Below are 144,179 nucleotides of genomic sequence, written 5' to 3'. Positions count from 1 at the left end.
TGGAGCTGAACCCGGAACCATAACCACTTCTGTGATGCTTGCTTCTGCTGTTGTCCCGTGCCATTCGACCCGGTCAGAAGCTTGCCTCTCCAACCTGGAAGAAGAGGACATCCTGGGCAGAGTTCCCTTTTGGGTACCACCAGTTGTTCCCCTCCTGGCCTCTGGACTTGATGAGCCATGAGTCCCGCTCCTGCTTTTACAACCTGATGCCATGGACTCCGCCAGAGCACTCCGCAATGTTGGCATGGAGTGCCCCCTGCCGGACTCCCTTCTCTCTGCTCCTGCTCTCTTCTCTGACTCAACTCCGCTGTACTCAATTCCCTGTCCTGTCTACCCCTCCTCTTGGCAACCATCACTCATTCCCACTAGCTCCTAGCCCGGCTGTAAGACCTACTGTAACTGTGTCTGAGAAAGTGTGGCCCACGCGGCCCACCTGCAACCCAGGGGAGCTGGATGCTCAGCTGTTCCCTTTAGAGAAAGCCTCTGCTCTCCTGTCCCCATGGTACCCACCTCCCCGTCTGATCTAAGATTATCCCCTAATCCCACTAGCAGATCTATCCCTCTGCCCCTATAGCCTCCTGCCCTTGCTCACCTGTGGTCCTCAACCCCTCCATACCTCGACACTCTCAATAAAACTGCCTCTTCCCCTCCCTCACTCGCTGTCTGAAGGGACCTAACTGATCCTACCAATATACTGCACTTGATTCCCCATGCACCCCAAACTATTCTACCTAAACTTGCCACTAATCTCACTATATAAATCCCTTACACTAACTACATCATCCTCAAGTTCCCACCTTTGTCCAGCAGGGTTACTGGTTTCTTCCGCAGATCTCTCATGACTGCCAGGTGTAATGGCGGACCTCCTTCCAGCCTGGTCCGCTATGCCGCCTTCCTCCAGAGCTTCCCTGTGACCACATGATCTCCAGTCCCTCTGATCATCCTCCATAATGAATCTACTGCTACTTTGTTCCCACCTGACAGCATCTTCGCAACCCTGAAGACCTGCCGTTACTGCCTCATCGCTGTCCTCCTTGCTTCCTGTTGTCTCTAGCAATCCAGATGGGCTCTTTTGCCTTCCCTGGGTTGTCTTCCATCCCCTGACCAACTCCGGGGACCTGCTTCGACATCTACAGGCATGTCCTCCCGCCTCCGGACTCAAACTCTGTGTCTGACTGGTCTCCCTCACTGGCTTTCTGTCCCCATGATCAGCCTTCCCAGATGAGGAGAGAAGTGGGCCCAACTGCTCCTGAAGCCAGTCTGCTCCATGTTGCCTCGTAGCTAACCGAATCCCCTCCAATAATGCTTCCACCTCTGGATTGATCCTGCAAGACAAAAAAATGAAGCTTTTCCACCCAAAGATTCAGGTAAGAAAAACTAGTTAAAAGCGACTGCTACAAAATGGAGGGACCTATTTATACAGGACTTCCTAAAGTTCCCCTAACCTCACTATCACTATCCCATCTTCACACCCAGTCAAGGCCCCCTTCACCTAGCTATGCCGTTTCATGGACCACAATTTGATTTATGTTTGTACCCACACAATTCAATTATTGTTTTTTTCCTTTTTTTTCAGGACAAGTAGGGCTTTCTTTTTAATCTTTCATTTAGTTTAAAAAAAACTTAAATACATAATTTCATCTATATTAGGTATAAATAGGAAGCACAAATAGAGGAAAAAATATTAATTATTATATTAATAGTATATTCAAGCATATGCCCTCATATTTGTCTCAGAACTGACCCATTTTTGGCAAACAAAGTATTTGCTGCGGTAACCCCTAGCCCTCGCATTTTCTGTGTGTGCTGTCCACAGAGCAGACCCACTGTTGATGGAGGTCTGTGTTGTCGCAGTATAGACTTACATGTGGCCCACCTCCTAATGCTCTAAAATACCACTCATCTTATATCGAGGTTGTCTTATAATCGGACCACACATAGAGGTCTGGCTTCCTCTTGGGCTTCTATGACCGAGCGCCGGCATGACTTGACCTCCCAGTGCTCTATCATAGAAGCCCCAGCAGAAGTGGCATATCGGGGGGGCAGTGTGGCGTATAGGTGGTATAAGGCATTTCTAGTTCGGCAGAGTGGCATATCAGGGAGGCAACATGACATATAGGGGGTATAAGGCATTTCTAGTTCGGCAGAGTGGCATATAGGGGGTATAAGGCATTTCTGGGGGCAAAGTGGCATATCAGGGAGGCAGAGTGGCATATAGGCATATTTCTTTTTTTTCCTAAATTAATATTCAAATTGGGGGGGGGGGGGTCATCTAATAATCAGAGTCGTCTTATAACCGAGCAAACGCGGTATATATATTATATTTAGCACCTTGCCATTCTGTGCCTTGCGCTACCTCATTATGAGGTATGTCTGTAAGCGTTGATCTGCTTATTATTGGCATTTGCTCATGGTCTGCTTTCGAACAACCCTAGCCTAGCCATGGACTTCATATGTAAAATGTCATGAAGAGTCTTTTTTTAAATCTTTAGATTTTACTGCCAGCAGTTCTTGAGCTGGCATATAGTGCCAGAACTGACATAGGCCCAAGTGCTAAATTAAACCATTAACAAACCCACCCAACCACATTAATGACCTGACAGCCATCTGGAGGTGAAGTGGGCACAGCTTTATTCAAACTCACCAGCATTCATAACAAATATTCCAATATTACCAAAGTCTCAGACAACCCGTCCAGGCAAATCTGGACTTCCCATTCTGTCTTCCAACAAGGCTGGCTAGGCAAAAATCAGCTGCTGTAACAACACTGAAAGAAAACCAACACCAACCCACCAACAAACCCATTTCCCACATCCTAAACCAAATTACCACTCCATATATTCCAACCATATAAACCAGCCACTCCATATAAACCAGCCAAGGAGGGAAAGAGGGATGCTTTCAGTCAGCTTGCGCGGGTTGAGTATGCAACGCTCAGCCCGCCCCGTTTATTGTGGCACGTTGGAAGCCCCAAACCGTAAACTGGAAACGGCGCATCAAAGATGGCCGCCTACTATATGATCACCGGCCTGGGCCAGGTCAGGCCTATCTGTGCTCCTCAACATACAGAGGCCAAAATACACAACAATTTCGGGGAACACAAAAAAATTGTCTTATTACAAGCGGTACCTTGTTATAATTAAGTTATGGATAAAGATTAAATCTACCCCTAACTTTGCTACTCTGGTAATGCCAAGCTGGGTGGGCTTCAGCATCTGTCCATCTCACTTTATGTCAAATTCTATTTCTTTTATCCCTCCCAGGGTTTATCATGCTTTGTAGGAAAGGTACATTTATTTAATATGATTTCCTTTTCCCATCCTACTCTACTAACTCCAATCCCTACCACCACTGCTCAAGCCTACATATGTTAAGTCCCAAATGTGCATTTTAATTTACAGTAGAAAAAAAACTCTATATTAAAGCATTCCTGGATGTTCACTTTTTCTACCATTGACAGGTTACCCCAACACGGCAAAGCTTCCCCTTTACCCCATTCTGTAGATCCATAATAACCTATCAACAATCTAAGGCGAGATTCTTTAGCTGTGCCCTGGTTTGCTTATCTCCAACTTGGAAGTATTGCTTCCACAATGATTGCCAAATCTACTGATCAAGGCGGAGGAAATGATTTTGCCTTGGCTCATTTCTGCCTACTCGCCATGGACCCCAACTGGTATAGCATATTGACAGTTTCTTATTATACATCACAGAAAGCCATATCAAAAGCAACGTTGAAGGTTTCCAAATGTATTTCTTCCTCTCTGTACCAGAAGATAGTATAAAAGGATGAAGCTTCATGGAGCTTTTTTCTCACAACAACATTTAATGGGCTTTAAGGACAATAGCCACTGCCCTATAGGTCATGCGACCAAAGTAATCTATTGCAGATTCAACATTATTGCCACTCCCTTCATAATTTTGTGATAATTTGAGTTGCTTTCCTTTCCATCAAACAATTGTGTTATTTGGCATCCTAACCTCTACTACCCATTCCTCTAAATGCAAAATACATATGACTACTGCAGTTTCCTGGAAAGCTATTTACAATGTTGGATCAACAATATCACTTGTACCTCTTGTTCCATATAGACTGGGTAGAGGCCTCTCACTCTTGGCACTAAATTAATTTTTTTCAACGTTCAAAGCTTTCTCTCTAAGCCCAGATTTAAACTGTTGGTTGATGGAACACTCCATATACAATAGTTGCAAAGTCTCTTTAAAATTATGTGGTGCCCCCTCCCTTTACCCAGTCCCTAGCTACTTTCCACATGAGATATATGTGCCAAGAGGTGTCGGCCAAACACAATTTACTAACCTAGTCAGTTCCACCGCTTCCTCAGCCAACGCTACAACGCCAACGATGCACAGCTTGTTCCTAAGGAAAGTATTATTTTTTTTTCCAGTATTTACTTTCATATCCATAGATTTTTTTAGGAGGGTCCCCGGGACACTGGAGTTCAGAAAGAAATGTTATTTTTGGCAACCAAACCTAACATTACATATAAGACTCTGACCATCTAATTTTAGATTTTGACTTAATTCTTGTAACATTTCTCTATTTTCTCTTCCTTTGAAATATTCTATTACCTAAAAATAAAAAAAATCTTATACCCTTCAGGTGCATGGCGTATTCTGCCTAATGTAGCTGCTGTGAGATCAGGTGGCCAGCATGTAGAAAAACATTATCCCTGCTAAAATGCAGAGATCAATAATTGTGACTTATAATAGATGCTCATGTTCTTGATTTACAAACTCCCTCACCCATAAAAAAAACACTGGCACATAGATTCATATAATTTTAGTTTATTATACACATTTAATAAAAAAAATCTACTAAGCTTTTGTTGACTACAATGATGGTGACAGCATGAGTATAAATGCCATCTGTTTCTTAGCAGGTCTAAAAATTAGGTAAATACAACCTCAGATGAAAAACACATGCCATATTAAACTGTGCCATGATTCATTCAACAAAAAGAAAGCCAAAAAGGAGAAGCCATGTGTGAAAAGCACACCCTTGCTGCTTCCATAGGGATTAAGATGCTAAGTAGCAAGACAAGTACTGCAAATTAAATGCCCTTGCTTAATCATCTGCAAGTGTGACCACCTCTATAAAAGTTTTAGCAGTTTGCTGGTCTGAAGCATTCAGGTGTGTGTTAACACATTGTAAAGGATGAAAGACCATCAATCTGGGAAAGGTTCTAAGGCCATTTCTAAACAATTTAAAGTCCATCATTCTACAGTCAGAAAGATTACTCAAAAGTGGAAAACATTAAAGACAGTTGCCAATTTTCCCAGGAGTGGACGTCCCAGCAAAGTCACCCCAAAGTTAGACCATGCAATGCTCAGAGAAATTGCAAAAACCTTAAGAGTTAGATCTCAGACTCTACTGGCATCAGTTAGCATGTTAAATGTTAAAGTTCATCACAGTACAATTAGAAAAAGACAGTATAGTTTGTTTGGAAGGGTTGCCAGAAGTCTCTTCTCTCTTGAAAGAACATGGCAGCACAGCTTAGGTTTACAAACATCTGAACAAACCACAAAACTCCTGGAACAATCTTTGGACAGACAAGACCAAAGTAGAGATGTTTTGCCATAATTTGGTTAAAAACAAACAACTTATCAGCCCAAACTCTTCATACCAACTGTCAAGCAGGGTGGTGGAGGGGTGATGTTTTGGGCTTGTTTTGCAGAGACATGACCTGGGAACGTTGTAGTCATTGAGACGACCATGAACTCATTTGTATACCAAAGTATTCAAGAGTCAGATGTGGCCATCTGTGCAACAGCTTAACCTTGGCCAAAATAGGATCATGCAAAAGGACAATGATCCCAAGCCCACCAGAAAATCTACAACAGAATGACTGAAATCAAGGTGCTGCAATGGCCCAGTCAAAGTCCAGACCTCAACCTGACTGAAATGCTGTGGCGATACTTTAAAAGAGCTGTGCATAAAGAAATGCCTGAAACATCAATGAACTGAAGCAACGTTGCAAAGGAGAGTGGGCCAAAATTCATCCATGATGTGAAAGACTACAAAAAGCAAAAAAAAAACCAATGACTTCAAGTTATTGTTGCTAATGGTGGTTCTAATATGTCAGATGATTGTTCTTATGTACTAATATGTAAAACCACATCTATTAAATACCTTTAGTAATGGGATTTGAGTTTAAAGAAAGTAGGTCTTGCCTCTCAGGGAGAAAACTTACACCCCAGGCCTCAAATGGTTTGGGGTCAAAAGCAAAAGCAGATATGGAGTTATGTTGCCAATCACTCTACAAGAGTTTGATCATGCAAGAAAAAATGCTTTATCTCAATGCAAGAATGAAAATTTCACATCTAACACTGTCAGAACACAGCGATCGCAATGCAACTAAGCAGTGGCTGAGAACACCGATGGCAATGTTTACTAACTCCATCTGGGGGTTTTCTGCTGCAGGGAGAGTTGTGGTTTCTGCTGCATCACTTCACTATTCACTGTGAAAAGCCAGCACTGACAAGTTTCTCTAGGAAATAGGGTAGAGCTATCCCTGTATGATTAAATGGGAGAGGAAGAAAAAAGAAATCTCACTAATTTGGTTATACATTTTACAGGGCCAACCTAGCTCACTGGTATTGGCCTTGTATAGTGCATAGAGGGCTTTCTTCACCTAATTTCTTGATCATATAATCTAATTTCCTATAAAAAAAAAATGATGAAAAATTCAGGAAAATCTTTTACTCATCTGAAAAGCTAATGAAGAAACCTGCTAAATACATTCTACTATTTGTCCTGAGATTAGAAATACCCAATGTTTTATGTTTTTTTTTGGAAGCTATAGGGCAATAAGTACAAGCAACGTTTTGCTATTTCAAAACAGTTTCTTTATAAATCTGGTCATTCTGCCCCATGTGCTATTTCGGGTATCTTTGAAGCCGGCCAATGCAATATACCCCATCAAACCATATTTTTGAAAATAAGACACCACAAGGTATTTCAGTGCTGGAATTTTAACCCATTCCATGCACTATTTTTACTACCACCCTTTGTCAAACTTTCTGTTAGTAATTTATTTTGTGTTTTTGTATGAACAGGTATGCGTGATTGAGGGAATGAATATCTGTGAATGAATGGATATCTGTGAATGAGGGAATTAATAAGTATCTGTAACTGAGTATATGAATGAGTGAATTAATGTTTGAGAATGAGTAAATGAATGAAGGTGTGTGATAGCGTGGATGTCTAAGTGGAGGGGGGGGGCATGGCACAGGGAGGCTGTTTGAGGCTAGGATGCCACCGGCAGGCTGTTTGGGGCAAAGATGGCAAGTCAAATGCTTCCAATCTGGGTGCTAGGTAGGTCCTTTGGATGCAATCTGCCCTGCAGTATGGGGCAAGTATACACTTATGGAAGGGAACCAATTAGTCAGATACACCGTACATCCTCCATACTACAGAGCATCAATACTAAAGCCAGGGGCAACACACAAAAAGGGGGGGGGTCAATGACCTGGTGTGTGTTTGGGTGTTGGTCTGGCAGAGCCTATCCTGGTAGGTGTGTGTGTCTGGGTGTCAGTGTGGCAGAGCCTGTCCTGGTGTGTGTGTCTGGGTGTCGGTGTGGCAGAGCCTGTCCTAGTGTGTGTGTATTTAGGTGTCAGTGTGGCAGAGCTTGTCCTGCCGTGTGTATTTGGGTGTCGTGTGGCAGAGCTTATCCTGGTAAGTGTGTGTGTCTGGGTGTCAGTGTAGCAGAGCCTGTCCTGGTGTGTCTGTATTTGGGTGTCGGTGTGGCAGAGCCTATCCTGGCAAGTGTGTTTGGGATGTCGATGTGGCACAGCCTGTACTGGTGTGTGTATTTGGGTGGCGGGGTGGCAGAGCCTGTCCTGGTGTGTGTGTATTTCGGTGTCAAGGTGGCAGACCCTGTCCTTGTGTATGTGTATTTGGGTGTCAAGGTGGCAGAGCCTGTCCTGTCCTGTGTGTATTTGTGTGTCGGTAAGGCAGAGCCTGTCCTGGTAAGTGTGTTTGGGTGTCCTTGTGGCAGAGCCTGTCCAGTTATGTGTGTTTGGGTGTTGGTGTGGCAGAGCCTGTCCTGGTAAGTGTGTTTGGGTGTCGGTGTGGCAGAGCCTGTCCTGGTATGTGTGTATTTGGGTGTCGGTGTGGCAGAGCCTGTCCTGATGTTTGTGTATTTTGCTGTCGGTGTGGCAAAGCCTGTCCTGGTGTGTGTGTATTTTGGTGCCAGTGTGGCAGAGCCTGTCCTGGTGTGTGTCTGTGTGTGTGTATTTGGGTGTCGGTGTGGCAGAGCCTGTCCTGATGTTTGTGTATTTTGCTGTCAGTGTGGCAAAGCCTGTCCTGGTGTGTGTGTATTTTGGTGCCAGTGTGGCAGAGCCTGTCCTAGTGTGTGTGTGTGTATTTGGGTGTCGGTGTGGCAGAGCCTGTCCTGATGTTTGTGTATTTTGGTGTCGGTGTGGCAAAGGCTGTCCTGCTGTGTGTGTATTTTGGTGTCGGTGTGACATAGCCGGTCCTGGTGTGTGTGTGTCGGTGTGGCAGAGCCTCTCCTGGTGTGTGCGTGCGTGTGTACTTGGGTGTCGGTGTGGCAGAGCCTGTCCTGGTGTGTGTGTGTATTTGGGCGTCGGTGTTGCAGAGCCTGTCCTGATGTTTGTGTATTTTGGTGTCGGTGTGGCAAAGCCTGTCCTGGTGTGTGTATTTGGGTGTTGATGTGGCGGAGCCTGTCCTGGTGTGTGTATTTGGGTGTCGGTGTGACAGAGCCTGTCCTGGTGTGTGTGTCGGTGTGGCAGAGCCTGTCCTGGTGTGTATTTGGGTGTCGGTGTGGCAGAGCCTGTCCTGGTGTGTGTGTGTGTATTTGGGTATAGGTGTGGCAGTGCCGGTCCTGGTGTGTGTATTTGGGTGTCGGTGTGGCAGAGCCTGTCCTGGTGTGTGTGTATTTGGGTGTCGGTGCGGCAGAACCTTTCCTGGTGTGTGTGTATTTGGGTGTCAGTGTGGCAGAGCCTGTCCTGGTGTGTGTATTTTGCTGTCGGTGTGGCAGAGCCTGGTGTGTGTATTTGGGTGTTGCTGTGGCAGAGCCTGTCCTGGTGTGTTTGTATTTGGGTGTCAGTGCGGCAGAGCCTGTCCTGGTGTGTGTGTATTTTGGTGTCGGTGTGGCAGAGCCTGGTGTGTATATTTGGGTGTTGCTGTGGCAGAGCCTGTCCTGGTGTGTGTGTGTATCAGTGTGTCAGAGCCTGTCCTGGTGTGTGTGTATGTGGGTGTCGGTGTGGCAGAGCCTGTCCTGGTGTGTGTGTATTTTGGTGTCGGTGTGGCAGAGCCTGGTGTGTGTATTTGGGTGTTGCTGTGGCAGAGCCTGTCCTGGTGTGTGTGTGTGAGTGTATTTGGGTGTCGGTGTGACAGAGCCTGGTTTGTGTGTATTTGGGTGTCGGTGTGGCAGAGCCTGTCCTGGTGTGTGTGTGTGAGTGTATTCGGGTGTCGGTGTGACAGAGCCTGGTTTGTGTGTATTTGGGTGTCGGTGTGGCAGAGCCTGTCCTGGTGTGTGTGTGTGTGTGTGTGTGTACTTGGGTGTCGGTGTGGCAGAGCCTGTCCTGGTGTGTGTGTGTGTGTGTATTTGGGTGTCAGTGTGGCAGTGCCTGTCCTGGTGTGTGTATTTGGGTGTCGGTGTGGCAGAGCCTGTCCTGGTGTGTATGTATTTGGGTGTCGGTGCGGCAGAGCCTGTCCTGGTGTGTGTGTATTTTGGTGTCGGTGTGGCAGAGCCTGGTGTGTGTATTTGGGAGTTGCTGTGGCAGAGCCTGTCCTGGTGTGTTTGTATTTGGGTGTCGGTGCGGCAGAACCTTTCCTGGTGTGTGTGTATTTTGGTGTCGGTGTGGCAGAGCCTGGTGTGTGTATTTGGGTGTTGCTGTGGCAGAGCCTGTCCTGGTGTGTGTGTATTTTGGTGTCGGTGTGGCAGAGCCTGGTGTGTGTATTTGGGTGTTGCTGTGGCAGAGCCTGTCCTGGTGTGTGTGTGTACTTGGGTGTCGTGTGGCAGAGCTTGTCTTGGTGTGTGTACTTGGGTGTCTGTGTGGCAGAGACGGTCCTGGTTTGTGTGTATTTGGATGTCGGTGTGGAAGAGCCTGTCCTGGTTCGTGTGTATTTGGGTGTCGGTGTGGCAGAGCCTGTCTTGGTGTGTGTGTATTTGGGTGTTGGTATGGCAGAGCCTGTCGTGGTAAGTGTGTTTTGGTTTCGCTGTGGCAGAGCCTGTCCTGGTGTGTGTATAATTGGGTGTTGGTGTAGCAGAGCCTATCCTGGTAAGTGTGTTTGGGTGTTGGTGTGGCATAGCCTGTCCTGGTTTGTGTGTATTTTGGCATCAGTATGGCAGGGCCTGACCTGGTGTGTGTGTGTGTGTGTGTGTCGGTGCGGCAGAACCTTTTCTGGTGTGTGTGTGTGTATTTGGGTGTCAGTGTGGCAGAGCCTTTCCTGGTGTGTGTGTATTTTGGTGTCGGTGTGGCAGAGCCTGGTGTGTGTATTTGGGTGTTGCTGTGGCAGAGCCTGTCCTGGTGCGTGTGTGTGAGTGTATTTGGGTGTCGGTGTGACAGAGCCTGGTTTGTGTGTATTTGGGTGTCGGTGTGGCAGAGCCTGTCCTGGTGTGTGTGTGTGTGTGTATTTGGGTGTCGGTGTGGCAGTGCCTGTCCTGGTGTGTGTATTTGGGTGTCGGCGTGGCAGAGCCTGTCCTGGTGTGTATGTATTTGGGTGTCGGTGCGGCAGAACCTTTCCTGGTGTGTGTGTATTTGGGTGTCAGTGTGGCAGAGCCTGTCCTGGTGTGTGTGTATTTTGGTATCGGTGTGGTAGAGCCTGGTGTGTGTATTTGGGTGTTGCTGTGGCAGAGCCTGTCCTGGTGTGTTTGTATTTGGGTGTCGGTGCGGTAGAACTTTTCCTGGTGTGTGTGTGTATTTGGGTGTCAGTGTGGCAGAGCCTGTCCTGGTGTGTGTGTATTTTGGTGTCGGTGTGGCAGAGCCTGGTGTGTGTATTTGGGTGTTGCTGTGGCAGAGCCTGTCCTGGTGTGTGTGTGTGTGAGTGTATTTGGGTGTCGGTGTGACAGAGCCTGGTTTGTGTATATTTGGGTGTCGGTGTGGCAGAGCCTGTCCTGGTGTGTGTGTGTGTGTGTGTGTGTGTGTACTTGGGTGTCGGTGTGGCAGAGCTTGTCCTGGTGTGTGTGTGTACTTGGGTGTCGGTGTGGCAGAGCCGGTCCTGGTTTGTGTGTATTTGGATGTCGGTGTGGAAAAGCCTGTCCTGGTTCGTGTGTATTTGGGTGTCGGTATGGCAGAGCCTGTCTTGGTGTGTGTGTGTTTGGGTGTTGGTGTGGCAGAGCCTGTCCTGGTGTATGTATAATTGGGTGTTGGTGTAGCAGAGCCTATCCTGGTAAGTGTGTTTGGGTGTTGGTGTGGCATAGCCTGTCCTGGTTTGTGTGTATTTTGGCGTCAGTATGGCAGGGCCTGACCTGGTGTGTGTGTGTGTGTGTGTGTTGGTGCGGCAGAACCTTTTCTGGTGTGTGTGTGTGTTTATTTGGGTGTCAGTGTGGCAGAGCCTGTCCTGGTGTGTGTGTATTTTGGTATCGGTGTGGCAGAGCCTGGTGTTTGTATTTGGGTGTTGCTGTGGCAGAGCCTGTCCTGGTGTGTTTGTATTTGGGTGTCGGTGCGGTAGAACTTTTCCTGGTGTGTGTGTGTATTTGGGTGTCAGTGTGGCAGAGCCTGTCCTGGTGTGTGTGTATTTTGGTGTCGGTGTGGCAGAGCCTGGTGTGTGTATTTGGGTGTTGCTGTGGCAGAGCCTGTCCTGGTGTGTGTGTGTGAGTGTATTTGGGTGTCGGTGTGACAGAGCCTGGTTTGTGTATATTTGGGTGTCGGTGTGGCAGAGCCTGTCCTGGTGTGTGTGTGTGTGTGTGTGTGTGTACTTGGGTGTCGGTGTGGCAGAGCTTGTCCTGGTGTGTGTGTGTTTACTTTGGTGTCGGTGTGGCAGAGCCGGTCCTGGTTTGTGTGTATTTGGATGTCGGTGTGGAAAAGCCTGTCCTGGTTCGTGTGTATTTGGGTGTCGGTATGGCAGAGCCTGTCTTGGTGTGTGTGTGTTTGGGTGTTGGTGTGGCAGAGCCTGTCCTGGTGTATGTATAATTGGGTGTTGGTGTAGCAGAGCCTATCCTGGTAAGTGTGTTTGGGTGTTGGTGTGGCATAGCCTGTCCTGGTTTGTGTGTATTTTGGCGTCAGTATGGCAGGGCCTGACCTGGTGTGTGTGTGTGTGTTGGTGCGGCAGAACCTTTTCTGGTGTGTGTGTGTGTTTATTTGGGTGTCAGTGTGGCAGAGGCTGTCCTGGTGTGTGTGTATTTTGGTGTCGGTGTGGCAGAGCCTGGTGTGTGTATTTGGGTGTTGCTGTGGCAGAGCCTGTCCTGGTGTGTGTGTGAGTGTATTTGGGTGTCGCTGTGGCAGAGCCTATCCTGGTAAGTGTATTTGGGTGTCGCTGTGGCAGAGCCTGTCCTGGTGTGTGTGTGTATTTTGGTGTCGGTGTGGCAGAGCCTGGTGTGTGTATTTGGGTGTTGCTGTGGCAGAGCCTGTCCTGGTGTGTGTGTATTTGGGTGTCGGTGTGGCAGAGCCTGTCCTGGTGTGTGTGTGTGTGTATTTGGGTGTCGGTGTGGCAGAGCCTGGTTTGTGTGTATTTGGGTGTCGGTGTGGCAGAGCCTGTCCTGGTGTGTGTGTATTTGGGTGTCGGTGTGGAAGAGCCTGTCCTGGTGTGTGTGTATTTGGGTGTCGGTGTGGCAGAGCCTGTCCTGGTGTGTGTACTTGGGTGTCGGTGTGGAAGAGCCTGTCCTGGTGTGTGTGTATTTGGGTGTCGGTGTGGCAGAGCCTGTCCTGGTGTGTGTGTACTTGGGTGTTGCTGTGGCAGAGCCTGTCCTGGTGTGTGTGTGTGAGTGTATTTGAGTGTCGGTGTGACAGAGCCTGGTTTGTGTATATTTGGGTGTCGGTGTGGCAGAGCCTGTCCTGGTGTGTGTGTGTGTGTGTGTACTTGGGTGTTGGTGTGGCAGAGCTTGTCCTGGTGTGTGTGTGTACTTGGGTGTCGGTGTGGCAGAGCCGGTCCTGGTTTGTGTGTATTTGGATGTCGGTGTGGAAAAGCCTGTCCTGGTTCGTGTGTATTTGGGTGTCGGTATGGCAGAGCCTGTCTTGGTGTGTGTGTGTTTGGGTGTTGGTGTGGCAGAGCCTGTCCTGGTGTATGTATAATTGGGTGTTGGTGTAGCAGAGCCTATCCTGGTAAGTGTGTTTGGGTGTTGGTGTGGCATAGCCTGTCCTGGTTTGTGTGTATTTTGGCGTCAGTATGGCAGGGCCTGACCTGGTGTGTGTGTGTGTGTGTGTGTTGGTGCGGCAGAACCTTTTCTGGTGTGTGTGTGTGTTTATTTGGGTGTCAGTGTGGCAGAGCCTGTCCTGGTGTGTGTATTTTGGTGTCGGTGTGGCAGAGCCTGGTGTGTGTATTTGGGTGTTGCTGTGGCAGAGCCTGTCCTGGTGTGTGTGTGAGTGTATTTGGGTGTCGCTGTGGCAGAGCCTATCCTGGTAAGTGTATTTGGGTGTCGCTGTGGCAGAGCCTGTCCTGGTGTGTGTGTGTATTTTGGTGTCGGTGTGGCAGAGCCTGGTGTGTGTATTTGGGTGTTGCTGTGGCAGAGCCTGTCCTGGTGTGTGTGTGTGAGTGTATTTGGGTGTCGGTGTGGCAGAGCCTGGTTTTGTGTATTTGGGTGTCGGTGTGGCAGAGCCTGTCCTGGTGTGTGTGTATTTGGGTGTCGGTGTGGAAGAGCCTGTCCTGGTGTGTGTGTATTTGGGTGTCGGTGTGGCAGAGCCTGTCCTGGTGTGTGTACTTGGGTGTCGGTGTGGAAGAGCCTGTCCTGGTGTGTGTGTATTTGGGTGTCGGTGTGGCAGAGCCTGTCCTGGTGTGTGTGTACTTGGGTGTCGCTGTGGCAGAGCCTGTCCTGGTTCGTGTGTATTTGGGTGTCGCTGTGGCAGAGCCTATCCTGGTAAGTGTGTTTGGGTGTTGGTGTGGCATAGCCTGTCCTGGTTTGTGTGTATTTTGGCGTCAGTATGGCAGGGCCTGACCAGGTGTGTGTGTGTCGGTGCGGGAGAACCTTTCCTGGTGTGTGTGTGTGTGTATTTGGGTGTCAGTGTGGCAGAGCCTGTCCTGGTGTGTGTGTATTTTGGTGTCAGTGTGGCAGAGCCTGGGGTGTGTGTGTGTTGCTGTGGCAGAGCCTGTCCTGGTGTGTGTGTGAGTGTATTTGGGTGTCGGTGTGACAGAGCCTGTCCTGGTGTGTGTGTATTTTGGTGTCAGTGTGGCAGAGCCTGGGGTGTGTGTGCGTTGCTGTGGCAGAGCCTGTCCTGGTTTGTGTGTATTTGGATGTCGGTGTGGAAGAGCCTGTCCTGGCTCGTGTGTATTTTGGTGTCAGTATGGCAGGGCCTGACCTTGTGTGTGTGTATTTTGGTGTCAGCATGGCAGAGCCTGCCCTGGTGTGTGTATGTATTTTGGTGTTGGTGTGGCAGAGCCTGTCCTAGTGTGTGTGTGTATTTTGTTGTCAGCGTGGCAGAGCCTGTCCTGGTGTCGGTGTGGCAGAGCCTGTCCTGGTGGGTGTGTGTGTGTGTGTGTGTGTATTTTGGTGTCAGGGTGACAGAGCCTGTCCTGGTGTCGGTGTGTTTAGTAATCTGTTTCCTGGCACTTTACTTTCTATAGGAATAAGTTAAACTGTTTCATTTTTACTTATCCAGAGATAAAACGCCCTCCTGAATTTGTAGTCACTTTAGAGGACAAAACTTTCCAAGCCCAGAAATCAGTGAGAGGAAAAGTAAAAGGTTTTGTGTTATTTGCTTTATTTCATCTTATTAAAAAGGATTAGTCACACTAAATTGTGACTTCAGACGTCCCATGTTTTTTGTTATTTTTTAAAGTTTAATTTTTAGTCCCATCGCATAAGATACTATCCTATATTACGTGCCTCGCACGAATGTCATCTTTATTCAGTGGAGATGGATGCTGACGAGTTAAAACTGTCTATTTTATTTATTTCCATAAAAAGGCACAAAATCTTCGGCACCAGGCCCATGATGCTCTTAATCTGGCCCTGCCCAAAAGATTTAAATGAGTATGTTTTTAGCTTATGTACAAAATGTGAGAAATAACGTGTATGTATCACACAGTCACTTCATATACACAAACCAAATACAATGCATATATATAGTTTGAAAAAAAAATATGCTTATAAAAAAGTTTTTCACTATTTGCTACTTTTAAAAAAAAGTCCCCGGATTTAATTTTAAAAATCTGGTCACCTTAATTTACAGCACAAACACCAATATGTGTTCAACAACATCTCCCAGTACAGTGATACCAACCATGCATGGGTTTGTTGGGTTGTTTGGGAAGTAAAATATTTGGGAAGTGAGCATTTTTTCAACTTTGACATATGGTCCTACTGCCGCCTTGCCCTAAGTGGGTCATATTTGAAGCTGGGTAATTCAATGTATCCCATCAAACTGTACATTTTTTTAAAGCTAAACACCCCAGGGCATTTCAAATGCTGGTATTTTAACCCGTTTCATGAGATTCGTCCAGCAGCCTTTGCCAAAGTTTGTGTTACTAATTTTTAGTAAATATTTTGTTTTACGCAAATTGTACTTCAGGTGTGAATTTACAGCTCCTGGTATATATTACTGTCAAACAACATCCCAATATGTGTCCAGCAACATCTCCCGAGTACAGTGATACCAACCATACATGGGTCTGTCGGTTTCTTTAGGAGGTAAAACGTCACATTTGAGAATTGCGCATTTTTAGACGTGGAACTTCGACATACGGTGCTTCTGTCACCATGTCTTATTTGGGACATCTCTGAAGCCAGTCAGTTCAATTTACCCCATCAACTCATATTTTTGAAAACTAGATACTGCAGGGTATTTCCAAGGATTCACTAATTTTACCACCTTCCTTAGTCAAAATTTGTGGTGGTATTTTGTGTTTTTTTCCCCCACACACATTCTACTTCAAGTATGAATTTACCACTCCAGTTACATGTCACTGTCAAACAACACCCTAATATGCATCCACCAACATCATTTGAGTACAGCGATACCACCCATGCATGGGTTTGTCTGGTTGTTTGGTGCACCCCCCCCCCCCCCCATTTTGGTCAGTCTGTGCCTGTGTCCTATATTTCAACCCGGCCCTGTGCACAAAGCAAGTTTGAAAAGTTCGATGTGAAGGAACTCAAGCGAACTGCACACAGCCCCGATCTTAACCTCCGACTGGGATAAACTGAAATAATTTGGGAATAATTGGCTGAATAAGCAGAAAATCCCACCCAAAAACTTGTGGAAAGCCTTCCCAAAAGACTGTAGTTTGTTATAACTTCAATGGCTAAAAGCAACTGGTACTGGAATACTCATATAGGTGTGATAGGCAGGTGTGCACATACTTTTGGTCATATAGTGTATCTGGATCCTTATTTCTATTGAATTACTTCACAACCTATTTGTAACAGCACTATTTATAAATTATTTTCTAAGTAATATATAGTTTACTTGCCTTGCCAAGAAAAAAAAAAAGAGAAGTTGGTTATTACTAGCAAGGAGCATCTCTGTTATTATAGCATGAGAACGCATACTCCCAGCTCCCTCAGAAAGCTTACACTGCTGTGCACCGAGGTGTAACACTCTGGTGCTCAGTACAATGTCTGATTTAGAGCCCTGTGGCAGTGATTGGAATCTTGTAACCCAGTATCCAAGTCTGAGGACCAATCTATACCAAATAGGCTCACTCTGTAACTGCCACACAGTGCTTTTTTGAAAGTGTTGATCTGGTCTTTGTGGATACTCATTATGGTTTTAACAGTGCAGCCACTCAATCAAAAACACAAACTTGGTTTTTCAAGCAAACTAGTTTTTTTTTGGTCAATCAGTGGCAGGATAGGGCTGCCATTAAAGACAACAGCAGCACATGCAAACACATGTGTACTGATGCCTGAACAGACCTTATCCACCAGCTTTCCTTGAGCCAGTAGTGGAGCTGGCTGGACGTGAAGCGTGTATAATGTTAAGGGGGTTTTGTTGAACGTATCTCCTGCAGCAATTTTGGAAATATACAAATGAATAGGAGGATCCTCCATAATCCTATCCACTATACATTTGCAAAACTAACACAAGATTTTTAAGAGACCTTGCAGCTATGATATGGATTTAAATACATATCCTGGCTGGACTGTCCCTTTAATGATGACATTGCATTTGCCCACCATGTAAAAATTACACACAAAGGACTCCCCCCATTAAGGTCACTATATATATATATATATATATATTTATTTTTTTTACTGTTTATCATGCATCTTTTTTATCATCACTTTTTATCATGTATCTCTTGTTCTTTGAGAAGGCAAAATGTTTTTTTGGTTTTTTTTAGCAGAACCCTTGACACAGACCCACGGAAACAAACTTGTTCCCATAGGTATGACATATAGACCCTCAGGAAAAGCAGGAGGAGTTTTAACATCTGCTAGATATTAATGAAAAGTAAGGATTTTACTATGGGGACTGTAGCCTGACAACACCAAGCAGCTGGGTCACCGGGAGCACAGGCATCCTAAAGCTAAGCTTACGGAGGCAAAGAGCATTTGAGGAGCACCAAGAAAATGGCCATGTTGACAAAAATGGGTGATGAAACCTTTTTTTATACAAGCGAAAGGAGAAAATGTAAACAGAATAATTAGACAAAAGACAAATTAATGGAGTTTTACAAATAAGGATAAAACACTAGCCAACTAAAGACTAAGAATAGATTTACAAATAAAGTGCAGCAAGCTTGGATGTTAAAATATTTGACTTGATAAGGCCATGGTTGAGTGACAAGAGATGGAAGGCTGTAGTTAATAGGATATATTCAGAGGAAGGACCTGTTACTAAACGGGCTACATCAGCGATCAGTATTGGGACCCATATATTTTTATCAGTGATTTTATAAAAGGACTTCGTAGTAAGGCATGTTTTTATTTTTAAAGATGATACAAATAGAGAAGTAGGCATTCCTGGTAGAACAAGCCAAATAAGTGAAGTTAATCATAAGAATCGCCATTTGGGACATAGTTGAAGCCGATCAGTTCAAGTTTCCCCCACCAAACTACACGTTATCTTAAAGACACCCAACGGTATTTCAAGTGCTAATATGTTAACTACTTCCATGCACTAATTATACTACCAGCCATTATCAAAGTTTGTGGCAGTAATTGTTTTGTGTTCTTTTCACAGGTATGAATGTACTGCTCCTGGTATATGTCATACAACAACCCAATATGTGTTCAGCAACATCTCTTGAGTTTGTTGGCCTGCATGGGAGCTGAAAGTCCAGATATGGGACATGCATAATTCAGTTTTTTTTACTTTTGCGCCCATGTCCTATTTGGGACATCTTTGAAGACAGTCAAAATCAACTTACCCCATCATGTATTTTTGAGAAATAGACATCCCAGATTACTTCGAACACGGGTATTTTAACCCTTTCCATTGACTAATTCTACTACCAGCCATTGTCAAAGCTTGTAGTATTTTTGGGGTTGTCACAGCTTCTGGTATGTGTCACTCTCAAACACCCTAATACGTATTCAGCAATACCACCCACACGTTTTTTTTTTTTGAAGGGGGGGGGGGGGATAAAAGTTTACATTATTTTATTTAACGGAGTACATAGTAATTGGTGAATTGAACTCCACCGGTGTGCATCGTTGGCTACAGTACCTGTAAGGTCTGGACAGACTGGGAATTTTTTGAACAGGGGCCGCCACCTTGTTAGAAGCAGCGCGTTTTCTTCAAGTGGCATTTTAAAACGCTCCTAGGAGCGATCAAACAGGGCCCTTGACGGTTTGGTTTTGCTGAATGCCTCTATATTAAGGCAGTACCACAACACTAGCTAAACGCAGAATACAATCGCCGATTGCTTTCTATGCTAATTTAACCACATAATGCACCAGGCCCATCTATTACCAGTTAAATACAAAGTATTTGAAAAAGTACAAGAGGGAAGTTTATTTCTCTATACTACAGAAGCAGACGCTTAGAAGTAATGTTTGAAAGTTTTTCTTTACCAAGAATGCGGTGGGTAAGTGGAACAGCCGATCAGAAGTGATAGCGGCTAAGACAGTTAGGGTATTTCAGCACGCAATATGTTTGTGTCTATTTCATTCGCAAGGTACACTTGATTCTAACAATGGCCCGCTCCAGTGTTGTGGCCGCACTTCAGCTGTAGTTGCCGCCATGAAAAAGAAAAACCTTTAATATGAGATAACACCTGTTGTATACACACACACACTTATTCACTAAAGTTGATGAGAGCTGTGACTTTTAAAGGCCTAACCTCAATAAGATCCTACTAGTTACCCTAATGTATAGTTAAATCACCCCCCCCCCCCATCCATCCATCCATCCATTGATGCGTGCATTATGCAGACAGCGTAGCCCTTACCAATGGATGATAACTGGCAACTATTGACCCTTTATAATGACTAGTGAAGTGAGGCAGTTACAATCACAACTCTTCTGCCAACTCTCACTTTAGGGAATAAACCCTGCTGTAGAGGGACACAAAAAAGTCACCTGAGTCCACAACAACCTTTAGCACCAGTGAACATTCTCCATTGCCCAATTCCACTTAAGAGCCAGAATTCAGAGCAAGTTCTGAGAAATTAAGAAAAATTGCCATTTCAGAGAAACAAGCTCAAGCAGATGAGCAAGGGACTAAGGAGGAAGAAAATTGTGCAGTCACATGAAATGTTTGACCGCAGTGGGAAAAAAAATGAATAGTTGTATGCAAGAACAAAATACTGCATTCTTTAATATAAATTTGCTTGAGAAAGCCCTCCAAAATATAATTTCCCCAACTTACAAATCCCAGCTCCAAAGTCATATGCATTATACACCATTTCATCTTAAATTTTAATACATAGCGACAGGCGGGAAAACCACAATCCGGTGGGTAATTAACATTTTTTGTCTACAAAGTAACATTTTGGTACAGTCTGTATACCTGCAAAGTAGTAAAGAATAGCAAAGTGGTTATTCATGACTGAGCCTGAAGCAGTCTATACTCTGCACGTCATCACGGCAAGTGTGAAGGAATGTATAAAAAGAAAAATATATACATATATATGTAAATCAACCAAGAAACCAAGCCAATAAAAAGCATGCTACATTTTTTTAAATTACAAAATCCTGCCTTTCAATGTTTTTACACAAACATTTCAGTCAACCAATAACCTCAATTCTACAGTTCCCTTAAAAGCAAACTTTACAAACGACGCTGGTAGCCAGAAGGAAGTTGTGCCGTTCTTAAGTAATCAGAAGAATACTGCGGGTAATTAGTAAAAGAATCCAGTGGGTGTTGATACTCCATCTGAGATTTAGGAGGGGATCGACGATAGGAAGCCTCTGACTCTGCTAAACGGCGGTAATCAGACATTTCAGAAAAATGGCGATCGGAAGCAAACCTGCGATCGAGACATGGAAAACTTTAATGGGGTGGGGGTGTGTGTGTGTGTGTGTGTGTATGTGTGTGTGAAAAAGGTGTAGTAAGATTGTTTTGTATTCTATGGAGATATAGGTATGCAGGTGTGACTGCCGATTATCCAAAGCAGTCTGGAACTGTACTATGCCAGCAGTAAGAGGTGTAAAAACACCATTACAAGCCAAAATGATACTCAACAGTGAGCAGGAGGAGTACAGTAGAGACTCCAAATTTCCCAGAGGTCAAATCAATAATTCTTAAAATAAACCGTGCAGTACGGATACATTTACTGTACAGAGCTCAACTTCAGACACCAGAATATGTTCATAAGCAAGAATGTTAGTATTTTGTTTTTTTGTAAAAAAAAAATAAAAAAAAAAAATACACACCCTTATCACCTTGCCTAGGCAATGTAGCACGTTCAGCGCGGTTTGAAAGCTTCCTCTCTGTAGCAGTAGTAGTATTTTACAGTCTGATCCCAGCACTCACTGGCAGCGAAAGGGAGTCTTATTTCAGAAATCAGAAGACCCACCAGCATAAACATGTCACTCTTGTAATGTACAAGCACTGTGAGATCAAAATCTCTCACAATTAGCCCAGTATTGTCCAGCTGTGTGTACACAGACAGGTTTAAATTTAAAACCCTAATTTTAACTACACATACAAAGCTCACTAAAGCTTCAAAATATCTTACATGTGGTAAAGTTATACAGAATGTATAAATGGTAAGCATTTCAGAATGTATGCCTTCATGGTCTACAGTGTAAAGGTTATTAACAAAAGACTTTATTATCACTTGGAACTCAATGAGACTCGTCTACAGACCTTGTTTTTACCCCAAGGGAAATGCCCTTAAAGCCAGCTCCTGCCGTGACAGGTTTCTATAAAACATACCTTTTAAGATTGTCTGGCGTTTTGTTGTAATTGTCGGTAAGAGCACCACTTGGAGGGGAAAGGCGAGTGCGTTCATACACTGTAGCACCTGCCATTCCAGGGGGCATATTGGACATTGCAGGTGGTTGACCGAGGTTAGAAAACTGTGCCTCGCAGCCAGAGCTCTGTTGCTGCCGATATGCACTAGCCAGTGCTGCTGACGCCGCATAAGGGGTAGTAGAAGATGGCTGTGAAGCATAAAGGTTTGACGAAGTTTGCCCGCTTATGGACGACCCTAGTGATGGCATTTGAGTGCCATAAGCAGACAATGCAGACCCTTGGGCCCCATATGAAGAACCTTGGTTGCCATAAGATGCTTGATCTGACCCATATGGAGTCGAAGGTGTTACATATGCAGCGTTCTGGCTCCCATAAGCATTGGACTGGCTCCCATAAGCGGCGGTCTGGCTCCCATAAGCATTGGGCTGGCTTCCATAAGCGGCGGTCTGGCTCCCATAAGCATTGGGCTGGCTCCCGTAAGCGGCGGTCTGGCTCCCATAAGCGGCGGTCTGGCTCCCATAAGCGGCGGGTTGGCAACCATAAGCATTGGGCTGGCCCCCATAGGCAGCGGCAGGCTGGCTTCCATAAGCAGAGGCCAATGCTGCAGCGTTTTGGTTCCCATAGGTGGACGCCAGCCCACCTTGGGATCGGTACGCCGATGCTAAGACAGCTGATGCGTCTGCAGCAGTATAGGATTGTCGGGATGGCGATCTCCGCATAGGGCTCCTGTCTCTTGAGTAGTACATTGGGGAAGGGGGGCGGGGGCGGTTTTCATAGGAGCCATAACGAGCCGATTCTGCATGACGCTCGTACGGGGATTTAAGCGCATATGAGGCGTACGCCGCTTCTGTGGCTCTCCTGCGATCGTAAGGATCAGGGCGGCCTTGTGGAGGCTCTCTGGGATCATGTGACCTGCGTGAGCGGTAACCGTGAGAGCTACCATTAGCACTCATAGGCTTCTGGGTTTTGTTGGAAAGTTCCACATTAATCCTTTTGCCTTTAAGCTCTTTCCCATTCAGCTTCTTGATGGCCTCCCTAGCGTCAATTTCTTTCTCCATGTGAACGAACGCATAGTCTGATGAAGTAACACAGAAGGGGGGGAAAGAAAACTGTTATAACGTTTTTTTATGACGACAATAACCATAAACCTCTCCTTATTGTAATAAATCCCTGATGTTTAGATCACAGGGAAAACTATAAAATGCGACAAGTCTGTTCATATTTGTTGGAAATGTAAAGCTGAAGTGGTTTTGCTCAAAATACTAAACAAGCCCTGACCCTTTATTTTTCTTATCTACAAACACCAAGCCCCTTCCATTCTTTACACAAATGACGCAGATGCACTTTATTCAGTACAAAGTTTGCATAAATAAATGCAGGCCTGGCCTCCACAGCTCTGTATACAAAGTTTATAATAATGTTAAATATCGGCTTGTGGGTACTAAGATGATAGATGGTTTTCGGTAAATCACTATGAAAATCGTTACTAACAGTCCTCGCTGATACACGGACTTAAGTTTACACAGTTGCTATAGCGACATCGCACACAACAAAGTTAAACCCACATAAACCGAAAGCCTCCCTTTCGGCCATTTTAACCACTTCAGCGTATGCCTCTAACCCAGGACGGGTAGCCATTTTGTTCACAGCATTATAGCCTGACGCACCACATCAACTAAGCAAGGCCTTTCACTTGAAGAGCCCAACGATACTCGCAAGTACAAGCCAGCCAGCCTCATTACCTTTCACCACGTCGCACTCCACCACCCTCCCGTACGCCTCGAACATTTTGCGGAGCTCGGAAACATCGCAGGCCGTGCTAACGTTTCCCACAAATATCTTCCAAGTGTTGGAAGGCCTGGGTTTGGACAGCTCCACCACCATCTTTTTGCCGTGGAGCTCCCGACCGTTCAGCTCCTCGATAGCCTTCATGGCGTTATCCGTCCCCCGCATGTGGACGAACGCGTATTGCTTCATTACGGCGCAGCTAACCACCGTGCCATATTTCTCGAACAAGGCGCTCAGCTCGTCCTGGGTGGTCCGGTCGTCCACGTTGCCAATGAAAATCTTCATGACTTCCAGGTTGTTCGCGCGCCTTGAGAGGTTAAAATTAAAAGAAGATACGTCACACGAAGCAGAAACACGAACGACCGCAAACAGGCCAAGCCGCTGTAGACGTCGACTAGGCGACTTCGCAAACTCGCGAAACTACTAAAAACGCAAGCGATTCGAAGAAATAAAGCTACCTGGGAAAATGTGGAAACGCCGGAGTGAGTTAGCGCCGCAAGTGACGAAACGCCGTTTAAATCGCGCCTTTTCCCAACAATACCGCTAGAAAAAAATTGACGCTTAGGACGCGAATGAATATATAGTACAATTAACAGAAAATTATTGTAAATATATAAGGCGACGACTATATATCTTCATCCACCAGCAATGTATACGAGTGCTACGAACAGTACGCTTCCAACCCGGGGTATAACGACTATATCCGGCTCTCCTTATTCTTATCTCAACAAAAGACGTTAACGAGGTATTCGTTACGTCCACACGCCGGAAGTGTGTCATGCTACGTACCCTTCCGCATCAGGTTTGACTCCAAGAAAATGGCCGACACGGTGTGTTGTGGATATCAGGAAATTTGGTCTTCGAGGAAATGGCTGCCGTTGCGTCGGCTCGGCAATTCTTTTGGCGCGTCATTGGATGAGAGCATTTGTAGTATTTTCACCTTGTGGAACTATAATGTGTTTCTTAGAATTATGTCGATACTATAAACATATATATTTCACACTTTTTTCCTTTCAAAATCTATTATTTGATATGAGAAGTATAAGGAGGGGGTGGGGGGTGGTGAGGAAACAAACCTAAAACATACATCTTGTTTTAAATTGGGTGTCATGGAGCGATAAAGGCTCTTCAGCTGTTTAGGGCAATTACATGACGATTATTACTATTATCTTTTATTTATATACACCAACAATTTACGCCGTGCTTCTTACAATACATGTATTCAAGGAGTATGACGAGACTAGAGCTGACAGCAGGGGCATAACTAGAAGCCTCAGGGCCCTGGTGCGAGAATCTGTTAAGGCTCCCCACCACCCCCAACCCAATCTACTCCCTTCTCACACCATCTACCCCCTTCTCACACCATCTACCCCCTCTCCCTCCCTTCTCACTATCTGCCCTCTCCCTACCCCCCCATTCCCGGCACCCGAGACAGACGCCTCACGCTTCCACCACTGCAGTTGGTGCCGCGTTGAGGCAGGCGGCGGCAGCAGAGGAGACAGAAGGGCGCCAAATGGTTGCTGAAAACGACTGCTCGGCACCCTTTGGGCCCCCCTGACTGGCAAAACTCCAGGGCCCGGTCGCAGTCGCGACCCCGGTAGTTCCGCCACTGGCTGATAGACAAAGCGATACACTAGGTGGAGAGAGCCCTGCTTACAATTTTGAGGGAATGGGATGACAAACATAAAGCACAGAGAAAGGGTGATAGGTAGTGTGGTGGTTGTATCATGACAGAGAAGTTCTAGCAGCTAAGATGGTGCGGCTTCTCTGAAGAAGTGAGTTTTGAGATGTTTCTTGAGGGAGGTTGAATGCTGAAGGTTCGGTATGGAGGAGCCCGAGTGAAGTCTTGTACACGGGAAAGGAAGAGGAAATCCTTAGCCCATGGAAAGAACGTAGAGAACAAGTAGGGGAGTATTTTTATGAGAAATGTATAGAGGAGTAGAGTTATAGCATGGGCCCCAACTGTCCCGATTTGGGCAGGACAGTCCCGATTTTGGGACTCTGTCCTGCCTTTCCCTACCTCTGTCCCGCTTTGCAGAGGCAGAGGAAGGGTGAGATGAGAGCGGTACTTACATTGTTTGCAGCTGTGGGGCACACCCGATCAGCAGCTGAAGCCTGCAGGACTAGTTGGGAGATCACAATCTCCCTCTAGTCGGCTCAACATTAGGGAGAGCGAGACTCGGCTGTCATGCTCCCTAATCACTACGCGCCAGCAAATGATGCAGAGCGTGGGGATATGATGTTGTACCCCCGCGCCCTACATCAATAGCCGGCACATAGTAATGAGGAAGCAGTAAAGCGACAGACCTTGCTCTCCCACCACAGGATGGAGGATGAGGTAAGAGATGGGAGAAAGGGGTGTAAGGGCAGTGTACGTGTATATATGTGTGTGTTTGTAAGCTTGTGTGTGTGTGTATGGGCAGGTGTGTGTAAGGGCAGTGTATGAGTATATGTGTGTGCAAAGGCAGGTGTGTGTAAGGGCAGTGCACATGTATGTGTGTAAGGGCAGTGTATTTGTGTGTGTGTAAAGGCAATGCACATGTATATGTGTAAGGACAGTGTACGTGTATATGTGTAAGGACAGTGCACGAGTATATGTGTGTAAAGGCAGGTGTGTGTAAGGTTAGTGCACGTGTGTATGTTTAAGGCCAGTGTATGTGTATATGTGTGTTTGAGCAGGTGTGTGTAAGGGCAGTGTACGTGTATATTTGTGTGTGTAAGGGCAGGTGTGTGTAAAGGCAGTGTAAGGGCCCTGGGGGGGAGGCTAACATAGCCATATCTTATACATGGGAACATGCTTAAGTCAGTGAGAAAGGAGTCACACATCATTTAATAAGACAACAAAGCACTCTAATGTTATAGATAGAACGGATCAGTCCCAGTTCTTTTAGAAGAGGGGTTAGCAAAGTCAGGATTGTCCAAAACCTTCTGATTTCCATGACCCACCATATTCTAGTATCCTCTTGTATGCGATAAGGGTTTTCAACATTTAGCAGCATAATGCGTAGTGGGGTTACAAACATGGCTTACTAAGTTAAAATTCTCATATTAAAAAACAGTATAGGGCTTAGAAGTTGTGCATGCTTTAGTTTTATATAAAGAACCTAGGCCTGCATCCAACAATGATAAAATGTTGGCTACTACTCGATGCCCGTCCTTGTGCAGCTCCTCAGGTGCAACCTACACCCACCTCTTTAGCATCTGTACATTGCCTCCGTATGATGTAATATTCCTCTTAAAGACACATGGCTCTGAGTATAGCATGCAATGGCCAGCTCGGCATAGTCCTCCATAGTATAAACGAGAGAGGTCTCCCTTGTAACTGACACATTGAGACAGTATTAGAAGAAAGAAGTGCTTGTGGTGTTTTACAGATCATCAATTGTGTATTTGTGTAATGGCCAACTAGACCTAGAACAGCAAAAACATTTACAGACAACATAGTTCTCTAAAATGACTTCATCCTAAGTGCTGCTCTGGGGATCCAATTCCTGCCCGCATCAATGGGGACAACAAAGGTTATAGAGCCTTCAGAGCTGCGCATAACAGAATTTCTCCCTCTGGCTTAAGGCTTGTGAAATCTCATTCATTTGGAGAAATACACAGATCTGGAATATGAACGGTAGAATGTGATCCATATCAAATGCTAACCTATACTAAAAAGAGGATTGTGTGTTGCTGAATTTTTTGCCTGATTGATGATTAATGAGAAAACCATTAAATCAATCTGGTCTAAAGGATTACAGAGTCTGTGGTATGCAACCCAGGTATATGCGATGACTCTGTGTTCTTGTGAAGATTTCATGTAAATAATCATTGCCATGGTTTTATCTTTGTGGTGGTTGTGTAAGGGTATAGTGACCCTTAATTCACAGGAGTTACTATTGCATAGCAAACTGTCACGGAAACCTGGGCTCCAGGAGGGGCCTGCCATGATTGACTCATGGGATATAGTGTATGCACGGAAGGGTAATCCAGCAGAGGTGATTAGTTCCTTTGTGTTAGCATTCAATGGGTTAATCTAATTTAAATTTAAATTAGTTTCTTTGTACATGCCCTCTGTATCCCTTCTGGCTAGAAGTATCATCTTCCCAGAGGACCCCTGTGGTGATTCATGGCCTAACCTGAGTTATAGGAATTCCATGCCTAGCTTAGGGGGGTTAAGAGGTGTTTTTCATCACCTTTACCCCACCATAACTTATTGGCAGATCAAAGATGGGAAAAAATTCTTGGATAATGTGTCATATAATTGGTCATGTGGCCAGAGGGGTGGTTTTTTTGCAAAAGAGTCTGATTTAGGGGCAATACAGGGACCTGGCAAGTAGTCCTGACCATGACTGGGCCTTCCCATAGACCCTGGTCATCGAAGGGGTTCTGTTTTTGGGGAGGTGGGTACAAGGGATCCATTGAGACTACTTCCCCCTGGTACAGAGTGCCATGTTTCCCCAATTATCAGAGACTTTAAAGACTGTGGAGCTCGGACACAGATTTGGGGCACCTGCATTTTGGTAGGGGGTTTTATGCGTGGTGTGTTACTCTCCATCGGGGAGGACTTACAGGGCAGAGACCTCCATGGCCAGTATTTGCACCAAGATCTGATATCAAGCCGGTTTCAGCAGGAAGTCAGGAAACCCCCGTGTTTACCATCTTCCCCACAGACTACAATAGTGACCCCCTACTGGGGGGCCAAGTGCAAATACTGAGCCATGTGCAAAGGAGTGCCTGATGGAGAACTTTGGGTGGTTTGCTATAGTATGTAAATTACTGTTTGTTTTTTTAAAACTGTTTATTGAGAACAGGAAGCACAGAGATATGTATACCTCAGATTGCACAAAATAAACAAATCACAGTTATACATTGTTTTAGAAAAGAATAATAAAGAACATAACAGAAAAGATCAACAGTCTTCACCTGGAGGGAACAACAGTGAAGAATACCATCACCACTTTTCAACATTTTGTATTTTCCAATTGCGAAACAATCAACATAAATCGAACAATAACATTAACTTCCCTCCCTATGTATCTCTAAGGTCATAATAAACGACACCACCAGCTCCTAACAATAATTATAGGTCCAGTAATCGTTCATGTCTCGGATGTCAGGAACTACTAGGCAAACAGTACCAAGCAGTCAACTCAAAAGTTTAGTTTGTATGACAACGTCAAGAGTTGGAATAAAAGGTTTCCACACCTCAAAGAGCCTCTGGGTTTTTCTCTCTTTGTCAAGAGAAGTATCTAACCAGCCCATACGAAAGAAAAAGATAATAACAACTTTGAATATAGTGAGAGACGGGAGTTCAGAGTAAATCCACAGGTGAATAATTGTTTTCCTAGCAGCCACCATGATAAGTTTACTAAGATGAGGCAAAGGGGCCTGAGTAACCGCCAGCACAGCCAACTGTGAGGAGAGCGTAGCCAAAGGACAGCCCAAACTTAAACCAAATCCCTTCACCTCCTCTCATGTCCATGCAATTATATAAATCAGCATCAGGACTATTACATTTGGGGCAGTCCGCATCATCCAGGAAACGTAGCGGTGAGTAGTAGGCATAAATCCCTAATTTACGGTGCATATCATAATATGAGGCATTGAGAATCCTACAGATCTCTACTATGGCTTTGGAAATATCATTGGTTCTGAGCCAAGTGTGTACCCCCTTAGGCAATAGGTTCCTTTCAGTTTCCAATTTGAGTAAAGCATAAATGGTCTTAGTGGAGATAGAGCTATGTGCCATCTAATGGATTATTCCAGTCCCTATCCGTAAAGTGTCTCGTCACCCCGGCTATAAAGCTTGTGTCTTGGATGAATTGGAAGACTGGCGTATCAATATTGGGCAGCACAGCCACACATTCCCTACGTGTCAAGATTGCTTCTCTGCCTTTTGGCTAAGATCAAGTGTAGTACCTTATGGAGAGAAGGGGAATAACTTGATCCTTTGGCCTTGGGCCGAAGTAGCTTGGAGCCTGAAGGTGTCTTAATCGAGCACCCAGAGTAGTCCTGGGTCGCCTTCACAACCTTGCACAATTGGTGTCGAAGTGCGTGCACGAAGAGCACTAATGGCCCGCTACAGAAGCACCTTTTCACTCCCCGAGCCTTATGGGCCTGTGTGCGATGACCAATTTTTTTTGAATCGGCCACATGGATATGGCTAGACACTTATTTATCAGACTCGCAATTTTCACTATTTTTAGTGCACATGTGACAATTAATTATGCTTGATTTCACAGTTTTATTTGAACACACATTTGAGTTTGACGTTTTGAGCACTGCACCAAAGTGATGCTGGATTACAGTTTTTTTGGGGAGAGGTAGTGAATGCCTTATGGCTCCCTACCTCTTCCTTACAGCGGTCCTCCTCTTCGGCGTTGGACCAAGAAGATCCGGCCCTTCTGCAGGCCTTCTGCCCAAAGAGGGAAGGAAGGCTTGGCACATCCCTTTGGCTAACCACAGCGCCAACGCAGCTCAGGTGCAGCGGGACCCCCCTTCTCTCTACAACGCTGGTTCTGTCTGGTGCTGGAGAGGTTAACCGCTGGTGTCTCGACAGAAGGAAGCGCAGCTTGATGGGAGTCCCTAGGCAGGGGTACAGGGAGTCCCATCACACAAACAAAACATGTGAAACTATTTATCAAAGTCATAAGGATACCTGAGGAAAAGTCATAAATGAATGACTTCAGTTTATTGGGCACTAAAGAATGTTCAAAGGGAGACTATACCCAGCCCCGCTTTTGTGCTATAAGGGTTATCCTGGGTATATAAACCAGAAAATCTCAATGCACGGAGGATTTTTCTTTCCACCTTTAAACATATAACTAGTTCAAGTCAATGTTCAAGTACCATGCTTAGTAACTACTTTCGCTATAAGGTTACAATCTACATACCAAAATATCTAATAAAAAGGCAAGAAAAAAAGAAATTAAAAACAAATCACAAATTTAGAATTTAAACACACCTTAATTTATTGTAAAGCAACTTTCTACTGAATTATATTATAGATAACAAAAATCATAAATTATCGTGACACATTAATAATCCCATTTTGTGCATATATTATTATACGTTTACTTGTAGAAAATATATTCTTTGGTTACTAAAATGCAGCATGGGGGTCTCGCACCACTCTTCACACCATTGGAATGTGCCATAGGTGCCAAATGTGCAAGCAATTGAAGCCAACACAGAAAGAAAGAAAACCACCAGCTGAAGAAGACCTGTCATCTACAAATTCAAGAGCAGCAATTTCAGAAATCTGTGGATTAGACATGACTAGTGATTATTCTTTCAAAAAAAAAAAATAGGTGGCTGGAGCCCTTTCTGCACAGATGAAGACCAGAGGAGACCTGTGTGTATAAATGCAACTCACTATGGAACCCATTGTTGCAGATAGTATAACTTTACATATACATGTTCTAGTTAGCATAATGTATACTGTATATGGAAGTACATACATACGTGTAGTGGATCATGTCATCAGGGCCAGACTGGGGATCGTGAGGTGGCATTTTAAGGCCATGGGCCACCTAATAACAGCAACCCATCTTTTGGCCAGTAGCTCATTGGACCAGGCGTGCCAGATGGCCCGTCTGGACATTCATGTCATCCAAACATTAGAGCAGAGCAGGTCCACTGTAATGTTTCTCTTTTTCCTCTCATCTCTGATTTTCTGCTAGATTACCTGCATTCTCTAAAACGCAATGAATGCATTAAATGGCAGAAAGCTTCGGCACGCAGAAGTCATGTAACGTATCTGAACTTTTCTCAGTTCTAGTTTCCATGAAATGATGTTACACTGATCTCTTTATAGAATAATGTAATGTAATGTAGATGTACGTTTCCCGCATGGCATACAGCTGGGGAAAGGGGAAAATGCCTATGGAGGGATTCTGCAGAATCCTCCTATGCACTTGCAAGGGGGACACCATGTAAGTGTAAAGGGAACGCGCATTATAGTGCATATGATGGCACTTTAACAATGATTTAGGTTGATAAACACACAAAAAAAATGACAAATTATTTCTAACTAAAGTAAGAGCACTTATATCATTCATGTGTGTGTGTGTACGTATATATATATATGTATTATTATTTTTTTTGCATGGCTGCTCTGCCCCCCATTTCCCTCTTTCCATGTTCTATGTGAAACACTGCATGAAGCAAAAGCCCACCGCTTTCATCTTGATGGTCCATTACCCTGGCTAGCATGCCATGAGGCTCAAAGCATTCAATCCTGAGCCCTGCTACTAGCCGATAAAGCATTGGACACAAAGAACGCAGCAGTGCGCAACTAAACAAGCAGTTGCATTGCAAACACATAGATAAAAGGAAAGTCACCATCCACAGAAGACATGTCTGCAGTAAGTAATTCTTAGCTATTTTTTTCCGATCGCATTTCTATCAGCAACTGGAATAGTAAAATGGGATTTCTTTTTGGTTTTCCGCATTGTGTAATTATGCCGTGCTGTGCAGTATTCTGCCTGATGGAGTCCACAGATAATATAGGCGGAGGAATATTTTCTTAAAGGTTGGCGGAGGGGTTGTGGTGCTTATTTCTGCCGGGTCCAGCTATGGGACAATCTCTCTCCTCCCAGATGGTAACTCCATCACAGGAGCAAATCTGCTTGGCATTTTCAAATAGACCAGCTGATCGAGCAATAATGCCACAGGCCAATCTGGAAAAGATAATTAGCATCAGACAAAATAGATGGACACAAAATATATTATTTGAAAGAATTCTGGATAGCTTTGTGCCTATCCCGTGCATGTTTAAATTCCACCACTGTATTAGCCTCTACCATTTCTGATAGGAGGCTGTTCCATGTATCTACCGCTTTCTCAAGTAAAACTAAAACATTACATCCAAACCTCTGGATTCAGATTAAACCTCACTGATGGTCACACACTGTAGGTGCAATAATCTGTCTCTTGTAAAGAGTTAATATCGTGTTTTCTGTATTCCATTATTAAAGGGTTACTGTATATTGTTTTAGTCATCTACAAGCTTTAGAAAGTTTAACAGTATCCACAATCTGTAGAATGTAGCAGTGTTTAACATGCTTGTTGGCTCCATCCCAAAAACCTTATTAAAGATCCAAAGAAACATAGGACTGAAATGTTGCCCCTGAATAAGCTTCATAGGCTTATTAGGATATGCAGGTTCAGGGCCAGAAGCTGGATCAACAGATCTCTGTTTGTATTATTAGCCTATTTATTACCATTATTTTATTATTATTATTATTACGAAGGCTTTCCCATGTTAGTAAACCCAGAAGCACTTCGGTGTTTTAGTCTCAAACCTCTGCTACTGTGTTGCTTACCTTCTGCCAGAGTTTCCGGTTATTTTTGACAGGGGATGATGACCATTTCCCAGGTCATCCTCTCCTTCATCCACCACTAATGAGCGACCGATGATGTCCCATACCTGAAAGTAGACATGTGTGGTCCCTGAGCTGCAGCGATAAACCATGAGGTCGAAAACCTTACACTTACAGCAGTTTATAGAAACTAGTAATATTTATTCGGTCATACCCAGAAACCTGTTGTTCCTTAAGATTCCAAGTAAAGACACCACTGATGTCCAGATGCCCATGTGACACCTTTTTTTTGTGTGTTGGTCCAATAAAAGGCATTTTCAGTATGCTGGAAAGTTGCCTTAATTACGCTCACAGATTCCTAATCTGCCCCATAAAAGCATATTTCTGAAAAGAAGACAACCTAGGCTATTTCAAAAGGGTCACACTATCGCTTTGCTTGCTGCCATTTCCAACCCATGGTGACTAAAACATGTTTCTATGTCTACTGGGAGGATATTTTCTCTTTTTCACATTTTTTTGTGCTGAAATATGAAAAGAAATCCCCCTCGGGATCTTTCTGGCCACCAAAGATCTCTATTTCACTATATTTTTACTCCGTTCTCCCTGACCGATGATCATACACACTGCTTTCATGATCACACAACATTTAAACGGTCTGCAGAAGGATCTGTGGGGGGGCATAATAGGTCCTCATGGGATTAATTGGACACCTTTACAACACAGACAGAAAACACAGACAGTGTTACCTTCACTCTATCATTCTCCATCCTAAAAGATGCCCGTCCATTATCAGAGGCCAAGATATTTCCCAGGTCTCCAACATGCTAAAAAAACAACAATAAAAAAACAATTAGGGACATAGTTTATATGTTTCTATTCCATGTAGCGAACATAAAATATAAAGTAAACACAAAAATGCATATCTACAAATGTGAGGTTATATTACATTCAATTTATTATGCAGTAATGCGGGCAAAATACTCAGATGTTAAGTAACTCTCAATGTTAAGAAGTCAGGGTCCAGTTGAAGGAGAACTCCCACCATATTTTGACTTTCTTTATCACTTTTATATCCGCTAATTATTGTTCTATGTTTGTAAGGAATATATTATATAAATTTTGGGCACAATGACCATTCTAAATGTTTTTCTGCACCAGTTATAGAACATTATAGCCATCATTTACACAGCATTTTCATAAACAGGGACAATAACGTGCAATAAAATTAAACACTTTATGAATAAAAGAATGGCGATCGGATTTAAGGATAAATTGAACTCACCCGGTTAATGTCCCCAGGCCCCCCATGCAAATTCCCATCAGGATTGTAATGCTCTCCACAGCTAAATCAGAATATATTTATATTAGATTAATAGATACATAACACTTACACGCAATGTTATTCCCAAAAACTCAATAACCAATGATTCCCCTCTTTTACGAAAATTACTTTGTGCAACCAAAGCATATACTCTTGTATATAATCCCTTGATTATGAAATCCCCAAGTTGGATCTTAATGGAAGAGGAAAAAAGGTGGTCTGAATATAAGATGACATTGGTTCTTCTGGGCACTTTTAATTATGGGACTGTCACACTGGCAGTAATAGCACAAACACCAGTGGGACAGGCAAGTGTGGCTACAAATCTGCTCAAGGGCACCTGATGTGAAGGGCTACAAAGGATAGTCATGAGACAGACACGTAAGGTGTATTTCAGTATGATTGCGCCATCTGATAACCCTTTTGAAGTGCCTATTAACTATAATAAATTTAGGCAGGGCTGGAGAAATTGCGGCAGCTGGTGGGTCACTACACATCCACCCTCCCAGATCAGACTAACCTTTGCATGTTACAGCCTTTTAACTAAAAGTGTCTTTAATTCGGTTTGCTCTGACAGTCTCAGGACTATGTGACAGATTACCTACTGAATAAAGGGCAGTTACTAAGCTCCAAGAGTGGAAGGAGAAAAGGATGAGCCATCCAACTGAGACTGATTGGCGTTGAGAAGGGACAGCGGTGGCAGCAGCAAAACAAGAAGCAACGACGTCTGGGTCTGACTATGTTATAGAGGGAGCAGTAAAGCCAATCAGCTCCAAGAGGAGCTCCGAAAAGATGCGCCATCTAGAGCCTGATGGGCGTTGAATAGGGACAGTGGTGACGGCAACAAGACCAGAAGCAACAAGTTGATAAGTACTTTCTAGCCGTGCCGCATGTTCAGGGGTCTGAATAAAAGATAAGGGAAGGTTGCTTTTTTTTTAGATTAATATTCTGGAAAAAAATGAAACCTGTCATATGTTCAAATAGGGTACTTCAGTTTTATTTAAAGTCTTTCACAACTACCTTGCACAATCCTGAGAAATGTCCCCATATTCATGAATGTGAATTCCATGTAGCCCAGGACCCAAGCCATCCAGAGTCCCGTCAATGACACAACTCTTCTCGGATGCCTGTAGGAAGCGTACAATGCCCTGTATGGGACCTTCTCCTGATATTATTGCTACAGCAGCCCCGAGGTTGTCTGGAAAGAAGAACAACTTCAAATTTTACACACTGCGTATAATATATATATATATATATATATATATATATGCCAAAATATAAATAAATAATTAAAAAATATCTATTTATTCCTAAATAGTTTAAAACATAAAATAAAATATTTTTTAAAGGGGCCTTTTGAAGAGCATTTTAGATTGTGGCCATAATAAAACAAATGTACAAATTCTGAACTATTTCAAGATTAATAGTGACGCAATAGAGCCAAAGACACAACCCTCATGGCACATTTTTTCACAGCTAATGTCATGGCCAGACTAATGTGTCGTGTACAACAATACAAAATATGTAAGGATAAATACAGCACGGGCCATAAGGATGTTATATATTGGAAGGTGATGATAAGGCACATGATTGAGGCTTACTTGAGTGGCTGGTCCCCATACCCTTCAGCACCGCTTTCCGCCCCGTGCACTCCAGCAGTCTTTGGATTTCCTGAGCCGACAGTGCCGTCTCCACCAGAACTGACTCAGATTCCAGGCTGACAATGACACTTTCTACACCTGAAGAAAGAAAAGTCCCAATGATTCAGCGATCATTGTCCTATGTAACTGGAATCAACGTTTACTTCCAACCAGTTTACTTATGGCATTGGCAAAGGTTTCACGATGCAGGGAGTAGTAAATAGGAGATGTTTTGGATTAGAGCTCAACCATAGTATTTGTGTGATAGCTCTTTGTCCACAAGTGTCATAACTAATATACCGGTAATCCAAAATAACAGATTTGACTTGTTCTTGTTACCTTTTACATCTTTTAAGGATTCCTTCACAGCGTTCACACACTTGCCACATGTCATCTGCACGGCAAACTCCAACTGGGAAAAAGTGAGATTATTATTAGTGATCATGTACCACAGGGACATTCATAGTCAAGAACTAGAGGCTTCATGTATGTAAAAATAACACAAGAGACACACATCTTTTGTTTACTGCGGTACAAATACTGACACATCTTTGGTGACTTTATGATATAATATCAGTTCCTAATGGATGAAAATACTTACCTCCAGCACCATCTTGGCTGAATGCTGCGTGCAGGGGTCCGTGCAGACCCCCATGCGCACGTGTGGAATGTATTTCAGTGGGAGCATTTTCCTGTCACTATTGCTTGCCTCAAGCAGACAAATAGTGACACTGATAGTCGGAAGGAGGAGATCTGCTGCAGGGCAGTATCTTCAGACATGGGTTTTATTAACTGCATTGAACTGCATTGTCCCAATTATAGGCCGTACCCTAATAGTTTGGTGCAATTGTTAATAAAATATAATTTTTAAAGAAGAAAATACATGATTATAAGGGTAAAGAGTATTTTCTTACTCGGTCTTACTCACACACTCTCCCTCTCTTCTCCACTGACCGATTTCATGTCCCTGTCTACTTTTCTGCAGCTTGTTGTCCTGTCTTCTTTCTTCGTCCGCTTCTCCCCGGTATGAGCTCCGTTGACCAGGCCTCCCGGAGCGCTTCCGCAAAAGGGCGGAGCCTACGTGGAACAGGGAAGAGGCTGTCCCCGTGGTGGGCCACCTGGCTCCACCCTTTAGTGGAGGTACAAGAAGCCAGGATAATGCAGGTGTGAGGAACAACCGCATTTCCAGAAGACTTGGGACCCCTGAGACGTGCTTGCCATCCTGAATATCTAAACCCCCGGGTATCCGTCACACCCCCGATTTAAAGATTAATATTGGGTTAAAAAGGTGCAGCCTATAATCGGGACAATATGGGATTTTTCCATTTTGGAACAATGCATATAAAATACTCACAGAGTACTCCTCTGCATCACACAAGCTGGCCCAAGCCTATGGTTCTATACGCAGCTTGTTACAAGCACAATATGCAATGAAAGACACTGCAGACAAACATTAACCAGGTTTTAAAGATAAATAAGATGATCTATCATCCCATTTTTCAATACTGCCGGTCTCCTGTTACTATAAGAGTAATTCTGGGGCAAAGTTCTAGATGAGGAGCAATCACGTGATTATGTTTTTTAAATACTACACGTAGAATTACAGGAGTTTATGCTAGATACCCGGTTTTGGACGTTGCAGTAAATTAACATCTTCTTTATTCGGAAGAATTGTGTACAGTTTTCACCAAAAATTCTTTTGGGTAACCCAATGTCCAATGTGGCTGTAGGTGAACTAGTATCCCAGTATTGAGGGTTTTCCATGAATCTTTCTTTTGCCCAGAGGGCTATTATGTCCACATCCAACTCATTGGTTACATTGGTTACTCAAGTTGGAGAAACAAAGATTAACACCATTCGCTAAAGGGAGAGTTTGGGGTTGTGTTTCAGATCCTAGACTTCACTATGCCAGTCCAACCCCACTAAGATTTTGCTGCAGGGCCCTGTATGATGAATAGTTAAATTGGAGGGATTTCTGAATTCCTTGCCCTGTGTAGGACCAGCTTAGACTTCTTGACAGAGTCAGTGATGGCCCTTCATAATGAACAGTGAAGTCAAGGAGCGAAGCAACTCGGCTTTCAGTGAATAGTTCCCTATGTTCCACCTACAGATAACAGACTAGAGACCCGTGACAAGTAGGGGCAGGCTGACCAGCCAAGGTGGCAATTACCCCACAGACCAGTCCTAAATTCCTTAGACAGGAACGCAGTCACGTAATACAATGTTACATGATCCCGCAGTAATAGCGTGACACTCGCACCGTGTGCGAGCAGCTATAACAAAAAAAAAAAAAGCTAAGTCGGTGATGATGGTGTGATTTGGGTGATAGGATGGGTGTTAGTGTGTATATCTAACATTTATGGGGCCCTTTCCCCAAGAGGCCAGCCCTCCCCTACTGACAATGCAATATCCTGATTCAAAAAAAAGAAAACTTTATTTTGCAGCACCATTTGGATCGTGACTTAATTCAGGTATTAAACCGTGAATAACGAGGCGCTTATACATTTAGAGATTAACTTTTTTTCCCTTTTCTGTGACGAATTTCTTATTATTTTCCGTGTGTCCATTGTACAGCTAAACGAAATGAATACACCGTAAGAATTACGTAACGGCAGCTTTGTAGCATGAATCACACGTAAACGACTACTTCTCCTTAACTAAATCTTCCGATCGCCGTTAAGTTGGGGAGGTAACCTGTTTTAAAGCAGAGATGCGATCACCTTGCACACCGTGCCGCCAACTGAACCGTCCATGCCGTTTCCGTGAGCTGCTCGCTTTCCCGGCCGTAACCTTTAACCTCACCGAGATCTAAGGCGCGTGGTTGTTTTAGGAAGTCATCTTAAGTCAACAAATCGTAATACTATACAGTGTCGTAAATATTTTCTTTCATAGCTTTATTAGTCAGACACTTCAAAGAGAGCAGCAAATTACTACTACTCATTCACTAGCTAGTTTCATTTAGAAAGTCCGGTTCGCACAATTAAACTCATGATCTTTATTACTATAAGCTAAGTTATACATTCATACAACTCAGAGATGCCGTAAGCGAAAACTCGCAAATACACAATTTTCCCTAAATGTAGCATGGATAAAACCGATAGAATTTCCATCTTCCAAAAATGGTCGACTCCTATTTATCTGCATTAAACTAAAACACCATTTTCTTTATTTAAAAGGGCGTGCTAACTCGCGTGTTTAGAACTCAATTACCGCTCTAGCGCCCAAGCAACAATGACGCAGCTTCCACCCAAAAGACTATAACGTGTGATTGACAATGTTGTAGACCAATCGCTAAGGCGCATAGCAACGGCGCCGTCCAATCAGTTACATCCAGGCAGCGAGTTCCTTTTCCTCCGGCAGTATCGTTCGTAGCTGATAACGTTTGGTTGCCATTTTGAGTGTGATTCGTCGGTTTAAAGGTGAGTAATTATAAAATGTAATCAATTAGATAAAAAACGTTATTTTACATTCAGTGAGGTGAGAGGGACAAACGGCTGCTTTATTGTTATCACCAATTCGCTTTAACGGAAGGCTTTTTTGTGGGCTTTGTTGAAATGGACTCCCCAACCGTTATTGGTACGTTAATGCATGTGATAGCTGCGTGGTCTCTTTAACGTTTTTCTGGTGTACCCCAGCGAATTCGTGACGGGGTTACTGCAGGAACTCGGCTCAGCTATTTTCTGTTCCACCGAACCCCTTTTCATGCCCCAGCTCCCCTTGTGCGCATGCGCGGATCGCGCTGCCATTTCTTTCGTTGTGGAAGAAAGCGCGTTACTCGCTGAGTATGTTAATATGCATTTTGTGATAATTAGATTAAATGTAATCGCCTTCTGTTTTATTTTAATTTTTCGTGGTGAAGAGGCTACTTTGTTTAATTGATGAAATTGAATGCACTATATTTGAAATCCATTCTAGACGTGCAGATTAGATTTCTACGCCCGGAAAAGGCTATGTTTCTCATTACATTGTCTTAATGGATTAGCGGGAACATACTCTTGTTCCAATGGATAGCACTTACCGTTGCATTTTTAACCCAACTGTCGCATACCTCTGACATTTAAAATACCTGTAATACTTTAAGACATCTTTTTTTGGTTTTAAATGTTGATGCTCATGAATGGGTGACTAAAGCACAGTGCTTCCTACACAACCTGTAGTTGTCCACAGATGAATGAATGAACAAAGCGTATAATGAAGTCATTCAAGTGAGACTTATTACCGCAGTAAAAGTAAATGCTTAGAGATGCTGATCTGCGAAATAAAATAATTATTCTCTTTGGTGTGTTCTGCGATTTTAGTCTTTTTCCTCCACCTGCTGTGTGGACTTCAACATTGCCGTAACTAGATGCAGCATTAGATACATCATTCTTGGCTATTGAATGTCTAAAGCAATAATCTCCTAATTGTGGTGCGATTTAGATATGCATTGATTGGTTTACTGCCATAGAAACTAAAAATGACTTATTAAAAGTTAGGGTAAAATCACAGGCTTGCCAAAGATTGTTTCCTGAACGTAGCAGAAACACTGACTAATTCCCCATTATATATATATATATATATATATCTCACACGGTATATTCCCCTCCCAGTGATTATGTGGATATTCTGATGACCGGGAGTAACCAAAGTTAGCAAGCAACAGTGACAAACTAAAGTTTGTGTAATTTGGTGACCAACCAGGACAGTGCTAGCCCTCCGTAACAGTTTTAATGCATAAAATGCATAGGTTTCATTTGAAAATGGCAAATAATCCATATTATAGTACTTACATTGTTGCATTTGAAAAAAATGCTTAGACTATGCCTTATGGTAGGGAGAGAGGCCAACTAAAAAGTAAGCACCAGAATAACTTAAAAATGGAAAATCAAATAAAACTAACACTGTAGAAGTAAGAGTTCTGTGACAGATTGTCGTAGAGTTTCATTTTGAGTATGGTATTTGTTTTCATTTTTTTTTTTTTTTTTAAATCTTTTCTTTATTCGTTTCAGATCGTGCAAATATGGTGAAACTCTTTGTAGGTAATTTACCCCCCGAGGCAACCCAGGCCGAGTTGAAAGCACTCTTTGAGCAGTTTGGCCGTGTGACCGAGTGTGACATAATCAAAAATTATGGCTTCGTCCATATGGAAGATAAGAAATCTGCAGACGACGCTGTCCTTAATCTCAACCATTATAAATTGCATGACGTTGCAATCAATGTGGAAAACAGTAGAGGGAGACCAAAAGCCTCCACTAAACTTCACGTAAGCAACCTCGGCGGCAACTGTACCAGTGAAGAACTGCGTGCCAAGTTTGAGGCTTTTGGTTCAGTCTTAGAGTGTGACATCGTGAAAGACTATGCCTTTGTTCACATGGAGAGGGCAGATGAAGCGTTGGAGGCCATCAGGAATTTGGACAACACTGAGTTTAAAGGTGAAATCAGGTTGGGGGGGCAGATAACAGGTGGATGTTAGAACATCCGATGGAACAGTTGTCCTTTATACGTGTAAGTGTGCCAGCGTGTATTGAACTCTGGGTAATCAGCAGCTGACCTAATACATACCTTGTGCATATGTGTGAGTTTACTTTAAAGGAATCACTGAAAATGTTCTGATGCATGCATACATGCTTTACTTAAAATTTTTTAAAACAAGGGATTTTTTTTTTAAGCAATTTTTACTTACTGTAACAGAATCATGAAAAAGGGACAAAAAACAGGGAACCTGATTTTAAGAATATAGTTTGCTATATTCTATAGGCACTCCCTATTCCTTGACCTCAGTTAGTCCTTCAGGTTGTGACCCAAATGGATATCTTCAGACACAGGCTTACTTGAAATGATGGTGTAAACAGGTAGCATTAGGTACTAAGAAGCAGGCATATACGTAAACCCAGTTAGAGAACGGGTTTTGGGATGTTGCTCCTACTCTGAGTTCGTACACCGAGTGCTATTTTTTTTGTCTTACTTTGTTAGTGACATAACACTTGTTAATGAAACCCTTCCCCCAATAAGTAACGCTTCAGTTTTAGAACTAGTCAACCTCAAAAGAGAATAAAAAGCAGTCTGCGGTGAAGCAGAGGTAAGGTTCAGGTTGGTAAGTATCGTGACATTAGTCTGTTGTGCTCGCGTGTACAAAGACATGTAAGCGGAAATGTATTAAAAACAAATTTATGGTAATCTGCTGATCCATTTAGAACTTTAGCTGTTAACCTGCAAATGTGTTGTGAACATACCCCATATGCCTTCCATTTCTGAAGCATGCAGTGTCTTTCCATCTTCAGCCAAGGTAGCATTATCAATAAGAATATGATATAAAACTCTGTTTTGGCAGCCCCAGATTATTCTACAGTACATACTATTGACACAAAATGAATGGCTTTCTTAAAAAACTCCTATCCACTGTGATCGGTGCGCGGATCTCGTGTGCGTTTTAATCTTGATCATCCTTAATGTTACATTTGTGAGCCAAGCCATTGACCACATTGTTTTTAAGCTAGTGAGAGAAGGTCGTAAACATTTCATTAAAAGGTTTTCTTTTTCTGCAAAGTATTTTTGAACAAAAAGGTTAAATGCTATCTTTAAACAGAAAAAATCCCCAAGGTTTTATTTCCATAGTCATTTCATGTGTATGGTTGTTGTTGTTGTAGGGTAGCATTACTCAAGTAAGGTTGAATGAAAATGTGCATGTAAAGCTCTGTATGTGCTTAGCCTGTAAATGCCCTGTTGATGCTGAGCACGTTAAGTAGCAAGGTACTCAGTAGTCCTCAAAACCAACCCTTATCGCGTGTGCTCTCTTGAAGGCAAACGGATGCACGTTCAGCTCTCCACGAGCCGCCTGCGCGTCACACCGGGTATGGGAGACCGAAGCCGATGCTACCGTTGCGGGAAGGAGGGCCACTGGTCCAAAGAATGCCCCCTAGACCAAATGTCCCAAGAGCTGGAGCAGCAGCCAGCCTATCCCCAGAATCCATACCCAGACCCTTACGCCCTGCGCAATGTGGCAGCTCCTGCCTACAACACAGCCTATGCAGAGCGTGTTTTCTACGATGAACGGGAGCGGTGCGGTGTCGTTGACTATTACCAGCATTATCGCGTGCGACCCTCGTCTTTTGACCCTTATGTGGATCGTCGGCTGCCTCCTGTCCCCCCTCCATCGGTTTCCAACATGTACAGGGAGAGAATTGAGGGATTCCCATATGAGAGGCATCTACTGCCCCCTCCACCCCCAATTCCTAACCCGTATTTTGCACGGGAGCGGAGCCCGTTACGCCGCTCCAACTCCACCTCCTCAAGCGTTGACGGATTTCGTACCGAGCGGCGGCTATCCCCTGGTTTGCGGAACACAGTCTTCGAAACTCCACGAACCGATCGGGCGCGGTTTTGATAAACTGAGGAGGTGAGAGGGTTATTATGTTAGTGTTTATCTTAAATTGCTTTGTTGGTCTTATTTTCATGATCCTCCCCATTTACTTTTTTTTTTTTTCGGGCACGTTGTGTCTCGGTTTTTAGAAAAGATCCCTCCCTCTCAGTAGCTCGTACAGTTTTCGTTAGCGCGCTTAGTACGTTTTTGTTCGTTCGCAATGTATTCTCCCCAGAATCGACGGGTGACTCGAACACCAGTTCAGTTATTTATTTTAACTTATCGGTGAACCCCTGAAGTAGTTAAGCAGCAGCGTCTCATGTTCTCGGGTGCCTCGTAGTTGCTTCTCGCACTTGCCGATCCGAGCGCTGTGCAATCTTTAGTGATCACTATTAGAGGCTTTTACGATCACTACCCTTGATCACCGATGTGTATTCCAAGTGTCCCTTATGGTCCTTGTATCGCAGGTTATATTTATTACATCGGCTTCCTTACTGCCCAATTGAGACCCAGTGGAGGGACATCTTTAGCAATTTTTACATACAAGCATGATACCGATACCATGTTCAACCCATAGATAGTATGCCAATTATATGCACTAAAGATCACTTTAAAGTCCGAGCTGCTATATGTAGTTCTTGCCCCTTCATCACTTTAGTGATGTAACAAAACCTAATCTATGCTTTTTATGGGAGCTTGTCTGAATCGGATGCTGTGTTTTGTGTATCCGGTCTTTGGATTAGATACAATGGAAAGCAGTTACATATTTTTAATGGCACAATATCAAAGATTTGAGGGCAGACATTCGGTTAGGTCATGCAGTTGGCTTTTATCTGTCAGTATATCTTTCTGGAAATAATGCGGGTAATCATCCAGGTAATCGTAACGGTTGTCATCCGTCACTTTTTAAACTGCAAGCTAAACTTCTGCTGGTTAGGGTCTGACCCTTACAACTATTGTGAACGGTCTGCATTGAAAGTGTATATTCTGTAATATATACGGACTTGTACACTACTATCTGAAAAAAATGTTGGTTACAGAAAATGTTACATGTTGTTTGTTTTTTTTCAATTTGCTGGAAAACACTTCATTACCATGCGTTTCTTCTGTTCCAGGTAAGATATATTCGGGCTCCGGCGCGTTCTCCAGTCGCGTTCGCGATAAAAATGTATCTCCTTTCTTCGAAATCGGTCAACGTCGATTTTCCCCTCCTAGTGAACCATGAATAACAGTCCTAATTATTATTTTAATATGTAGAATATATGTTGCAGTAGCTTGTGTCTTTCGCTTTTCAGCATTGTCTATTTTTTTATTTTTTTTTTTATTTCTTTTATACACATAGTACAGATCTTCCACTCGTTCTTATGTTCTTCTCTTACACACCAAATGATCTCTAAATATATTTCTACTCTTCATGAACAATTAACAATTAATGTTACATATTACTAAGCCATTGCTTTATTGGGTATTAATATATGTACGTGTAATTCAGTCCTTTCAGTAGTGGAAGGATGCGGTGGGCATTGTACAAAATGTTTAAAAAAAAAAAACTCCTCGCGTTCGAGGGGTAAAACCTAAATATTTTATTTTAGCCATTCTGTAAAACTAGGTTTAGCTAATTGCTATATTTTGATCCCTTTTCCTGATCCAGCTTGCTTTCTCAAAACACTTGTTAAACTTCTTGAATGCTTAGTCATTATTTGATTTATGGTTCGTAACTGTGTGGGTGTTTTTTCATATCGACCTTTCCCCCCCTTTTTTTTTTTTTTTTTTTTTTTTTTTTTTTTAAATGTTAGATGGAGAGTTCCAGTACTTGCTTTTTTTTTTTTTTTATGACATAATGGCAGCTATGAAAGCTGCTATGTTGTAATGTTAGTCCACCAAACTGTAGGCATGGCAGAAATACACTGTGCTCACATTGTATCCTATAAGATATACATAATGAAAGACTTTCTTTTAAAAAAAAAAAAAAACAAACAAGACGCTAAGTGAGATGTGAAGGCAGACACCAAAAATATGTAGGGAGAAAGACGAACCACAGAGCGCACATTACCAAGAGGTAGTTGGAAGTGAAACCTAACCGGTCTTTATTTTAATTCTGCTTTAGGCTGGATTAATGGTTTTGCAACCTAAGTTATTTTCATCATCAAAACAAAAACACCTATTTTATCGAGGTATATAACACAGGAATCTAGATTTGTGTTGTGGGATCACCATTAGAAATGCCCTGAACATAATGTGTGAAGAAATAACAGCAAGAAAATAATTTCCGTGCTCTTCCACATAAAGATTCGTATTGATAAGGGCCCGCTCTTGATCCAATTAATGTATGTGTTCGATTTGTTACCCAGGAGAAAAAAGGCAGTGCAAATTCCAATAATGCATAGATGAGGGGCAGCTTTGTAGGGAACAAATCGTGGATCTTAATATAGAGAAAGAAGGAAAAACATTTTTTTAAAAATCTGCCAAGCCAGTACTTTGAACCAGTCCAAAATTAATTTAATAGTTTGTTTTTTTTTTTTATTCAATTTTGGAATGTTGTAAGACCTGAGAGATGTTAATATTATTTTCTTTGTATTGTAAAAAAAAAAAAAAGTGTATAACATCATGCAATGGTTCTTGTTTGGTGAATAAAGAATTGGCTTGAATGGGGGTGTTTGCGTTTTTGTTAAAACAATTTTTTGTTTTTATATATATATATATATATTTTTTTTTTTTTTTTACTCACAGAGTCCATTGCACACCATTCCAAATGTTCCAAGCCCGGTGCTAGTAACCAGCAGTTTCCATATAAAACACTTTCAAAAAGATGGTCAGCACTCAATTCAATAAAATGAAAATGTCAATTTAAAGACCTGGAGTGCTGACCATCTTTTTGAAAGTGTTTTTTATATATATATATATATATATATATATATATATATATATATTCATTCATTCAGTTTATTGGACTACAGTGTCTAATCTGCTATTTTGTGGGTTGCATGGAGTTTAGAATTTCTGTGGTGGATATGTTATGAGGAGAAAGGAACCAACTTGCATTTCACAGAAATGCAGCCCTGCAGAAGAAGAAAAAAATACATCTTAAAATAGCTACCATTAATGTAACAGTATGGAGGCTTACAGAGCTGGAAAAAAAACTTTTACTAGGCTCACCTTGCACTCGCTTACCTGGGAGAGCAGACTGGTTTCAATGGCTATTAAAGGTGCTGTTCCACCTAGAGTACCACTAAAAAAAACCCAAAAAGTGCTACATTACATAGATAAAAATAAACAAAAGATATCTGTCATTCCTTTTTTTTTTCTCTTTAAAACTCCCTGTAAAAGTTGTTTAGAGACAGTCCTGTCTTTTGTGTGTTACATCGCAGCAGTCTGACCACCTATGGCCAGTCCCACTGGGACTGCAAAGCTTTACAGATCCTAATCGGGGGGGGGGGGGGGGGATGTCTAACGGCTTCTCAATGGATTTGTATAATTTACATGGGTCCAAAAACATCAAGATGTAAGGGATGTTTCTTTTTATCCATCTTTTTCCCATACCTGCCATTTATATTATATTATATCATTTAATGTCTATGCCCTATATGGTAAGTATTGGGGCATTCAGGGGTTTCAAGCAGTCCTGTTTCCACAGATGTACAAAATCAAGAACCTAGCCATACAGTCTTTACAATCATTTTATTGGGGGGGGATTACTAATCTAGGTGTAACTGAGGACAGAAATAATCAGATGGAGCCCGGCTATAACAAAACTCAAACCTTTTACACATGAATATTGCTCTTAAGTTAGAAGAAAGTTCACTGTATACGTGTTTGGAGAGGAAAACAAATGTTCCATTCCTCATGAAATAAGGAATAAAATGACATATTCATTGACAGAGTATACATAATATAGTTATCACGTTTAGCATGTCCCTTACCTATACATGTGTACCTAAATTAAATGCAGCCATTACACTACTGCCGCTGGCAATCACAAACTTTGCACATAACAGTGAACTACTTGACAAGCAGTGATGGTTTGACATTGATATGGCAGACATCACACTTGATACTAACAATCAGATGGGTGTATTCACTAAAGGGAGAGTTATGGTTTAAGTTCCTTCACTTTACTATCCATTGTGAAGGTTGAACCCTGGTGAGTCTTTGTTGCAGAACAATCATGGCTGGCTGTGTGTGATGCATATTTTAATCAGTGAGATTTCTTCAAAGTAATGCATTCTGTAGGCTCAGTTCAGCCAATCTGACTGAAGAAGCCTAAGCGTGTTGGCCCTTCCTAATGGATAATAAAGTGAAGAAGTTGAAACCACAGTTTTCCTCAGACTCCAGAAACTTTTCAAACAGGTGTTGGATGGGTCGATGTTTTGCATTCATTTAATGTAGGTTTTCTTTCCAAAGAGATGGTGGTTTTCTCCCAGGGACTAATCAGTTTTTTAAAGCAGCAAATGGTATTTCTTCCAGTTACAAAGAAAATTGTGTTAAAAATGCTATTGCTGATAGCAATGCATTCCACTATATAGTAGAGAGCAATGGCATGTCTTTCCCGTAAAAGAAGGCCAGGGAAGAAATCTCTGACGATGGAGTAGCTGTAAAATGGTGACCAGCACAAGATATAAACCAAGAGCACAGCGACTAATACTAAAACAGTTTTTCTCCTTGCGTGCAAGCGACCACGAAGCTGATCTGTCTGCACTCCAGGCAGGTCCTTGAACCAAAGCTCATGGCAGATGCGAATGTAGCAAAGACTCATAATGAAGACTGGAGCCACAAACTCCACAGCCAACAGAAAAAGTGAGTAGGTTTTATAAAAGAACGCCCTTTCAGCTGGCCAGATCTGTCCACAAAAAACCTTGCCTCTGGAGTCCTTTGGTGCATCAAAGATGGTTTCCGTGGCAAAGTAGGCAGTGGGCGCTGCAACCAAAATAGAGGAAAGCCAGACCAGAAGCAATACTTTGCATGCTGTCTGTAGCCGCATGCGTGGCTTCAAAGGGTGTACAATGACAACATACCTTGGAGAAACAAAAATAATAGTTTAGAACAATAATAATGCCTAGTGTGCCTTGGGGTAAGTCTAGCTCTGATCACTCTTTCTGATATTAGTCATTTACCTATTGCTTCATTTAGATTTTATATGTTTCACATTCTTTAGAAACTATTGTTTATTGATTTTTTTTATAGTGCCATCATGTTTCGCATCAATATACATTGAAATAAAGTTTTCTTCGCATTGGTTCACATCTCCTCAATATAAGCCTCTTTTATGCATCACTTCCTCCGCCTTTCTCCTTATGTGATATAATGTTGTTCTTTAAGATTTTTGTTATGAGCCACAGCTTACCTGTCCACTGCAATTGCAAGAAGAGCATTTGTGGACACGTAGAGCGACAACATCCTCAGATAGCTGACAGAAGAGCAAATAGCATGTCCAAAAGCCCATGACTGTTCGCGTACCACATAGTAGTCCATTTCAAAGGGACAGCAGACTACAGCAACAAGAAAGTCTGACACTGCCAAGTTGACAATCAAAATATTAGTGATGCTACGTAACTTCTTGTTCATGATCAATGTCAAAATAAAAATCAAATTGCCTGTTCCACACACCAGCATAACACTAGCCAGTGTGACACCAATGAAGAGCCTAGCCAATAATTTTACTTTACTACCTTTTTCTAGACCTTCCGCTCCAGATAAGAAATAGTCATAGTCCATACTTCTGTTCCATAAATTACCCATGACAGTAGAACTGTAAGAAAAGGGCCTTTCTTCCATTTCAGCTATGTCCATGTCCTGTAGAAGTAAGCACATCAGGGACATCACTCTTACAACTCAAAGAAGATAAGACAGATTAGAAATATCCAACTCATCTGAAAGTGTCGGGATTCGGCCCCAGCCCTGTAAGCTGCCAGGCGTGGCCGCCCCTTTAAGAGGCCTGCCTGGAGTTGAACTCTGTACAGCTTGCTGTCTTGTTTGTTTGTGTCTGTATTTTATGTACCGTTGTCCTCTTTCTCTTATACATCTGAGGATCTCAGCTACTCACTCCATCCCCTGTGTTCCTTGCCTTGTTGCCTGTTCTTTGTGGCGTCCTGTACCATGTATATAATCCATGTTCTGTGTATTTATGTTCTGCTGTGTTTGGTTATGTTATATCTATACCTCCCTCACCTGAAGCCTATGCTATCACCACACCTGTCCTAACCAACAGGCTTTATTACGCTGCCTCCCTCACCTGAAGCCTGTGCCATTCACACCTGACCTAATGGACAGACTTGATATTGCTGCCTCTCAGTAACAGAGTTGTAAATTACTCTGGAGGTAGAGTTCATGTCTGGCGCTGGCATTTACCATTTTGCCAGCCTGTTACCTGTTTGACCCGGACTGCCTATTGGATTTACCTTTTTGCCAGCCTGTTACCTGTTTGACCTGGACTGCCTCTTGGATTTCCCCTTTTTGCTTGCTGCCTGTCCCAGACCCTTTTGGATTCTTACCTGGACTATTCTACCTTCATACTCCCCAGCAGTCTGTATACATGATATGCCTCCTACTCTGCTACTTATGGTGAGATGTATCTGCTTTGTTTAATATACCGATATCCAAACATTCAGTTTTTGTCTTGTATGTGAAGTGTGTGTCTATCACTGTGTGCGTTCTTACACTCCTGTGCTCTGGACTCCCAACATCCAGTAAGGGCTGAGATGATGAACCTGACAGAATATCCAAATGTTATAATCTAAAAAATGGCCCACTTTGTCTGGTCTCTCATGTTCACTTATGGTGATGCACCCATTAAAAGGGGCAGTCAAGCAGTTTTTATGTAGTAAAGCTCAGCCAAATGCCGACAGATGTATTGGCCAGCCACTCTGGATCTCCAAGTAGAACAATCTCTGAATCTGACCACTTGTGTTTTCAATATACTTTTGGGTTTATTATTTCAAAGAAAACATGTAGACTCCACACAACATATCCATGTTACTGCCTTTTATACATGCAAATTAGCTTAAACAGGACAAATTAAATGTACATTATGCCAGCAATACTATAAAATATATATATATATATATATTATGTATAACAAAAAAATTATACAAAATAACTGTAAGGACTGGCAAAGAGTTGACAAATTATATGAAGTAATGCGACAACAAATACAAACATATTTTGGAAGTACACCACACTAGCGCTAACTTAATTATTTGGATCCTGATCCAATAAAATATAGCGATGTTAAGATATAACGTACTGGTAATATATATGTAATAATAAGGTAAAACTAAATTCTGATAACAAATATGTGCATATTATACATATTTAATATAGAACAAAACTGTATATGAATATGTGCTTGTGAGTGTCTGTTTTAACTGTCTAATGATATAGCATGAACAATCCATATAAAAAATGCATGCAGAATATACAGTCAACTTACCTTGATGTAGTTAACCTATAGGTTGTTTGCTGATTGTGGTGCATTAAGGATAATAGAAGTAAAAATGATTGGTGTGTGTATAAATATGTAAATTATTACATTTTGATCTCAGATAAATAATGCCAGATTTGGATGTGCAATATTTAGATTGTCAGCCTCCTAGATCCACAAGATCATTCTTGCTCAGTGTCTAGTGAGAAGCCGTCGGATCGGTAGTGGAGGTGGACTGAATGTGCAAGAAAAGGAGTGAGGACTTTCATTGGCTGATAATGACAGATTTTTTTCAATATTAATGCCTTCAGCTGTGTCAGAGCATATTTAGTCATATCACTCAAGATTGTAAGCTTGCGAGCCGGGCTCTTTCCATCTGATGTATCGGTTTATCTTAGTCTATCAATTCTCGTCTTGTCATACCCCTTGAATATATGCATTGTATTAAGCGCTGTGTAAATTGTCGGCGCTATATAAATAAAAAATAACTACTGCATGCTGTCTGATATTGGTTGATTCTTATTTGTGTCCGTTTTGGTGGCATGTGTGCACGCATTTAATTGACCTATGTCCTTTACTTGAAAACTATAGGCATTGTCTTGCATGTGTAGCATTAAATAAGATACGTTCCGTTTGAACATAGTTATTTGCAAAAGTAATGATTAGATTTTCCTTACATCATATATAATAAAGCAAAATGTAACAGTACCTATTGCCAGACAGTTTAGAGATTAGTGTCGTTATTATTTCATACAGTAGCAGAATCCAATTGGAAATATAAATCTAAAAAAAACCAAATACTTTTTACTATTATGCATATGGTGAATATAAATGATTAGGTGCCAACTTAAAGAAAGATGCAGCATTAAAGATTTTGTGTGCAAGTACTTAGTGGAACATGACTTCCCGTATGGCCCATAACAGTATGGGGTTATGTATAAAATTCAGTTCTAGTATAAATGAGATACAATGCATAGCTGTTTGAATCTGCCACTGCTTTAGAACGTAACTTGGATATCAATGTATTGTATGCCCTTCTGCCCAGGATATGTACCACTGCAGTGTCTGAAGTTTCAATAAATCAAGAAAGTAACCTCACTGATTATGGAGAGGTAGATTAATGGAACAGGCTCTTATTAGATGCCGTAGAGACTAATACACTGGAGGGAAATTTAAACGTGCATGGGGTAGGCATAAACCTATCCTGAATCTACGAAAAGATCGATCAAAAGACTGATTAAGACCTGAGTCTTACATCGGGGAAAAATGGGCAGACTAGATGGGTGGAATAGTTCTTATCTGCCCTCAGCTTCTATGTTATTAAACTATAATTACTTAGGGTAAGTTCACCATTTATTTTACAACTCATAATAAAGTCAGTGAATTAAAACCAAACTCTGGTTTCGTTAATAAACCACCTTTTTGTAAAGAGCATTCTATGCAGTCCGCAATGAAGATAAATGTTAGTCCAGCAAGCATGCTTTCTAGAGAGGGATGCACTGACTGCAACTTGGGATTTTAATAGGCATTCTTTATGAGATGAGTTAAAGAAATCCCCCAGCCCTACTTTTATATAATATGCACATTGGATCCATTTGTATGGACAAATCAAAGCAGGCATTCTTTAGTTATAGTCATTAGAAAGGGATACTTCTGTCTAATTTTAGTCCCCCTTCCTGGTTGTGTGTACTTAGAGGGTCCTATGAGATGTATTTCAGTGACAACAGAGGGATATATGGGTGCTTTACAATAACTATAAACCATGTAAAAGATGTCAAGCAAATATAGAGACACAACACAGATCGACTGTAAAAATGTATATGAAGAAAGGAACACATGCAGAACTGAGAATCATGACGTGACAGTGACTGAGATAGAATCACAGTGACAGATAATTACTAAGGTAATATTCTCATATAAAGGTCCCTGTTGTTTCTGTGAAATGTATGATTCAAGGCATACAGCACCTGAGCCCAGACAAGACCTTATTAAAGATTTCCATACAGTGATTAATAATCAGAATGCATAGCCAGGAAATAAAGTCTGCCCCCAAAAGAGCATAACCGTCCGGTTATTATTTACACAATTATGACATCCTATTTTAACTGTGTGTGTTTCATCCAGTGGAGGTACAAGCTAGTCATAGCAATACTGGGTCATAACAATCATATAGCAACCTTAAAATGAGAGTTTCAAGGTTTTATAGAGATAAACTACAGAGATCTACTCTCCTACTCGATCCCTTCGTTCTTCCCATGGACTAAGGCCTCTCCTCCTTTACTTATCACCTCTTCCTTTTCCCGTCTACAAGATTTCACTCGAGCTGCCCCATATCTCTGGAATCTACTCCCAAGGAACCTTCAGCATTCACCCTCCCTCCTGACATTCACGAAACATCTAAAAACCCATCTAAAAATTCCAAGAAGCATACCATCTTAGCTGCTAGAACTTCCTTGTCATCAATACAATCGCCACACTATCTTTCACCCTATCTCTGTGCCTTATGTTTGTCACCCCATTCCCTCTAGATTGTAAGCTTGCGAGCTGGGCTCTCTCCACCAAATTTATCGGTTTGTCTTAGTCTGTCAATTCTTGTCTGTATTAAGTGCTGTGTAAACTGTTGGCGCTATATAAAAAAAAGATCATGATGATGATGATAATAATAATAATAAAGAAAAGTCTTTAGTCCAAGAATCCCACTTAGCCATAATGGACCTGAACGTGTGTGAACCCAAGCTAAGTCGGCTACTGAGCACACTAAGAGCACATTCCTCTCCCACACATACAACGTGCTTGTGTAGCACTGCTTAAGGTTTCATTTTTAAAAGAGAGGCTGCTTTTCTTAGTTTTAAGTTAGTATCTTCCCAAAACCAAAAGTACATCTACAAATATGAAGGAAAGTTGCATGTCCATTGTATGGCTAGAAGGGGTCATGGCTAGAAGAAGTCAATACTCCTGTAGCTATATGTGTAAGGGCCCGAATGTAAATTAAACTAACTTTATAATTTTGTCTTTGCAATATATGTGCAGGTTCTTTCTTTAACTCACACGGCCAACCTTGGTACTTATTTGTACAGCTGCAAACAATCTTTAATGGCTTGTGCCATCTTTTAGACAACTTGTACATTAGACCTGACACGTAAGGGGTTAATAAATCAAGTTCACCTTCTTTCCTTATCCCCGGTATTGCTATTTTCTTATGTGTATTTTCCAACAGGGAAATTAATTCAACTCTTGAATGAGGAAGACTCATATATTATATGATATGCACAAGGTTGTTACTGGCCTGTGATGGAAGAGATGCAGGGCTAAATGTACATGTTTGGCATTCCTCTTCAAAAGGTCTTAGGCAAGAGGCTACCGAAGGACCCTTGGTCTTTGCTCCTCTCTAGATCTTGCTCTGCGCTGACATGCCATGCTTTAGGAAATAGCTTTTGCTGCCAGGAGGACCATAGTGACCTTTTGGACTCAGCTGATGGCTCACACATTGACATTTACCACGGACAAAATCAGTGCGGTTTTATTAACGGATTAGCTCACCAATGTAGTTTTTGATGTTACACAGCCCTTCTGCAGAAGGTTGAAGAATCCACAGCTCAATACAAAAGGAAGTGCTCTTATTGTCATCATTGTGACATAGCTGAAATCTCAACCGTAACGGGGTTCAACACGGTGCATCCACACTAATCCTTTTTTTTTTTTTTTTTTTTCTTTTCAGTATAATGAGTGCTAGTTCAGCAAGGTTTTTGTTCTTACAAAAGTTCTCCCACAACAATGTAACCTGTAAAGTTTTCAATTGAGCTTTCTAGAGTGTTCATATAAACCTTTATTCCTGGTATGGTACCTAGTGTTGTGTGCTTAGCTAGCTAGTGTTGGGTGAGTCGGTATGTTCGGAAACATACTTGACCTTTTCCATGTGTGTCCTTCCTTCCTGGTTCCTTCCATGTGCACAGTCTTAGCAATGCTTCTCCGAACCAAACAGTGGACCAAACTGGGGCGAGATCCTCCAAAGAAGTCAGACACCCTTTGTGTGAAGCTGCATATTACTTGGACCTGTATATTGCCAAAAAGTGTCTTTTTTTTTTTTTTTTGTTAATATGCAGCTTCCTTACTTACACAATGACATTAAAAACAGCAAAATTGTGGTTAAGAACAGTATTTTTGCCAAGCATTTGAGTGATTGACCAAGAAATATATTTCTAATGCTGCATCTGGTTATAAAGGTGTTATTTTCAGCAGAGGAGATACAATATCCTGTAAATAATAAAAAAAAAAATCTTGGTTGTTATACCTTCTGTTGCGTGTATTGCCAAGTTGGGGAAGTGATCACATGACTATAAACTTATTGTAATCTGGCAACATACAAATATAATTGTAAGTCTAGTAATGCTGGGACATTATGATCCCAGGGGAAATATGGTTAAAGATGATCATGGCCCACAATAATCCTATTTCCTTAGCGCATCCCCAAGTCGAGACACGCAGGATTTCATATTTCATATTGATACAGAAACATTAATCACTTTGTCTTACCGAAAATTATTATCAGTAGCTGATGTTATCATCTTTTTGAAGTGAAATGTAATTAAAGTTGTGATGTTAGGAGACAAAGTATATGACCATAAACTAAGAATTCAAGTAGAAATAATATTTATTTGAAAGCTTCTGTTGTCAATAAAGTTTGTTTTAAAATGAAATCTTCGGCTTACAGAATGTATACTTTTGGCCCAGATGTGATTTATATACCCAAGTGTCTCTTGATGGATTGGTTTAACCATGGTTAATTATTGCTATGATGGGTTGCTTTCATTTTAACAGAAGCGCACATATACAATCCTATACCTGCAATCTGTGATTTAGGTCTTTCTATGACCTATGTTACAATGTAACAGAGCTACGAAATCTGCTGGCGCTATATGAATAAATGTCATGTATGTAATAGGGTGAACTGATGCTTAAGATCCTGTTTAATAATAATAATGTTGTTGTTGTTGTGTATATAGCGCCTTTCTCCCAGTGGGACTCAAAACATTTTTAGCGCATGCTCTCGGAATTAACCAAATAAAAAATGTAGCTGGTCTGCAGAGTTTCGTAGGAACCAGGTCACAAAGATGGACACAACACTCCTGGTCAGGATGCAGAACAGGAACATACTTTATTGGGAAATATTGGTGGTGGTAGTGGGGGGTGTATTCATATCTCCAACCTTGGACATGGAGACCAATCAAATTGCAGAGGGATGGGAAGGAGACATCAAACCAGCCAATGGATACACAGTCAGGGGGAAGTACTGTGGGAGTGACCCATCTCAAAAGATTGAGTTGATGGGGCTTCAAGTAGGCTCACCAATAGACAAAACCGTCTCTGCTGTGACATGGAGGAGCAATGGAATTGGTTCAATCAAATCTTTGGATTTAATGAATTTATGGATCACCCTAGGGGACTACAGGCCTGGTTCCTTCCTATTGGTGTTCCCTCACACACTTGATACCATCCAGCTAAAACTATGGTATATTCCAAGAAAGAATATACATATACTTGATTATGAATATTCTTGTTCTTTCCAGGCACACAAAAGAGCTCTCGGCAAAGTTGGTCTGGTGGGAACATGACTGCACGTGTTTTGGAGACCCAGACGAAGTAGAACCCTGGTGGTAGCTCAACAATGGGGGCAACAACTCTAATTGTCCTGAACCAGAATGATTCAATGGTAAGGTCTCTGAGTCTCCAAGATTTCCCCAGAAATTCCTCTTTCAATCTCCCCCTACCTTCCGACCGCTTCCATGTCCCTATCACCTTTCTCACAGCCCCCCTTTTTATCTTGCCTCTGTCTTCTTTCTTTGTCCGCTTCCCCATGTGTGCAATCTGGGTGCTAGGCAAGTCCTATGTGGGCAATACAGGTGGTGGGGCTGGCCTTTGGGGGAGGCAACCTTTTATCTATGCCAGTTACATGAATCAGTGAATACTAGTGTGCATTTTTAAGTAGAAATTAAAAGTAGAAAGTAGTATTTTGGTAGTTTTCTGTCTTTTTTATATCATACTATTGAATGTGTTTGGTCTGTGATGAATCAATGTTTATATTCTTTGTGCATTCTTATGGGGCAACTTTTTATAGTTTGTTCTGCATTCATGGTTTACCTAGTCATTTTATATATTTAAATTGGCCCCTCACAATGTATAATTATTGTACACTTTTTACCTACAGCTACTTTGCGTAAAAACTAGGAAAGCAAATGGCCCAGCACATAAAACTAAAAAGTGACATTAATATACTGATGTGATATTGGGCGTTATGCTGTATGTCTGGATGAGTATATAGTGATGGGAGTTATAATGTTGCGGTTGTGGTTTTTGAAGTTATGATATAGCACTCCGTATATCCCAGGCTCAGTATACATATATTGATGGGAGTTATATACTATACCACTGTCGGGCTCAGTATATATTGATGTGAGTTATGTTGTACCACCCGCAGTGTCAAAATCAGAATAAATCACTGGGTTTGGGGAAATTTGTTTCATTTAAATAACCTCTGTATAGATAAAGGGGGGGGGGGCATTAAGTTTCTGTTTTTTCCTCTGGGGGGAAAAGGAGCTTTAAAGTCAGTCACTGACACATTTAGTGTAATGCTGTTTGGGGGGCAAAGATGTCACTGATGGCCCGTTCGGGACCTAAATGGCACTGACAAGCAGTTTGGAGATAAAACTGGCACTGACCAACTGTTTGGGGCAGAGCTGGCACTGTGGGAAGTGACTGACATGTTACATAGTGAAGTCAGGGGGCCCAAAGAGGTGGAGTGGTTGCCATAGAAGATGGGTGTGGTTAGAGGGGTAAATAGAAAAACTGCAGGATGTGTACTACTATGTCCTAATGTGTTCCAGCCATTTCTTTAACAGTTCATCCATGTGGGAAGCCATTAACAAAGCCATTCTGTTGTAGCCTGTTACATCCCAAGCTGTGTGCTAGCCACCTTCTGAAACCAGGCTCCTGCAGTATTCGAAAGGAATTTAAACACATTGGGACTACTTTAACAGATCTGCAAGCAAGCTTCTTAGATCATATTTTGTATAATTGTGTGTTTTTCGTGTATATGTACAAAATATGTATTTTGGGGAGACTTCTTTTTTGGCCAAATGTTGGTATTTACCTATTGAAATGTCTCCTCCCCCTCTGACCGCCTACAAGCCATAACTCTGCCCCTTTTTAGCTAAAATAACTTATTTCTCCTCTCTTGTAGCCTTTGTTACATCCCAAGCTGTGTGCTAGCCACATTCCGAAATCAAGCACCAACCCATAAACCGCTCAGTTAGTTGAACCCTCAGTAATGTTTATTTGCCTTGAGCATAGTGCTGGATACCAGAGGACTTACCAGGATGGGCTACTTAGGAGCTCTTCCTCTTCTGGTGCAGAGGTTTCACACGTAGCAGGGCTTTCTGGTCTTTTTTTATTGATGTTTACCTACATTGCAGTAGCCTCTGGGAGATTCACTGCTTCTCTGGTTCACCCTCTTTCCCCAAGAAGGGGTAACATTACCCATGTGTGTCCACCATTGAGATGATCATTAATGAATTTAGTCAGTGTCTGGTTGGGTCATAAAGACTGAGCCATTCTACTATTTATCAAGGGGAGTAATAGGATAAGGAGTCAGGGTGTCTGGTAGATTGGGATAAGATAACAGCGCAAGAGCACATACAAATTGCCAATATGGAGCTGCCTAAAAATATTGTGCAAAAAAAAAAAAGGCACACTTATTTAAATCTTATAGTCGTAATAAACGCTTTCATGGAGGTTTCTGCCTTTCTTGCTGTTATGGTGGCTAAATCTTGCAATGTAACTGTGGGCAGCTGAATTAGTAAGTACATCTAGTGCTCAAGGGTAAGAGGAACATTCTACATATTAAACCATGAGGTTTGTATTGTTCGCAGTATGACTTGTGTTGGTACACCAAATAAACTTCATTTCTGATCTCTTCTTTTTCTAGCTGACCCTGGAGCCTGTGTTTTCTGGCTTGATACAGCCAACAGGCTGACAATTAAGCAAAGACAAGGAAGTGGCAGAAGTCATGATGAAAATTGCAGTGGTGCATTTTAATTTGGAGGACAAAATTAGAAAATACATATCTAAAACTCAACTTGTAAAAAAACACATGCAAATTTCCGTACATATGGTCTAATAGTTTATTTAACGTAAATTTCAAAATTCAGCAGGCTTTGTCACAACAAGAATAATGACAAGAGTTTAACCATAACCTCCTATGTAAAAGGTTACAGTTGCCTTCAATACTGCATGTATTTGCTTTATGAGACTCCCTCTTCTTGTTAATAAATACTATAACCCTCCCAGGGTTATGTGTTGGAGGCAATGAGAAGAAGAAAAACCATTTTATGGATCCTCTACATTAAAAAAATCACTTCAAAGTTTCTCAATGGCACACTTTCTCCGTAGGACAAATATAAGGTGTTCTGCAGCAGGGTCGGACTGGAACAAAAATATCCCCAAGCAGTTAAAGCACAAACAGACCACACAGTACGAAGTTAAGAATTTTGCAATTGAAAATAGGCCCAGTGGCTCACTTGGACTTTGTCCTACATGCCATATGGCCACCCCAGTTCTGATCTGGGAAACACCCCAGTGGGCCGATACGTAAAATGCTCAAAGTACAGTATTTTTGTTGTCTTCTGCAAATACCTCTAAAAGGCACAAAATAAAATATTCTTATGCCATGTTTGTAGTATTAAGTTAAACATTTTAACACTCTAAATTTCATGCACGCAAGGACTACTTTTGCCTCTAGATGAGATGGCACCCTTTTTCAATTGTGCCCATCTTTCTTCTTCCAGACACAATAAGAAAAATACATTCATAATTGCATTACCTAGCTAGAGGTGTCAAAAGATTCAACAAAGTACCTTTTATCCATTTTCGTTGAAAGAGGCTTGGTGAGGCAAACACAGACTTCTGTGCAATAACGAAATTCTGATAGATAACTTCTAAGAACTTCAAGTGTTGTATATAATGTCCTTATAAACATGGGTAAAAACACTTTCATGCATAGTTTACCCAGAATAGCATTTCAATGTATTTTCTTGCTTCACTGTGATATTGCGTGGCTTTGTAGTTTTATTATGTCTACTATAAACCATTTTTTTTTCTATATAACAAGTCTAAACACAACAGAAGCAACTATTTGCATTCCTAAATGGCTAGTAGGAGGCACACACAAAAGGAATTTTCTGGTAGGATTATGACATGTTGGCCAAATTTGAAACCACCTGGTTTAAATGTCTAGTGCAAAATGTGTTTAGGGTGCACTGCTTAAAACCTGCATTGCTGTGGTTATTTTCCAATGCAGGCTGATAAGGTGACCACATCAGCCATTTTTTTTCTGCTAGAATCATACATTTTTACATGCAGTATGTGGGATCAGTTAACCACGTGTATATCCCAGTTATGATCAATACTCAAGTGAGAGAGAACCTTTATTTGAATTCGTTTTTTCTTATTTTTGCTTTTTGAAAAAGTATATAGTACTCTGTGCAACATAAAGATAAAATAATGGGAAATAATCAGGATATTTGAAAGCATCAGTGAGAGAAGTCATATAGCCGAGTTCTTTCAGTTTATTGCATCTCCATTATATGCTGCTAATATTGAATAGGTCTCTAACGCCCGATGTCATGTTAGAGACTATGACTGGACATGCGCATAACAACGAAAGACCCCACTTAGAAGAAAAGAAAATGATGTAATAAACAACCCCCTCGTGAACAGCTTATATGCCTCTTTACAAGGGCCCCAGAAGCCACCTCCAGCTCAACTTTTCAGTGCAAGAGGAGCTTGCCCCTGACAATACACCAACTGTTGCACTCATAGGGCCTCAATGTCTGTTTGTCACTGGAGGTGCACATTATGTATAATTATATATAAAATGCCATACAACCACTCTAGTCCCCTCCTCCCTTTCCCACAGGTCCCATTCTGTTGGATTCACAGGGTCTGATCAGCAGTGAAGATCTGAAACACAATGTTGTTTTCTTGATGACCATCAAGCAATTTACTTCTTCTTAAAGAAACTAAACCTCTTTTCTCTGTCTTTCTCTTTTCCTTCCTTGCTGCGTAGCGTGACTTGTCCTTCCATGGCACTGTTGGGCGACACCGGTGGCATTGTCATAGAACGTATCATGCTCTTAGGAAGCCCTGGGGAGCGATCTGAGGGATCTCCAGGAGATGAAGGCAGCGAAGCATTGATCACTCGCATCCAACTGCTCATCTCGGCCTAAGAGATTAATGAAAAGAAGACAATACATTAGCATATTACATGACCATCATTAAGGAAATGTAGCTTGCTGTCCTATTTTCATAACAAGAATTATTGAACTAAATGACTGCAAGGAGATTTCGCTCACCAAAACAGCGTTAATATGTTGCAAAGCACCTTAAAATTTACTATGTGGCTTTAGATTTAGAAAACAAGTTCAGTGTTAGGTGTCTAGATAAATAGTTGAAAAGGTATTTTTTTTTTTTTTATTATTTTTTTACAATTGCAGGTTACTCATTACCCATTGATCCTTCTTTTCATTGAAAATATTTAACCCCTCGGTATATTGTATATGGACACATTTGAAGGCATATTGTCTTGAAGTGTTTTTATATCAAATCATCAGGTTTCATGTAACAGTAATTCCATCTTACCTCGTCCTTTGCTTGAAAAAGGTATTCCTTGCCATCAGATAGGCTAGGGAAAAAAATATGAAATAAAAAAATAATGCTTAACAGCCAACAATTGTTATATTTTCATTGAATAATATTGCCATACTGCTAAGATTATGCTAGACTTTGATTTTCCCAAACCGTATTAGAAAACTATTAAAGGTTCACATCTGTACAACACCGCAGGATATGATGCGGGACATAAATGAATGAGGAAGAGTAGTCATGCAGTTGATATTAACACATAGGGTTTCTATTACTTGTGTATGAGTGCATGAATGCATGTATGTTTGTGTAATTTGTATTTTATTTATAACACAATTGTGGAAAATGACTTTCATTACAGAATATTTTAAGGTTTACATGATACAGTGTAGGAATGGACAATTCATCCTCAGAGACTGTCAACTACCCTCAGCTCACACTGTGCGCCTCCCTTTATCTTTAATCACCTGAGCTTGAAGACATTCTTGCGCTTCTTGTAGTCATGGGCCACGCTGCACTGAGCACCAGCTAGTGGGATAGGAACCTCGCTGTGATACGGAATCCCACTGCCTGCACTCTTAGCGTCTTTGTAGAAACCAAGGCTGCCTTTCTTCAAAACACAATAGACATTCTGCCAAGATCTGCAAGTAGAGAGTGAAAGGAAGTGACAATGTGGGGGAGAAAACACCAACAACAAGGCTGTGATTGAAGTAATCATATTGAGTTTATTCAAGTAAGCCTAAATACATTATAAACCCAACCAACTCTCCTAGTAAGAGACCAAGGGAGTGGTAACCAAGTTATCCAAATATAAATGGCTTCTTATTTGGACATTTACCTGTTTGCAGCTTTTTTGTTGTGGGACTCCATTTCCTGCTTACGGTGCAACATCCCCTCCATTTGCTCTGAAGCGAGAGGTTCCGGTATGCTGATTGGCAAAGTGGACGACTGGATGTTGATTGGGGAGAAAGTTGGCCTCTCCTGAAGCTGCGGTGAGGGTGGTGGGCTCCCATCCTTGCCAGTAACATCTGCTTTGGCCCCGTTGGTAATATCTCCTTGGTCAAAACCCTGAATAAAAGAAGGCAAGCTATAGTAATGACAATGCAAAGTGCAGCTTTTATGCAAAAATATTTGTCACGGCTTCTGCAACTATTTTAATTAGATACAACATCAGGGGCACTGCAACCATAATATAGAAATGTCATTCTGAGTACACATTATTTACACAGTGCAATGTGAGACCTGCTGTCTACAGACTTTAGCCCCTACCTGGTATTCAGATAAGCTGTCGTCAAACTTCCGTGTATCAGTCGATGGCTTTAAAAACAAAAACGCACATTGTCACTTTAGTACTGGATGGGCTGAAGTATTAAAGAAAAAGCATGTTCTGCTGTAAAAGACGCTCAGAAGGCGGCTGTAGCCCGGTACAGATGCAAAAAAAATAAAAGTTTGGTTTCCAGCAAAGAAAAACAGAAGTAGTTAGTTTATAAAGTGGACAGGCGGGATAAAAAGGGCAAGCAGCTCTTCTATGTTTTATCATATGCAGATTTAAATACAAATGAGAACAACCAGGCATACCTGTGGCGATTCTGAAACTGAATCCATATACAGGCCATTTACTGACACCTGTTCCTGGGAAGGATTCTGAAGCCTGAACGAAAATAAAACGAAAAAACAATTTTAATCAAAATAAGATAACTCAGAAGCAAAGGTCTTGGTTTTTCACCAGGACAGGCTCTGCCACACCGACACACACACACACACACACACACACACACACACACACACACACACACACACACACACACACACACACACACACACACACACACACACACACACACACACACACACACACACACACACACACACACACACACACACACACGCTCTGCCACACCGACACCCAGACACTTAGAACTATTACAGAGCCAGTGCTGAGGCTGGTTGGCAGCATGAAATAGTTAATCTTTTCTCAACATATTTGTAAATTAACAATCCCCACCACTTCAGGCTACTGGTAGTCTAACATATTCACTTAATTAAGTGCATTGTGATTATTAGCCTTTACAACACTGCAGTCTTCTGCCCCATACAGTCAGCTATATAAGCTTGGCTGGAGTATTGGCTTATCTAACATATGTACACCGGGAAATAAAAACTAACCTTTCATTTAGAATGTTGGCAAGAATGGTTTGGTCTTCAGTAGACTGTTTGATTTGAGTTTGTAAATTATCCTCATCCTCTTCAGGCTGAGGTGGGGTTGGCGGTCTTCTTTTCCTCTCTTCTTCTTCGCGGCGCCGTCGCATTTCCTTTTCTTCCAACTAAAAGTAGAGGACAAACAGAATACAACAAAATAAATCTAACGCACAGACTATGTAATAAATATTAAGGTTGTTAAATGAAAGTCTCCAATGGTCAGCACAATTTTCCAACTAATTAAATGATCAAGAGTTCTCTTCATTGAAATTGTAATAAATGTGTGAAAAACACACTACCCTTAAATATTCATACAAATCGCTATCTTTTCTATGCATTGAGTGGTACACTTATTTCTCATAAAATATTATGCCAATTTTCTGACTTCTCACCGTGGTGAGCTTTTCCAGAAGTAAGATTCTCTCATCCCAAGTTGCCACAGACTTCTGGAATGCTTCATGCCTCTTGATCAGGCTCTCCACCTCATCTACGTTCCCCCCAAGTTCTGAAGATCGGACGATGGGTTCCTGACTGGAGAGCCAAGCTTCGGCCACATTAGCATCTCTTCCAAACATCAACACTTCTAGGACTAAAAAAATGGAGGTATACATTAAAAAATGTAGGAAACATCACTTGCAAACACCTTCTTCTTTAAGAATATATTGCCACTTACCAATCTGCAACCATTCCATTTTATCCTTCCATTTATTCTCAGTCTCCTGCCTTCTTTCCTGCAGCTGTTCTAGTTTCTCAGATATCTGAAAACAAGAAAATGATTAGGGGGGGAAAGAGAAAAGATTTGTGGAAAAAAACTGGGAAATACCCAACTCTGGTTAGATGTGCTGTGAAGGCTTATGATAAAGCTAGTTTGCTGTATCAAAAAGGCCAGAGGAGAGCTTTGAGCAGCATAGTTCAATTGCAAAGCTTTAAATTTGAGCCCCAACAATTATGATATTAGATGCCTAGTGTTGATTGTACATTTAACTAAGCAGATATAACATACATACATTCATATATATATATATATATATATATATATATATATATATATATATATATATATATATTTGATGGAAAAATAAAAAATCCAATTTGCAAACATTCATAGCATATAGACCAATAGACAGAATAAAAGCTTATTTTAACATTTAGCACTCTAAACAATTCCTATGATGCTTTGCCTGCAACAGACAACTTTTGTTTTAGAATGATAGTTTAGTGCCATGAAACTGCTGCTTCTGTTTAAAACCCCCTACTTTTTATGTTGTAAATATACAAAAATATTCAATGTATTCATTGGGACCCAGACAGCTAATCACTGAGCATCCTTCATATTGAGAAGTGCCACTCCAAATCTAAGCTACTAGACATGAAGTTTAGACAAAAGGAGCTTCAACCAGCAAGAAAATGGAGACAGGGTTGTACCTTATCTGAGGCATAATGATTTTTCTCTAGGAGAGAGTTGCCAAGATCTATACATGTAGTAAAACTGTCTGCTCGGGCATCAACTTCTGCCTTGATGCCTTGGTGATTCTTGATGACCAGATCAGCTGAAGATACATCACTGGTAAATAGACACAGAATATATATTGACATAACAGGTGGAGCATACATATGGTAAGAAAAATAGTAATTTTCATGTAGGGCTTATAACCAGTCACCCGTTTAATATACTTCCCCCCTTTCTACTTTGTATCATTTTTGGGTGGATATCTCACCGTGGCTTTTCTTGAGCATCAATCTGAAGGTTGATATCATCCATCCAGAGCATAAGATCTCGAACCATCCTGAAAAAACGGAATTTCTCCACTGTGTCCAGAAGAAGCTGCCGCCTGGCGCTGCTAGCATTCTGCAGTTCCCCCCATGCCTCTGTCACTGCCTGCTCATGACGATGGATATCTGCAGCTTTTTCACCTGCGTAAGCTTTCTGCAGACGAGAGGCATCTTCCTGGACCTGCTTCACCTGATGCAGTGCAAAAGAGAGAAAAATGAAGTCATGTCTTTTGATGGAAACATAGAAACCCAAGAAAAAGAAAAAAAAAAAAAAAAAAAAAAAAAAAAAAGATTGTAGCTTCATAAAAAGCTTTGGGTACAATGCAGAGCATACAGGATTGCCACATGTACCATGTGTTGCCTATACTAACATTATGGTTCTATATCAAAAACCAGGTGCACAACCCATCTTCTGCTGTGTAGATTGCTCTTCATCGCAAAATTTTGTTCTCACCACACTCTACTGGTTATTTTAATTACTGTTATAACAGCTGTTGTCTACCTAGACCACCCACATCTAAGACCAGTAGCCGTGTACTATACACGTTTTCTTAGTTCTGCTTACTTGTGCACTAAGTGCTTGAATGTCATGTTCAAAAGTAGTGTGCATGCGCTGCATTGCTTCCGCAGTATTAAGGTCTCTGCCCGTCTCATCTGGCATCAGCTTCTGCTTGTCCTGGATCTGGCCTAGGGTCTCACGGGCATCCTGGTAGAAACGGTGGAGCTCATAGGAAGCTGCCAGCATCTGGCTTCTTGTGTCGATCATCTCTAAAAGGTCAGCCCAGGCTTCATTAAGAGCATCCTTCCATTCTGCAACAGTGGCATTCTCCGAGTGGCCAGAGGAAATAAGCTCATCTGCCATGAGGTTCACACCATCAACCCGCTCCTGACCAATATTACTGGTATCACGGGAGAATTCTCGGAATTTGTCTCTCAACATCTAAAGATATAAAAAGGAGTCATTCTTAATAAACAAATATGTTAAGTAGTATATGTATTCAGTTTCAATAGCATTGTAGCTAATGTTTCGGACTGTAAAGAAGAGGAAAAAAGACTCACTTATGCTGCTCAATTTAAAACTATTATTAGTATTAGGAACATCATCGAATGCCCAAACCCTTTTCAGTCATGTCTCATTCATTATTTTGCAGAGCACACTTGTCATTGAACACAAAATCAGACCAAAAATCTACTGCTCTCCATGTTGGACAGCCCTGACAATCAACACAAATTTACTGAGTTTACAAACACAATTATCCTCGTGTTTGAAAGGCATTGGAAATATATATCCACTATGGAGTACAGTATGTAATTGTATGGATAAACAAGGAACAGATTGCAGATCTCTATGAGAAACCCCACCCCCTCCCAAACACACACTTTTGAGCAAACTTCAAGTGAAGGTTCTAAATTGACCCTCCGCCAGTAAATTCTATTGTTCCTACATTCTTTACGTGGACATAATAGTGTGAATGTATATGTATATGTATATATATATATATTTTTTTTTTTTTTATTATTTTTTTCTTAGGTATCACATACCGTTACATGCTCATAGTCCTGTCCCAATTCATGGGAAGCTGCCACCACCTCACGCTCAGAGATCCAGTGCTCGAGGTCCTCCACATCCCTCTTAAGCTGACAGAGTCTCTGGTGCTCTTGCAGCTTTCCTTGCCTCTCCTCTGCCAGGTCCTTCAAGCTGGCATACAGCTTGTCCACCTGCCCTTGACGCATGGTGATACGATCGCTGTTATAACAAGAATAAGTATTTCCATAAGAAGAATTAAAATGAACCATGTGTATTTTGTATACGAGTTTTAAAGAAAGGTAGCCAATGCTTTTAACAGCTGTTTTCCTAGGACAATTCATAGGTCCTGCATTGGTGAAGTGCATACTAGATTTGCTATTACTTTGCTCTACTCACCTCTCCGGATGACCCCTAGAAACCATATCCCGACTAGAGTTGGCGAGTTGATGGATAGTTTCTGCATAGTCATCAAGTGCCTGCTCCATCACTAGATGTTTCTTAAGCATAGCCTGCGCACCTATCTCATCCTAAAAGTATAAACAAAAACACATTTATACAAGACTGAAGATGGTATTGTAGCCATCCATTAGAGGCAAAGTCACAAAATATTATTTAATTCAGATGTGTTTTTTGCGTTTAACAAACCTTGGCCTTTTCTTCAGACATCATGTGAAGCTCCTGTTCACCCATCCAAGCTTCAGCTTCAGCAGCATCCGCATAAAACTGTTGAGCAGCCTGAGAGTCTTCAAGACGAGCATGGCGCTTTGCAGCCTCTGCTCCCAACTCGTCCCATGTGCTCTTTAACAAGTCTAACCTCTCTCTTATATCCTGTGCATCTAGCACATTGTTCTTAACTGTCGTCTTTCCCCGTTCTAAGATGTCATCGATTCGAGGCTGGTGTCCTTGGAGCTCCTTCTGTAATGTCTGGTGGAAAGGAATCAAAACTTCATGAACAAAAGGCGCTACAGGATGATTTTTCAATTCTTAAATAGAAAAAAAGTCTACCCATCAGGATGTTCTCACTTTAAAAAAACCCAAACTTTCCTATTAATTAGGAAATGGGAACCTACCTGATTCTTTTTTATAAGAAGCTGCACTGTAGGAAGGTCTTTTCCATGCTCAGTTGAAACAGCCATTGGCATCCTTTCCTTGACCCAAAGCTGGAAAAGAAATAAGCGTCAATACAGCACAACTACACACAGTGTATATGTCTTATTTTACATGATAGGAAACAGAAACACTCCAAAGTCTTGTGGAAAGTCGTCATCAAAATCCGGTAGTGAGTGTGTGTGTGTGTGTGTGTATATATATATATGACAGGTTTAGGGTAGGGCATACTTGAATGGCACAGTATAATGAAATGTAATCATAAAGCTGGGCCTTGGCACATTGTTTCTTACTATTTCATCCTCAAGGTCCCTGTTAAACTGATGTCCTTCCTTGGATGCTAGAAGCAAATTCCTCCTGTCGTTGAGAGGTGCACGTAAGGTGGAGAATTTATCCGCAACAGTCTTGTGCTTGGAATCAACCTCCACAATGTTGGCATCTTCCTGTCCCAAGGCCTGTGCTTGAGTCTGAATAGCCTCTAGCTCCTTCTCTCTTATTTCCATCTGGTTCTCCAGCATCTGTATATAAAAATATTTTTAATTAGGTAACTGTAAAATATATGCTTGGCCTGTAAACATGTTACCAAGGAGTTAAATGTGTGCCATATTTACCTGCTGTTTGTTCAGTAGAATGTTAACACTAGTGAGATCTTTCCCATAATCATCGGATTGTAGCTGCTCATCTAGATTTTGCAACCAACTTTCCAGAGCAGAACAGCTCTGAGTGAAAAGCTCTGCCCTATTGGCATCAAACAGACATTGTGCTTTACTTTGGGTGGTGGATTCCAGATCGTTCCACAGGCAATGAAGAGAGTCCAACTTCTCTCTCACCACAGGTTCAAGCTCTGGCTTTTCGGCCATGAGCTGATGCCCTTCCTGAATGGGAGAAAATTATATGGTAAAAATGACCCAAAAGTAACCGGGAAAAGTGAGAAAAAAAGTCCAGTTTGGTGAAAGACAATTAGACATATTGTCGTCCTGCTTTTGTTAATTGGCTACAATATTACAACCCTTACCTTGTCAATCTTGTCTAGCCAATCTTTATTTGATGCTAGCTCAGCCATAAAAGCCTGGTGCTTCTGCCATTTGCTATGCAGATTACGAGCTTCATCATATGAGACATCCTGAGCTGTGAGCATCTTTTCATTGATCCACAGAGTTAGCTAGAAGAAAAACAACTTAATATATACATATACGTCATACACTTGGATGAGGTAGAACTGTACAGACCTTTTATCCTTAAGTGTCTTAATATTCTAATACTAAACAGTGCCAGTTATGTCAAAAACATGCTCACTTAACACAACTATATAATATTTTACACCAACACGGTACAAGGCCGATATTGCTGAACAACAAGTACCTCTTGGCAGTCCTGCATAAAGTGCTGAAGATCACGATTGTCCTTCAAGCGATTCAAAACATCATTGGCAGCTTCTCTGTTCTTTTTATGTCTAAGAAATAAAAATGATTGTATTATTTTTGTATACTCCGGTAGATAAGAGGCTTGTTGTGTACCTGGTAATTACAAGAGTAAAGCTTACTCTTGTAAGGGAACTACCAGTTTTATGATTTCCCACAAAAAAAAAAAAAAAAAAAAAAGTCTGACAGTGCCACTCCAGATGCTAATGGGCAAAAACTCCATCTTCATTGGCCATAACTATTCTCTCACCTGTCATCAATTGAAGTGACCTTCTCTTGAATCTTCTCAGAATTGATATTCTGTTCTTGTATCAGCTTCCTTCCAGAGTCCACTAGGTTCTGGATCTTCTCTTCATTAGCATCCATGGTGGTCATAAAGTCTTCATGACGTTTAATTGCAGCTTCGGCTGCCTGGAGAGTGCTAGGCATTTCCGTATGGGATAGGACATACTCCTGAAAAAAAAATAATGCTTAGAATGTATTGTTGGTACAGATGCAATTGTAATGCTTAGTTAGAAGAAAAAAAGGAAAAAAGGGGGGGCAATGTCAAAGCAATGAGACCTTCAGGACAGTATTGTCTTAAAATGAGAAAAAAATATTTGACTCCAAAAGGCAAGCAGATTTTTTTTTATGGGTCAACATTACTCCAGCTAAAGATAACATTTTATAGCCCTGAATACCAGAAATGCATCCAATCATTCGAAAACCTATGTCAAGGCCAAATTTCGTAGATGTGCGTTCCAGATCTTAACTTTGTGGGATGTTAAAGAGAAGATAAATAAACTAATTTGCTCAACATGAAACCTTTTTTCCCCGCTAACTTTAAAGGTTTGAGATTGGTTCTTGCCATATAGTTTTTCTTTTATTTTTATATCTTTTTTAGTTCATTCAAATCTTTAGGTAAGTTTTCCTGCTGCACCTTGGCACACAATGCTCACCTGGTTATTGAGAAAGCCTTCTACTTGTTTTGCATCCCTCAGGAACACCTGGAAGCTGTAGCCTTGGGAGAGAAGCTGATGTCTGTTCTCCCACATCTGCCCAAGCTCATTCCAACCAGTGTCAAGTGCCTTAAGCCTCTGTTGAAGGAACATGTACTGTGCATCTGTTTGCCCATGTGTCACTTCTTCACCAACTTCCCTTACTCTTCGATAATCAGCTCCATAATTCTCAATCTCATTCCTTATGCCTTCATGTTGTGCCAGAAGGCGTTCTGCTTCTACTAAGTCAGCTGGAACATCCTCAGAGGCAACTGCTGTCTGTGCCCGTGAAAGCCAGCTTTGGAAATCATCCAAGTCACGCAGAAAGCCTTGCAGCTTGCTTGCTTCCCCCAAAGTTTCCTCTCGTCTTTTCATGGTATCCTTCAGTTCCTCCCAGGTCTCATCAATCTCGGACAACCGGCTTTTAATGGCAGATGCTCTGTGAGGATGCTCAGATGCTAGCTTCTCTGCCTCTTCTTGAAGGTCTCCAACTTTACCCTGAATAGCCTTCAAGTCACGCTCCATGCCAGTAAGTTTGCGCTGGAGGGCAGTAACACCTGCTAAGTCATTTCCCAGGCTTTGAGTGGACTCAATGACCTTGGTCTTTTCCCTCATCCAACATACTGTTTCATTGCATTCAAGATGGTAATTCTGAATATCCAGGGCAGAATCAAGAGCATTCTTCTTTTGACCAACAAGCTGACGAAACTGATTCCAACTGTAAAGATACAATTTTGTTCATTGTAATTGTGAAAAGCACACGTTCTAAATTACTCATCAGGGAAGCAGAAAAAGGGAAATAGGGAGTGCACAACATAATTAGCTAGAGCATGTGGTTAACAAGAGTTTTCCATTTGCAACAAAGAATGGGCTTGGCCTTAGAATAATTATAGCTATGTGACAGTCTATGCTACTTATGCAGAAATACTCCAAAAAAAAAACTAATGTTGATATGAATTCACACATGAAGCAAAGCATTAAATGAGAGTACTTAGTAGTGCACAGTATTATTTGTTTCAGAATATGTTAAGCATTAGCAGTAACCAAAAAAAGATAGGTTTGCTGAAATTTCTGAACTATACTGGTTAGTTAACCTGTTGCATTCTCAAGACTAAGGTCATTCTGATGTGTAAAAAAAAAATAAAAATATATATATTTAGAGTTGAAATCATACCAAGGGGAAAATAATAATTATTATTATTTTAGGAACCAGCCACTTACCGGGCATTTAGCTGATCCTGTGTTTTCCGAATACTATCTTCATTTCTCTGATCTATACTCAATAACTGTCCAGCCACTTCATTTACAGACGCCACTCTGGATGCCAAGTTATTCATTTCTGCTTCCAGTGTCTCAAATCTACAAAATATAACAGCACAGCATAAACATAGGGAAATTAATGGTCAAGTAAACATTTTTATAAAACTAGTGAACCATGAACCGATTCGTCAAAGTAGTGTTTCTCCAACCACCCATAATTACTACTAACAAAATGGCATATATCCGTTGACTAGTCAGTCAACAACATTGTTTGTACAAAAATGTTGTGAAATAACTTATATTTTCCTTGACTCTGCAAGTTAACTTGTATATGTCTGATTACTATAATAATATTTAAATACAATATATTCAGACACTGGAAATTCAATTTGTGGAATTACAGGGCTTTAGGCCCAAAGTGCACAGATTATTCTTTTAAATGTCTCTTGGAACACTGCAATTATTTTAATGTAGCCCTGCCATATACAATGTCCATATGCATCCCAGGTTAAAAGAGGAGATCATTGACCAAACCTAAACTATAAAATGTACCTTTGCTGAACCACTTCTAGATCTTCAAGCTTGTCTGGAATTTCCATACCATTTAACCACTGCTCCTTCTCATCAATCCACAATATACAAGCATCAGCCTCACTGAACATTTTATGAAGTGCCAGGGAATCTAATAGAGCTTGTTTACGGTGGGAAGCCAGAGCTACCAGTTCGTCAAAACGCTGCTCCAATGCTGGAAGACGTCCATCAACTTCTGGTGAATGAGCGTAAGATGGTGGTAGGCTGCGAGCTTGTTCATGCAGGGCATCAATTGCTGGACGATGATTCAGAATCTCTTCTTCAACATCCTTATGCTTTTTAATCAGTGTTTGTGTTGAGTATTCATCATGGCCCACATCACTGGTTGAAACCAGACGTAAAGTATCAAGAAGCCAGGCCTCTGCATCATTGGCATCCGCTTGAAACTGGTAGTAACTGTAAGCCTCTCTTAATCTCTTTTCTCTATCTTCGGCTAAAGCCTCTAGTTCCTTCCACTGACCACTCACATCAGCAATCTTTTCTTTAATTTCTCCAGCTCCAAAGTGGCCCTGAGAGACCAGTTCCTCGCCTTCTGCCACTGTCTGTTGCAATGGCCCGTGGCGTCCACTCATTTCATCACGGAAAGCATTATGTTTACTTATCAGCCTCAAGGAACTGGTGAGATCTTTGCCATAATCATCTGACAGCAAAATTCGAGACTGTTCACGGATCCAAGCTTCTTCCTCTCCCATATCCCAGAAGAATTTCCAGAGACGAAGAGATTTCTCCAGCTTGGCCCGTCTGGCAGCACAGAGATCGCACAGCTCTGTATATCGTTGCTCCAAGAGAAGGACACGGGTTTTCACCATCTCTGGATCACATGGTTTGTAACCTGACATGGACAAATTATAAACATTAATCTCTAACATACCTGTATAAAATTTCTTCTTGAAGGCCGTGTCATTCTTTGTGGATACTGTATTAGGTATTTATTAAGCCACTCTTTAACAAATTTTCTCTGGCCAGTATTGCCCTCCCAGTCTTGCTTTCTTCCCTGTTATTCATTTAGATTTGTGTTCCTTAAAGGGCTAAAATAGGTCCTAGTTTATTTACCTTAATTATACATCATATAACTTACCGTCACCATCAGTCATAAATTTCTGTGCCACACTTGCAACCGACTTAACACGTTCTGCCTGAACAGTGACGTCTGCCTCCACCAAGTTGTGTGTTTGTAGAAGGTCTTCAACCCCATGAAGATGTTTGCCATAGTCTTCAGACTGTAGACGGGCCTGTGAAGTAAAAATCTTAATTACTCTAGTGTTTCTACCGCCTCTGACATGTATTACCCAGCAAATTGAAAAAATAAATAGACTAAAACATGTTTTAAATCCTTAAATACCTTCATATCATCAGTCCAGTCCATAAGATACAGCAGATCTTGGAACATTCTCTGAAGTTCCAGGTTCATTAGAAGTCTCTGTCTTCTGGCAGCCACAAGCTCCCTTAGATAATCCCATAATCGGGTCACATTACTTTTGCGAGCCAGCACCCTTCGAATGTCATGGTAATTCTCTGCCTCGAGTTCATCTGCAACAGCATTCACTGCTTGTACACGCTCGCTGTATGCCACAATGTCTGTTTCAATGGCTTCATGCTTCCTCACCGCAGCCTCCACAGCAGCTAGGTCCACACCAAAGTTATCCTGTTCAAGAAAAGAAAAATGGTGAACGATAATTTATGGAGGATGTTTACCTAACAGGAGTTACCTTAAAAAATATAATTATGTTACTACCCTTCTCAGCACACATTTCATTCACTAAAGCATAAATACAAAATATCCAAATCCATTTTCCAGCGATTGTTTCCAAATAAGAGTAAGTGTTACCTGGGAGACAAGGCGTTGGTTCTCACTCAGCCAAGTCTCTCTCATTGCAGCTTTACGGTCAAACCTAGCAGCCAACTGCTCCAGTTTTTCCTGGCGAATCAGCTCGTTGCGGAGTGCAAGTTCCCTCTCATGTTCTGCTTTTTCCAACCGTTCCCAAGCCTGTTAATAAAACAGAAGTGTGCAAATATATATATATAAGAAACATCAAAAACGAGTTTTCAAAACAACATGTTTTCAAAACAACAGGCAGTCCTATATGTTAGCCCTGGTAATATGGGAACATTTTTATCACAGGAACATAGAATGTGACAGCAGATAACCATTCAGCCTATTTAGTCCACCCATTTTTTCCTGATGTAAAGACTTGAGTCTGTCAGTCTTGTGCCAATGGTAGCTTTATGCCTATACCATGCACGTGTACATTTCTCTCATTATATTAGCCTCTACTAATTCTGGGAGGATGTTCCATTTATCTACCTCCCTCCCAATCAAGTGAAAAAAAAGAAAATAAATAAAAAAACTTGAGATGTATTTTCTCTTACTACACAAATACTGCAATCATGCCCTACAACATGTTTCTTTAACACATGAAACAAAGTACATCAACCCATATACACAAAATAAGAGTACACACTACTTGATTGGCACATACAGTTGTAGATGAGAACCTGTCTATGGGGCTGTCTTTAATTACGTACCATTGCATCGGTTCCTTGCTTAACTCACCAAACCAGCAAGAACGATAAGGAGAATTAACCCTTGCTTTAAATAACACACATGTAAACACTTTTTTTGGAATCCAACTATAGAGGGTGATCCATACAGGGCCGGCCCAAGACAAAATGCCGCCTGGGGCGAAGTTTAAAATGCCGCCCCCCCATTATCTACCCTTCCTCTCCCTCCGTCCCTGCCGCCCCCCCCATTATCTACCCTTACTCTCCCTCCCCACTCCCTAGTATCTACCCTTACTCTCCCTCCCCACTCCCTAGTATCTACCCTTACTCCCCCCCCCCTTGTACTTCCCTTTCAGCAGTCCTGCGGCGAGTCTCCCTGTTTGGTCTCAGTGCCGGCTTGTAATGCGCCGGAAATGACATAATCTTCTGGTGCTCAGCATTACAAGCTGGCACCGAGACCTAACAGGGAGACTCGCCGCAGAGGAGAGACAAAGAGGGGCGCCGAGCGGGTACTGACAACTTGGTAAGCGAAAACCACTCGGCGCCCCTCTCTCTTCCACTTTAAAAATAAAAAAAAAGTGCCCCTTCAAAAGTGCCGTCTGGAGCAGTTGCCCCACTCGGCTCCATTGTCGGGCCGGCCCTGGATCCATAAACATACAACAAAAGCAGAACAGGTTCAAATATGTGATGCTTTTTATGGTGTGATTCACAGTGATTTCATTCAGTTGTGGTCAACCATGTTATGGTAACACACTATGAAATTGTATATGTGTCTTATGTCATGCATCAGGTATATCGGTGTTTTCTATGCAGGCTGCACAGTGGACAAAAGGGAATGTCCCACATTATTTATTCATGTACCTTGTTTATATCGGATATAAGTTTTCCCTCTCTGGGAGTATAAACTTTTTGATTGTTTGCTCTCATTTTACTCTGGATGGTGAACAGGAGAACTTCCAAATTTCCCTTTTCCGTGAATCTACAAGACAAAAGAAAGGGTAAAACATAAAAAAATTATTAAAATAATTATACTGAAATATTAAGCATTACACTCTCCAATTCATCAAAATGTGAGGTTTGTTCTATTAGGTAGTATCTGGGATCTTTCACACAGTTTTTTCACCCTCAATAAAAATGAGGAAGCACAAGGTTTCACTAAAGACAAAATACCAGGTATATGTAACAGTACTGGTAAAAAAAAAATGGCAGACATGGCAACCCAATGACATTAACAGTATTTTTATTTATAAACAGTGAAATTACCTTAATACTGCATGTAGTAACCCCTTAAATGATCAAATCCTTCAAGTGAACTGTTCATCCAATTAACACAATCAGAAAGCTTTCTAAGTCATAGTTCATGGAAAAAGACCTTGGGGTTTATGTAATTTAGTTTCGAAGAGAATTAAAAAATTGTCAGACAAGACCGCAAAAATGACCATCAAACGCACGGACTGGACATTAACATAGCATGCCCAGAACAGCAGAGACAATTAACCACTCCAACCCACTGTCCAGTCCGCTCTGGCAGACAAGGTAATAAATAGTATGTGGTTGCAATCTACACTGAAAGTGTGGCACATGCCCACATGTACCCAACAGGCGGCTGCATGACTGTGATATGATCTTCTGGCCTTAAAGTCCCAGGGTTCCCTTTCTTTCCAAGTTCAGTCCTCACAATGACCAGTGAGGTTCACTATTCCAAGCACTCTTAAGATAGCCTGTCCAGTCTCACAGGCTAGTTGGTCAATGACATGAAGGCTGCGGCTGGGTTCAATCCAGAAGACACTTTGATCATCCCTGTATGTGCACATGCAGATGAACCGCTGTGCTGCTGCACCGATATCCAGAAGAAACCAACAGAAGTATAAAACACTAAGAATTTCCAAGTAAAATGCCACTGAAGCCAAAAGTTTAAATGGGCAGTTATACCCATTATTATTGGGATTAAAAGGGAACCCCATTTTTTATTTTTTTTAATTTTTTTATTAATAATGTACTCATTTGGCTTCTTCTTGCAATATTTTTGCTTTTTAAAAATGTGATTTTGCAAAATAACGATCTAGAATGTTTAAAGGGTCTAGGTGTTTAAAGGGTCCCTAATAATAATAATAAACTGCTTAGTTTTGCTCCCTTTAGACCACATTTTAGATATTTTTCACTTTTGGTTATTGGATTTATATGTTGGATAGTACAGATTTAACTTCGACAATCCATAAAGTAATGAGGAGGGACCACCAGAGCAAGGAAACTCACTTGGGAGGCTTCTCGACAGTTCGATAGGTGTTGAACGCTTGAAGCTGATTCTGAACCCCACTCAAAGAATTTGCCAGTTTGCGATCATTAAGAGTAATTATCGTCTGCTCAATCCACTGCAAGAGTTCAGTCGCCAGTCGCTCATAATTCTCAACAAGCTGATCGGCTTCAATGGCCTGGTCAAGTACCTGCGGGGATGAAATTAAGATTTCCTATATGAGTAATCAAGGTTGGACGACTATTTGCAACCAGACAGAAGATACTTTTTTAAGGTTTCAAACTTTAAATGTGCTTATGTGGCAACAATATGATCCTCCTATTTTCATCATCCTTAAGAATGCTTATTGTACAATCTTAACATATTGTCATGATCAAACCTATCTATAAATTACATCAACCTCATAGATTTATGAGCGCAGAATTTCCTGGTAACTGATTACACAACTTAGTCATTCGGTTTGGAAGGAGCAATAGGTTGTAAACACTTATAATGGGAGTGTTCAGCAATCCTAGTAATGGAATATGACAATCAAATGGAGACACCCTTTTTATTACAGGTTATTGATAGTTTAGAATTTCAATGTCAGCATTGCTTCTGACTGTAATCCACCTACTTGTTTTTCCCAATTATGACATTAAACTGCATCTCAAGCCCCACAGTCTTAATCTCCATCAAGGTATACTTATATAGTCCTCGTGGAAGCTGGCAAGCTTTGCTCCTGCGTGTGAGCATCAGACACATTAGGAGTCGGGTAATAATACAATGAAGAAAAACACAAACCTTGCCAATTCGCTTCCCCTCCACAGCCAAGGCCTTCATCTTGGAGAAATAGTGATAAAATGTGGCCACGTACGTAATGATCGATTTCTCATCTGGCTGGTCCACGTTTACATCTGCAGAGAAAAAAAACGGGAAAGATGCGTCAGCCCCAATAATTTGCAGTCAAGTTGTACAGATATCTTTTGTGTCATTTCCTTCACAAGGATTAGCATGTTGGTTTGAAAAATATAACTTGTTGGGTTAGCCTGGCCATATGTTTATGTTGTGCATGCTGTCACATTCACCAATATTAGTTTCTGTATTTACCAATATATTTCCATAAATCATTTAATTAAAAGCATTTGAGATATGCCCTAGATTACAAACATTAATGCTGATGTTTAACATATCCTATACATTCTGTGACAATAACAGCTTGTGACCGAATATTTACCTTCAGGATCCAGAAGTTTAGTGAGACCCAACTCCCTCTCCGCAACATTGAACGCATTCTGGAGGTTGTGGTGAGCATTTGACTTCTTTAGTGTGTCAAATTCAATGATGTCTGGCCTAAGATGAGAAAGGATACATGATGAAGAACATTGATTCATTTTTAAGAAAAATTGAAAGCCAGGGGTCTGGGTTACTTGTCCATGTTTAGCTTTCAAGGACTAAACAGGGACAGAATAGATATGGAGAAGAAGTGGTGCCATTGTTGAAACTCCTTCTCATGTTCTCCATCCAACAGCTGCATATAATCACATGTAAACAGGCCAACTGTCTCGCTTTCAGCAGGGCTGATTTACTAACTTCCAAATATATTAATAAATAAGACAGTGGTCCCTCCAACTGGCTGAAATGCCAGGCAACTAACCAGTCCACATTCACTAAAACTAGCATGAGAGTACGTCATCAGTAACTTTTAGTCCCCACGTCTGTAAATATGAGCTGACCTGTGCTTGTGAACGATAGCATTGAATGCAAGTCCATCTCGCCAGCTTGTAGTAAAGTTGTGAACATTGACATTTGGATACCTGAGAAGTAAAGGAGAGGGCTTTAGAGATTCACTCTAACAATTCATTTTGGTAAACTGGTAAATTGTAGTCTAGGTGTAACTAACTCGGCAAAGAAAAAAATGATTTAGCTTTGAGATTTATATGGTAAAGTATAACTAAACAGTGTTTTGTTGTGCATTGGTCTAAATATCTGCAGACTCGCCTATGGTAATCAAGCCATTTTCCTCAGACCAAGAGGGGTCCCTTGGGTGATTAACATTGAAACATTTTATTGTTTATCCCAAGGTAATGTAAATTTGGGTCTTAGTCTAGTAAACTTAGCCAAGATAACAGATCTAAATAGACAGAAAATGCCACCGCATACAGTGCGCTTACAATGGGGCGTAAGGATAAGTATTACGATTTTTTTCTTCTTATATAAAGATGTATATGTTTGCCATTTTTTGACTAGCAAGGTGTATAGCCTTTAAAACACAGTGTAATACAAACATTAATATATATCTATATATTTATCTTTTTCCTTACCCTGCAGTCTTCATTTGACACCAGAGCAATAAGGCATCCTTAGCAGACTTCTTTTCCTTGTTATCTTCGGTCTCCACACTGATATCTTGAATCTGATATGGAAATATAGTTTTTTCAACTTGCCAGGTTTTTGTCCCCCCTCTAGAAGCAACTGATCTTTCAGCGGGCCAACATATTCATATAGAAATATGGAGTATCGCATACGAGTTTAAGCCATCAGTAGACTTCTTTTATGTAAAGATCATTGCCCGTGTTTGTTGATTTCATCAAACGCAAGAAAGATCAGAAATCGTAGGCGAGAAGTAATGCAAGTAATTGCTTGCGTGCATTAAAAAGGGTAACAAATTGATACTATCAATTCAAGATCAATACTGAGAATGGGGAATTTTATCTGTGCATATGTATTTTATCTAAGCAAATGTTATATATATATTTAAACTAGATTAAAGAGGAGATCGCATCACAATGTACAAATGCATTTCCACCTTACAGGGATAGAGCTCTGAAATGCACTCACTATCCATGCAGGTGGCTGCTTTAATCGGAAACTGCATCACTTTTTGAAAAGAAAGGGAATTTAGGTTTAAAACTTGTTGATCGATGGATTATTCTGGCTGCCTGTGGAGTTATGAAAGACTTTGCTCTCTCCTGAGCAAACTTGGAATGTGCTTAAAATGTTTGGGGTTTTTTTGCCTGTATTTAGGTCAGTACAATTAGGAACACCGTGGATAAGTTGAACTAGATGGACTTAGGTCTTCAATTCAACCTTATGTAACACAATTTAAGCACCAACATGAGACATAAAGGGGCATCTTGATTACTAAAATTAGATCTGTACAATATACTGACCGACACAATAACATCTAAACCAAGGACTGCCCTCCCATGGTACTGAGTGTTTTGTTTGAATCTATTAAAACTAATAATGGGACTCTGTCTAAATTAAAGTATATTATGCATAATTTCCAGTGTATTTTACAGCAGCCTTATATTTTTGTTTAATAGGAGACAAAGGTACTCTATCACTTTCTCCTGCTCCATCTGAAGCAGGTACAGTCCTTTAAAACACATGGATAGTAGAGCACATTTACTTGATTCACTCATTCACTTTAAGTTTTGCATCTGCCACTTGCAGTTAATTCAAGCAAAACTTGCAATTGTATGAAGTATGTCACCCATTGAAGATTACTGTATCCCCTAAATGTTACAAATACGATTATTGTCCTCACCTGGAACCTGAGGATTATTGTCCAGATCAATCCTAAAGTCAGTCTGTGGTTGCCATCCACAATGTCATGTGACCCCATGTTCTCCAGGTGGACCTTCTGCTCCTTCAAGAATTGCAGGGCTTTGTCTACATTTTCCAGGCAGTGGATGCGCATGCGGCCCTTAGTGGGTTTGGGCTGTAAGGTTTAAATAAAATAGAAATAAAGTAATATTAAGGATGCAGATCCAATAATGTAACCAAAACCGAAAGCAGTTGGGACACATAACTTTGCTCCTGTATGTTCATCTCGCTTATATGTTCTATGAATCAATAACAGAAGGTATAAAAAATGTTTGATATTTAACAAAATAATAACTTCTTCTTGAGCACCATTCTTTAAGAAAACATTTTACTTCTTCGCCCTCAACCCTCGCCACTAATTCAGGGACCTCAAATTAGAAGAGCAGTGAAAGGAAACGGTATATAGGTGATTAGTAAACCTCCAATGTAACGCAGTTCCAAAACACTGACAATAAATCCCTGTTTGGTATTTTCACTTTTATACTTACCAGCTGCTCGCCAGACAGCACCTCCAACAGTCGGATCAGCATCCGTCCATCCCGTAAGTCATTATAAAGATCAGAAATCCGACACGTCACCCTTGCCAGGTGAGAATTGACCCATTTTGTAAAGGTTTTCTTTTGAACAGCCTCACGTTCATCTAAAAATGGGAAAAAAAAGAAGAAAAATCAGGTTCCTGCACTGCAAAAACTAAATACATGGTAATGGTCCATCAAAGGTTTGACCAGAGTACTGTTTAACAGTAGACATCTTTGTTATTAAAATAATGGCAAAATGAATGGTGAAAATCTAGTATTCGTGAAAAATCGCAGGTTTAGAGATCAAACTGATGAGCGCTAGGGTAACTCTACATTATGGACAACTGGCCACCTTCGAGCCAAATCCCACAAGGACACGCTGGTTCCATACTCGCACAGAACATGCGCCACCCTGGTACAATGTGTCCATTTGATAATCCTGCACACACAGAAATCACTTTTATAAAACAGTAACTCTTTGCTTTTTGTGTATTTGCAGAATCTTTTTCCAATGCGAACAAAGATCAAAATCAAACAGGTAACTTCAGAGTATGATTTAGATCCGAGATGCCTACAAGCAAACATTATAACAAACCCCACACGTTACTAAACAGGCCAGCTAGTAAAGCAGTAACTGCGAGGCACGCAGCATTCATGAGGGCAAAATACCGTAGCAATATATTTATACGGATAGTTGAACGTCCATTGGGGTTTGAACATATAGTACCCCATGGTACAAACTATAGAAACAGAGACTGACAGCAGATAAGACCTTTTGGCCCATCTCTCCATCTTCCTGCTGTAAAACCCTTGGCATCGTCTTCAACATGCCTTATGCCTACCCTACACATATTTAAATTCCCTCATTGAATTAATCTCTGATTGTTAAGTGATGTACTACTTGTCATGTGCGGCTTGCCAATTGTACAGCACTGCTGCATTATGGTCTGAGGGAAGTCAAAGAAGGAAACTAAAGAGAAGAAGAAGGCTACCATCTAAGCAGATTCTACAGACCATGCTGTGGAGACATCATCACTCTTAATGGGTATCAAAACACAACCAAATCAAAGCAAATCACTCACAGAATAAAATGTATGTATTTTCTTCTAGATCGGACTTCAGTTTTAAAGAACTGTCTACTTCACACCTTTAGGCATAACCAAATTAATTTCATCTCGTAATGCTCTGCAGAGTGCTTCCACGCGTAACCATAGGTAAGGAATCAGAAATGCCTTTCTGTGTATACATCTTAGAAGACATGTCTAAATTGGCATAAATTATTTTATTTTGCTGCAGGTGAGGTGAACTTAGAAACACTTTTTTTTTTTTTTTTTTTTTATTATAGAAAAACCAACTAGCATCCCTCTGTAAAGTGCCTAAGGAAGAATGTTTCTGAAGCCTATTATGCCTATGCATGCATAGCACCTGCAAGCTCATGCTTATAACACCTGGTGGTGCTGCCTGTCGGGATATTGAATTATCCACAAGGAAGAAGGGACGTGATGTCCCAGTTAATGCGGACATTATATTTATATTTATTACAAAAATGTAGGTGCTTCACTGGGGCACTAAACATAACTTTTCCGTGAAAATTTATATATATGATATATAATGTGTGTGTGTTACTAATAATGATGATATTACTAAGTATCCAAAATACTTGTTAATCTCTGTTGCAGTACAAACTATACAGCATATGGTAAAAAGTTGTGTTTTATTTTAAATAATAGCAGAAAAGGTAGAACTAGAAGAACTCTAATGCCATCCGAGCCTGGGGATCATGGAAAATTAAGGAAAAAATAGTATGGCATTTGCAAAAAACCCCGATTAAGGCTCTGGTAGAGGCAGAAAATATAACTTAATTATTTTAACGACCAGACTTTTTAATATTATGGATGGCTTTGAGTGCTAGATTCAGTTATGGCTTTTTCGTACATGTGGATTTTCCTTTTCAAACAGCTATGGATGTTCGAAGGGGAGACCCTATAAAATATATATTTACTTTTATTGTTTTCGATCTAGAAAGATAATTGTGCGCTCTACCATTTAAGCAAAATGATTTCCAATGTTTTGCTGCTGTTTTTTGTTTTTATTACACATACACACACACGTGTATTTAAAACCATTTCCCAAGGAGAGGAAAAAGAACATTTGATCTTTATTTCATACGAGATGTGTTTTCAACAGGTTTAACGTCGGCTTCTGCATTGCTGGCATTAATCTTCCAGACATCCTGGGCAAAATCTACAGAAAGTTCTTCACCCTCCCAAATAAAGATAGATACACTGACAGATGCATAATCAACGTGAAGATCAACACACAGTATGTTCACGATACAGCCAAATACATACAGTGACACTCATTCATATACACAGAAGCAATTACGGTACACCATCCTCTAAAATCCATACCTCCTAACAGTCCCTCTCCCCTCCCCTGATATCCCCTCTTTTCTAGGATCTCAGAATGTTTCAGTGTTCTACAAACGTTACAATAATGTGCATAAAAACATCAAGAAACAGTTTTTAGAAGAATTGTTTTTTTTTTTTTCATAAAGTCTTACTGTGTTACATAATTATAGATCAAAGCCATATAAAAAAAAAAAAAAAAAACTAAAGAAAACAAAAATTGAAGTGTTGACCTAACAATAAAACTCAAGATTTACTTTGCTTTTGTCCAAGGAGAGATCTCGTATAGTCATCTATTGATTCGTGTTCGATCCAGTACGGGTCTGGTTTTAACCCCTTAATGACAAAGCCCGTACATGTACAGGCTCAAAATACATTGTTTTCAATGGGTTTAGGGACCGCCCATTGTCCTTAAGGGGTTAAGAAAAACAGATGCAATGCCATCTCCATATCAGATTACTAACAATACGCGACATATAGGGGATGCATTATGGTTTTACTGTAAGCTCTTTTTCTCTCTCTCAGATTCTAGAACAAATGGACTGTGTAAACATAGCTAACTCTCGACCAAACAGACTATGTATTCATGTGCTGGAGAATTTAAAACTAATACAAAGACATTTTAATGGATCCATGGCATCAGGAAACTTTAAAAATAAAAAAAATTTAAAAAATACATATATATATATATATATATATTTATATTTATTTATTTTAAGGGGCACTAGCCAGTGATAAGAATTGCCACAGAGAGGAGGTAGGAAGCTGCAGCTTCAGAGCTCCAGTTTTTGAATCCTGTTTAAGTGAACCTTCCCTTAACCACTTAAATAAATGATTATTAGATTTGATGTTAACGTTCTTGTAGTTATTGTTTATGTAGTTTATGCTTCCATTTTTCTTCAATTCTTTTAGCCACATGTAGAATATCAAAGAGCTGGTTCTGGGAAGACCCATGATTAATTAAAAAAAAAACAAACAAAAAAAAAAACAAGCACACACACAAATACATACACACGTCGATGATGTTCTGTTGAAGTTAATACATTACTTCATATTACACAATTTGAAGTCCTGTGTGCTTGCTTAATATGGATATATAATACATAAAAACACACACACCCAGAAAACCAGGTATGTTAAAACAGAGTTTCAGGGCAACCTGTGACGTTGAACCGGATATGCAGTGTGAGTCTGCGCAAGTACCTGTGGCAATAAATAGTAGGATGACAGATACTGCCCACACTAAACCGAGGATTAGGACAGCCTTTAGGTGCATTACTTAACAAATCCATCAACTGTAATTAAAATATATAAAAACAAAACTAAAATATTCCATGTGATCATATTGATCAAAATAGCAGGGGCAGCTCATTTCAATAGATCACATAAAGAAGCAGATTCCTTCTTCTTTCAGGGACTGTGTATGCCAACACGGCATCAGCCCTCACTTCGAAACCAGAAATACAGGTTTCATTCGTCTGAGAAACTCACACGTCTCATTTCACACAAGGAGTGGCATGTATGATGAGGAAAGACAAGAACACATTACACATGTCAACTCGCTAAGTAACGCTGCTTACAGAATGAAGTAGGTATTATATACAGGGTGGTATAAATACGATGTCATAATTTGTTACTGCATCACAAGTTACATAGATACAGCCCATCCCATATAAGCTTCAAAAAATAATATGTATGAATGGACTGTATGAATATAGATATTATAGATAGGTATATGGCTGGGTTTAGATGGCAGACAAGTAATTTGGACACTAATAATATACAATATATAACAGAGGTGGCACAATGAAGTATATGGAAAAGGGAGAGATTGATGAGAGAATTGGTAAATACAATCAACAATACTCTAAATTACTTCATGTAGATATATATCCATATATAAAGTGAAAAAATGAGGATTGATACAACATTTACGCCATTCCATATAAATGCACATATACCGTAATTCAAACAGCTACAGTCAGAAGCCATGCTTACTATGTACATCTTTAGAGATTTATTATAACCTTGAAACGTGCTAAGGAGATCGGTAGACAGGCATAAAAAAGTTTCAACTGTTTTTCACCATTTGCGCATACACACAAACACCACATACACATTAATCAACATATACACCAAACAAATAAAGCAAAGAATAAAAGGTCCACGTGAAGAGCTCATACTGGATGGTTCGTACCCTTCACTCATCCAGAAAAGGACATGTAGGACACACAAACACAGTTAAGAGGCACCTTGCTTAAAATACAAACAGCAAACACCCTTTGAAGAAATCCTTACAACACAAGGTTGCGTCATCAACTGGTTGTAACCTGTAGAGATATAGTTATTAAGGTGGTAATTACCAGGAGGCCACAACATGCCATTTAAAGTAGCAACAAAACAGTACGCAAACCATATATCTGTTGAATAGTCTAATAAAAAATGGATGTGCCAACGTATTAAAAAAAAAAAAAAAAAATAGTTCCTAGTGACCCTAAAGTGTTGTATGACAAATATCAAACTATGTTACAAAACATATAGACACAAGTTGCCTTTATATTCAAAGAGACAATGGAACTTAAAATTGTATATGGTTTTAATTTCAATAACAGTTTTTTTAATTTATTTAATTTTACTCATAAATCACATCAGGAATGTTCCTAAAGTCTTTAAGAGCCCTCTTTTAGTCAGCTTATTAAAGCTTAACATTTTGTTCTTTCTGAAGACCTTACCTTTCAAATATTTTAGGAGTATATAAATACAAAACGTTAAAATAAAACCATGTATACATTATACCACGCTACGTAAAATATATGGCATCATATAGCATATGTCTTTGGAGTGCCCCTTTACGTAGTCAGGGAGATTGCTATTTTAACAAGGTTATTCAATCTAAGACCTTAAATTTATCTTTGACGGGGCTGATTGCCCCCCCCCCTTCCCAACAAAAAAAGAAATTGGACAAAACATCCATCAACCTTTATAGTGATCACTTATTACACAGAAGTTCAGTAGCATACACAATAACCATTACATTTACTAACCCGGCTGAAGCGGAGATTATCTCAGTAATAAGTGGAAATAGAAAAAAAAAAAAAAAAAAAGCATTGTATTAATATTCTATAAATGGGAAATTATATAACTGATCTTTTTAAAGAACACAATGCATGTCTTCTAATGTTTAAAATTAAACTCACATTGCAGAGTGTGCCCTAAAATAAACTGTGATTCTTGGACCATGAAAAAAACCAAGATAATGGAGGGTTACACACATTTTGCACAGCAAGAATGCTACGCGACAGGCCGGTTTACACTGGAACAACATATTGATTTTTTTTTATTTTTTTTTTTAAGTTAGAGCCAACCTGGTTGACTTCTTTCCAGCAACCTGATCTTTAACTAAATGTGTCAAAGATTGTGGCAGCTCTACAAAACAGCCCTAGACCACAGATACCCTTAACGGTAAATACACAACCGTAAAAAGCAAGGTTTACAATGCATTAGTACATATAGTACGGAAAGTGTAAATTGAAGTCCATGGTCATCGGGAATCGCACGAAACCCATCGATATGGGACCTGCAGGCTAATGGCATGATGTGGTCTGAGAAATATCCACCATATCCTGGAGGACAGCGGTAGGGCCTTCACACATAATGCGTGAACAATGGGTAAACAGGACAGTATGTAACATAATAATTAGATTAGATTGTAAGCAGGAGGGCCCCGCTTACAATGTAGAGGTAAGATTATCTTGGTAGATGTAGGTTTTTGTTTTATATAAAGGCACTTACTACGTGGACCTATAAGCGGGGCTGGGCATTTAAAACTGAGCAGATGACAGAACATAGGATTAAATGCTCTTTGTAGTTAGAAAATAGTCAACTGCAGAATTTGCCTTTGGGCATTTGTCTTGTGCGAGCTTTGACCAATGCAAGCTTGTTGTGAAAGCATAGCTCAAAAAACTAGTATTTGCTTAATTTTCTAATAAATCCTTGAAGGATTAACATGGTCATTCTGTTCAAAAGTCATTAGTGAACAATTCAGACACACAAATACCCAATAAAAATATGCATTTGTTGCCTGTTGATGTAGTTCAAAACACTTTAGGCATACTTCGGGGAACCATAAACAAAAAGCCAGACTATTACCCAGACAGCACTTAAGTTGCCCGTCTGCTGGAGAGTCCCAGCTTAGTGGAGTCTCATATTTTAGCTCACTTTAAAAAAAAAAAAAAAAAATCTCTATTCCCGCTCACAATGGCCGTCTAGAACTGAAATGCGAGGCCAATTTCCTCTGGGCAAAGGAACCGGGCTAACAGAGCTGGAACATGTGCAAATGGCTAAACCAGAACGGTTTTAGAAACAAAACCAATTTTTTATTTTTTTATTTGATATGAAAAATTGGATGGATTTTTTTTTTATGGTTTTGTGATCTACAACCCTCAAGTTATACCCCACCAGTTAGGAAGATGAATCAAATATGTATAGTGTAAAAAGAATGGAATGACATAGGGCGTTTCTTCTTCCAGAAACGATAAGGGCTTGCCATAAGCCAACACCCAATTTCGATAAACTCCTAGATAACAGCTTTCAAGGTCACAAAGCTTGCTCAGCCTGTTCATCTACAAGTATCTCTCCAGTTAAGCGTGGTAAAGACAACTGACACGTAGTACTACCAAAGTATGAATGTCACCCTCTCAATCCGAAGAAATATCACTTGTTTACATTATTGGTGGCTGGACGGAATCTCTTCTCCTTTTTTGCCATCGGCACGCTAGCTGTAGCCATCAAGGCATGAAATGCTCTAGAATGTTTTGTGGGCTAGGTTTGTCTTTATTCGTTTAAAACATAAGTCCTGTAACTTATTACTAAAACACACATGTATCTCTCACCATTCCTATCCCATATCCACTGATAAAATTGACAGAGTAGGCCAATAAAGGGGGAATGTTTTTTACAAGTCTTCCTGGCACATTTTGGAACAAAGTGTACAGTTTAGTAAACTAATTTAATCTATGTATACTTCTAAATTCCAATAAAGAGGATTTAAGGCAGCTGCCCAGGACCGTCACATCCCTCAGGGGGCCACAGTGTGGCATCTATATGTCCAACAGCCATTGTATTGTTGTTTGACTCCCCTAGGACAGATAGGGAAGGAGGCTGTCATTGTGGAATTAAGGCAACCTCCAGCTACACGTTACCAGATGACCCTAGAAGGGCGCACAGAGGCTTTCCTAGTATCCCTTTAACTATAGAGATGGCCTTATATGCTGTAACATGTGAATTGCCATTGATGGAAATAATTTTGTTTTTCAAAATATCCATGGATTATTCCCCCTCCCACCATATTAAATTTTCATCCCATAGTTAAGTTGCAGATTCTTTTTAAAATAAATAACTAAAGCAAAAATGGCACAAGTGATGGGTAGCTTAATTAATGTAGTTATACAAAAAGTTGTAAAAAGTGACAGTTCACATTTTAAAAAGGTCTGGTTCTGGCTTTTTAGAGGATGAAATATAAAGGAGAATGCTCTAGGAATACTTCACATCGTGATAACATGCAACATGTAAATATAGGGAGATGAAGGTGACTCAAGGTGGCAATTGATAAAGCTACTTTTTTGCTCCCAAAATAGGCAACTATATGGTCATACCATATAATAATGCTAACAAAACTTAGACTATGTTGCTCCATAATTCAGTGTGGTACCAAGTGTTCAAAACAAAGCAAGAATTCAGTGCATACCCAGTGAATACCATAAAACACCTAAGGCACAAATATCGGGGTTCCGGCACACTATACGGCCATATATTGCTTGGCGCGTTACTACGTCAATGCACCCCAAGGTAGTTTACCATCTAATTGTTCATGGCTGTATTGCTTACCAAGAAGCTGAATCAATGGGACTGCACTGCATTTTAACCCAATGAGACTCTCATGCAATGTAAAGCCTTCGTTGGTACTAAGTGCCGACGATACATTGTTGGCTTGAGGTTTTAGCTGTTAAGACATCATTACACACATTGTATACACCATGCTTTTATCTGTATGCGATATTGGTAGCAGAACTCGCTACAAACTACAGACCGCTCTACAAAGTATAAGATTGTATTTGTTTCTTCTACCAAAAGGCATGGCCAGTTATGTGTGCAGCTTTGAGTAGTTGTAGTGAGACTACAGAGAACATAACAGCCAAAATCAGTTGTTACGTTATCTCTATGGGATGCATGTGCCAAGCTGCAGTTTCTAGGTAGCCAACACGGTAGCGAAAACCTTGTTTGGCTATCTCAGCGGCAACCGTTGCATGAAGATGTCATGTAGGTAGGTGTTAGCTGCTATCGCCTCATTACATGCGCATACCATCTACATAGTTGTTTTTTTCTGTATGTGATAATTTACTGAAATGTCTACAAAAAGTGACAAAAGTCCCCGTTTCTCCAGGGTACCAGCAGGACTTATATAACCTAGCACCCTGTCGATCCCACTATGCTTTGAACACATTTTAAAAGACTAAAGAAACTTGCACGTAGGCCCTTTTCAGTCACCGTGTTTGGGCGACCCTCACATGTATAAACAGACCTCCTATTAATCTCAAGCATCCATCTGTCTTCCTCAGAGACATGCTGGGATTTGTACAGACAGGTAGAAGGCATTCACACTCCTACAAGACAGACCAGGGCCTAAAACAAAATTACATTTCTCCCGCTTAAGCTCACTATCCATACACACCAATTTACTACATTTTGAAGGTGCATGTCGGGACAGAAATACCGATTTCTTTGTGCCCACGAGATATGTTACACCCACACTATACAAAGCTTTAGAGTATAACAACATTTGAGATCGGAAAACATTTTGTCCTTTAAAACCAGCTTCACAAAAAAAAAAAAAAAAAAAGTTTATTACTCATCGCTGGTATTGAAATCGTTAAATTGCATCAAAAAAACATTTAATGTATGAGCAGAAAGTAATAATAGAATATTCGCCTTCAGAAGAGAGGTTATTGCCAGTTATGGACAACACAGCAATATCTGACATTCTCCTTAAGCTTTTACGATAAAGAATTTCACCAGGCTGACATTTCTTGTATTCGTTTCCATATAGGCCAGGGGTGTCCAACCTGCGGCCCTCCAGCTGCTGCAGGACTACATCTCCCATAATGCTCTTTCAGCTAAGTGGCTGGCAGAGGCGTATGGGAGATGTAGTCCTGTAACAGCTGGAGGGCCGCAGGTTGGACACCCTTGATATAGGCCATTGTCACTTTTTAACCCCTTCAGGACCGGCGCAGTTTTTTTAAAAGATATTTTAATTCCGTGCTCGTGATTTGCTTCAAAGCGATCACGTGCACGGAACTGAGGGGGAGTGGCTGCTATGGATCGCTGGGGACACCCAGCGGTCAGTAGCAGCCGCCCCTCGCGATCCCAGTGTTCGTAGCGACGATCATCGATGACGTACCTGGTACGTCCCGGTCTGGCGGTGACCTTTGACCAGGAAGTACCAGGTATGTCCCGGTCTTGAAGGGGTTAAACCAACAGTATCCCAACAAATACGCGTATTAGTGAGGTATTAAAATGAACCATTTTATTACAACAGGCCACCACAAGTCTGGAGATCTCTTGCCTGACACCTCCAGAAGAGTTGATTTAAAAGGGAATTAACAAAATGTAATTATATATAACTATATTACATTCAGATGAAGCTAAAGACAAGTCAGTCTTATTAGGCATCTTCACAACACATTTAATTATAGTTCTAGAATAAGCCATGCCACATTATGTCTGAGTCACAGCTTCAAGAAAACCATTCGGATCATCTTTTTATGTGGAACACCAAATTATTCCAGATACTCTTTTTTCCCCCCACTTAAAATTAAGTGCAATACCTTTGGAAAGGTATTTAGATCTGGATCTAAAGAATAGGCTCAGTGTTAAATCAATGATATACATACACAACTATTAGATTGGTCATCAAAAGAAACTCAGAAAAACTCAAAAAAACACATGATCCTAACCCTTCATATTTTGAAGTATGAGAGACATTTAATTTGTGTTTCGAATTCTTAGCACCTTCTAATACAAGGAGATGTCTTGCAGTCAGCAGTGGCCAAGTACACACTGGCCATACCCAGCGTACTCCCTGCAGACTGCCAGGTGCAGCACACCAGGGCCTGACATCATTCATGGGGGAAAATTGGCCTTCAGACCAATATGGCCACCATGTGTTCTACCGCAATAAACCTTTCAGGGATTATAAATCTCACACTAAAAACAAGCACAAAAAAGTAATGACCAATACTCTTCAAACATCTGCACAATCGTAACAGACAGAAAACCTTTTTTACGTTACACTTAACATAATCACATTTAGTAGATGTGACATTTATAATACACGTAATTACCAAACCACGCACAAAATGAGCAGTAGCATTGGGATACAGGGGGGGGGGGGGTTGTCAGTTACATATGTGATGGAAGAAAACCTTTATGCAAAAAGGGGTTATGGATCGGGGGTTCTTCCAACCTCCTTCATTTCCATTCATCACAGATTAGGTTATGGGGAGGGTAGTTCAACTTTGTTTGCATTCTGGGTTTCCAAAGGGAGGAAAAAAGAAAAGGAGAAGAAGAATTTTCTGGCTACATTCTCACAGATGCATCTCCGACGAATAGACTTGTAGGCAATATTATGAAACGTTACATTAAACATTAATAAAGCTTTTTTGGTAACTGTTGTTCATTTCCTTTAAAACATTAAATGCATGCAGTTTAGCTCATCTCACTGGATTCATTTCACTAGGCACCATGGGGAGTGTTTTAATGCAGACTTCAAAGGACTGGGTCTTATCTTCACCATTTGTTGATAGATCTTTCTGGCTATCACATGTGCCAACGGGATTACTTATGTCCCTGTTTACCAGCCAGCAGAAAAAAAAAAAAAGATGCTAATAGAAAAAAAAACAAATTTCATGTACGTGTATATATAATTATGCACACAGAAAAAAATATATTTTCATGTTAGTACATGTTATGGACATATGGAAACTGCTGGCTTAACAGATATGAACACTTAACCAAACATTTTTTCTCCCTAAAGCAACATTTAAAATAAAAAGGTACATAACGAAACACAGAAACGCTATTAAACAAGACATGAAAAAGAAGGAAAAAAAAACTGATCAAGTATGATTTTCTAACAGCATTATTTTTTGCAGTCCCAGATCCATAAACTAAGGGAATTGTGTGTCCTCTAGGGCAAATCCCTATAACTTGTATAAGTACTCAGAAACAAAAATCACTATGCAGAATGACATCAGCATGAAACAGAAGAGAAGTAATCACTTTGGTTCTGCTTATTAAAAGTTGCTGGCATGACATAAGTTAGACTAACATAGGTACGGCCTGTTTCTTACTCAATCACGAATAGTCACGGCTGGTTAATGTCGGCTGCTTTTAGTAGCTGTAGCGAGACTACAAAGACCATAATGGCCCAATTCCATGATCTTCATGGGATGTATTTGTTAAATGGTGGCTAAAACTTTGGCTCATGTGCCACCATCTCGGCTGTAATGTCTGTTCAGGTCTTCCTTTTGGACTTGATTGGGGGTTTGGACCCAGGTACATTATCACAACCAAGCAAGCGTCAAGTTTGGATACTCAAAAGGACTTATGTACGCAAAACCTTAACGAGTTTAGTTCTAAGGACCCTAGCAAGTTTTATCAACAAGTATGGAGAGCAGGCATTGTAACGAATATACAATTATTGGATTATCACACCCTGGGCCAACTATTAACTGAAATGACACCACTGTGTCAGTGGAACTATGTTCTTCAAATGGATACTGTAGAAGGGGGGATTAGAAAACTAGAAGGTGAGTAGTAGGAATAAAATAAAATAAACCATCTTTACATAGCTAGATATGGATTAATAAACTGTCTGCAACCCACCACCACCAATCTTAATGATTTTAATTAAAAGGTAAGCAGAAAACAGATATATAAATCAGGTTACTTTGATTGCGTCTGGATATCACTGGCCATATAGATGGGAAGCCGAGGACAAGCTGCCCAGGCTGCCCAGCATCCCTGGAAAAACCCCGACAGAGCAATGTGATCCGCAAAGCTATTTATTATTATTTATTTTTTTAACCGTTTAATTTAAGCTCTCACGTCAACAGTTTTATAACATCCACTAAAGGCAAAGTTGCGGTTTCCACTTCCTCACTTTATTATTCATTATAAAGGGCTAGCTCTGGAAGGTTTCTCCCGTTAGAATGGGTGAGCTGGTCCTACATAATGCATAATTTAAATAGATGAGGCGAATTAAGAACTCTCGTTGATTTAACCATTTAATATACAGGGGCAGCCAAGTTCTTCCTGCAGTAGAAGCTCCCTGGGATTGGCATTTTATCAGGTATAGTGAAGACAAGAACGTAAAACCAACTCTTCCTTTAGTGAATGAACCCCAAAATGTTTAAACAGAGAAAAGCAAACAGACAATATTTATTTTTATGCAACAACTTACAATGAAATGTACTGAAAAGTGAACTTTACCCTTGTTACAGAAAACATTTTTGCATGAAGAAGTCTAACAATTCTGTACAAAAGTCAGACTTCATCTCGAGTCAATGAAAAAACACAGAATCTCTTTAGATCAACTGAAATTAAGAACAAGCACAACTATAGCCTAGAGTTGGCAAATCTTGTTGTACTTAATCTTAACTCTGCCATGGTCCAAACCGCCTACCCAAGTGGAAACTGAAAACAAGAGACAGCGCCTACCCAAGTGGTCATTGGGCATCAAGGAACTTGTAATTCCACGTCAGCTGCAGAGCTACCAGTTGGCTGCTCCATATCGTTAACCTATGATGTCATCGAGGCATGACATCATGTCAGGATCCAGAGATTACGCCAATCTGTTCCAATAGGGAGGCGATCCATAAAACCGGAGCAATAAAATACCGCGATAAAGCCTAAACTGTGCGCGGATCCAAGTAGATATAAACCTAAACCGGCTTTAGATATGAAACAAGGACTTGCTATTATTTTGCCTTATAACATAATCACTTTCAATGCCCAAGCAAACAGCAGGTGTTCAGGCGTGTTTTATAAACCTATTGTTGTTTTGTTTGCACATAAAACAAAAGACAGGCTTATATCTATTACAAGACCAAGACTATTACTTCATTCCTCGTCCATTGTTTAACATTCAATACACAAAAATGAAAAAAAAAATTCAAAACAAAAATATTAAGTAGCAAAATATTTCAGTGTTAAAAGAGAAGTAAAACAGAAAAAAAAATGTGCCTCTGAGCGCTGAATAAAGCATGAGAATAATAAATAGTCTTCGTTCTTTTTATGTAGCATAGAAACAGAATTTGACGGCAGTTAAGCCCACTCTACTCTGTCCTGATTAAATGACTAGGACCTTAATCAGTCCTTGGTCTTAGATTCAGTTTAGCTTTATGCCCGTCTCATGCTTGTTAAAATCCCCGCACTGTGTTAGCCTTTACCACTTTTGCTGGGAGGCTGTTCTGTTTAACTACCACACTCTCTGCAAAGTAAAACTATGTCCTAGCAGCAGGAGAAAAGTGTATTTTGTGCTTTTTTTCACCAAAGTAATTATACACCTAGAGACACACCTTGCTCTCAGTACTCATGTTTGTTTAGAGCGTATAAGGTCTTGTTTGATCCCTTTCTCCTTAGATGCTCACAGATTACGTGGTTTTCCAGGGGAGTTAAGACCAAGGCGTTCTTTGGTTATTACCCTCTTATAAGGACTTCAGAGCTTGATCAAAGAGGCCAAGATAAGACTTGCATCCTCAAATAAATAAAGCAAGTGGATGGCGGCCAAGTCAATGCGTGTATATATTATAGACAAGCTCTATCTTTAATTGGAATACCCAACTTATGTAATAGTGCTACAGACTGTATATAAAATGGGGAGGGATAAGAGCTACACAATCATTCATTTATACAAACAAGCTTTCAAAAACACACATATATGTGCCCGGTTATATAAATACATGAATTTTATGAGTTAATTTAAAGGCAAGCAAAATCTCCAAGCTTTAAATTAAGGTCATTTAGAAGTAATGACATGTTTTGGTTAGCTTGGGTTAAAAAAGTGAATCCTGCGAGACACCATTGACCCCAACTCGTTCATCAGTAGAGCCATCCTCTATGACCCCCAGAAGGGTCCAGGAACTATATGTATATACATTGGTATAAACGTCACTGTGGGTAACCAACAAAATGTATGCTTGCAAAAATTCATTGTTGGGATCCAAAATAAGTACGCAGAAGAATCACGCAATGATTACCGTGGCCCAGAAATCGCATCACTTGGCCCGGCTCCCTATGCAGTAGCCTAGGTTGCCGTGTAGATAATTTGAACACATGCAGATCAGAGGCCTGGTCACTTGGGAAACAACACAACGATTCCACGGACACCATTAAGGTCAAAAAAAGCCAAGGACATAAACCTTGTCCTTGTCCAGGGAAGGTGCAGAGAATCCAGGATGGGTACAGCCCATAGCCGGGTGAGATGATTAAGCAGTGTTATCTGCAGATGTTCATTTATACAGCTTTAGAATCATAACTTGGAGAGTTAGATAGACCCTGTTAAATATGTTTTATAAGAACACAACTGATCCAAAGTATGTTGATGGCCATAACAAGAACCACCTTAATGGTCATATCAGGAGAGGTTGGTCACCAACTAAGTCCCAGCTGTTACTGAAGTACAGCTTCCACGATCTTCAGCCAGTCTACACCCAACTAGAAGCTGGCTGAGGATCACTGGAATTGTTGTTCACCAAATGTTGAAATAGCTACCTTTGACAGATACATGCAGACGTTAACGCAACGTATAATCAATAAAAAATGAAAATCAAGGACAACAAAGTCTGGCGAACATTTGGATATTTTATATATTTTTTTGTGCAGTTTTGACCTGCAGACTTTAGTAGGTAAAGCTTAAAAGGCGTGTATGTCAGTTAGTGGACATATGCTAGCTGCGCTTGCATTACTAGCAAGCATTTGCAATAAATCATGCGCCTGTCTCTCCCTACAGCACACCTATCTTACTTAACTCAAAAAAGCACAAAGAATGTGAAAGGCCACATATTCCACATTTTCTTCTTTGATTCATATTTTCGGACCATGTTTAATTCACCTCTTTTCATAGTGGGTCTCACTATCCAATCCAGCACTCTAGGGGTGATTATATATATATATATATATATATATATATATATATATATATATAGTAAGCCAGACCATTTATATACCTGCCACTCAACAGACTGCATATGCCAGAAAAAAATTCTGAATGAGCTAATAAAGGAATTTTTTTTTTATTTTTTTTTTTAACTCTAATTTAATAAATTTGTACAGGATCAGAAATCTTCATTACACTTAATAGGTTCCAGTAAAAATATATATTGTTTCAATATTAAAATGATCTAAAAATAGTTGCAGATTACACACAGATTGTACACAGATAATACACTGATTAACTACTTCTGGGCCAGGTTTATATCTCACCTTGCAATTGTTTGAATCTTCCTTCCAAGACATTAGAATACTGGGCATTATTGACAAACGCTGCAGGAGAGAGGAGGGGTGGGGAGGTAGCCCTTGGGACATCGACGTATCCCGACTCAAACTGGAACATTGTATCTGTCTTCTGCATCTCCAAATATTTATATTAATTCACTTCCACCAGAAAAATATCATCAAAAACAAAATCAATCAGCAAGAAAAAAAATCCATTAAAAAAAAAAAAAAATAGCACACCATCAGCTAAAATACAGCCTGATTACAAAAGGTATATAATCCAGGTATTTTCCCTCAAATATGAAAAATTATTAATGAAAAAAATCAAGGTTAAAAAAAAAAAAAGAAATAAGAGGCAGCTGCCTCTTACTTGAAAAGATCTGTTAAATCCAGCAAGTCCACAGAATCTGTTTTTTTTTTTTTTTTTCTTTAAAAATGTCCCAAAAGGATTACAATTTTTTTTTTTTCTCCTTTCAAAAAGTCCTCCAAAAAAGTTAATTTCTCCAGTTCCGGTAATGCTGGTGTGTTGCAGTCGAGATCAGTCAGAAATAAAGTTTCTGGAGCTCAAAATGCAAAAATGCACCTTTTTTCCCCCAGTTTGGAGTCAAAACAAAAAAAAAAAGATCGGATTTCAGGAATTCTTGGGATTCCTGGCAAGGGGGAGATATATTTTCCCGCTGCTGCTCTTCCTGTACCTTGATCCTATTAAAAGCCCCAGCCAGGTTACAATGACGGGTTCCAGGGTGGAGATTAACATTAGAAAGGGGCAGGTTGGGTGTAACCACTTGGAAAGGTGTGACGGGGGGAGGAGGAAAGGTGGTACGGTCCTTGCCAGACTTGTATTTTTTTTTGAATGAGCTTTGCAATAAAAGAGACAGACACTTCTTACAGAGTATCTCTGCTCCATCCTGTGTTGCTGGTACTAACATATGGTTATTGGTGCCAAAAGTGAAAGAAAAGATCAACTAACAAAACCTGTACTTTTATTCTTTGTAGTATTAGTTAAGTATGCAAAAAAAAAAATACTTTTTTTTCTTTATATTTTCTACCTTATGGTAAATAAAGTATACATCTTTAAATCTGTAAGCAATTAGAAAAAAATGAAACTGAACTGATAAATGAACTGATACAAAGATGTTCAAATATTAACACCTTTAATAGTGTGCGTAATGCTTCTGTATTGATTATTATTATTATCTTTTATTTATATAGTGCCAACAATATATGCCGTACACACATTCAAAGTCTGCCTATTTTTCCTGATGTAAAGATTCAGACCTTAATCGGTCCTTGGTCTTTATGCCTATCCCATGCATGCTTAAATTTTCTTCACTAGATTAACTTCTACCACTTCTGATGGGAAGCTGTTCCATTCATCTACCACCCTCTCAGGAAAGGCAAACTCCCTTAGCAGCAGGAGAAAAGTGTATTTTGTGTTTTTTTGTGTGCTTTTTAGTAATTTTACACCTAGAGACACACCTTGACTCAATACTCGTGTTTGTTTAGTGCATATAAGTCTTGTTTGATCCCTTTCTCCTTAGATGTTCACAGATTACGTGGTTCTCCAGGGGGGTTAAGACCAAGGCGTTCTATGGCTGTTACTCTTGGTAACGTAAATCTTCATTACATTACATCTGAACCACTGATCATGTAGTTTTTGATTCTAACCTCTTGTTCTACCATTTCTCCTCTACATAAGTAAAAAGGACCATGTTCAAAAGCTTGCATTCTAATCAATCCGTATTACTATTATTGGTAAACTGGCAAATAAGTCGACCATATTTAACTTAGTGGGTAATACCTATATCATACTACTCCACAGCTATAAAAGTTACAATACCATGTTTCAGGTATTTATCCCAATATTCATACTGTAGGCACACTTATGCATTGATAAATAGTACTGAACATAAGAGGCTTAGACTCTACAATGTACTGAGTGTATAACTAAATGCTACAAAAATGGCTTTTTTAGGAAATGCCATTGATATTTTGTTGCCGATAAGTTGTTGACCATACATACACTTTTTACACACTTGCATTAATGCATGATGTAGGGACTTTGCCTGCCGCTTACAGAATGTATGAACCTTTTTAACTAGCTGTTGGTGACTATACTGCTTATTTATCTTTTGTTGTGCTTTGTATACACTTTATTTTCTCATATGTATTACCTGTTTGCTGCAGACGTGTCTGCACATTTCTGATGACTTTAGGTTACGCAGTTAAGGCTGCCTCACCCTCTGGAAAATACAGTATAATTAGTATTAGCCCTAAGATTACTAGCCTTTTGGCCAAGTGGCAACCCTCTATTATGGCATTTAAATGCACCCTACTTATTTTCACTATGTATATACATATGCATGCTCTAAAGATAGGCATCTTATATACGTAATGTCAGAAAACTATAAACAATGTTCTTTTATGTGACGTTAATACATGTAATATGTCCCTTCCCCCCTTTACCAAATTTGACATCAGACCCTAACACTGGCTGACCTCACACCTCATCTGGGATCCCAGTGCAAACAGACCTTTTGTCCAGCAATTGTTGAGTAATTTAGCATGTCTCAGACTTTTCACAAACATGAAGGGTGAGGGGCGTACTGACCACTGTGAGCTATTGGCTAATCTAGCTGCAGAGATAATCTCATTATTCAGCCATTGTGGCAGTAAATTTCTAAAAGATAAAACCACCCCTCCAGACTGGGGTAATAGAAATTCAACATTTGTGCTGTATTGAAAATGCCATTGTCATATTACATATACCGTCTCAACACCTATGTCCCAATATCTGGACATCCCATTTCATTTATGAAGAAGTGGTGTTGTGTTGCAATACGTTTTATATACAGTAAAAGTAGAAGTGGGAATTGGCCAGATAAGTTTTGTTAGCAGAAAGTGTTTATTTAAGATGAATAGGTAAAGACTAATGCTGAGTAACCGTTTGGCATAGTTGCACATGAACACCACATTGTCAGTGCATGTTCCAGAATGTCGTAACTCATTGCACGGTGATTTTCAGGCTCTGTCCCATGGATCAGTGGAGCTCGTGGACCACTTGAGGGAATCAGGATCTTCCCTGGCTGCTCACTGTAATTCTGATCAACTGTAAATGCTGTAGCACAGGCCTCAGTCACAGATGTCACATGGTCACCTAACTATATGATGTCAAATGCTGTCATTCTGCTTGAATACATCACAAGGTGGCTGGATGGTTAAAGGTAGGTCAATTATCCTTCCTCAGCCCTTTCCCCCCAACAAAGGTGTCCCTCTTTGAGCACCTGAAATGTTTAGAGCTAGAGTGGGGTATGCCACAGTATTCATTCAGTGACCCTTTTATTTACAAGTGGGCTGAAAGGTAAGAAATCCAAGGCAGGGACGCCATCAGAAATGTAAAAAAATCGTCTGGCCCCCTCAAATAACCCCTGTCCCTAAATAACCACCCCTCCACATGACCAGGATTTTCTCTTTTGCTTATCTGGTTTAGTGGCAAAGATGGTACAGAAGGGCCATTTGGGGGCAAAGATGGTATAGGCAGGCTGTTTGGTGGCAAAAATTTTTTGGTGCCTTTGTTTTTTTTTAAATGGGTCCTAGCAGCCCCCCCCCTGTACAGCCATACCCCTTACAACTGTAATGCTCACTATCTAAATCTTGCTAGCAGTGGGAATCATGGTCAAATTGGAAGGATCCTCTGATCTCCCCTGAATTGCCTAGGGAGCTGTAAGCTTCATGAAGGTCTGTGGTGTTACAGCACATACCTCCAATGTAGCTCTGAAGCTTTCAATGCTCTGAAGCTAAGATCTGCAAGGTGCTTCTTCAGGTAAGATGGGCAGTTTTGCCCCAGCCTGTCTCCAGCCCTCACACCTGTGACCTTGCCCGTGCCTGCAGCCACACCCTTCATAAAAGGTGTCGTGATTTGGATGCCTGAAATGTTTGGGGAGGGGAGGGGGGGTTGCAGACAGAGACTTCATTAACATAAACATAATTCAGAGAATCGGCTAATTGTTGCATTTCTATTTGGAATGTAGACAAAGTAGCACATGATTGCCTACAAGGGTGACCTCCAGATCTGCAGATAAAGTTTATAGGAACAAGAGATGTAAAACCTGTTTCTCTTCAGTACTTCTTTAACACAAATAAAAATATATTTTTAAAATACTTCCCCTTTACTCTGACCAGAGCTTTTACAAAAAAATCTAAGAACATTTTTAATTATTACTTTTACACATTTTAAGGAAAGGTGCAGGACATATAGACTACGCTTGGTCAAATCAAAAAGACACATATCGATACTAAAGGATGTGTAATCTGAAATAAATGTACTTTATTTGCGACAAATGAATAGTTTTTTTATCACATTTAATACCATCAATTTATGGTGCACTACAGCCATAATTTGTAAAACACATTTGCCCCTTGCAAATGCCCCTTTTGGAAAGTGCATTTGCCCTTTTTACCAACCATCAGTTATTTTCAGCCACATACATCTTCTGATGCATTTGACCTATTATGGGTCAGAAGACAGACAATGATCATTAGATGGGTGGAGGAACCAAGTAGGTGTGTCCTTGGAAATACGCCAGGAGATATAGTTAGGAGAAGACCTATAAAGACCTTTGTAGGTAAGAGTAAAGAATTTAAATTAAATCCTAAAGTGAATTGAAGTGAAGAGATTAATAGAGAGGTGTTAGAGCAAGACGAGAGATGAAAAGTGCATGACCAAGAATTTTAGTTGCATCTACTTTTTAGAAGAGGTGATTGCAAGCAATGATTTCTAAGGTGTAGGCAACAAAAATTACAAAAAGCCATAAGAGACTTTGGTTGAATTTGGGCCAAAGTAGAAAAAGAGGTAAAGTTACATAAGTTTCTTTAGATGGATATAGTTGGCAGTATTTGGAGTTAAACTGAATGTGAGCTTAAATTAGAGGCCTGAGACAATAGTGACCTAGAAGCAGCAATTTTCAGTGTTAGTGTTATTAACAATGAGTTTTAGTAGCAATCAGTGACACAGTCAAAGAGAGGAGGAGAGATATTAGGGGAAGAAAGTATGCCACCAGCAACTGCCCCTTGGGGTACGTGAACTGAAACAGAAGAGGGCAGGATTCGATTCTAGAAAAGTAGACAAAAAAGGTGAGACTAGAGAAGTAAAACAAGAACCAGGAAAGAACAGCATCAAAGAAGACCAAGATTATTATGTGTTTGAAAAAGAAGGGGGTTGTCCACGATGTCAAAAGCTACAAAAAGGTCCAGAAGGTTTAGCAAAGAGTAGTTACTTTTGGACTTACTTTAGTAGGAACTATATTAGTAGAGTGTCAAAAGCAGGTTTCAAATTGAATAAAAAGCAAGAAAATAAGTCAGCCATTCAGGAAGCTTGGAGGCCACATGAAGTAGAGCGGGGTGATCATTTTGAGTAATATAACTTGGTATGTTTCAATTTTTTTTAATGTTTTGGAACTTGTTCCACAGCAAGTGTTATCTCTGTGGAAGAATCTAATAAAATGTGAGTTAATGATTTTTAGAAGAATCACTGATATTGCTCATGTTCACGGAATGTTTGACATACCTCACAACATTTCAAAAGGGACACACATTTAAAGTATTTATATTGTGTGTAGTTCTGCTTATTTTTAGTATTATTTTAAACACTGTTGCTTAAAGGGGGGTGTGTTAATAGTGTGGGGGCAGGGCTTTCCTGAATGTGTTTATATGATTTTGTGACCTATTGATGGCTCCTTATGACATGTAGGCATTTAACAGAAAATAGAATGCATTTAATTTATACAATTTAATCTAGAAATAACATTTATGATGTCTCATTGTGTCTTTCAGGGCTGTAGAACACTGTAGTACACTATGCCACCAAACATTAACTGTAGGAAAGAGGGTAAGAAGGATTTGGGTCCCAAAGGGGACTGTCCATCCTAAATATGAACATTTCTTTGAACTGATTTCCTGTACCCTCAAATGAATACAGTATTTTGAACGCTCAATGTATTGCTTGTCCTGGGTCTCTCTGAAGCCATAAGCTTTGGTAAAGAGTTTGCAAATCCCATTAACCTGACACAACTGGCTTCTTCTTTATCATTACCAGCCCAGTGGAGTACTGGTTATGGGTAGTTGCAATATTTCACATACCACTCATATTTTTCAACAGGCTTTTCAAGCTTTGTTTCCTTTTAATGCGTATTTTAGTGGATGGGTCAATGAAGAACTTGTTGTGAAATTCTACATATTTTGTTGACAGTTAAAACAATGCTGCAATACCCCGCACATATACCTTTTTAGGAAGGCTTGCCCTCTTTTGGGACCCACATCTTTTGCCCTCTCTTTCTTCCCTGATATTCCTCTTCTCTAGGCGTTCAGAATGTTTGTTGGGTATGAACATGGTCAGCTGTAGTTTTTTAGGGGCTAAAGGAAGAAAGATCTATTGATGTTCCATCTTTACTGGGGCATTCCAGTGTCTCATGGAGCCTTACAAATAAAGAATGCATATTAAAGTACTTTGCAACTACTTTAATATGCATTCTTTAACATGTTAAATAATATTGTGGAGTTGAAGGGAGTGGAGTACAACATGTGAGTACAGGCAACAGCAAATGGTATTCAGGAGCTGGGCAATGCATATAGGAGGATCATGCATTTGCTAGGGGAACCACATGAGAATTTAAAGGGGACACTCAGCTAACATATGGCAGACAGACAGAAGATTAGGGTCTCTAAATGGGGACAAATGGAAGGTATGGCATGCACCAATATTGCATAATGGCCAAAAGAGGGACACTTGTTTTAAAGGGACACTACATCCATCATATGTACTTTAATGAGGACTCTTTAGATTTTCATAATCTTTACAAATGTTACGGGGTCTATTGAAGTGGCCATAGGTATGCGTGGAAGCCACTCCCAAAGATTTCAATGGGAACATTTTTCCTGCCACTGATCGGCTGCTTTTGCCAACTCAGGTATACTGAGTCATGTGGGACCACCTCTGCTGCAGAGTGTTGGGCTATGATGTCACATTGTGGTGTTCTACATTAGTCAAAGTGGAAACAACACTATAGAGGTCTGCATATGTCTTTTGTATGTATTATGCATATCCACATTTTCTGACTTCACATTCTTATGCACACTTAAATGAGAACTCTTATCTTCACAAGAAAATGCTTTAATTTGCATATAGCAGATTGAATTGTTCTGGACATATTTACTTTAACAGTTTACCACAGAGAATCTGTGATATACATACCTGGGAGCTTTTGGACTCTGGCTACCTGCCTACCCTTGCGGGAGGTAGCCAGGACTACCCGCTAACATAAGTGGGTGTTCTCGCTGACAGCGGAGGTGGTCCCATTGTCATTGGTGAGCAGTCCGGCTGACGTCAGTGGGCATTCCTGCTGATGATGGTGAGCGGTCCCGCTGATGTCAGTGAGTGCTCCCTCTGACATCGGTGGGCGGTCCTGCTGATGTCCTGGGACACCCCCCCATTTAATGAGAAATTAGCAGGGAGTGGGCGTGTCAGGACCCCGCTCCCTCGACTCGAGGGATTCAGGTTTTGACCCGGAGAAGCGGCGCTTCTACCAGACTAATTGTTCCCAAGTAAAGTGATACATGATTGATGGTGGTTTTTACACACCAGCAACCTCACGATCCAAGGAGAAATCCGATTGCCTTTTGGAGTCAAGAACAAATTTTTCCCCCTGATGGCAGAATTCGAAGAAGCTTAATTAGGGTTTTTTTTTTTGCCTTCTTTTGGATCAAGAGTAGGAAGGTTAGGTAAAAGGGTTGAGCTTGATGGACTTAGGTCTTTTTTCAACCTTATGTACTATGTAACTATGTACTATAAGAAAGATAACTTAATAAGAAAGAATCAGGACTATTCTAGGGCTGAAAATTGAACCTGAAATTTAAGATGAGCAGCCAATTAATGTAAGACTGATAGATACATGCCTGCATCCAGCAGATGGCTGCACACTAAAATATTAGTTTAGCCGTCAGAACGAAGAAAGTAGTTAGTGGTGGTACTATCAGACATTGGATCATGAGGCTCATTCCTGGTGAACTCAAAGGACAGTCCGGGCCCAAAAGAATAATCATGCAGACCCTAAGAAACAGGAAGTCAATAGTGCTCCTCTGGTAGTTTTTAAATATCATTACATAGGATTAAAAGGACACTTTGGCCATCACATGTACTTCAATACATATGATGGTTGTGTGGTCCCTTTACATTGGGATAATCTGCCTTTCCCCAGCTATTACAAGTGCAGGAGAAGGTTTTGGCTGAACACAGCTCCAAACACATGATATACTTACTGCCAGTTTGCTCCAGCCCTGGCTCAGCAAACGCTGCAAGCGGGAGTCTATTCAGACCGCAGTGAGTCTATTCAGACCCCAGTGAGTCTATTCAGACCCCAGTGAGCACACACAACGGTCAACGAGTGCTTCCTTTGAATTGGGAGTGTTTCCTATTTCTGATTGAATGCTTTAGGCAGCCAATCATCAGCAAGAAATGTTGGAGCACAGAGAAGGGCAGCTGCAGCAACATGGCTGCAGCCGCTAATTCATGTTAGTGCTTTATTTTATTATTATTTGTTTTCTTTTTCTTTTTGAAGAATGCATTTTACAGCGTACTTTACTATACAATCTTCTCTAATGTTAGGGACATTGTAAGTCATGCTACAATACTTATACTAATACAGTGCTATAATAATGCACTGAGACTAACTTTGTTAGATTTAAATTTTATAAATAAAAAGCAAAATGTTGACTCGCCATAACATTAATTCTCTCCGCCCTATATGCATGTGGCGGACATTGTCATATATGTTTCAAAGCATAAACTAAGATATGCCCCAGGACAAAGAAACGGCCCCACACACTGCACAGATTGGCCCCAGTTGATATTTAAACAGCTGCAAGCAATCCTGATCACTAGCTGGGTTATGATGTGGTCATTAACCCATTGAGTGCTAGGTGCTTCTAGGCATCTACAAATTGGTGTTACAATTAATAGAATATAGAATACATAAAAGAAAAGTTTATTGAGGGTTAATGCCTGAAGGTTTTAAAAAAGGTTTTGAAAAATGTAATGCTGTAATCTGAAAAGGGAAATATTTTAGGTATTTGGGGCATTAATTAGCTTCATAAGAAGATTTGCAAGGGAATGCGCTGTGCTTGTTACATTACAGCGATGGTGACTTAAGCAACTCAGTATGGTCGATTTTACATGCAATATGTGTTTTTTACATGTATAAATTATAACACATAGGAAGTTGCTTTTGCATCTTTACGTATTGACTGAATATAAGTTAACGTAATGGGTAAAGTTCTCCTTCATAGATGCAGATCTGCTCATTTTATATAATTTTTTCATGTATTATCCTAAAACCCTAATTGCAAAACATCCACTGAAACAGAACATGTTGCTATGCATATCAATATGAAATGTCCTTAACCACAGCAAACTTTGCAATTCAAATACCAGCTTCCTACAGTAATTTGCATCTGACTGCTTCGTTAGTCAATACCTTTGATGGTGGGAAGTGTGTACTCTTCAGAAAACTAATGTAAGTTTTGACCTATACATCAGGGAACAGCTGAAAGAGACACTCAAGTGTCCCAGGCAGCCTTCTAAACAAAGAATACATAATAAATGACTTTATAAGAACTTTAATATGCATTATTTCAACCTGCCAAAAAAAATCCTAAAGCAACATTTACTTACCTTCAAGAGATGCTAAAGCTCCAGAGCTTCACTGATATGCATCCTCTTTGGTCCATTATTTTGCACCACGCAGTGGCAGTTAAGTCATGGCATGCAATTTTTTTCGCTCTAGGTCCAAAAATCCTTTAAAGGGTCATTTTACTTACAGCCCTTCTTAAGAAGGATTCATATTAAAATACTCTGTTTGGCGAGCCAGTGCTGGAACTGACTGGTGCATTAAAGTGCATATGATGGCTGGAGTGTCCCATACAGCATAATACTCATCAGTGCCATAATATAGCAGCAGGTACAATACCATGCAAAACAGGCTAATGTGCCATCAACATGAAAATGTTTTCTTGGAGTGTTTAAAATAAAAGAATGATTGAATAATGTAATTGAATTCATAGGGGAGATATATAAAAAATAGCATTTATGAGCCAAACATATTAAAAAAGCAGCAGATATAAGATTACTATTATTGATTCAAATACGTTTTCAGCATTCTATGACCCTGCTAGGACTTTGCTGGTAAAGTGGATTTGTGTCAGTAAAGAGATCTTATGTTAAGGAGTTAAATGCTTATTTAGCTAATGTTTGTTAAAATGTAGGATTGCGAGTTCAATGGGTATCCATGGAAACAATGTAGGATATTGTCAAAGAAAATTTCTATTATTGGAATTCTTTGCTAACACATCTAATTAAACTGTAAAACCAGCAAGCACACGTGCAGTTTAGTCCAACAGGGTAGGCTTAACTATTTATTGTTTACTTCAGTTCATTATTCCATTAATTTTATCTCCTAAACAAATAAGCTGGCCTGGGCCAGTGCACTCTTGCACATATAGTCTTAATCAACAGTATTCCACAACCTTATCTGTGTCCTTTCCTATATACTTGCCAAATTCAAAAAGGAACATTATGGCCTCAACCCAGCATATTAGTATCATGTGTTTGCTTTGGTTATGTAGACTAAATGTAAAGGAATGATAAGATATGTAGTGGTTTCTTTTGGAGTCTTTAGTTTTTCACATTGTCTGTCAGGGAACTGATATATTTATCCCTCATCTGAATGTATGCTTACCTTATTGGATGCCAATCCACGTTCTTCAGATTTGTTCATCTAGTATTAGGAGAACCTTTGATGCAAAAAAACCCATGGGTCAGCACAGCTAACAGTTTCCTTAATTGGCCACTTGGAGTGCTCTTGGGTTACAGGGGACAGATTGATATAGAGATGAATACCAGTCATCTATCTATCTATCTATCTATCTATCTCTCTATCTATCTATCTATCTATCCAGTGGCATAGCTACAGGGGTCCCAGTAGTCACAACTGCAACGGGACTTGTGCCTCTAGGGGTTCCAGGGTGACCCCTACAACCACTTGTTCTTGTCTCCTTGCATGGGTTCAAAATAGTTTTGAAAGGGCCCTTCCAACCTGGACATGGATGTCTGTAAAGTGTGTGTGAGCATAGATGTCTATGTATAGGTGTGTGAGCGCAGATGTCTATGTATAAGTATGTGTGACCAAGTGGTGTGAGATGGAGTGTGTGTTAGCATGAGTTGTGTGAGAGGGAGTGTGTGTGTGTTAATGTCAGACACCACTGGGTGTCTGTGTTCAGTTCAGAGAAGGAGCCCAATATGCAGGACGACCAAAGGAATAGGGACGCAAAAACAGGTGTAGTTCAGACTCACTTTACTAGGTAAAGTCCAGGGTCTGGATCAAGCACAGGTACAGGTGACAGTACAGGTGACGGTACAGGCGCAGGCACAGGTGCAGGTGACGGTACAGGCACAGGTATAGGCACAGGCACAGGTGCAGGTATAGGCGCAGGCACAGGTAAAGGCACAGGTGCAGGTATAGGCACAGGTATAGGCGCAGGCACAGGTAAGGCACAGGCACAGGTGCAGGTATAGGCACAGGCACAGGCAACGGTACTGGTGCAGGTACAGGCACGGTAGCAATACAGGTGCAGGTACAGGTACAGGTATGGATAACGATACCGGTTCAGGCACAGGTGTAGGCACAGGCAGAGGCGTATATAGGGTATGGCAGCCATGGCACGTGCCATGGGCGCCATCCCAAGGGGGGCGCCGGTGAGCGGCTTTTAAATGCCGCTCACCGGCATTTTTTTTTATTTTTTTTTTTGATGCGGAGGAGAGAGAGGGGCGCCTAGCAACCGCTCGGCGCCCTTCATTCTCCTCCACGAGCCCTCTACCCCCATCCGGGTGCCGGCATTTCATGAAATGCCGGCACCAGCGAGCGGCTTTTAAACTCTGATGCGGAGGAGATAGAGGGGCGCCGAGCGGTTGCTAGGCGCCCCTCTATCTCCTCCGCATCAGTGTTTAAAAGCCGCTCGCTGGTGCCCGCTGCTTCACTGCTGGGCGCCGAAATATGATGTCATATTACGGCGCTCAGCAGTGAAGCAGCGGGCACCAGCGAGCGGTGCAGGAAGACAGCAACATCGTGCTCCCGTCGCTGGACGTCAAGGTGAGAGGGAGAGGGGGGGGTTAAAAAGTGATAAGGGAGGGGGGTTAAAAAGTGATAAGGGAGGAGGGGGGTTAAAAAGTGATAAGGGAGGAGGGGGGTTAAAAAGTGATAAGGGAGGGGGGGGTTAAAAAGTGATAAGGGAGGGGGGGGTTAAAAAGTGATAAGGGAGGGAGGGAGGGGGGGGTTAAAAAGTGGTAAGGGAGGGAGGGGGGGTTAAAAAGTGAGGGAGGGAGGGAGGGAGGGGGGGTTAAAAAGTGGTGAGGGAGGGAGGGAGGGGGGGAGGGGGGGGGGTTAAAAAGTGGTGAGGGAGGGAGGGGGGGGGGTTAAAAAGTGGTGAGGGAGGGAGGGGGGGGGGTTAAAAAGTGGTGGGTGAGTGAGGGAGGGAGGGAGGGGGGTTAAAAAGTGGTGAGGGAGGGAGGGGGGTTAAAAAGTGGTGAGTGAGGGAGGGAGGGAGGGGGGTTAAAAAGTGGTGAGTGAGGGAGGGAGGGAGGGGGGTTAAAAAGTGGTGAGGGAGGGAGGGAGGGGGGTTAAAAAGTGGTGAGGGAGGGAGGGGGGTTAAAAAGTGGTGGGTGAGTGAGTGAGGGAGGGAGGGAGGGGGGTTAAAAAGTGGTGAGTGAGGGAGGGAGGGAGGGGGGTTAAAAAGAGGGGAGGGAGGGGGGTTAAAAAGTGGTGGGTGAGGGAGGGGGGTTAAAAAGTGGTGGGTGAGGGAGGGGGGTTAAAAAGTGGTGAGTGAGGGAGGGAGGGGGGTTAAAACGTGGTGAGTGAGGGAGGGAGGGAGGGAGGGAGGGAGGGGGGTTAAAACGTGGTGAGTGAGGGAGGGAGGGGGGTTAAAAAGTGAGGGAGGGAGGGGGTTAAAAAGTGATAAGGGAGGGGGGTTAAAAAGTGGTGGGTGAGTGAGGGAGGGAGGGGGGTTAAAAAGTGGTGAGGGAGGGAGGGAGGGAGGGGGGTAAAAAGTGGTGAGGGAGGGGGGGTAAAAAGTGGTAAGGGAGGGAGGGAGGGGGGTAAAAAGTGGGGAGGGAGGGGGTTAAAAAGTGGTAAGGGAGAGAGGGAGGGGGTTAAAAAGTGATGAGGGAGGGGGGTAGATATAAGTAAAGAGTGTGCATTAATGTGTGGATGCATTGAGTGAATGAGAGAGAGCATGAGTTAATGTGTGGATGAGTTGTCTGAATGAGGGCGAGCATGAGTTAATGTGTGAATGTATTGTCTGAATGAGGGAGAGCATGAGTTAATGTGTGGATGAATTGTCTGAATGAGGGAGAGCATGAGTTAATGTGTGGATGCATTGAGTGAATGAGGGAGAGCATGAGTTAATGTGTGGATGCATTGAGTGAATGAGGGAGAGCATGAGTTAATGTGTGGATGAGTTCTCTGAATTAAAGTGTGAATTAGTGAGTGACTGTAAAAGTGTTTGTGTATCATAGATGTATAATTGTGGAAGGGCAAAGATGGCACTAGCAGGAGGTTTGAGCCTTGGGGACCGAGATGGCACAGGCAGTGTGTATATACCTTTAATGCTGTGTTTTTATGTGAATTCCAATTGATCTTTACCTGCAAAGCTGGGTTTTTGTGTTATGCTGTAGATCCATATCTGCTATGCTATGTTTCCATACATTATTTATGTGTACCTGCAAATACAGGGTTAATATGTCTTATTCAGTTGATCTATACCTGCGATGCTACGTTTCATATATTATTATTGTATACCTGCAAATACAGGACTTGTATGTCTGATTCTGTTTATTTGATATATACCTTCAGTGCTGAGATCACAAGTGAATTTCAATTGATCTGGGTTTGCGTGTTGATCTATACCCGCTATCGGCAGCAGGGACTAATATATATATATATATATATATATATATATATATATATATATATATATAGGCAGCAGGGGCTAGTAAATGGGTTTTTATTTGGACAGGGGCGCAATTTCAGTGCTTGCCATAGGCGCTATTTTCAGTAGATACGCCTCTGGGCACAGGTTCAGGCACAGGTTCAGGTTCAGGTTCAGGTTCAAAATAGGGCAAGGAGCACAGCACTTGGGACGCTATGTAACATACAGAGCGTCTCAGAATATCTGAGCACTGCTGAGAGGGTGCTTGGGGATTTTATAGTGATCACAGGTGTGCTGTATGACGTCACGCCTGTAGATCCCGCCCTATTACCGCCCTCTATGTGAACTCTAGAGGGAGACGGCGCTGGAAGCGCCGCCCCTCTAGCAACAGCCTCCTCGGCTTCACCTCCCACCCTCTCCTGCACACAGGCGGCAGAAGGAGGAGGTACCGGGGCGGCATGAAGGAGCGCCGCCCCTCTCTTGGTACCCGACGCCGCTCCGTCGCCGTCTTCCCCAGCTCCCCACGTGGATGTGGGGAGTGAAGAAGCCGCCGGCCGAGACGACGCCGGCACCAGGGATCCGGGAGAAAGCCGGCGCCGACCCTGCGTGCCGGTACGTACGTGACAGTTAATGAATATGAATAAGTGTGTGTGTTAATATGTGTAATTTGTGTTTAGGAAAAGTATGTTCAAATATGTGTGCCAGAATGTAGTTTGGGGGAGTGCAAAGAAGGCACAGACAAGTTGTTTGGGGGCAATGATGGCACATACAAGCTGTTTGAAGGCAATGATGGCAAAGACCAGCTATTTGATTCAAAGATGGCATCAAGCTGTTTGGGGGCACTGACAAGATGGTACAGGCAGGCTGCTTGTTATGATGGCATTGCTAAGCTGCTTGGGGCAAAGTCACTCAAGCTGTTTGGGGCAGAGGTGGCACTTTCAGGCTGTTTGGGGCAAAAGTGGCACTGTGGGACATGTTGGTTGGTAAAGTTGGGGCCCTCCATCTATCATCTATCTTTTTGATGTTGTTGACTAGAACATTTGGTGATGATAGTGTGGCCTCTCCCACGTTTCACACATACTGCTTTACGGCATAACTCCCAAATAAATTGCCAGGTAGTCCACTATGATTAGATTAGACTCTAGTTGATTTTTGGTTTGCTGCATGAGGAACCTTGATCCATCAACAGCATTCAGTCTGCTGCTCGCACACCGCAGCCTCGTTTTTACCGCAGGGTCATGTGGTGTAACATGACCCTGCTGCATGCCTGTCTCTCTCTGTGCCGGTTCAAAAATGTTGACCAGTCCAGGCCAGAAGGGCCCTTTTCTCTAGATTATGAAGCCGTACTGAGAGAGACAGGAACAAGTGGTACTTACGCCACTGCCCGCGCACATATCCGTTATTACAGCAGCATTATATTTCACACTTGGTTTGTCTCACCTGCTAACGCCTTGATCCGAGATCTTTCAAAAAGGCGCGCAGAACTGTTTTCGTTGTCCCAATCATCATCAGTCAAATCCCACCGGTTATTAATATCATTGTACTGCTGCTGAATTTCGAGACTGTCATAATCCGTTGGTGATAAAGGGCTACTCATGGTTGCAGTTATTCAACTGATGGAATAGTGTGCAAAATGGAAGCCGTCCACACAAATTGGAGGCCTTTATTGGAGGAAATGTCTCATCAACCTGAAGGAGAAAAAAAACATATGAATACATAAGAAAGGAACATTCCATGCAGGCAGCCATATATAGTGTTTTTGAACAATAGCTATGCATGTTGTCTCCTTTTTGATAAACCTTCATAAACATATATATTTTTTAGCAAGCATGGGGAGATAGTGGACCCTGTGTCCCAATCATGCCATCCTGTTTTCTCTTTATCTGTTCTTGTTTCTCCTGTTTACTCATATTCAGTGAAAACCTTTATGGTATAATATAGCACAACTTGAGGTATTGCTTACTGGCTTTATTTCCTATTTTGCTTAACATGCATCCAAGTGTTGACAATGTTTATTTAAGCATGGGATGACCAGATTCCTTCTGTCTTTGGCATCCAAAGGGATATGTTTAGGGGATTAAATATTTCTCAATAGCCACCCAACATGCTGTGTCAAGGTTTGTTCTCCACATCATCCAACTGTAGAGTCAAAATTTACGGTATGTAAATTATCAAAATTAGCAAAAGAACAGGTCTTGCCAAATAAACTGAGATTTTATGATGCCTTTATATCTGATGTTGGTTGAATACATATAAGGTGATGATTCATGTGTCACTGCCAGTGTTTCAGTGGGTAGAATGAGTTACACTTTGTGATACTGGTGTATCAGGAGAGGATGGGAGATAGGTCCCTTGCGTCTCTGTATGACCTCAGCTGTCACAAGCTGTTCATTTCCACCCTAATTAACATCCTATATTTATCTATCCTAATTAGATTTTCCTGCCATGTGACCCAATTAGCAACTCTTTCATTTTCTCATCTGTAAAACACAGAAAAGACTACAGGATGTGGTGTTGGCTATGATGTTATGAATTTCACCTGATGTCTTCTCTGTCAACCAGAATCTGCCTGCCAGTGTGGGATAGCAAGAGTCAAGAATTCTAACCAAGAGAGCCATATGGTGATGTAGCTGTCAAAATGTTTCCCAAAGGACTGGTTTGTCCGTCCATATGGTGTATTCAGAGGATAGCTAGTACTATTCCTCCCAGTGGGCAAGTCAAGCCAACTGGCCTTATAATACAGTGTCCTAAACAATATTAGGAAAACAATATGCTGAATGGGGACTACTGAGCATTTTCTATACAGTCATATACTCAACCTACTGATATGCTGACATTTGGCCCTAACAGATTCTCTCAAATATTATTTATTTGCAAGGGATGAGTGCAATTATGTGTTGTTAAATAAATACAATTAAAAACATTTTGGGGTATCGGGCCTACCAAACAATGGTGAGCCTTTTCACATTTTTTTTTTTACTTTAAAAATGTATTACATTTACTCTTATCAAAGCAGGTCAAATCAGATTTAAACTACAAATGTTTACATAGAGTAGTATGCAGTTCTACAGTTATATGCATAATCATATTCTCTACACATATCTATCTTATATCGAGGTTTTTTACTGACCATTAAAATACTATGAAGTATTTCTGCCATATGATGAGATCAAGCTGTTAGAGATAAATCTTGCAGATACAACTCTCACCTCCCTTTGTTACGTAAATAGATGGTTACAGTATATAATATTATTCAACATATTAATGCACAGCGGAGTGTGTAGCAGTTCCAAACTGCTGCAGAAAAAAAATCAGAAGAAGCACTTTGTATGGAGAGCTTCATGAAATGAGTTTCCATAGCTGGGCATCTGCACACAAGCAGAAGATCCCTATGTGCAATGCCAAGCGTTGATTGGAGTGGTGTAAAGCCACCGCCACCGCAGTGGAAGCATTTTGTGGAGTGTTAAATCACGCATCACTATCTGGAAGTCTGATGAATGAACCTGGATTTGGCAGATGCCAGGAGAATGATATCTACTAGAATGCATAGTGCTTACTGTAAAGTCTGATGGAGGCATAATGGTCGGGGGCTGTTTTTTCAAGGTTTGGGTTAGGCTTGTTAGTTCCAGTCAATGCTACAACATACAAAACATTATATGATACAACATGATATGCTAACAACTTTGTGGCACTAGTATTTGGATAGCTCTTTCCCGTTTCCTTTCCAGTCCTGCATGATGATGCCCTTAAAGAGTTTGATGGGGAGGAAAGCGAACGGCATACACAGAGTATTGCCCTTAACCACTGAACACCTATGAGATGAATTGTAACGCCCATGGTTTTAAAATGGAATGTCTAACAAGCTCAAGTGTCCACATACTTTATCCACAGATCCTTAGATGTCATTAGAATGTGAACATAGCATATTTTTGTGGCATGTTTTTCAAATATAATTTCACAGGACATGTCTGGGAAGAAAAGTAAACCAGAAGGGTTTCTCAATCGGGGGACGTTTCCTCTGAAAACAAAGACATATGATCACCAAGCTCTAATACTACAATACTTGGGAAAAGCTGCCTGGACAACACAGGCAGCTGCAGAGGATCTGAGCAAAAGCAGCTGCGTGAGAAATTGCACAATTTAGTTGCCTTGAGATTAGACTGAAATATCTGTGGTGTGCATGGTCACCATAAAATATTGCATTATACTTTCAGAAAACACCTTATGAGGGAAATGACTTCTCAGTTACCATTCTCTTCCACCATGATTAATTTTGACCATGCTTTAAGAAGATGACAATAAGCAGTCCCTTATGACTGCTGTGGGAGGTTTTGGCAAAAGCTGAAATCTCCTGGGATTTATTTTTGAAACCCAGGCCAGGTACAGTGGTCTTACTGCAATAGCAAGCAAGTACACATATGCACAGGACCCACGACATTTGTTCACAGTAATCATCTCATACGTTCTTTAGATCCTTCTATTGCTTGTTCTGAAGATCTCCAGATGCAGAGAGCAGACTTTCTTTCCCATAGCCAGAAACATTTCTGTCTGAAACTAGCATGGATAATTACACAAACATACTCTTTTCTTACGCATATTCACAGTCCAAACATGTCCCTATAAATTGTAGGGATAGGTTCTGGCAATTCTAGTTTGTGAATTAAACATGTTCCTGTAAATTACAAGCATATTTTTATATGTATTATTTATATTAGTTTTACTAGTGAAATGTCACTGCCTGAACTCGTTCTTACTAAATGCTCAATCATATTTTACTAGTTCTAGTGTTCTAGAAAAAGTAAGTAAAAAAATACATGAAATATATTATAATACAGTAAAGGCAGAGCGGTCTCCCTAAGTGTGGATATTTAATTGTGTAGAGATTATATTGCATTTGACGATTGCATAGGGGTTCTGTTGCACTATTACAATAGAGTAGAGGAAATGAGAGGGACTACTTGTGTGAAGATGATTTGATATATCAATAATTAGTGAGATCAAAATGACCTGTCAATCAAAACAGATTAATTGTAAACATCCATACAATGTGTTTACCTTGGCTACTGCCAAGTCCTGTCGCACCCCTGGACCTGCCTGTCTAGGCCTAGTCAGGCCACAACATACTAATAAATAACATTCAGAGAAATATTGTACCTTGAAAAAAATATAAAAGAAAAATTTACGTGCAAAAACAGTGTATCTTTAATTACTGCAACATAGCACAATTTATGTTTATTGAGGGTCTCAACAACTGTATGAGCCAGGTTCGATATATAGAAACCTTTGGGGAATGTGGGTAGGAGGTCCTGCTGATGTTATGGGCGGTCCCTCTCACGTCAGTGGACGGTCCCACCAATGTCAGTGGATGGTCCCACATACAATTGTTGCATGTGAAGGGGGCGGGGAGTGGGCATTGCCGTGATGATGCTCCTGCGACCCAGAGATTCCCTGCAGTGACCCGGAAACCAGAAGAAGCAGAGCTTCACCCAGAGTCTCCGGGCAAAATATGGAGAGTTTCAAGATATGCATATATTGCTTCCTATACATTGTAGAGGAGAGATGTAGTAGAACTTTTTTTGCCTAAAGCAAAATGCCTGATACAAAAATGACATTATTTCCTGTAATAAGGAAAGAATTAAAATTATCCCAAAGGGACTATTCATAAATACCTCTAAATGACCCATTTCATTTTTCTCCCATGTATTAATCATTAAGTTTGTCTACTTACTTGGCTTTCTCTGTGATGAGCTGAAAATTAAATATAGATAATACACTTCAATTATAACTTATTTATAACTTCTTCAACCACTGTAACCAAGAATGTTCAAGATATTTTTTCTTATCTGAATATATATTCACCACTCATCCAGCTCCATGGCACCCTGACAGATAGGAATAACATAATTTTGCAATTTCATATGATTTTATTTCCTGTTTCTCTTTTAAGTTGGTAAGATGAGATAATTGCCTTTTCAGTAAATTAATAAATAAAATTAAATATAGAGGCATCTAGTAAATATCTGATATAATATGCAATGGTATATAATATTCAAGCATAGTTTTAAGAGAAAAATATATTATTCATGTACTTTTGTACTGTTCTATTAAGTACCGCTTGCACACAGCATCTGAATATACAGTAGCATCACCATCACACCTAATTATTTTCTTATTTTCTCTTTAAAACATTAGCTAATGTTAAGCAGCCAGTATAATCTGAAACATTTTCATTTGGAATAGTAAAGCTTGCATATACATCAAGGGATCTCTAGTTTACTAGAGGCAATAGACACTTGTTGAAGCAAAAATTACTTAAAAAAAAAACAATTATAATAATATACTTTTGCCATTATTTCTTGAGCTTGTCTCAGATGTATTTGCAATTTTGAAGTATTTTTGGGCCTTTCCCTGCAAGTAAAACAGGTAATTATGGTATGGAAACTTTGTTGCTCATCATGCTTAGATCCATTACATATCAATGGAGAGAGGGACCCCAGAAGGACAACTCATACCCCCAACATTTCAGGTGTCTATATCAGGGTACCTAATTGGTGGGTTGTAGCAAGAGGCATTGGGGCCAATGCCAGAAATGGGTTGAGCTTAAGGTATGGTTACACATTCACCTTACCTGAAGAGCAAGACACTTTGCTCTGCTTAGCTTTAAAGCACAGCGAAGAGGCCACTGGGGAACTGCAATGGAGGTCTGTGCTGCAATAGCTGCTTTTATTTTACAGCTCCCTGGACCAGCCAGAAGACATGAAAGGATCTCCCCAACTGACCCCTGATCCCCACTGTCTTCAAAATAGACAGTGGAGCGGCTGCCTAGGATAGCATTGCCCAAATATCTGTGTTGTCCAATAAACACTGGGACTTTTGGGAGTTATGAGAAAACTCTGAGATGCTCTTGAGTATAGACTTAACACAGGGCAAAGTATTAAGCTTTGTTCATTTTTAGTTGGGCTTGTCTGAGACATTTTGCACCCACTATAAATAACCTCCTGATCTGTTAATTATTGTTTTTATTATTTTTTGTTTTTTATACCACCATTGTATTCCGCAGTATTTATTAGGGTTGCTGCCCTATGGACTGCTCGACCCAGATATACCTTATCTTCATTGAATTGTGCTCAGTGTCAGTACATGATGTCAAGGGAACAAACTTTAAGGGTGCGATACTATGGATACCTAAGCCTGAAAAACACAGATATCTGCAGTACAAATTTGTCACTAGTAGGTTCTCTAAATGGTCCATTGAGCTGTAGCTTGTCATGAAGATGGTAAATTGTGACAGGGACTGTCTCCCTCCTGACCTACCACCCTAAACCAGAATACTCCGATATCATGTTCACAGATAATTTAGCACTGTCTTCTTTTCTCTTTATATTCATCCTCACAGTGACTCCCTTTCCATCTCCTGCATTATTTTATTCTACCTCTACCTCACTCCACTAACTACATATCTAGAAATTGTACAGAACTGCAGCTTATGTTGGCTCTTTGCAAATAAGTGATGGTATCAACTAAATACGTGTACTGTGACCAGTCCCATTTCTAATACTTTTGAAATTAGGATAATCTCCCTCTCCTCCCTTAAACTGAACCCTACAGTAGGTCCACATTCTTTCCTTGCAAAGGATGACATATGCATGTTTAAACATTTTGGCCAACACCTTGATCCCACATCACCTTATAGCTATTGTATTCAACCATCTCATTGAAAACTCTCTCCATCTGCAAAGACAACCACATAGGTATACGGTGCACAGTTTTCACTATGAAAGATATAGGATATATTAACTAGGTTCATTCTACCATTGTGGAGGAGAAAAGAGTATAACCGCAGTAAGAAAGGTCCCAAGGTATGCTCAAGGAACACATAAACTCCACCTTTTTAATTGCATGTTAGTTAGTATACCAGAGCATTGATGGTTATTGGCTAGATGGAGCTCTAAACACAGATACATTAAGAATGTCCCTAAACCTGTTCCATGAGTTGTGTAAGTTTGCATCTGCTGGGTAAGTGTGTTAGCTGCACCCCAAGACTGTTTGGACAATCCTTCTACTCTTGCTGGTCTTCTGCTGAGTATGATGGAAGTTGGAGTTCATCAAGACAGAAGAATGATATCATACTAATCTCAACCATACATTTCAACCTTGATCTACAGCTACCTTTCCGTTGCTCACAGCTCAGTGAATAGATAGGATTCATATAAGGCAATGCATGTATATAGGTAAGATCATTTGTTTGCTGTATTGTTCAGCTAGCAGTCTGCCGGTCAGAAGTGAACTGCAATATATTTGTTTTCATGGTCCCCAGTGTGAATGATAGATCCATAAGTTCTGTACTACGATGTTATTGACATAACAGGGTCCAATCAAACACTACAGGTGACTGAAAAGGGGAGCAATTAAACCACTATCTTTTCTAGTCTTCTAGGCCAAGCCAGTTCTAGCTCTACTGTATAGAAGCCCCGGTCAAGTGAAAGGCTGTATCATGGCATATTGAAAATAATCTCTTACTTATACATAAATCGCTGACAAAGGTGAATGAAAAAAATATTTTAAGTACATAAAGTATAAGGTAATGTATTTAATGCATACTTAAATATTTCAAAATGAAACCAAATAAAACAACTTTATAAAGTGACTACTCTACATTACGCTGAATTGCAACTGAGTTCATGAAAGGATTTGCCTATTGTGTTTGTAGGTTCAGAAAGGCAGCTCATATAAATCAGACCCCATTGTTCAATGTGTCTATCTGTTTATTACAGCTCACTGCTCAAAAGGTTATAGAAAGGTGATTGTCAGATTAGGCTGTGATAAATAAACTGTGTTATAGAGCAGAGTATCTAATCAGAGATAACAAACATGTCGTAGCGACAGCGTACCTGTAGACAACTAGGGGTTATAACACATGCACCTCCAGTGGTGCAGAGTGTTGGGGGAAAGCCTGGAGCCTCCTGTTAATGTTTAAGCAAAATCGCTTATATTTTCCCCATAATATTGAGATCCACATAAAGCCAAAACAAGATACATACATGCAAAGGAACTCATCAACATAGCTTACAGTGGGGCTACGGATGTTGTGCCAAACCACACGGAGAAGCTACCAAAATTTAGCTTTGCAGTTGTGATTCAACAACACATACATATTTTTATACACTTATTTAGTGTCCAACTAAGAATTCTGTTTAGGAACTCTTGCACCAAAAAAACTTTTGGCTCATGAGGTTCATAGGTTCTTAACAGCCAGAATGCCACCCAATCTCTAAACCTTGTACGAAGCAACCAAGGCCCTTGCTAAGGTTAGGAAGTCTACAGGGTAATCGAGTTTTCAGGGGACAGAACCATAATCAGGCCAGGTATTAGGCCCAGTGATAATTTAAGTGTTTGCTTTAATGATGCCTATAAAGAGTAATTTCTGTAATGCGGAGAAGCTGTCTTCATTTTATTTTCTCAGACTGTGCATGATTAGTCCTCCCTGTTGTAAATTGTATGAATCTTTGGTGGCTAGATGCGGACAGTCCCTCTTTTTTCATGCTTTTAACTGTAACTCCAGGAAGAATTACATAGTGTCATTGTCCAGTGGTGTAAAGTGTTTAACAGTATTTAGTTAAAGAGATTTTAGAAACAAACAGTATAAAACTTAACGTAAACTTCCTGAATGGTTATTGTCCTGAATTCTGTGTATACTCAATGGTATATTACTGGGAAAAAAATATTTCAAACTATTTTGGAAGTGTGCCCAGAAAACTATAATTGTGACATTCCGGTTTCATTTTTGTATTTTCCATTACGGGTCTCTGGTGATCAAGGACAAACTGCCTTATGTTGAGTGATGTTTTGCAGGTTAATTGAACTGGAGCGAATTATTTTTTTATGTTTGCTGACACTATGTTTTGTTTTACTTTTACTTGAAAATTGTGTTCACAGTTTTCACAAATATGTCCCATGTGTATCCCCAACCTCACTGGAGGGACTGGAATCTATTTCTGAATGCATGTGTTATTTTATTAATAGCTGCATTTATGGTTATGAGTTTATAGTCTTTCTTAGACTGTTATTTTACATCTTTATTGTATTTACATTTCTATATGCATCACTTTTCTGCTTAAACAGAACAGGTATAAACACTATAGGAAACAAATGACTGATAATTTTCATCGCATTGATCCAACCATTATCATTTATGTATTTGTAAAGCAAGGACACATTTCCAGACTGTACAGTAGGTGAACACGATATACAAATGGTTTATGATATTACAAGGTCAGACATGCTGGAGAGGAGATTCCTAAACAAACTTACAATCAAAAGATAAAAGAACAGGGAATACACCACAGATAACATAATAATGCGGATAGTGAAGGGTTAACACCTTTGCATATAGCAGACAAGGGTCCTTAATTAAGTTGTGGCTTGATATTTAGGGTTTGTGGATGTACACACTGCTGGAACTCACAGTACTGTTGCTTATAATGCAATGGAACAGTGAGAATTCTTCAGCACATCCAAAGCACTTGCTGATTTATACATACTAAATAGAACAACCTAGATGGATTATTTACATGTATTCCCCTCCTAGATAGTGTAAATAAACCCAGTTTCTCTACAAAGATGCAGACTTTCTGTATAGTCATTGGAATATGGATTGTATGCCCTTACCATTTGTGGACATAAGTGGCCTCATGCAACCAATGGCCATTTGGAATCTGCTGCCATTGGATGTAGAAAAGTTTATTGTTTGGGTTTTCTATATTTTTTTAAGCCCCTTTGCACTGGTTGAAGGTGAAAGCTTGATGGCATTAGGTGACAGCTCTGGATGGGCCCCCAACAGTTGGAGTAAATCATCTCTTTTAAGGGCTATACATGTGCCAATGGATGGACAATAATTTTCACTGCCCACTTTTTCTAGCACCTCAATATCTCATGTCAATTAAATCCAGATGCTTAGTTTGTTTGCCCGCCCGGGTCTCCGCGCCTTTCTTGGTGACCTTTTGGGTTTGCTTTATTTTTGTCGGTTTTAACCCCAGCGATTCTGGTTAATTATGCCTGCTTTCAGCTTGGCCTGACAAATTGACCTGTTTCATTTGCTTTGAGGGGAGCAGCTACATTCTTGCAGTCACAGTATCTAGAGGCTCAACCAAAGGGAAACATGTTATAGATAGAAAACCTTCTAGGTTATATACCTAGTTGTCTCAGTCCAAGGGCCCATTGTTTCAACCTAGTGGAAGGTGTGCAGATTATGGTGTAGTTTGAGGTAGGTTTGATACAACTAGCTTTTTTAGCTTACTGTGTTTTTTTTTTGTGTATATTTATTTACATTGATTTCTAAGGATACATTCCCTTCTGAATCTACATACCTGTAGATTCTTTCTATCCTGAAGAAAACGTGTGCTCACTCAACTAAAGTTGACTGACTACTTTATTCTCGTACAGTTCTTTGTGAAACCCACTTAGGTACCATGCAAACCTATACCGTTGGTGAGTTCCATAACTGAGTTATAAGAAATGAGCTTTCATTGATGTTATCAATGTATCCTTCACTGCTGAAGAAGATAGACGATTAAAACATGACTTAAAATGCTCTTATCTTAAATCTGCTGTGAGGCTAACCTTTAAAAGCCTTCAACATACTATCGTGCATAGGTCACTGTTCTTGACCACTCCAAAAGCTCATCCAAATATTTGCTTTGTTTTATACAGCCTAGTAGATATTTTGTTAACAGCTCCCCCATGTTTATGTTATAAATCTACCTACTGCTGCAATTAACTCTCTTGTGAACATTGTTTCTTTTTAAACAACCCTGTGAACATATATCCTTGCTTTGAATTTATGGGAACATCATGCAAAATTTTCCACCACCAAATAAGGTTTGCTGGTTACAGGGTCTTGCGGAAAGTCTTGTCACCTTACTCCATCTGGATTTTATCTCCCTCAGGGCTAAAACCCTCGGTAGTGCAGTGAAACATCAGAACGGACAGCAATAAAACAGTCAAGGAAACCAAAAATCTTTTGAGAAACATTAATCAACACACAAATGGGGATAAGCACAAATTTCTCTTATTAGCTGCCTATTTTGTTTTTGTCAAGAAAGTCAGTGTAGTGGGATGTCATCTTATGTGGAACTTGTAAGGTGGGATTTTAGCTACTCAATTTAAGGAGCAATCATGTTCTTTTCAAAAATTAAAACTTTGGTTAACTGTCAGTCTACAGGTAAGCATTGTTGCCATGCCAAGTATTATTTTCTGATGTTACATGTTCCAGGAACGGACCTGGTCAGTCAAATATGTCTATATGGCCACCCACTAGTGCCATCAATATGGAGGTCTTTTAGCTTAGTATGACGACATTATCAAAGAAGGGAAAATGGTTTAAAGAAGCTATATTAAAATAATAAAAGTTGGTACAGTAACTTAATGCAGATCTCTATGTTATTAAAGGCATTCAATATCTAATGGCTCGACAATATATATTTCTTTGATTAGGAATAAATGAATATGTTGTAATGCTTGATATTTTCATTCTAGATGGTTTACACTCATATCTAATTTGGATTTGATTTAAAAGAAACAGGACATTTTTTTTACAATTTAAGAATTTAGAAAATGAGAGAAAATAGTGCAATAATAGTTGCAAATTGAGTAGAATTCTGAGATATGGCATATAATCATTAAGAGAAAATAAAAGAATGACTTCAAATCTATCTGATCAAAGATCTAACTCGATTTATCCAGAAAAGCATTCATGAATGTGCCACATTAAGGTAAATTAAAGTCTTATTTATGATTATTTTTTTTACAGTTTTACTAGTTCATAGCTTCAGATCGTCACTGATCTGCCACTGAGTCACTCAATGAAAATTCAAGTATCTCTATGAACCTGTCACATTAATTAATCCAATTAGGTAAAGCCTAAGATAGACAGAGGTTGGCAGGTCACATATAGCTGAAGGGCCTTCATCCGCCTGAGTTACTGTGAGTTACTACAAAGTGACATAGAAGAAGGAGTGCGTCTGTCTAACTGCCAGCTGACATACATTAAAGGAAGCTATTCGACTGTTCTTCTATTGTTATGAGATAGAGTAAAGCAGCTCAGGCTTAGCCTTCCAGGGTTAAATAATGCTATAAATATAAACTAGTGATTAGTCTGTCCCTCCTGCTCTGAGGTGAGAGTGATACAAACAGATGGGTGCCCTGATTCCACTTGCCATAGTTTGACAAATGTAGATATATAGGTCTGCCATTATTCAGGATTAAACAGAGCACAGAGTTATAGGTCAAAACTATGATTCTTTTATTGCAGAGTATTACAGAGAGAACCAAAAGGAAGTATTAACCAGTCTTATTACCAAGGTGACACTGAAACATGTAAAAGAGAGTATTCCATAGTATAAAAGTAATATAGGAGCATGGACAGAACACTCACGAGTCTTATATGTTTGTGTGCCAAACACAGAAGAGTTTTTTTTTATTCTATACAACTCACTAAGTGAAGATATAAATAAAGAAAATATATGATAGTTTCTCAGGATTGCTAGCAACTATGAATGCACAATGCCAAAACTGGTCGCTGTCTGTATCCGAAAGGGGCAGAGGTGAGGCAATCTCTGGGTGTCACAAAGCCGCCGATATAATACGAGTGGATCCAGTGACTTATTCTGGCTTAGGCTGACTGGGCCAAGAGTGGTAGGTCCAGGGAGCCCTTGGCCACATAACATGGAGCCTCAGACTCCCTGTAATGCTGGCTAAAAGGGAGATTATAGAAGCTAGCCAAGAATCATTCACAGAAGGCGAGACAAAGGGGGGATACAGATATGTTAGTCTAAGAGCAGGGCACCTTGAATGGGAAGGGCAGAAATATAGACTCTGACAATACATAAATGATTGTCTGACCCAGTATACCCCTCACTGAAATACTGCTTTTACACATTGCAGGTTGAGTATCCCTTATCTGAAATACTTTTCAGATAAGAGATCTTTCTTCTCACCTGTGTACTCCAAAACCTCATAGAGCGATTGTACATTTTAGGGTACGACTGTACAGAGTAACACTGAAACAATAGAAAACTCAGTCCTAAAGATTCAATGACCTATGAAGCATGTTTGAGCATTTAAAATGGATACATTATGCCTGTACATTTCAGACCATCAAATCATCGTCTAACCTCCTCTAGACAGAACTAAACTATATGTAGACAACGTACAAGAACCAATGAAACACAGTTCACATACATAGTCAAAAATAAATCTTACCAAGGATAGTTCACCATTTTTGAATGCTAACAAATGTTATGTACCATAAGATATAAATCATAACGCTACTCCTGCTCTACTAATACATTATTAGGCTTGCACAAACCTCACTTACAAGTCCCACGACTGTCAATTGTACCAAACACGCTGTTTGTTTATAGATGCAGTGTTTGTGATATGTTCGAAGATGTATTATGTGTTATTTATACCGTGGAACGGCGCTCTTCAACGTCGTTTGGTGTTTTGCCTTTGCTCTAATTGGTGGTTCAGCCATTCTTACGACCCAAACTGTGATGCGAATAAGTAATATGGCCGCTTATTGCGTATTGGATTATTATGTCCATATCGTGTATAGAATGGCTGTTCTGTATTTTCTGACTATGACTTGTTTTCGTCAGGTAAGAGAATGGAGCCCTAATGTAAAATAATTAATGCAATTAAATGAGTCAGTAAATGAAAAGGCGTGGAGCTGGGTTGCAGTTAAGGAATGTTGTCTATTACTAAACATGACCCCAGGACCAAGTTTGCATAAAGTAAAAAAGCACAAGATGCAAGTTAAATCATGTATGCATAGTTATTCCCATTATATTTATCTTCATTGGCAACCATTTAGTATGGCAACCATTTAGTTTTAATTCAGAATACTTATTCAAAAATAGAAGAAGAAGAAGAAGAAGAAAAAACTAATTTGGTGCTTATGGGTCCAAAGATCAATTACTGTTTTGAAGCACAGACTAATTGTACCTGTCACATGTAGGCCTTAAGAGTGACTGTAATTCATGAACAAGAAGATGCATTTTGAGTGTCCTATGCAGCTAGTCTCTGGGCATCTACCATTTTGTCCCTTACCATAAAGTAGTTAAACTAGTTACAAAGTTAAAAACCAAATATCAATATCACTATATTGAAATTCAGAATGTTTTATATCGCTGTTATTTTTTTAGTATTCTTTACAGATGAATGGGGTATACCTGCCTCCTAACATCTCATGGCAGGGCCCCATACTAGCCTAGGCTCCTAGGCAGCCTCTTACACTCCTACTCTCACACACTACCCATGTCATAGGATTGTTCTTCTTATTTAAGCCTAATCATTGCGAGGCATGAGACACCTAATGTGCATACCATGGGGAAAAGGTATCTCAACTTTTTTTATAGGCTCCAAATGATTATTCTTCCCCGTTATATTATCTTGTACTTATTATTTAGTTGCTGATTGTTGTTGATTGGTTCAGACAGCCTTAACAGTGGAATGAGGAAAATGGAAATAACAAAACAGGAAGTTAATTGTATAATGCTGGCCGTGCGCTCAACAATGAAGAGTATTTTCTTTAAATAGTTAAAAAATAAATAAAAATGTAAAAAAATAATAAATAAAAAAATGTCAAATAGGTCTTTTTTGCTTACTGCAATCTCTTTTTTTACCTGCTAGGGTAATTTTCCTTTAAACCTAATGAATAAAGGTACCAAAGGGTAGATAACTGCAACACGAGTGTCCCTTTGTTCAAGCTACTGTATTGTTTTGATATAGTAGCTTGCACTAATATATGCAAGAACCACAGAGGGTGAAAAACCCCTATAATAATTGAAAATATCCTGAGGTGTCTAGTTTTCAAACATATATGGTTTGATGGCAAATTGAAGTGGATGGCTTTAAAGATGTCCCAAATAGGACATTGACACAGGATGGTTGGTTTGGAAAAAAGTTTTGAAATTGCGATGTGCTACTTGTACCTTTAAATTGAAAAATCATAAAAACACAGCAGAAGTGTCATTGTCTCGAAGGGTACACAAATGAAAAAGCAGTCCACCTTAATGGGGTTACACTAGACTTTGCCAAAACAATAGCACCAAATGACAAAAAGCTACATTTAAGTAGTGAATTTTGCTATGCTATCAATTCCACAGTTTTGTTAACCCAAGAAATGGAAACAACTTGGTTTTATGTCAGTTTTACAACACATAATTTCCATATTTGCTCGATTATAAGACGACCCCCCAATCTAAATATTAATTTATAAAAAAAAAAAGAAAAAGCCTGAATATAAGATGACCCTCTAGGAAAAGTTTTCCCAGTAAATGTTAATTCATGTAAACTATGTGAACAATTCTTTGTTAATAAAAGCTACGATTGAGAAAAATATTTTGTTTTTATTTCCTTTTTCCCCAACCTGCCCCCCCAGTTATGCACATCTGCCCCCAGGCTTGCCACTCTGCCCCAGAAATGCCTTATACCCCATATATGTCACTGTGCCCCATGATATGCCTTTTAACCCTCTAAATGCCACTGTGCCCCATGATACACCTTTTGACCCCCTATGTGCCACTCTGCCTCCAGAAATGCCTTATACCCCTATAGGCCACTCTGGCATATATTGAGGTATAGGGCATTTCAGGAGGCAGAGTGGCATATAGAGGGTTAAAAGGCATTTCTGGCGGCAGAGTGGCATTAATGGGGGTTAAAAGGCATTTCACAGAGCACTCTGCCTCCAGAAATGCCTTATGCCCCCCATTTAACACTCCCTTCCCCTCCCTCCTCCAAACTTACCGGAGCTTCTGAGTCTGCCGGTGCTTAGTCCGGGCAGCGTGTAGATCTCTACATTCGCGTAGACAACTTCCGCTCTACGCGAATCGCGTAGAGCTCTACACGCTGCCCGGACTAAGCACCGGGGACTCAGAAGCACCGGCAAGTTGGGGGGGGCATAACATCTAAGTCCCCGGTGCTTAGTTCGGGCAACTTGTAGAACTCTACGCGATTCGCGTACACAACTTCCGCTCTACACCAATCGCGTAGAGCTATACACGGTGCCCGGACTAAGCACCGGGGACTCAGAAGCACCGGTAAGTTGGGGGGGGGGCATAACACAGGAGGATCCAGGTCCCCTGCAGCGATGGATTTTAGTCTCATAGTCAGACCTATTTGAGGTCTGATTATAAGACGGCCCCGATTATAAGACGAGGGGTATTTTTCAGAGCATTTTCTCTGAAAAAAACCTTGTCTTATAATCGAGTAAATACGGTAAATTGATAGCATTGGTAGGTTGCAGGGAAGAAACTATTATTATTAATATTACTACAACTTGTAACTACAGAATACAATTTATTATTTATTTTTATAATATAGAATTTATAATGACTGTTCAGGAACAATAATTTTTCATATTATTAAATTCTTTAATTCACATGCTGTATCTCTTATGAATTTTAGAATATTACATATGAGAAAACATCATGAGAAAAAGGAGTGACAACTCCCTTTTTAGGTATAATATTAAATCAATTAAAAAGTAATTCTATTTCTTTCCTTTTAGATATATTGAATTAAACATTTTTTTAATTCCTTTCTAACAAAATAATTTTCCAATACTTTTGATTAGGATTAAGGGGAATTACTGTAATCACCAAGAATGGTGAAAGAATAAAAAAAACTATTTGAGTCATAGAGATAATTCTGTTAGCATTAAGAGTTACAAACCTTAGAAGGGTTTATAATTTGAAAGCCATCTGAACAGAATTAACTCAACGAGATTATATGCAAAAACTGAAACCCTTTTGATGCTTGTGGGGCCCGAGATTAATGCATGTGTTCAGCCACAGACTAATTGGATAAATCTTTTAAACACATTGGTTATCCTACATATTTCAGTTTAACAAGGAAACCAGGATATTCCATACTCTCTACATATACACATCAGTGCATTTGCATATTTTGGTTTATATCCATCAAAGTCACAAAACTATATGGTTTTCTTTGTGCTTTCATCAAATCTTGATCTAGTCCCAACTGACCTGATGATAATTCTTATCTAAATATCAAGAATCCCCTTGATACAGCTGAGCAAGCTGACTGCTGTGCCTGAGCCACTGACAACGTCTGTTCTTTAGGATTTTAGTTCTTTGTGAGTGAAGAACTGTTGAGGGCTTGACCCAAAACTTTAGAAAGCTTGCCAGCTTTGCAGCATGTTTCCTAAAAAGTGAGCTTCAGGGTCAAGTGAAATCAGTGGAAGTTTTGGTTGTCTTTGAACAAGGAACTTGAACAACTGATTCAGTGATCAACTGAGCTTAATGATTGACATGTTTTTAACATTCGGTAGGCCACTTTAGGAAGTGGTTGTACTTCTCCATCATAGATCACATTTTATAAAAAGCTTAAGTAGCTAATATTCATGAATACGATTTAAAACAAACACAATAATTACATATAAAGTAAGACAACAAATATTGATATAACTATGGGCTACTCAAAGATTAACAATCATTTCAATGAACAAAACAAAAAGTTCATGTTACATTAAATGCCAAATACAAAGTGGATACATTCCATACATTTACTCCACATCGGCCTAAAGTAAAATTTCAGCTGCGGTAACCCTAGTAGCAGTTCTTAGGTATCCATGCTGGGTAATGAAGAGGGCCAGTCCTATCATACAAGGGTATATATAAGTCCAGGCGGGTACCAGCATGGAGCACAGCCGGTTGGAGGCTCTATGATCCAGGCAGTTAAAAGAGGCCTGTGGCATCGCAGACCTTCAGCCTAGTGCTCTCTCACACAATGTGCAGGCTAGTGCTGCTGAGTGCTGGGATGTCACGTTATATGCTGGTGCTAAGCATCACCAGCCTGCACATTGAATGATGGAGGCAGGTGTGGAGGGTTGCTGGCACATACATACATTCACTCCCTTGTCTTTTTCCTTGAAATGCTGCAGGGCGAGTTAACTGGGAGATCACTGATTTCCCCAATTGGCCATGCTCCATGCAAGCACCTGGCATAAACATCACTTGCCACTTGGTGACTAGGGCAACAGAAGCCCTGGGGCCAGCCCAGCCAGTAAAAACCAAACCAGTATGGCAGAACAAGCATTATCACACTGATAGACAATATAGCAAGATTGTTTTTTTTAAACAAACAATATTTAACATGTTGGAAAAATTGCCAGCTATAAATGAATAAAAAGTGCCCTCCGTTCTGTCGAACAGCTATTTGCGGTCACTGTACTGTAAGACAATCTGAACAATAATTGAAACAGATGGCCAGCAGGACAGAAGTCCTAACCAAGGCATACCAGGTGCTAACTAAGGGTGGTGGACCACATTAAAATAATAATGTAATAAAGCAAAGTTTTTTCAGGCAGGCTCATGGCAATGCCGGATCTTGGACCACAAGAAGGGCAACACTGGCCCATGGCATAACAAAGCCATTTAAAATAACGTGGCCTATAATATGACGATTACTTAGAATGCCAATTGTTGTATGCAGGCCCCTATACCTTTGTAGTTCCTTAGGAAATACACATATACAGATGCTATAGGTACCTTAAGTATACATGTAAACTCTTTTGAAAGAACACAACGGAGCTCACCAGCAATACCAACATACTGTTTTAGGTCTTGGGGCTGTTATTATTGTACGTACAATAAGAAAAAAACTATAATGATCCCTTAATGCAGTGAACTTGTGATAATTCAGAAGATATTGCCATGTGAGACATAAAAAAGCAAAAACATTTCTAAAACAGTAGCCTAAAAAGGCTTGTACAAAATGAGGATGGATACAAAGTAATGAATGAAAAGTTAGTAATACAACCAACAGACAACCAAAAATATGTTGTATTTTCATTTATTTCTCTTTTTTATATAATACCATATTTAAATTATGCATAGAAAAATGATGCAATGTTACTAATCACTTTAAGCACAATTGCAATTATATATAAAACTTGGCAAACACTATAACAAATGTATCATATGCAAGTCATAAAGCAACATAACAGAATAGTACATCTATCTAAAAACTGATCGCTGAAATTAAATTAATTGTTGCTATAAAAAAAAACATTCCGGTATAGCAAATGTATTGGTCCCTCCAACCCCCTATTGTTTTTTCATTGTTAATACATGACTGAACACACACGCAATCCAAACGCAGTATTGTATTATAATATTTGGCATACAAATAAATTAAATCACATTGACACATACAAAGGTTTGACAATTACAGCCGAGGCAAGAAAACCTATGAAGAGAATAAGCTATATTTAGTTATATTTAATTAACAGGACAAAAAAAATTTACCATATTCAACAAGGCCACTGGCTTTCTATCAAAGGATGGTTGAAAGAATAAGATGAAACATACCTTGTTAATGTTCAGACAGTGGGATCTTGGTTATGAAGCACAAGGCAGGCATAGAGAGTGATGCATCCTATATTTTAGGTCTCTGAGCTTTAGGATTTTGATTTTTTCTTTAAATAACAAAGAATGGGATTCTAAATGGTACAAGCAGAGCTGTTTATGAACCGGTACAGAAGCAAGGGAGAGGGAGGGATTGAATGAATCAGATGTCATAGCTTCTGTAGAGAAAGGATAGAGGGGGAGGGCTGCTGTGTGGATGGAGGGGGAGAGGGAAATGGAGGGAGGGAGAGAGAGAGAGAGAGAGAGAGAGAGTGGGAGGTGGAAAGAGATGCAAGAGAAAACAGGGATAAAGGAAGAAAGAGGAAAAGCGAGGGAGAGGATGAGAAACAAGCATGTGTGATACTAATGATGCAGGAGTGATACAAAGAATGAGTAAAATATGAGAAATTATGGATAGTGCTAGGGATAGCAGTATAATTAATGATGGTACATGGAAACAAAGCATGTGAGGCAATCATGAAGAAGAAAACCCAAGATGAATAAGCACTATTTGGTTATTAATATTATTAAAATGTGATTTTTAAAGCTTCTCTGTTTTGCAATGCTGTGTAAGGGGTAGACAAAAATGGTTTACAGCACACCTTGAAGAGGGAAGAGGCCCCACATCACTAGAACAATACATGTAGTATATGCAGCAAAATAAATGTGATATTGCTGAGGACAGCAGCCTGAAAGAAAAAGTTAACTGCACAGAAACAAATTACAATAAATAAAAGGATCTCCATATCGCATTGTAAAGTCTTAACAAGTCTTTATGTTACCGTCAGTTTTAATGTTATTGTTAGTTTTTACTGACTTTTGTCAGGCCTGGAATGATCATCTGGCAAGGCGGGCAAATGTCTGGTGGGTTACTGGCTCAATACTCATGGGATCTGGCTCTGGATTAACAGATGAGTTTCTACGGTGTGTGTGTGGCCAGTGGCTGCAGTGAGTGAGCATAAAAACGAGAATCTCCTTAACCCCTTAATGACAAAGCCTGTACATGTACGGGCTCAAAATGCATGGTTTTCAATGGGTTTAGAGACCGCCCATTGTCCTTAAGGGGTTAAAGTACAAGAGCTACCTCGTCATTCCCAGTCCAACCTGCCTGTATTAGTGCTATGGAATCAACTGTTGGTAAATAAAATGTAGAGTGATATAATGACATTATAATGGTATAGCACCTAACATTCAGATAGTAATCTAATTCTGTCTATTTTTAGTGTGTCACACACTAGAGGTACATGGGAACGATGTAGAGAGTGGCATCTAAGGTAGGCCCTATAGTTGGCTATGAGCTGTACCTAATATTTACTCAATGATTCATGGTTTATGGTTTATGACAAAGCTATCAGTGCAGCAACTGCGATCAAACCCACAAGTGGCTTTTGAAATTAATAGCATTTCACATACATTTTAAAACACATAATATTCACATCATCACTATAATACCTAGATAACTAAATACTGAAACCCTTAACCAATCAGTCTAATATCACATTATAGTATGCAGAAAGATTTGGAAATGATTTACACAGATCACACCATTTTCATCATAGCGTCTTTTAGAATGAAATGTTGAAACCTATCCAATTGGCTAGTAATTGTTGTTGCCTTCATAGGATGCAGGACTTTTAGAACTCATATTGACTTTGGAACCCGCCAGAGAGGAGACTGATCAGTGTCTTAAAATAGTAGAAAGGATATCAATAAATGCATTGGTTCACATGAAATTGATGTTTCTTCATTGCTGTAATCTTTACAAATTGCATTTTGCTTAAAACAGGTATCTCTTTCACTCTAAAAGGAAAGTCTGCTCAAATTGTATCTTGCATAATTTAATATGCTTAAACCATAATGTAAAACTCTGGGCCATGCAAAACTGCTGTGATTAGCAACGGAAAAAAGATGTACCTATGTATTGTAAATTAAAATAGTATTGTCAGTGATTTTGCTAAACCTCTGTGTTACCAGAGGACCTGTAATAATTATGTATATGATATTTACATTTCATAATTTCATAATGGGCTGAAGCATTTAGTATTTTAGGGGCTGAAATAGGTTATATAATAATATGGTGTCTAAAATTATTATTTTTTTTAACGTGAAAATTAGGTTGTCATGACAATTTATGGGAAACAATCCCAGCTTGTTAAGATAGATTCATAAAATTGTATACTTTTGATCAAATTGTATTTGGAAATAAAGTGAGATAACCTTATTATAATAACAAATAAAAAAATGTTCTATAGATACACAAAAGCAAGTAAAAATGTTAATGCAAATAGTGCAACAAGTTCGGTTTGTTATACCGAAGAGAAAAATTAATTAGTAAATCGATTAATAAAAATGTAAACATGATTTTTTTAATTCACATTTACAAAGAAAATGATTGTTCGTGTTAGATATATAGATAATTTTCTCAATACCTGTGTTTAAAGTAGATTAAAACAACCTTTTATCAGGGTCTCCAGATCAGGGGAGGGCTGGCAGCCTAAGGCCTGGGGGGCAAGTCTAGTCAACTGGCCCGTTGCACCATCAAAGCGGCTGCGAGCGACATTGAAAGCGGCCGTCGTGCGGCAGTCACTCCACCAGCGCCTAATGAAATTAAAGTGGCCGGCGTGCACGCACCGCATGCCTCAGCTCTTCATCCCACCACTTTTAAGACGTGGGAAGAGGAGCTGAGGCATGGCCATTGGGTCTGACAGCCGCATGATGCAGGGGGGTACCGAGAGTATTTGGCACCTGTGGCAGATCCTGTATGTGGCACCCCCCCCACACACTTTAAAACTGCATAGTTTCTATGGTTAGGCAAACATTGACAGGGGTACAGCATATTTGTTATCATTATATGCTTAGGGATTATGCGGTACCACCGTCAATGTGTGCCTATACATTGAGCCAGACACTGACAACCCCTATCACTATATACTAAGCCAAACATTGATGTGGTGTAGGCTTACCACTTTAGTGACTGGCATAGTATATAGTAGGGATGCAACGAAATGAAAATTCTGGACTGAAACTAAAAATTCAGCATTCACTTGGCCAAAACTGAAAAAAAAAACAAAAAAAAAACTTTAAAATACTTTATTAAAAGTAACACCAAAATTAGACAAAAAAATCAACAACAATATTAACATATATATACACACAAACACACATATATATAACAACAATCACAATCCTATCATGCCCAGGTTCTAGCATGTGCTGGCTGACTTAGCATGATAGGAGTGTGATTGCTGTTTGCAATTATATATATATATATATATATATATATATATATATTAATACTGTCATTGAATTATTCTGTCCAATAAAAGTGTTAACACACCGAAGTTGGACCAAAAAATAATTTATAACAGCAATCACACTCCTATCATGCCTAGGCAGCCACTACATGCTGGAATCTGGGCATGAAAGGAATGTGATTACGGACTCCCTATGCCAAGCTATCCCCCACTTACACATCCATGCTATCTGAAACCCTCATTCACAAACATTCAGCATAACACCCATCACTCTCACACACTTACATTCAGCATAACACCCATAACTCTCACACACTTACATTCAGCATAACACCCATCACTCTCACACACTTACATTCAGCATAACACCCATCACTCTCACACACTTACATTCAGCATAACACCCATCACTCTTACACACTTACTAATCCACTCTTTCCTACCTTTTCTTCTTTCACTCTCACTTTTCCTCCTCCTCCTCCTCTTCTTCCTGTCCTTCCGGTGCACTGAGCGCGGAAGACGGTGGGCGTGGCTTCAATGTTGTGCCGCGCGCATCGTTTCTGAAGGCGTGCCGGCATGGTGGCACCCCTCAGATGAGCGGCAGCCGGGGCGGACCGCCCCCCTCCCCCCCACGCCAGGTACGCATGACGGCCGCATTCAATCCTGCTCGCGGCCGCTTAGTTTTTAACTTTGCGGCCGCAGCCGCATTGAATGCTCGTCCGTCCGGCCCACCGGCCCGGATTTAGGGCGGCCTGGGGGGCAATTGCCCCCCTGCCCCCCGGCCCAGTCCGCCCCTGCTCCAGATTGCCCCTTCTTCCCGTACCCCCATACAAACATATAAATACATACACACATGTATATGCTGACCTCCATAAACATAGTTCCAAGCACCTACCTGCTGAATATCTCTTTCCCTGAAGCTGCAGCTTCCTGGCTGGGAAACCTGACACAGTAACCCTGATCCTTTCCTTTACTTTTTCAGCAAAAAGCCATGTGGAGCTGTTTCCTGGACACCTTTTGAGAGGCTGTATCTCGGGCTGGCTGGGGCATGGTCATGGGTGTGAGCCTAATGGTGAAAGCTAAAATGTTTGGTTTAGGGAAGTAGATGGAGGAGAGACCAAATCCTGCTCGCAATTCTGGGGCTCTAGACAGTGTGAGTCGCCATCTTCTTTTCACAGAATCTACACTGGCAAGGCTGTGGGTCAATCCATAGTTTACAGATAGTTTTACAAATATCAGGCACATGAATACCTCAATATACAATGACACATCAACTCTCTCCCCCACTCAAGCTCAACATTTTCTCTTCCTCCACATGTGTTCCATGCTTATTTCAGGGCTTTGTTGACAACAGCTGGTTTCAATTATCCAAAGGCTGCCCCCCCTTGTGAAATCTGGACTTACATGTCCAAAAGCTGAGCATTTTCCTGGGCATAAAGCGGTAAACCCTGGACATATGCCTGGACTGTCCACGTGGCAACCCTAGTTAGTTAGTGTTGAGATTGTTAGGATGGTTAAGCATAAATCCCGAAAAGATGTGATCACTCCTTTCAAACCTTCAATAAATTTTCTGTAAGGCAAAACTTTCATGTTTAGAGAAACCTATAGAATGTCGATTACAACAGACTAACCCGATGGTGCAAGGTGCTGTGACCAAAGCAAATGGATGGCGAGAGTAATTTGCGTAATAAATTGAAATGTGTAGAAAAGGGAAATAATAAAATGCCTTATAAGCAGGACAGACTCATATGGAAGCAGTTTAAGGGTCCTTTTTGCAACATTATATCTGGTACTGCATTGAGTAGAACTACACTGCAAACTTCACAATATGCACATGTACAAACAAACGTCCAGATGAAGCTTTATCCAGTGAGATGCTTTATTGGACAACACCTGGCTACGATTTTATGTTGTGCTTTCTACTTTGACCACAGCAATCCATAATTTCACTAGATAAAGCTAGTCTTCTCTTTAATATGTGCTCTTTGTTGGCAGGGCTTTAGTATCAATTGGACGCAATAGAAGAAAAGTGAATGGACCATGCTAAAAAAAGGCCAACAATGTAGACACCACTGAAAAAATGGCATGCTTTGTACTTACTTACAGTACCTGCACTTCAAAAGTGGCCCTCATTCCAAGGAGTCTTTTGGATCGTGAAACAGGGATCACTAGTTCTTAACTAGTTCTTAATAGAGGTTCGATATTATACTAAGCTTCTCAGGTACAACTTTGGTTTATAAAGTGAGTAGGCTTCTCACAGGGAAAACTGTGCAGGCTTGCAACTTATCTAGCCATTAAAAGCAGCACCATTTATTATTTATTTATTGGCAGCTGTTAAGACACTTAGTAGTAGCCTCTGCACATTAAGGCATAAGTGGTAGGGTTGTTGCAAATGAATAATAATATACTTGGCAGAAGCTATGTACTCAATATTGTACTCAAGGAGATAAAGAATTGTCATACCTTCTAAACGCATTCCATGGCTGTTTATCACTCATACTGGTCATAGCCCATGCTAAAGATGTAACCTTCCCTTTGCTTATAGTTGCGTAAAATGTTCAAATGTTGCCTCTTGCCCCAGCATAGACTTCAACTGTCTCATTCCAATGCAGAGCTAACCACTAAATAGAACATCTAAAGAAACTTTTGTAGGACTCACTCAACATATGATTTGGATCATCAACATTAATGTATTTTAATATAATGTAAGATATTCATTGCTTTCCTTATTTACCTTTTTGTATAATATAATCTTTTGATTGTGTTGGAGAAGAGCCCACTTGTAGGATTTGTTAAGAAACCGTTAAAAACTCAACCTGCCCCTGTTAAAATACTTCCTCATTGGGCTCCTTGCCAAGCTCCTACCAAGATGAATGAGATACTATGTGGAATTTATTTTGGTGGTATTTGGGGTCAGGGTTTCACTAGAAATTCACAAATCGCACAATAGTCCTGTAATTGGAGATATATACCCAAAGATCCGAGATAAGCTGCTTTCAGTGCTTAGTAAAGGAACTTAGTAGACAATTTCTTAAGTCTTTATGTCAAATCACATTTACTTTGCCACGTGGAATGGGATTTCATAACATACTTGATATACGAGTATTAAAACGTATACATTTCTTTATGATTCCTGTAAATGCCTTTTTTTATTTAGACTGCTTGGAGTAATAATAACTTTTGTCCCATACATAAACATATATAAATTTTATCATATTCATGTTATAGTGATCTTTCTCTATGTGTTTTATTAGTACCGTATAATTATGTCTAACTTTATGTCTATATCCTGAAAGGCCATCAGAACCTCATGCCGTTCTTATTTGCTATTCCAGTGCTGCAGTATGTGGCTGATGGCTGGTGTGCTCGACTTCATGCTGCGGTAGCATAAAAATTTAATGTGCAGCCGTGTATATTCAGCTGTTGGCCGGATTTACGTCATCAGGGGGCTACTGGCCTTAAACTGCCAGGGCATCCTTGTCATCGCCAGTCTGGCCCTGCTCACATTGCACTTTTGAATAAATACTACAGCCTATTCAAAGCCACTTGAGCCTCCTATGTGGCCTAGTTGTATGCAGCCTTATGGACATCAGAATTTTAATACTTTTGCATAAAAGTATACATTATGTAAATATCATGGGGAATTCTCCTGAGAGCTTAATTCATTGATATTTGTTTACTTCCTCATGTCGGTTCTACAAAATAAAATGTTAAATCTGTCTGTTACCCAAAAAATATATCAATTAGCACCAAACAATGTCTACTATTTAAACCTTTTTCATGCCATGTAGACAGTTAAAGTGGTGAAATCATATTTAAACTACTGTTTTACTTTACTGTTTACTCTATTACATAATATGGCTGGCCATGGACCTTGTTTTGTGACTGATTCACAAAGGTACCTGCAAAAATGCAGCTACTTGAGCAACTGAAGTGCAAACAGGTAAGCAACAGAATTTTTGGATGGCTAAGTGGTCTAAAGTCTCAGTCTTTCTGGAAGGTGTGGGCTAGAATCTCACCTGACAAAAAAAGCTATCATGGAGAGAAGGGGGTATGATAGAAATATAGTGTATAAGTGTGTGTGTGTGGAGAATTTGGTAGTTGTACAATTCCAAAATAATGCCCCAGCGGGGACAAGGGTAAGTTACAACTACAAATAAACCAATCCTGTTCCCGGGATCAAAAAATACCCTTATTATAACCCCACCCTAAAACATGACTTTTATTAATATGTTTATTAAAAGGTATAACCAAAAAAAGATTTTTAAAAACACCAGTGTCACCAGTCCTACTATAAAAGGTATACGTCACAGTAACATAAGCTGTGTAACATCATTAATATTAGGTCATACATACTGTCAATGGCTGCAGTCCTAACAACAGAAATAATTCAATTATAACCAGTGAGAGAGGCTAATTAAAAACTCAGACAAGTAGCCCCCCTAACATGTTTTGCTCTTCAGAGCTTCATCAGAGGTCTGGGCTAATGGCTTCCAAAATGGAGACTGTTTGGCCTTATATCTCCTTTGTTAGTGACATCACGGATTCGGGGAGGGAACAATCATATCCAATGGTTACCGATGTATTAGATGTGTTGCCAGATCCTGCCAATTGCTTTAAAGGTGACTAAGCATGACATCACCCACATAGTCCAATAGAATTCCATACACATGATGGGCAGCGGTTCTCTCCAATTCCCAAAGGTGAGCAGTCAAAGAAATTGACTGACAGTTATTCTCACCAATCATTGATGTTCCTTTCCACTCAGAACCACTCCTATTACTAGATCTCCTATCCATTGTAATTCTTATTATTCACATTACACCTGGTCACATGGTTACATTGCCGTACATGGTTATACGCATCACAATTGAATAATTCCCTTCCCAATTGGGAAGGGAATTATTCAATTGTGATGTGTATAACTATGTACGGTAAATATGCCAAAATGATGTAAATTTGCACTGGTGTTTTTTTGGATGTGGTTCCTTGATGGTTTTTGGTGTTCTATGGTGGGATTTGAACCCTGGATGCCAGTGCTGCAGGGCAACAGTATGGCCACTGAGCCACTGTGCTGCCCAGCAATTAGCATCGGTGAACCGGGTGTAATGTGAATAATAAGAATTACAATGGATAGGAGATCTAGTAATAGGAGTGGTTCTGAGTGGAAAGTTCCTTGTTCCATCAATGATTGGTGAGAATAACCGTCAGTCAATTTCTTTGACTGCTCACCTTTGGGAATTGGAGAGAACCGCTGCCCATCATGTGTATGGAATTCTATTGGACTATGTGGGTGATGTCATGCTTAGTCACCTTTAAAGCAATTGGCTGGATCTGGCAATACATCTAATACATCGGTAACCATTGGATATGATTGTTCCCGCCCCGAATCCGTGATGTCACTAACAAAGGAGATATAAGGAGACAAACAGTCTCCATTTTGGAAGCCATTAGCCCAGACCTCTGATGAAGCTCTGAGGAGCGAAACATGCCAGGGGGGCTACTTGTCTGAGTTTTTAATTAGCCTCTGTCACTGGTCATAATAGAATTATTTCTGTTAGGGCTGCAGCCATCGACAGTATGTATGACCTAATATTAGTGTTACACAGCTTATGTTACAGTGACGTATACCTTTTATAGTAGGACTGGTGACACTGGTGTTTTTAAAAATCTTTTTTTGGTTATACCTTTTAATAAACATATTAATAAAAGTCATGTTTTAGGGTGGGGTTATAATAAGGGTATTTTTTGATCCCGGGAACGGGATATGTTTATTTGTATTTGGTAGTTGTGGTGTAAGAGTCAAAGTTTGTGTGGTTTTCTTAAATGAAAGAATAATTTATTTGCTTAAAATAATAAAGTAAATCCAAAGACTGAAACACTGCTCAGAGCTCTATTTAATAATGTAATATTTAATAATGTGCATCACTTTTAGATAGAGTGGTAGGTGGCCATGTTAATTACACAACCAGATCACAATATAATCTGTGGCCGCTGCAGTAGTGCAACTATGTAACTATTAATACCTTAAATTCTAATAACACCTTAATATGCTATAATGAGAGACAGGAGAGCATTTTCTGGACTTTATGCATTTGTTCAGATTTAATAACAATCCCCCAGGAATTTAATTTTAAATCTACCTTGACATCTTTTTTTTTTTCAAACGATGAACAGATGGTAAGAATTCCTGGAATGTGTAAATCATCTTTCCTGTAATTCCTTTTTAGAGTATGCAGTCCTATAAAGGAAATTCACATTGCAAAATTCACATAAGCAACAGTTAGCTGAATTAGAAGCACCATTATTTACAGAAATGTAAACTGAGATATTAAAGAATCCACTTCAAATATTTTCTAATGCATTCTGTTTCTCATGCAATTTCTAGTTGCACAGCACATTGGAATTTTGATATTGAGAAGGGCTGTTTTGCTCAACAAAAGGAACATTTTTGTACAAATATATATATATTATTGCCAACATTCAGTCCAGGTCTGTCAAGACGGAATGTAGATATGTCAATGTGGTGTAATTTTGTGTCACAAGTTATTTTTCATGAATTACTTTACATTTATAGGAACATTTGGCAACTATGGCAACTCAAATTCTATAGTACTGATGTAGTCTTGGTACATTATTTGGTAACTAATTAATTATTTTTACAATGGTTTTCACTATCACAAATCCATCTCATAGCATTTGAAGCAAAACATTATTGGTCACTTCAATGCAGCTTGTGATTTTAGAGGTGTAAAGGGCAATGCAGCAGCAAGATAAATGGGTCCACTATAGGCTAGAGATGGGCAAGCCAGCTGTGGTCTGGCCCACTGAGTCTGTGGGCAAGCAGAGCCAGATTCGCCCAGCAGATGAACAGGTTTGTTGCTAGTGTCCTTCTGAATCTATGGGGTGGGCTTCAGCGCAAATTGGTTTGCACAGCTCAACATGAACTGTTTAAAACAAATCAATATGTTCTCCGCCATACCTGGCAGTGTCCTTCTTTATGAGGGTTCTTTTTTGTAATTTTCTTACATGACCATGGCACTCTAGGAGATTACCATTGGGAGTTTATGGGACGAGGGAGTCTCAAATTTAATCCGAGGTCTCTATAAATACTCAAGAGCCAAATCCATACCTCTTGGATTGAACAGGATTTGTTGTCACTATTGGAGAGATAAACCAGCGGAACTTGTAATGTCCTTTAAAAAGAGGACAAATGGAATTGCCCTGAGGTCTGAACCTTATTGATTTTAGTGTGGTGTTTTTGGTGGCCTATATATTGTACACCCATAAATAAATTAGCACGGTCAGTGTATATAGATAATCAGATTTATTCACATAGTTAATTAAGAATGAGTATATGCCCAGTGTTCTATATTGTGACTTGTTCATTATCATTGCACAGACACAGTAATCTTTGTTATCTATTACTTATTTACAATGACCCATTTCGATATAAAATGCAAATATTTTGCATTTTAAAAAGTAAATTAATTATGTACAAAATGGAAATATTTCTGGCTGAGCAAATACACTTCCCATTAATATGATGTGAATGCTCAATACTATTATACAGTGTTATCTAGATCAGTGGTTCTCAACCCGTGTATCCTCAGGACCCACACTTGTCTTTGGTCATTAAGTTGTGACCCAAAAATAATTTCATTTCCGAAATATATTTTATTCCATAAAACAACTTGTGCTGTATTCTCTCTCTCTCTCTCATATATATATATATATATATAAATATACACACACTTTATAAACAGTAAACAAACAGATACTTTGCACAATGAATAATGCAGTGGAAATTAATGGGGGTGGGGGGACAGGGGTTGTGGTGTCTGGGTAACTGGGGCTGAGATGGTGCATAGGGGCTGTGGTGGGGGGACAGGGGTTGTGGTGTGGGGGTAACTGGGGCTGTGTGGGGGTAACTGGGTCTGAGATGGTGCATAGGGACTGTGTTGGGGGCAGGGACTGTGATGGTGGTAACTGGGGCTGTAGTGGGGGTAATAGGGGATTTGCTGGGGTAACAGGGGCTGTGTCCTAGTGGGGGACAGAGGCAATAGGGACAGCAGAGCAGATATATATATATATATATTATATATATATATATATACATAATTAGTACAATTAAAATATATATACTTACCTCAGAAAAGATGAGGGAGTGGAAAGGCTGTCCGCGGGCTGCAGCAGGAAGAGGGGAGGAGCAATCAGGGAAAAACTTTATTCAGCTCCCACTAGGAGCAGACAGCAAACGCAAAGCAATCAAGCAACTTGCTTTGCGGTCGGGGAGTAATACTAAAGTACATGCCGGACGGGAGGCTGCCTGATGGCCCTGATTGTTGCGGCCGTGGTCCTGACAGCCTGCGGCTCGCGGATTGCCGCTACAATGTGTAGAATTTTCCTGGTATGCCTGCAGTCCGGCCCTGACCCTCCGCGACCCACTGAAGACAGGGTCACGACCCATGAGTTGAGAACCACTGATCTAGATCACATTCTTTATTGTGATTATTAAGACATTTGTGGAGTAATAGTTTTGTCTACTGTATTGTTAATTTATTTGAACATTATGGAAGAATTATATGTATTCCAATGCCTTAGTCAACCTGTTTACACTTATTTTAAGGTATCCCTATTTCTTTATTTTCGGGTTATGAATTTCCGATATGTGGTTAATCAGATTCACTCCAGAAATAAGAGCCCCACAAATGTTTAGAAATTCTTAGCCCTAGTTAAAACATGAAGCGTTCTTCAGATGCCACCTACGATACGAGTTGTTGTATAGAATGATAGCTGCAGAGTAGTAAGATGTAACACAGATGAGTTATGAGGTTCGGTAGGAAAGTTTATGTACTACAGTAACATATAGTTATTATTAGGATTTACAGATTGAGTTAGGGGAATTTATATTAAGACTGTGAAGACATTAACGAAGAAACTCACCGAGCAAAGCAGTAAGAGATTAAAATTCCTTGCATCTTGGTGACTGTCATATTTGGTGTTAGATGTTTTGTGTTTCTTGAACATTTCCTTTTTTCAGACTGGGTTAATAAATGCGCTAAGTAATTTTATTAATTACATTATTACAAAATGTGCATTTTTTTCTTAATAAGGAATTCATCATTTCTGATTAACAAGCAGGATCACCTAGAGGGTGCCACAATAAATCTCTGCTATGATTTATACCTACTATTGTTTATTGATCATATTCCACATCACTGATTTAAATGTCTATAGAGGATTGTACTTTTAATAACCTTTTATCATACGTACGTATTTGTTTTTTACTTGAAACATTAACAACTACTTAAGTGATTATATTCTTATCTTGTATGCCTAACGTCATGTTTTTTTTAAAAAACACATGTTTTCAAAGACACTGCTGTTTTCTGTAATTTGCTAATATTTTCCTATGGGAAGTCTAATCCACAATAAAGCCAATGGTATGCTCTTCTTAGCCCGCCTACTTTTGACATGACAGAAGTGTTTTTATGCTTGTGATTGGTTCCAGCATAGCTCCTTTATGCAATGTAACATTGAGGGCAGGACTCGGTTGCTAAGCAACACTGGTAAACTCATTTACCTTCCAGTTCTGTTTTAATGGGGATTGTGGAGAAAAAAAATAAAATCACATTTCTAATTATTTTCCTTCTCTCTATATCTAGTAATATAAGACTTGTGCATTATTATTCGTACGAACTTTATTTTGATCAAAAATTGCCTTTTTAAAGAAAATTGTGCATTTGTACGAATCAATGAAAATGAAGGCGATCTCCGACGAAGCAAATGAATACGAATTGCAAAAGTGCCAAAAATGTGT

General features: G+C 40.4%; 5 protein-coding genes across 6 annotated transcripts; 1 reads left to right on the top strand and 4 right to left on the bottom strand.

The window, feature by feature from the left end:
- Positions 1-20,299: 20,299 nt before the first annotated feature.
- On the bottom strand, positions 20,300-23,521 carry LOC149298561 (uncharacterized). Of its 2 annotated transcripts, none has more exons than XM_089487424.1 (4): positions 23,191-23,521; positions 21,994-22,523; positions 21,410-21,810; positions 20,300-20,498 (listed from the first exon to the last, which is right to left on the bottom strand). In XM_089487424.1, exons 1-4 carry the CDS (start codon positions 23,519-23,521, stop codon positions 20,300-20,302), a joined length of 1,461 nt encoding a protein of 486 aa, XP_089343550.1. The 2 variants fall into 2 exon arrangements, with proteins under 2 accessions (XP_089343550.1, XP_089343551.1); XM_089487425.1 differs by having other exon boundaries at positions 21,410-21,791; positions 22,011-22,523.
- An 8,230-nt stretch (positions 23,522-31,751) lies between these two features.
- LOC149298560 (copper chaperone for superoxide dismutase-like) lies at positions 31,752-36,163 on the bottom strand. The gene is made up of 8 exons (XM_089487321.1): positions 36,110-36,163; positions 35,848-35,920; positions 35,470-35,607; positions 34,889-35,066; positions 33,830-33,890; positions 33,294-33,371; positions 32,551-32,654; positions 31,752-31,905 (listed from the first exon to the last, which is right to left on the bottom strand). The coding sequence occupies exons 1-8, from the start codon at positions 36,161-36,163 to the stop codon at positions 31,752-31,754; spliced, it is 840 nt and encodes a 279-aa protein (XP_089343447.1).
- A 4,344-nt stretch (positions 36,164-40,507) lies between these two features.
- Positions 40,508-42,871, top strand: LOC149298559 (RNA-binding protein 4B-like). Its single transcript, XM_089487320.1, has 2 exons — positions 40,508-40,919; positions 42,288-42,871. Exons 1-2 carry the CDS (start codon positions 40,508-40,510, stop codon positions 42,869-42,871), a joined length of 996 nt encoding a protein of 331 aa, XP_089343446.1.
- Positions 42,872-47,186: 4,315 nt separating this feature from the next.
- On the bottom strand, positions 47,187-48,559 carry LOC149298558 (prokineticin receptor 1-like). The gene is made up of 2 exons (XM_089487318.1): positions 48,189-48,559; positions 47,187-47,859 (listed from the first exon to the last, which is right to left on the bottom strand). The coding sequence occupies exons 1-2, from the start codon at positions 48,557-48,559 to the stop codon at positions 47,187-47,189; spliced, it is 1,044 nt and encodes a 347-aa protein (XP_089343444.1).
- Positions 48,560-60,318: 11,759 nt separating this feature from the next.
- On the bottom strand, positions 60,319-112,270 carry LOC149298557 (spectrin beta chain, non-erythrocytic 1-like). Its single transcript, XM_089487317.1, has 35 exons — positions 112,114-112,270; positions 80,651-80,802; positions 80,104-80,277; positions 78,875-78,966; positions 78,287-78,367; positions 77,788-77,903; positions 77,355-77,467; positions 76,574-76,761; positions 75,179-75,296; positions 73,644-73,802; positions 73,158-73,460; positions 72,894-73,047; positions 71,777-72,647; positions 71,186-71,323; positions 69,926-70,682; positions 69,238-69,440; positions 68,929-69,019; positions 68,582-68,728; positions 68,178-68,441; positions 67,860-68,084; positions 67,530-67,619; positions 67,105-67,383; positions 66,856-66,986; positions 66,474-66,678; positions 65,497-65,871; positions 64,877-65,121; positions 64,584-64,722; positions 63,832-63,916; positions 63,551-63,747; positions 63,126-63,283; positions 62,538-62,610; positions 61,798-62,027; positions 61,427-61,600; positions 60,957-60,999; positions 60,319-60,540 (listed from the first exon to the last, which is right to left on the bottom strand). The coding sequence occupies exons 1-35, from the start codon at positions 112,268-112,270 to the stop codon at positions 60,319-60,321; spliced, it is 7,149 nt and encodes a 2,382-aa protein (XP_089343443.1).
- Positions 112,271-144,179: the final 31,909 nt, after the last annotated feature.

This window comes from Sceloporus occidentalis, unplaced genomic scaffold, assembly GCF_023333645.1.
Source record: "Sceloporus occidentalis isolate IW3139 unplaced genomic scaffold, rSceOcc1.0.p SCAF_32, whole genome shotgun sequence".
Taxonomy (NCBI): domain Eukaryota; kingdom Metazoa; phylum Chordata; class Lepidosauria; order Squamata; family Phrynosomatidae; genus Sceloporus; species Sceloporus occidentalis.
This window is presented reverse-complemented; position numbering and strand designations above follow the sequence as displayed.

Coding starts and splice junctions, on each gene's coding strand:
- LOC149298561 (XM_089487424.1), bottom strand. CDS start 23,521: ATGAAGATTTTCATTGGCAACGTGGACGACCGGACCACCCAGGACGAG. Junction 21,811..21,993: donor CCTATGGGGGCCAGCCCAAT/GCTTATGGTTGC, acceptor TATGGGAGCCAG/AACGCTGCATATGTAACACC. Junction 20,499..21,409: donor ACGCCAGACAATCTTAAAAG/GTATGTTTTATA, acceptor TCTCGATCGCAG/GTTTGCTTCCGATCGCCATT.
- LOC149298560 (XM_089487321.1), bottom strand. CDS start 36,163: ATGGGGGTCTGCACGGACCCCTGCACGCAGCATTCAGCCAAGATGGTG. Junction 35,608..35,847: donor ATCCTTAAAAGATGTAAAAG/GTAACAAGAACA, acceptor TTCTTTCTTCAG/GTGTAGAAAGTGTCATTGTC. Junction 31,906..32,550: donor ACCGGAAACTCTGGCAGAAG/GTAAGCAACACA, acceptor TATCTTTTCCAG/ATTGGCCTGTGGCATTATTG.
- LOC149298559 (XM_089487320.1), top strand. CDS start 40,508: ATGGTGAAACTCTTTGTAGGTAATTTACCCCCCGAGGCAACCCAGGCC. Junction 40,920..42,287: donor GGACAACACTGAGTTTAAAG/GTGAAATCAGGT, acceptor GCTCTCTTGAAG/GCAAACGGATGCACGTTCAG.
- LOC149298558 (XM_089487318.1), bottom strand. CDS start 48,559: ATGGACTATGACTATTTCTTATCTGGAGCGGAAGGTCTAGAAAAAGGT. Junction 47,860..48,188: donor CTTGCAATTGCAGTGGACAG/GTAAGCTGTGGC, acceptor TGTTTCTCCAAG/GTATGTTGTCATTGTACACC.
- LOC149298557 (XM_089487317.1), bottom strand. CDS start 112,270: ATGAGTAGCCCTTTATCACCAACGGATTATGACAGTCTCGAAATTCAG. Junction 73,803..75,178: donor TTATATCCGATATAAACAAG/GTACATGAATAA, acceptor TTTTATTAACAG/GCTTGGGAACGGTTGGAAAA. Junction 60,541..60,956: donor TTTTTCAAGCAAAGGACGAG/GTAAGATGGAAT, acceptor TTAATCTCTTAG/GCCGAGATGAGCAGTTGGAT.